Raw genomic sequence first — 121,896 nt, 5'->3', positions numbered from 1 at the left:
GTTCATCCCTTCAAAAGATTATATGTTAAAATGAAGGCTACAAATAAACATTTATTATTTTTAGCATTTTTGGAAGAGCTATAAAGCAAATTTTTCATTAATCACTCCCAAGGTTCGTAAAAGAAAGGGCAAGAATATTTATTGTTAAAAGATTTGTACAATATAATACTGCAGGTGTTAGATTCAGCTTTAAAACTTTTCCAGTAAATAGCTTACAAATTAGTGTAGAGTACGTAAGAAAGAATGAAATAATATAAAACCGCATAAAATTATATTATTTATGCAAATATTAACCTCTTTGTAAGTTTGTAGTTTTTGATTCATAAATAATGTTGAGTGAAAACAATATTTAATTCCTTTAATCTTAACACCAAAATTTAGTACGGCCGTTCTTTAGTTTGACGTCCAGATACATGCCATAGAACCCGGTTTGAAATTTTTGGGTAGAGTTAGTAATGTTAAAAGTCAACAAAAGTTTTACATAAAAGTTATATTACGTCATTATGATAAATATGCCTATTACAATATACTTAAATAACCAACGTGCATATATGAGTATGGTAAAAACCAAAACCTTTCCACCGCGTGAAACCAAATTGCTTAAAGTTATAGGTCAAAATAATTTCGGTTAACTTATTATACTAACTACCAAACATTCAGCTTTTAAGTTGCACGTACTAAAATAACATTTAACTCTAATTTTGAGTAACTAATTATACATATTGTCTCTAAATATAAAATAAAACGTCCTTACGACCCATACTTGATGGAGCTATACAATTTTGAAAATTAATGGTTTGCGATTAATTGAAAATCTTAGGTAGACTCCTACATTCTTTTTTTGAGTAGATGGGATATATAGTCCACTATCCCGGAATCCTACGTTCTCAGCAACCTAAATATGTTATATGGGGATGTACATCGCTACACATTCTAAATTTACTCTGCTAATCTGCTTTAATATTGCCAAGGACTACTTAAACAAGTTGGCAAGCCACAATTTACCTCTCCTCGGAAGAATTGTCCCTAGTGGTATTAATTTCTTGAGATGACCCTTAAAGATATATCTCCGCAATTCAGAGTTATTTACTAAAAACGTAATCCTGGTTCTATCCCTCCCGGTATAAAATTTTAATTATAATTAAAATAATTGACACGAAACAGCCGATTTTAATTTATTCAAAATATTATAAATAAAGTAGTTACAACAGCGAGTTAGACGTACTAAAGCAATGCACAATTGAATTTAACCCTATTTACAGTACAAGTTTATCAGTTGAATATAATACGAAGCAAATTTTAATAAATGAAATTTCTACAGAGGGTATTTGTATTTTTCTCGCTTAGGAAATAGTTTCCGCATCTTAAATGCTCATTTTTTTTCAACATTCGCCCTTGATGAAGATACCGTTGAATAGCTATATTCGGCATCTGGTAGTGGACGACTCGTAGACTTCCTGTTGACGTTGTGACATACCGTCCAATTTCCAATATCATATAATGACTCGCACACCCAGGAAATCAATGACTGCATTAGGAATAGTAGATATCCAAATATCCACACCAATAATAAATATATTAACAATAAGCGAAAAACTTACCATTCACAAAGCACAGAAAGCCACTTGACTAAACGTCAGCTCGTAAATCAATAAATGACCGTAGACGGAATAGTTAGGGCTCTTTATAAATAAAAACTAACGAACAAAATTGATGAACTGCATTAAACATCTTAATCAGTCGAGAAAACGTTTAAAATAAATTACGAAGTAATGACGACCCAGTTAAAAACCAGACCAAAGTAAGAGCACGATGTATCCAATTCGATATTTTCTTCATAAATGAACAATTACCCTTGAAAATTAATACGCTAAACACACAATAGATAAAAAAAAGACTGAAAAAACGAAATAAATTACAAAAAACTGCGCTAAAAAAAGATTTGACCTTTAAATTTTCATACGTAAACAATTTAGACTTTAACAAGTTCACGAAAATTAAAAAACAAAGTTCAATAGAAAATATCCACAGATATTGTATTCATTCGTTTCGTAAAAAAAACCGCCTTATCATAATGGTTCCTTTACTTTAATATTTTCACTATGGAAGTCAATGGTTCGGCGGTGAACTATCCGCATGGTAACAATTCGACCCGAGTTCAATCCTGATCACGATAAAATTTTACATTAAAATACTTAAATATTTAATTAAATATAAGATTAATATATTTAATAAATATTTAAATAAATATAAGATTAATATATTTAATAAATATTTAAATAAATATAAGATTAATATAATTTATAAATATTTAAATAAATATAAGATTAATATAATTTATAAATATTTAAATAAATATAAGATTAATATAATTTATAAATATTTAAATAAATATAAGATTAATATAATTTATAAATATTTAAATAATTATAAGATTAATATAATTTATAAATATTTAAATAAATATAAGATTAATATAATTTATAAATATTTAAATAAATATAAGATTAATATAATTTATAAATATTTAAATAAATATAAGATTAATATAATTTATAAATATTTAAATAAATATAAGATTAATATAATTTATAAATATTTAAATAAATATAAGATTAATATAATTTATAAATATTTAAATAAATATTAGATTAATATAATTTATAAATATTTAAATAAATATAAGATTAATATAATTTATAAATATTTAAATAAATATAAGATTAATATAATTTATAAATATTTAAATAAATATAAGATTAATATAATTTATAAATATTTAAATAAATATAAGATTAATATAATTTATAAATATTTAAATAAATATAAGATTAATATAATTTATAAATATTTAAATAAATATAAGATTAATATAATTTATAAATATTTAAATAAATATAAGATTAATATAATTTATAAATATTTAAATAAATATAAGATTAATATAATTTATAAATATTTAATTGAATATAAGATTAATATAATTTATAAATATTTAATTGAATATAAGATTAAAATAATTTATAAATATTTAATTGAATATAAGATTAATATAATTTATAAATATTTAATTGAATATAAGATTAATATAATTTATAAATATTTAATTGAATATAAGATTAATATAATTTATAAATATTTAATTGAATATAAGATTAATATAATTTATAAATATTTAATTGAATATAAGATTAATATTATTTATAAATATTTAAATAAATATAAGATTAATATAATTTATAAATATTTAAATAAATATAAGATTAATATAATTTATAAATATTTAAATAAATATAAGATTAATATAATTTATAAATATTTAATTGAATATAAGATTAATATAATTTATAAATATTTAATTGAATATAAGATTAAAATAATTTATAAATATTTAATTGAATATAAGATTAATATAATTTATAAATATTTAATTGAATATAAGATTAAAATAATTTATAAATATTTAATTGAATATAAGATTAATATAATTTATAAATATTTAATTGAATATAAGATTAATATAATTTATAAATATTTAATTGAATATAAGATTAATATAATTTATAAATATTTAATTGAATATAAGATTAATATAATTTATAAATATTTAATTGAATATAAGATTAATATAATTTATAAATATTTAAATAAATATAAGATTAATATAATTTATAAATATTTAAATAAATATAAGATTAATATAATTTATAAATATTTAAATAAATATAAGATTAATATAATTTATAAATATTTAATTGAATATAAGATTAATATAATTTATAAATATTTAATTGAATATAAGATTAAAATAATTTATAAATATTTAATTGAATATAAGATTAATATAATTTATAAATATTTAATTGAATATAAGATTAATATAATTTATAAATATTTAATTGAATATAAGATTAATATAATTTATAAATATTTAATTGAATATAAGATTAATATAATTTATAAATATTTAATTGAATATAAGATTAATATAATTTATAAATATTTAATTGAATATAAGATTAATATAATTTATAAATATTTAATTGAATATAAGATTAATATAATTTATAAATATTTAATTGAATATAAGATTAATATAATTTATAAATATTTATAGAATATAAGATTAATATAATTTATAAATATTTAATTGAATATAAGATTAATATAATTTATAAATATTTAATTGAATATAAGATTAATATAATTTATAAATATTTAATTGAATATAAGATTAATATAATTTATAAATATTTAATTGAATATAAGATTAATATAATTTATAAATATTTAATTGAATATAAGATTAATATAATTTATAAATATTTAATTGAATATAAGATTAATATAATTTATAAATATTTAATTGAATATAAGATTAATATAATTTATAAATATTTAAAATGATGTAGAATAAATTATAGTACCTAACGTTATAACTTCGTAAAGGACATTCGCCAAAGCGGTTTTCGAAATACACCGTAGCTTAGCAAGCGTCGGTGGCTCAGTGGTTAGAGTAAATCTCTTGCAGTGGCGGTTTAAGAAAGCTGGGTGCCCGGGGCGGCAATGTTTTGTGACACCCCCCAGGACCGTGCAGAAGTTTTCACGGTCCTTCGTTGTGCAACCCCCCCCCCCCCCCCATTCGAGCCCAAAAACATTCTTCAAGTTTAATCGTTCTGATTTTCACACCCCCTCGAGATTCTCGGATGGCACCCTGGCTACCCTGGTACCCGGGTCGGACCGCCGCCCTCGCCCCCCCCCCCTTACGCCGCCACTGATCTCTTGCACGCAGCAGACCCGGGTTCGATTCCCGGCCGGCGCCAATAAATCTCAAATTGTTACTAAGACGAATACCGTGAACAATTGGTGGAAACCCTGCCATTGGACGTTGAGAAGTTGCCATAACACTCAGCACTCGGTCCGTTCCAAAAGTCAATAAGAAGAAGTTGAAGAGAAAACGCCCGTACAAGCATAACACAGCAGACACAAACACAACAAACTCAACACCCACAACCGTCATAACGCAAACTCAACATGCACACCCTTCATATAAACATTACAATAACGAAATATCCCATCAAGCTGAGTTAAAACTGTTGCGACGGTGAGCGTTAACGAAAAAAAAAACCATCCAAACCAAACCCAACCATAAATTAATCCGTTAACGATCACAGTCGCACGTTGGTTTTGCCAACCCTTCGATTTCGTTCCCTAATTCCTAGCAACTGCGAACGCAGAGATTTCGAGAAACTGCGTACGCAATGATTAACCTTTGCACGGAAAATGCGAACGCGTTCGCAGGACAGACACACACACAGAGACAGACAAACACGGTGATTGTATAACCCCTCCTAGGGGACTTTGTCCCCTCGGAGAGGTAATAAAAACGTTTGATCAGCAGTGTTGGGTAAAATACTACATTCTTGGTATTTAAAATAAAATGCGAAATTCTTGCTACAATAAGTATTTAAAATAAAATACTTAATACTGAAAATGTATTTAAATATTACCCAAAACTGTTGAACAGGTATTTTTAAAGCGAGGTACAGCTGCCCGCAAATATATGTTGCAGGGGCTTTGCTAATAGAGTAGTAGCACTCCGTAGCTTTGGCCATGGACGCCATTTTGGTCGCCAATTTTTTATCTATAGGAAAGAGCATGGGTGACGTACTAGGACGTCACAGTGCCATTACTCTATATAGGTTCGAATTAATAATAAATTAGTATCTAGTTACTATAGGTTCGAATTAATAATAAATTAGTATCTAGTTACTATAGGTTCGAATTAATAATAAATTAGTATCTAGTTACTATAGGTTCGAATTAATAATAAATTAGTATCTAGTTATTATAGGTTCGAATTAATAATAAATTAGTATATAGATATTATAGGTTCGAATTAATAATAAATTAGTATCTAGTTATTATATATTCAAATTAGTAATAAATTAGTATCTAGATTCCCTCGCTATTAGGTTCAAATAAAACCTAGAATAAGTTTTGATTCCCTCGATGTAAGCCTCGAATAAATACGAATAAAGATCACAACAAACGGCGAAATCGCCTAGAAACATTTTATTTTCCTTTATTTGAATTACTTTTATTTAATAATTACGAAAGTATATCTTGGATTAATTCTTAATTTCGTAACTATAAAGTTAAGTATTAAAGTTAAAATCGTTAACTGAATTGCCCTTTGGGCTTTAGAATAAATAAAATAAATATCGTCGTATCTGGCACACTCAGCGTCTCCAGCATAACAGAAGAATAGCACTTTTTCCGGATTTATTATATTTATTCTACTCTATTCTTTTTAGCCAGACCCCCAAGGAGGAATGACAACTTTTACTTTTTTTTTCATGTATACTAGTACTTTTTGTAATTATCCACTAGCCTGATAATTAAAAGGTTAACATTTATTTTTTTTCATCTATACTAGTAATTTTTCATAACTGTCCACTAGCCTGATATTTAAAAAGTTAAGTTAATTTCAACTGTAAACTAAAACTATGCAACACATTTTCACATTCCACAGCTCATTTGTTTTGGAACGAATTTCCTTCAAGTGTGACACTTTATCGCGCCAACTAGTCAACAGTAAATTTGTACATATTTGAACAACCACTTAGTTGGTAAAACTTTAAGTTGTATTTCAAATATTTTATACCCCAAAATTTCTACTAAAAAGGTAGTGTTTGAGAAATGAGATGTTGGTTTTATGAGCTGCTCATTTCTCCAACTGCTCGTTACACCAACTCCTTAAGACACGAGGAGTTGGTTTTTATGAACAAGGAAAAACCAAGAGCGCTGTTGTCCAAGTTCGGGCAGCAACGTTAACAAGTGAGGTAAGACAGAAATTAGAGAGAGGAACGGAACGTTAAACTTCGACAAAGCATTAAAATAATCTTCACTTCTCAAAGCATGAAAGTTCATGCTCAAAGCTACGCGGTAGGCGCATTTACTTCCGGTTGCGTTCTGGCTTTCTATTGGCTGATCTAGAAAGAAAAATTATTTAATTTTCTACACTCTTATTGGCTGATTAAAATTCTTATTTCTTAATCATTGACCCGGGAATCAGGATTTCGCGGGATGTTGATGGGAGTATTTACATTAATTTCAACTAATTTTATGATATATTTATTATTATTTATAAGTAATGATTTTCGTGAACTTTTGAATATGTGTTGTAGGACTCTAAATTGAAAAAACATTTATCAAATCTTAGGCCTTAGCGTTTGACGCAAAACAATATTTACATTTTCTAGTCTCCAATGCATCCTATTTACACATTTAATTTGTTCCAATCAACGATAAATTATTTATCGTCGATTGGAACAAATTAAAAGTATGATATTAATCGATAATTTTCAATAAAAATTAAATTGTTAGGCTTTTTTTTTTAGATACACACGTATCGGTGTCGACCCGAGGCCTTAGACACCAGCACACACACAATAGCTGATTAATCCGGATGAGATATGTGTAGCGGCCACGCCAACGGGGGGATACGTGGTGACAGGGGTGGGGGCCACCGTTGCGGAAGTATCCCGACTACCCGTTGGGGGATTGGTGGTCGTCCTCACACGGCCTTCCACAAACTCTGCCTCTCAGACGCTTGGGATTACAAGAGTTAGCCACTACTCCCGGCTTTAGAGTTTTATTAACCAAGCAGCTAGATCTATGCGAAGTTGTAGCAGAAAACTGAAGAAATTACCGTATTACGTCACAAACTTTAACCGGAAGATAGTAGACCTACGTAACTAATCTACTTGAAGTCGTAAATGCGACCGACTTATCGTTGCGCTCTCTAATATCTATGGGTAAGAAGTCACAGTCGGGGAGGGTTTTATAGAGAGAAGTATTAAAGCAAATATCAGCCTTTTAACTTAATTTATTGCTCAAAGAACGCGTTTAGAAAAATTGTGTTAATTTTATCATTTCAAAGCTACCGGAATCATGTTTTCAAAGGTTTTTCTATGTACTCTGGCAGCCCTGTGATTTAACCCATTGGATTTTTTTATCTGAAGCAGCGTTGCCAGACGTACTATAATTATCGTACATGTCGATAATTATAAGCTAATTTTCGAGGCGTACTATAATTTTAAATGTGAACTATATAGTACACTATTTTCAATATTTCCACCAAGATGTATTATAATTTTCAAATAGATGACACTGACGTCTTCGGAATGACATTTTATATTTAATTTATTGAGATTTTTATGTAAGCTAGTTTAAAAAAAGTTATATTTTTAAAAGTGTTATTTAAACCAAGTGAGATTTTTGGTTCACAATTCCTAATTCAAAAATAACAATTAAATAAATGTTTCTTTATTAATTTCTTGTTTCATACAAGCTTATTTATTTCAATATTCCGAACTTTTCTTTTAAGCTTTTACGGTATTAAAAATCAAGGTATCTCGTATAAAAAAGTACCCAACCCAACTATACTCGAAATCACTGTTACCTGGGTACACTACCAAAGGCAGGGATTTTTCTTCGTCCTCCGGAAATATAATCCCCCAAAGAAAGCGATTGCTCTTTAGAAATTTTTGCTGAGAGTAAAGTTTAATATATTGATTGACACCAAAATAAACTACAAACGTAAAAGAGCTTGTAAAATATTTACTATTTAAATAAATACATTTTTTTACCTAAAATTTAAATTTAAAGTAACACGGTGACCTCACTATCTCGACCATTGTCATTGGTCGTAACAACGGTTTATTCGCTAAAAAGGACATGGCAACACTGTTTTAAAATAATTTATAACCAAAGACTAGCGATTGGACAGAAAACTTTTGATTTTTCTATGTAAATTAACACGTTGATTATCCTGTACGAGCTTGAGTGCAAAGTCCGTAAGTTCGTTGTTGCGTGGGTGCGATTATTTATAAGTAGCACCGCTAAAACCACTGTGGATGATTAACGCCATCTACTGATCAGTTAATGAAGTTCCGCGTATGAGTATTATTGTTAAATGCCGACCAGTTTTCTGCCCCAGGTAGCAGTGATTTCGAGTATACGTGCTAATAATCAGTAAAAAATTCAAATTTAGCGCCAATTCTCGTTGCATTGCAAATCGATAATTTCATCGTCCTATTACGATAATTTGATTTTCGGGACCTGGCAACGCTGTCTGAAAGTTTAACGCGAAAAGTCATTGCAAATGGCGGACGGGCGGTTTCGCGAATAAGAGTTATAAATTAATCTTTCAAGGCATATATTAAAGTTTTTATTAAATATCTGAATACAAATCTTCAATAAAACTCCAAGGAACTGTCATTGCTGAATATTGAGGCGGTAAGTGATTTAAATGGAATTTTATATTAAGAAATGGCCACTTAAATTCAACGGGCCTTGTCCAAAGAGGTGAATTTTTCGAAGCCTTGGTTACATTAATGGCTAATTAGACGCTAAATGGTTATATTAACTTATTTTTCACATTTGGTTTTCACTATATTGCTTTACTGGAAGATTTCAAGTATTAAATATCAGTCCACAAGATAAATAGTCAAGCTGTTATTTGAAAGCTAGACCAATGCTGAGATAATTTAAAGTTTATGCCAGTAGTAAATATAAATAGCCTTAATTTTTTTTATTGACAGGAGTAAATAACTCTAATTTGTCATTTTTTTATATTATAATTTATATTTAAAGCAATTGTAACTGTCATATCTTTCAATACTGAATTTTCATTATTATGGTAAGGGCTAGTAATTTATAATGTCTGAAGAGGCCAGACTGTATGTACTATACCTAGTTTGGTAAGTTGTAGTGTAAATGGCAATTGTAATGGAACAGTGAAATATATGAAATGCAGGTACTTGTTTTGGGCACCATAATATTAACACGAGTTGGTATGTGAATGTGTTGCGCCTTCAAGAAATAGCCCTAATAGTTTTGTAGAAATTATAAATGTACGCAGGACTATCATTTTATCTTTGATGAAATATTGTTCATTATAGTATTATTGGTTCTTTTTGAACATAAATGTCATGACTCAGCATTAGGTATAAGATAACGTCTTTATATGATGGTTTCTGATAGTATTTGTCATTGCCACATCAGAATTTATTTTTAGGGTTTGATTGCTGTATTTAGGCAATCACTATTCTTGGGAGGGGTGTACTGGTATTGTAAAGTTCTATACAAAAGCTTTAATTAGATAAAAATTCTGCTATATTAATATGGGCTTTGCTCATTTCATGGTAAAAAGTATAAATTTATCTCAAGTTCTCTTCGTATATAACAAGGCGACTAAACATGTGAAATTTTTGTTTAATAATTATTTTAATCAAAACATATTAAAATTTCCTTCTACTTCCCATTTTTAATTGTTGTTTTGGTTAGCAACCAAACTGTCTGCCCCCACTAGATTGAAATCTCGAACCTTTCAAGCACTTATTACTTGACACGAAATTCCTAATCTTTGCCCCTTTCATAAAAAATTAAAAATAATTAGCTAGCAATAAACAAGTGCTCTAACATCAAGGGGTTATTCCCACAAACTCTCAAATGGATTATGAAAAGTTTCAATCAATTTCAATTGAGCACCACAGTGCAACTAAAGAATATTTTTGCTACTGTTTAATATCCGTGATGGTCACGGTTTTAATTGAGTGATTTAGTATTAGGGATGCACTGATATAACGGTCTATTTTTCTAATTTCGGTATCGGCCAATATCGGCTTAAACGAAGCTGATATTGGCCGATACCAGTATTAGAAAAATAATTTCAGGAGAAACTTAAAAATTAGAAAATTCTTGGTGAACTAACTATTCAATTTGTAATAGAAAATATGTATCACGTAAAATGAAAAGAAACTTATTCGGATATTCTCTTGCAAACTTTTTTTAATGAAAAATTATAATAAAATGGTATGACAGTGCACTGAGCCGTCTTTTATAATGATCTTATCATACACACGACTGTTATGATAGATAACTTTGATAAATCGGCTGTAACCATATCGGTGCATCCCTATTTAGTATTCTAGATGTTAACTCTGTGTCGTCTGGAAATCTACCCACAGCCAAATTGACTTAAATAAAACATGCTCCAAGGATCACTTTCGGAAACGTCACGCAATTATCCATCTAAATAAAATATTTTAGTGTTGTTAATTTTCCGAATTGTGGAAAATTTTCCCCAAATCGGAAAAATAAAAAATTGAAACATAAATTACTTTTTAAGGGTTTTTATAAAATGTCGAATAACAGTAAACATACTACAAAACATTAATACTGTTACATTGTTAATCAGTTTAAACTAGTCTAGACGTTTAGTTTGACTTTCAGATTCGGAAAAATGACGCGAAAATGCCGCTTTATTTAAATTTGCCAACAAAATATTAGACTTATCATGGAATGAAAACTTTTTTTTTAATTTTTCGGAAAAATATGGAATATTTTCCGGAAAAAAGGACTCGGTTATTTTACGACTGACAACACTAAAATATTTTAAAACAATGAAAATATCAGATATTTTATTTACTTCTGTTTATAGTTATTTTATTTTGATAACGTTTTTGGCGCCTCCTCCAATCGATTTTGAACTAAAACAATGCGTGACATTTTTGCGGAAAGGCGAGACCGTTAATTCCGCGCTTCATATTTACAATTGATTATTAGAAATACGCAATTTTTACGTATATTTATAACGCATTATTACGAGATAAGTAACGAACGAGCAATGTTAACGTTCAAGTACCAAATTTCGGTACTAAACCACGATAATGACCGTTAAATAATGTTTGTTATAATGCCAAAAGAGTAGGCTGAGTTCGCCAGGTTTAATCCCCTCATTTTACGCGGAATCCCGCCTCTGTGGTTTTCCTTCAGTAAATCTATTTTTTTTTCTCGCTGGCTACCAAGAATCTGGGAAGGGGACAAACGTCGGCTGAGAAAGGGGGGGATGGAGACCGATGCTCAACTTCAGCCTCTCCCATCCCCATCTTCATCCCCGTCCTCCCGCTCTCCTCATCCCAACATGCAATGAGCATGTCCCAAACCTCTCTCCTCTCCGTTCTCGCCACCGCGTCGTGGTAGTCGATTTTACTTCCCTTTTGGATAGTCACTGCTTTTACTACGTCGTACCTTGGAATCTTTTTTGTATTTTTAACGGTTTCTTTTAGCAAGATATTTTAAGAATATAACTCTCTCTTATTGTATAAACGTTAAATAGAGCGCGCTCTATTTTAATGAGTTATGGTTTAGGTGTTTTAACATTTTAAAGCGTTCTGGTTACGCGAAAACCACCTTTTTCTCAAACCTTTCTCGTAATATTATACTAGACGGTAATTATAATTAGTGTAAATAAAGTATGGATAGCGGTATGTGGAACGCCAATATTCCGTATATCGTTTACGGGCGGTATTCGGATAATGGATTACGAAGAACCTCAACTTCTTGTAAGTTGAATTTCTACTTTTGCGTGGTCTATTTACGCGTAGTTGTAGAACCCGTAGTTGTATTTTTGGAGATGGTAATCCATTGTCGCGTGAATTATTAACACCGTGAATTAGACATGTGGTTGGTAGACTATTTTCCGAATTAATATCGTAAATCGATTTGGTGAGTCACGGGTAAGGGCCGAAAAAGGCCCCCCACTTCCCCTCGCTCATCTTTGCTCGCGCGTTGCGGAGCTGACAGTGGCTAGGAGTGATTGGGGGCATATAGCGCGATGGTCTTGGGAGCTACGTACGTGGGCGAAGGCGGGGGTGCGAGTCTCGGATGCTGCCCCGATCAATACCGACTGCGTGTGGGGATAGTCAGGGTGAGGATTAACTGGTAGCTTAGTCGAGGACGTGGATGGGTAAAGTCCGCGCACTCTCCCACCATTCGCGGCCTTCCGTAGCGTAATCGGTTTACCTTCTCGCTGGCTATACGAACTACGTAGGAAGCATCCCCGCTGGATCCCTCGGCTCGAGCGCCTTCTTGTTTTCGCTACCCTTCCCCGCCCTTTCACGTCTATTTCAATTAACTTTTGGGACGAATTAATCGTTGTATCTTAATGAGGTCGAACCGCTTCCCGCCCCCCTCCCGATGGTTTAATGTGGCCAATTACGAAACTGCTTATTGAGGAATGTTGCAATGTAATTTAAAATTAATATCCCTTGTGAAATTATACGCGCTTAGTGCCATTTTTAACGACTGCTAAAGGTGTAAAACATTGATACGTTTATGAGCAATTTCACTATATCCAGAAATAGGTTAATCAAGTTCCGAATGACGTAACTTCGAGCCGCGAAAATTAATAGGTGGTTATTTTTGATACTTGGAATTTTATTTATTTTGTAGTGGCAAGGCTTAGTAGAGATAAGGCAATATTGTCGCCTCAACATTTATTGTTAAGTTTGTTGTTTTTATAAATTTTTAAAGTACTTTTCTCGGTGTGTCGTTGTTATTATTTGCTTAGGCTGTTTCCATGGGGTTTTGGGGATGGAAAGTGGAGCAGTCTGTACGCTTTGCCCCCAAAACCGTCAGCACCCGGACTGCAACTCCAATAAGTGCGCTAACAAAGGTGCCAAGACGCTGCAAGGAGCTGCCCTGAAAAATGCCTCTTCGGATTCGGGTGGCGACGATGACACAAGCCACCTCTCGGAGAGTCAGCTGGACTCCGTACAGACCACCACGACCACCGGATCCAGCCTTCATTCCTCCTGCAGCGGATCAATTATGCACGACAGTGCAGACTATCAGTGGTGTTTGGATTACGGATACAATAGGTAATATTCCACGCGTTATTGCCGTGGCCGCGTTTGCTTTTCTAAAAACAATTTTGCTGCAATTCCGGGCATGGATTTGCTCATTTTTGCGTTGATATTAAAGTAACGATGCATTTTTCGTCGCTGGAATAGATAATTTTTCTTCGTTTTCAATATGTTTTAGCGCTCTTGTCTGGTTTGATTTTTAGCGATTTAATTCAGTACTTTTCGGGTTCGATTTTTCACTGTTTCTTTTAGAGCTTTTTCAGGTTTGATTTTCGCTATATTTAAAGTATTTTCAGGTTTGTTTTGGCACTTTTTTGGGTTCCATTTTTCACTGTTTCTTTTAGTGCTTTTTCAGGTTTGTTTTAGCACTTTTTTGGGTTCCATTTTTCGATGTTTTTTAGTGCTTTTTCAGGTTTGATTTTCGCTATATTTAATGCATTTTCAGGTTTGTTTTAGCGCTTTTTCGGGTTCTATTTTTCGCTGTTTCTTTTATTGCTTTTTCAGGTTTGATTTTCGCTATTTTTAATGCATTATCAGATTTGTTTTAGCGCTTTTTCGGGCTCTATTTTTCGCTGTTTCTTTTAGAGCTTTTTCGGGTTCGATATTCGCTATTTTTAATGCATTTTCAGGTTTCTTTTAGCGCTTTTTCGGGTTAGACTTTTAGCTATTTGTTTTCGAATTGGTTGGCGTCGGCTACCGCGAATGTCAGCTTTAGCGCGAAACTCTGAAAAATTCGGGAAGTCTGTATGAACCTTCTGGTGATAACGTTCTTTTCAGGGAATACCACAACATAAAGAAGTTCCCTCAGAGCATTCTGCGTACGGAGATATCCAGCTACGACGATGTTGCAAAAAATATTGATGCGAATCTGGCTGAAATTGATATGGAAACATTCCGTTCCGAAGATATTCACTCGATTCTAGCTCTTCCCGCTATCTACTCGGGCGAACTGCAAACCAGTAGACACCGGGGAGAAAAGGGAGCTTCCGTTTCAGAATCATTGTTGGGTGCTTTTGAAATAGACTCCTCCGTGAGGTCAGAAGGCTATCTTTTATTATTTACGTGCCATCAGAAGTAAATGAACCGAAGCTATCCAAATAGCGTTCAGAACAGGGCTGTTTTAACAAAATTTGGGCCACAAGGCAGACTTGTGGTGTGGGCCCTCCCTACCAGAGTTGCAACCACTCAAATATCCAATTGTATAGTACAAGCAAGGATCCTACATGTAAGAAGGATATGAGGCGAGGGACGAAAAATGGCAGTGCCGTCGGTGGGTCATGCGCTGTAGAGATTCCGTCAAGGACAAAACATGGAGGAAGCACCGCCAAAATTTGTCCTTGAGGGAATAGAAACAAGACAGGGCCCCCAGAGGTCCTATAATTCCTATAAAATCCTATATTTTCAAAAATGTCCTATAACATCCTATATTTTTAGCAAAATCCCTCAAAAGTCCTATAAAATCCTATATTTTTAGCAAAATCCCTCAAAAGTCCTATAAAATCCTATAATTTTGATATTTTGCCAATTTCAAATCCAGCCACTCACAATTGTCAGTTAAATTGCTAGATTTAGCTATAGGATAAATTCCTATACCAAGTCATTCTAGTCTATACTTTTGCTATTGTTAACATGGTTAGCTGCTAGTATAATTTTGTGATAAAATGGTTAAATAGTTTCAATTTTTTAAGTGAAAATCAAAGACTTATTTCTCTAAATATAGATTTTGTTTTTAAATGCATAAAGTTAGTAAATTAAATAGCATATATAGTCCTATAAAATCCTATAATTTTGTGAAAATAGTCCTATAAAGTCCTATATTTTTAGAAAAATAATCCTATTTTTCCTATAAAAAAATTGAAGATTTGAGTGGGGGCCCTAACAAGACGTCCCACGCTTAGAGGCTCTCTTAATATCGACGGCGCTGCCGGCGTTTTGAAAACACGGGGTGTCCGGAAGGCTACCTATCCTTCTAACATATAGGATCCTTGGTACAAGTGACAAAAAACCTAGTAAGGTTACTGACACTGTGTCCGTTGTTTGGGTATTTACACGACGGTTTTTAAACCAAACGTGGCAATCTAAACATATCCTTAAATTGTAATAGAATAAAAATTATAACAAAAACATTGCCGGAATTTACTGAACTTTCTTCTCGGAAATTTGTCAATTTGTTAAAAACTAACTTTTTAATTTAAGATCATGATATCCATTTATAAACTTAGTTAATAAACGAGATACAAGCGTTTACACGACGGGAGTCGAGACGTCGTTTTTTTTGCAGACTTTACTTGTAGAAATGGTAAAATGCACACTCAATCCTGGATCTAGTAGCTTTTAAAACCATTTTTTCTTAAGTTTGTGGTGCGGGCCCCAAGGCAGTTGCCTCGCTCGCCTGTGCCTTAACACGGCCCTGATTCAGAATCGGAGGGCGTTTTCCTTATGAAAATGGTGAGAAAATCGAATCAAATAAAAGCTAATTTCCATCCCCGTCGTTTGACGCGATAGATGGCACAAAAATTTGATGGGAACTTCGGTTCATTTACTTTTGGAGCCATACTTTACGAACTTATTCGCGTTCACACTAGACACAACGTTTTAAACGGTTTCGAAAGATCAAATTGTAAAATTTTCGTGTCAAATGTATTTATCGTATGCCTATTAATACAGTTGACACCGAAAAAGTTCAATTTGATCTTTAGAAACCGTTTTAAAACGTTCCAAAGTGCCTTGTGTTACTCCGCATGTCAGAGAGCAGCGTTGCCAGATATACGTCGATAATTTTAGTCATAATTTCAATGGCGTTACTATCATAATAATAATAACTAAGACACTTCATATTGTTTGATGCTAATTTAAATAAACCTAGATTTCGCAAATAGCTCTGAAAATCAGTTAGGTTATAATTTCTCCTAATTGACATACTTATTGTTATTATGTTACTGATGGTACTATATAGTGCAATATTTTCCGTTATTCGGTCTGCGCGTAAGATAATGTATATTAATTTTCGAATTTGATTGAAAACCTATGAAAATTAACTTATTATTTTATGGTATAGTATAAGTGGATAATAAACATAATTATGACAGTTCCTATTCACCGAATGCAATTTTTTTAATGATAGTCTGTTTCGCCAATGACAATGTAAACCATTACGTATCGACGGACTGAAAACTCCGCGAACTGTTACTAGTATTTGGAGGATCGCCGACGAACCAGCCAAGGCCTATCGAAAATTGAAATGCTTTAAAAAGTGTAAATAACGCTTCCTTTTTGAAAATAATGATGAATTGTTGAATCGGAAGATAAAAATAACTATTTTAAACGCCGGCTCCATTTCAGAAGTTAGTGTTTTTCGAATTTCAAACCTAAACGCGTGTACTCTCTTATTTCTCGCCATCAAACTAACCAACTATTTTGCCAACGGAAAGAGTAGGAAGGGACGAGTTTCCTGTTTGGGAACTTCCTATTTCACAATCACTCCACGACAGACTATCATTAACCGAATTCGTTCTGTGCCATACTTATGTTTATTATCCACTTATGGCTATAGTAAATACAGGACTCCCAGCGATCCTATAATTACTTAATTTTCGTATAATTCTGAAAAGGTCCTATAAAACCATATGATTCCATTTTTATCCTATATTTTATCAAGAATGTATTTATTTATACCTAGGGAGAATGTCTATGTCGAGACGGTTTTTAGCCTTTCTGTCAATCCAGCCGTACGCTCCTCCGCTTAAAATAAAACGAATAGTCTCAGTATTTCATTGGCTGCTTAAAATTTACGTCACCTAACGCGATGGAAATCAAACGCGCCGGTGACATTTTGTCTTTCCCCCCGCGCGAGACGTGGGAAAGGCGTTCAACGTGCCCCATTATAGTGAATTCTCTAGTCACCTTGAACGTGCCCGGCGATTGTCGCAACATAATCATTCTTCCTAAATATAAATAAATACATTCTTGATTTTATCATATTCGGTTAAAACCCAATTTTAACAATAATTAAATTTAATTTGTGACTTCCTACATTTCCTATATTTTCCTATATTTTTAATGCCTTCCTATAAATTCCTTTATTTTCCTATAAATTAACGCTCTTTTGAAAATGAAAACTTTTTTGTACGTGTCATAGAACATCTACTTCTAACACTGCCACTTTCAAACAAAATCTCGAAATGTACGGGTTTTGTAAATCCGCTAAGTGATCCAATAATGCAAGAAAGCATTGTACCAAAAATTACCAATATTCTAGGTGACTCGAGTCCAAGTATACAGATATGCAATAATTACCGTATTATTTTTTCTTATATTTTCCTATTTAGTCTTAAATTTGTATATAATTCCCCGGTTTAGTTTCCTATATTTTCCTATAATTCGCCTCTAAAATTCCTATTTTTCGCCTCTAAAATTCCTATTTTTCCTATAAAACTTTCAGCGCCTTTCCCTGGTCACCCTGCTCCTTTTAAATACACGCTATAAAACTAACGTATTTCTACTTTTTGACCCTGTAAAAAACTAACACTTAAATTGGTAATTTAGTCCTATAATTCTTATATATTTTTTATCAAAAATGGCTGGTAGCCCTGTATTTTTTAAATAGGCTTAACTTTGATTTCTCATAATTATAACCTTTGTCAAAGTTTAACACCTATGATCAGGCAAAATTCAATGTTGACGCCAATTTTTAAGCATTTTTTTGTTACGATAATAGGTGTTTCCATAAAATTCGGAAGGTCACCCGTGTAAATGTTTTTTTTTCTACGTCACTAGCTTTAGTTATTGAAGATATAGAGCCTACGATCGAGTCGATAAAGAATTTGGAATTCAAATTAGTCCACGCGCGTACCAATAAAGCTTAAGCAGATAAAAACATTTGAAACTTTTAATTTTGTATTTTATGGAAAAACCAATTCGTTTTTCAGCACCTGGCAACGCTGTCATCTCCCTGTTCTGCTAACAGGGTTCATACAAACCTGGAAATATCAGTGAAACAGATTCTTTCCAAAAAAATCGGGGAGATATCAGGGAAATTTTAAATATTTAACCAAAACCTGAATGTATCAGGGAAATTCGTTTGAGTCTGGAAGCGCCTTAATAATTATATATAATTTTTTCGATTAAACGAAAACATACGGTGCTTGAGCACCTGGAAATATCAGGGAAATTTCCAGGAGAAAACCTGGAAATGTCAGGGAAATTAATTTTCCAAATGTTGTATGAACCCTGTGCTAAGGTTGTTTGTGTTAATTACGTACCTTCGCAGACTTCAAAACACATTTCTTAAAGAAAACTTGTACTGGGCTAAAATACATACACAAACTTGTGTATTTCTGACTATGTAAAATGATTAAGTAGGGAAAATATGGTGTCATTTTAATTTTTTTCATCGTTAAAGGGCCACAGAATCATTAGAAAAATTCTACCCGAATTTCAGTTAACTCCTCCCCTTCCGTTCCAACGAATGATAATTTGGCATTTTCAAGCCCTATTTACGAAAATCAAACAATTCTGTGGTCCTTTAAGCGGCGTGATACATTAGGTGAAGTTTTTATTTGTCGGGAGCCGTAGAACAGACCTACGAAGGTATATATGTTTCGTTTTAATGGCCGAGATAGATATACTTATCTCGGTTTAACATATAATCTAAACTTCCGGTATAAGGTGTACGTTTCCATCGAGTTTGAAATGTCCTATTTGTCCCTCCCTCTCAGTCCCCGTAGCGCATCTGAAGACGGATCTACATCAATGTCTATTTGCAAAGACGAGCCCTTATTTTCTCCATTGAGAGAGCAACAGATTCCACCCTTAGGAACGATATCCACCGATAGTCTGGATTGCGGGAGCTCCTTCACGGAGCCCGACTTAGTCCTGACGTGCAGAGCGAATAAAAACAATTACACCATCGCCTTCGAGGGCAGCGGCCCTCAGTTCTCGGACGACTCGGACTACAACTATTTGGAGGTGGAGGGAAGCAGCGGCGGCGACAGTGGCATGTGGCAGGACCAGGGCGCCAGCGGGAACGGCGGCAGCGCCTCCAACGTTCACAAGAATGGCGAGGCCGTCAAAGGGCGCGGGGACATGATTCAGTCGGATTGCGTCTTCACGACGTGGAGCAAATTGAGAAAGTTGAAAGAGACTTGTCGATCTCACGGGAAGAAAGGCAAAACTAATAACGCCAATAAGAGTCAAAGTTTGCCCAATTTGCTGAGGCAGTCGGTTTTGATCTCGGAGAAGACGATGGAGTCTTCTTGGGATAGCGACAAAATGGTCGACTCGAAGCTGTCCGGTTCGAAGAACGCGTGTCTACCCGTCTTCGACATTCACAATAGTCAATTGACGAGGTCCAAAGATTCGGAAGGTAGCAGCGGCGGTCCCGTCTCGCTGTTGAAGCTGTTCATCAAGCAGAGAACCCCCGGAAGCGGCAGCATCGACGAAGGTTCCATGTGCGATAGTCAGTCCGAAGCCTCGGTCTCCAGTCACCATCAGGCGTCCGAATGCTTAATTACCGTTATTACCAAAGAAGATAAAGAAAGCAACGCTAATACGCGGAAGGACACTGCCACCAATAAGCTATTCACTCGAAACCAGGAGAACGACGAGGAAACGAACAACAATAACGTTCTGCCCAGCGAAACGGTGGACAATGCCAACAACGTTCAGGGAGTTAGGACTGTTGACTTTAATGGAGAAAGCGAGGAGGATAGTTCTCAGTGCTTCGAGGACAGTTTGATGGAAGCCCAAACTCCCCGGAGTAAGGCCCTCCAAGCCAGTGTTATTAAGGAAGAAGACGAACCCGCGGAGAATTCTAGCAGCGACGAGACGATGCAGGATATGAAGGATCCCTTCCTCAGTGACAGTGGCACGTCCGAAGAAACGGCCGCGACCAAAAACAACGTCAAATCGCTCTTGAAACAGTCGAAAAGGAACAACGAGAAAATGGAGAGGATTAAGAACGTTTTCTCGACGGGCAAGTCCAATCAACTGTTGAATACCGCTTCCTGCGCGACGATGGATGATAAACTCTTGCCTTCCAAGAATCTGGATTTGGTGCCGGCGATACAAACTCAGGGGACGCAGACGAAATTCGTCAATCAGAAGGGAGGAATGAGTCGAAGTAAAAGCCCCAATTCGGACGGCGGTTTGGATAGCGTGGAATCGTTACCGACGTCGGCCACTTACGGGATGGAGGACGTGTTGGGAAAGAATTCTTTGAGAAGCAGCGGCGGCAGCGTCTCGCCCACGAGTCGCAAGAAATCGAACGTTTTAATCGCCACAACGAGAACGTGCGGAACTCAAATACCAGTTCATATAAAAGACCAAGAGGTACAGACATCCATTATCGAAGAGCCGAAGAAAGATATCTGGGGATTTACTCTGAAAGAAACGCTCTCTAAGGGCGATTTGATCGACAACTTCGAAGACGACGCCTATAACTCGCCGATGGAACGACCGGGAAGTCCGGTACCGCCGGAAGATTGCAAAGAAAACCACGAGAACGAAGTGGACGAAATTGAGAAGCACGAATCGGAAACTACGGAGGAAAACTTCGAGAAGCATCAAGCGGAGAAAAAAATTTACGTGTGCTACCCAAACTATTCGCTTCCCGACTTGAGCTTCTTGAGAAACTTAACGGCTAGTCCGGAGCACAGAGAGGGGCCCATCGTCTTTACGCCTACTGGAAGAAGAACTCCGATGAGGCAACCCGCTCAAAGACGATCCTACAGCAGCGAAGGAAGGGGAAACAGAGGGCGACCGCGCTCTTGCAACGATTTCGACCATCTGGCTCATCACAATTTCGGTCACATCAGAGATTGGGATTCGTTGAAGATATTGCTCCCGGAAGATATTCGTAATATTATCTCCTCGATGAGGAAAAGTAGCGATAGTAGCTCGGGAAACGCGTCCTGTCAGTCTAGTCATAGGAAAAACGCCGGCTCGCGATGTGGCCATCATTCCGGAAGTCGTAGTCAGTCTCGTCACCAGACCAAGAGGTTGCTGGACGGAGGCAGTCCTTGTTCGTCCCTTTCATCTAGTTCAGGAAGCAATTGCAGCAATCTGAGCGCCAACGTTCAAAAAGTCGTTGGCCCTCATTTTGGCGTTCTTAAAGAGATCCCTCCTCCCATCCCGAAAAGGTCCATGTCTTTGCCGACAACGGAGAACGGACAGCAATATCCGAGGAGCATTTTGCGAAAGTCAACTTCGTCGGGACATTGCAATAACCAGGCGTCGTTCCCCGCGAAATGCCGCAGCGCTCCGTTGATGCCTTGGGTCGAGGACGCCAAGTCCAAGCGAAGATCTCTTCAGGAACCTTTCCATTGCCTTTTGGACAACATCCCCGAGGCTCTCGGCGCCAATAACCAACATAAGCAGCTTCTGTATAACATGGAGTCTTCGCGGGTTCAAGAAGGCGGCGAAGAGCAACCGGCCATGGAACAATTCTTTCAAGGACAACCGAATCAACAGGGTAGCGTGGTTCAAGGTTGTTTCACCCAGCAAGCTCACTACAAGCTTTGTCGAGCTCGGTCGGACGAATGTTGTCAAAATTACAACTGTAATCAAAACAGCAAAACGTCGCCCATCAGGGAGCTGCCGATCAACCAAAGCAGCAGTATCGAGAGTGACGACGACTCGAGTACCGACTTGCAAAAACTATTGGTTTCGAGCGCGGCTTTGAACTACGCGGAGGCGTTACTGGCGGGACAACCTACTAGTCCTTTGCAGTCTCCGTCATCCAATTCGGGTCAACAGTACAGCAACGACAACAGCGAAGGAGATTTTCAAGATTGCGGCTGCCCTCGCGGCAAAAAGGTTAGCTTTTGCGAGGATGTCGACGTTCAAGGGCATCATCACCACCATCGGGAACACAGTCCCACGTCGCCGTGTTACGCTAGCGCCGCAGCTTTACATAACTGCTCCTCGTCTCCGTGCAAATGCTCCTCCACTGATTTAGTCGGAGAGATGATCAAGAACAGTTGCATTAGGAACATGAAAGCTGGTAATTTGTATTTTCTTTCTATCCCTTTAGATATTTTCCCAAGTGGGCTCTTTCAACGATTCCATTACCTTAAACTAACACGTTCGTTGCTGTTTTAGGGCTTCTTAAGAGGCTTGAAAAAGCTGTCAATGCCGTATTGGACTTTTGCGACGAATCCTCAAATTACGTAAATGTCATTTCTTGTCTACATGTATGTTTTTCTGTTCCGTGTTTCCGAAATTAGGACGGCTGTCGTAATGTCGTTTATGGGATAAAATTAACGTTTCTCGTTTTGTTAGGATGACAAAGAGGCGAATTCGTTTGAAAACGTCGTGCTTAATAATATATGTCCGGCGTTGTATACCATACTCGCTGATGGTCTCTTGCCCAGCGTTACTGGTCTATTCGGCCCTCTTCAAAATTCACCGTGGAGACTGGCCGAAAACTCTTGTCAGCAAGGTACCATATGCCCTTTTTCTTGTCTCTTTGCGCCTCGAATGTAAACGTTTTCTTTTTCATACAGATCCCAAAATCCAGGAACTAGTCGAACTGGTTACTTATATCAACGGTGACGTTTCGTTTAGCGATAATAGCACCAAATTTTGCGGTTTCGTTTTTGGTCTATTAAAGTTGGTGGATTTTAATTTTCTTAAACACCCCAAACACTGTAAACTAATGATTTCCACTTTCTTCCAGCTTAAAAATGGCTGATCAGTGGGTGACGAAATTTCTGTGCTGTTCACGTCTGATTCAGCAGAATTATCAGCCAACGGCCCTAGTCTTCCTCATGTCCTCTTTGCCATCCTTTCTAGGATGGCAACACGAGGTCATGGCAATGCTGAAACCTTTGGCCATGCTAAACTTCCAACTGGATTTGCTCTCCGCTTCTAACGTCGTAAGCTCAACACCACCAGTGGTATCTAGGGCTTCCCCGATGAGAAATCAGAGGCCCGCGTCCTACGCCGAGGCGCCGTCGCGAATCGAGAGGCAGCTTTCGGCCACTCTCAGTTGGGAAGGGTTGGACTCCGTCGCCACCCCGGTCGACGAGAATCAAAACGTAGAGCGCGTCTTAGCTAAAGAAATCAATAACGAAAAGATTATTAACAGAGACGAGAGGGGCAGAAATATCAAAACGGAAGATATCGAAATCGAAGATCTCGAGTGTCCCGAGAAGGAAATGGCCATGAACGAGCTTCTGGACGAAACCGCGGTCGGTGGCGACAGTCCCGGCTTTCAACAGTTGAGGCAGAAATGGGAAAAAATGGCCGGCAAGACCTCTAAATCGCCGGTACCGGCCACCTCGCCTCCCAAATCGTCAGGCCCCACCATGTCCCCGGCTTCCGCCAAACCCCCGCTGCCCACAACCCCCAAATCGAGGGAAGTCGCTAGAAAACCCGCGGTCACGAAACCCAGCACGCAGACGCAAAATACCAAAGCTTCGCCGGTGCACCTTCGCAGTAAATTACCCAGCCCCGTTAGAGCTACGACGTCCCCCAATCGTAGCAGGCCCCAGACGCCGGAATCACCCCGACATACCCCGGCTGTAAAAACCTCCCCTACCAATCAAGTTGTTAGCAAAGTACCCGGCACAACCCGGGCCTCGAGCCCCGCGCAACCCACTCCGGGGAAAGCCATTCGGAAATCTATGATCCCCGTACATAGACCGCCGACGTCTAGGATAGCCACGGCCACCGGCGGCGCTGCCAAGAGACAACCCGTCGTGGCCAGGCATCCGCCTCCGGGTATAACGAGGTTTAATTAAAAGTTCATTTGGATCCCGAACACTTATTTAAATTGGGGGGCGGGGGGAATGCATTGGTATTTTTAAGAAAGGTTAAAAACCATTTTTGCTTTCTGGTATTTGGCAACATTGGTACTTAACTTTTTTTTTAATTCAGTTTCTAAGTACGGGGGAAAGGGGGTGGGGGCGTCTTGTTTTAAGTACCGGTGTTAAAAATAAGAAAATAAATGAATTCCTATTAAAGGGGTATCGAACATTCCACTATTTCCATAACGCATTTCCCTTTATTTTTTATCAGAATTAAATGTTAAATCTCCAAAAGTATTCGATATGATATTAACTCTTTCACTGTGTATAAAAACAATTGATGTTAAATCTAGCGTTAACTACACTTAAAACCCTCAAATTATACACTACCAACCCTAAGCCACCTTTACTCTCAAAAGTAAGCCCGTTTTTCTCTTACTTGACAGGTCGCGTTTTACTCGATAGCGACAGGGAAGGTCAGGGACAATGTTAACTCTATAATGTAGGTTTAACCCGCTTCTCGCCTTTTCCGGTACTCCCGAGTAAACCGTGACCCGACTATAGACTATGGTCTCCTAAGCTGTCTGCATTATTGTAGCTAGTCAAACTTGTTATATTTAACCTTATAGAAATGATTTCGATTGATTTTTCATTTAATGAAACAAAAAAAATAAGGAAGTTTAGATCTTTCTTGAATTTAGTATTTTCGTTGTGTACATAATATACATATATTATTGTTAATAATACTAATGTAAACAAAATATATTTATTCAATTTTGCGTTTTAATCTATATGAAGATGAAATATTGTTCCGTTGTAAATTTTGACATTTAGCATGAGGCCAGGCTTCTTTTTTTCTATTTTATATTGCTTTTTTTAAAAAGAAGAAAAAAACCAAAGTTTGATCCGCACGTGTTATCGTAGTGGTTTGTTTATATATAATCTCATATATAATAGTCCACGGCTATTACCCGAGTAATATTGTAAAATGTAGTTTGGCAGAAATGAGACCTATCACTATACACAAGGCATTTCTATGAGTATAAAAAAAGCTCCGTGTGGTGGTGGTAACTTTTTGTTTTTGCTTCTCGATCCTGTACTTTAGTTTTAAGAAGCACGCATGAAATAAACTACGGTACTGTCCAAAGCACCTCTTATTTCACTTATTTCCGTTTTCCTCACGCTTTTTTGGGTAATCTTTCACTTTCACGAGTTCATGATTGAGTGTAAACTGTTTTCAGATGAATTTTAGAAAAAAAAAATCCTGGTTCAAAAATATAAGTTCCTTTAATAGGGCTATTATTTCTTTTCCACAATGACAATAGACAGGTTAAGCTCTCACTAGAAAACATATAGATGTAACTTTATTGTTCACAGACCATCTAATGGCTATGGTGACAAAATAAAAGCCCTGTAAAAGTACTATTCACAAAGTGGGAAATGTCATAGGGAATCGTGTAATTAATGTAAATTGGTCAAAATGCAAGAAATTAGTAAAAAAAATTACTTTCAAAGATTAGGAAATTTGGCTTTTGCAAAAAATTGGGTTAACATTGTCACTCTTAAATTTGTGGTTGCAAGTGCAAAGTCAGCTGGGATGGGGATAGACCTATGCGCCTGTATATAAATTTGATATTAAATTAGACATAAACCCTACTAACCTGTTTACCCTTGATTATGAACTCCAGGTGGTAGTACACATTCCACTTGTAGCAGAAAACACATGCACTGTATTACATTTAAATTCATACAAACCCTGGCTACAGTCTACGTAAAGCTTAGACTGCATTAGTCAAAGGGAAAAAATTAAAGTTGATAAACTACATGTTCAAGCGTGCAATTTGACATGTATAGTTTATTTAGCAAAATGAATCTACATATGAAAAAATATATGTATTGATATTAGCCTAGAATTGTATAAAGGTGTGATCTCTCTATTAAAATTAATTCGTAATCACGAACTAAATTTGCTTAAAATTGTGTATGAAGGGTCCAAGAAATATAATTTATTATAAACAACAATGTCTTTATTTTTTAGACACATTGGTAAAAAGTTACTTCCTCTCCCCACAATTTCCAAGGCATTATTTTTTTTCCTTTTACTTATATTTATTAACTGCTCATCAAAAAATATTGTTACTCGAAACCAGACATGGCACAATCAAAGCGTTTGCGAAAAGCATTACAATTGGTGAAAAAATTATTTAACTGGAATGTCATCTTACTGAATTAACTTAGCTATATGTAGTTAACTTTAAATATACGAAAACAGATTTAAAACCAGTTTTTATAAATTAAAGACTAGAAACAGGCAAAAATTATCACTTAAATCTAGATGGTGTCTCTCTGTTGTAACTGAAGTTTGCAAAACAACTATTAGCGGTTTTAGTCCTGCCATATGTATTTTTGAAAGACATACAGCCTGTTCTTAAGTGTCATGGCTGATAAGACTGAAACTGCCAACTTTATACAGCGGTTACTAAAGAATGGATAGCATTATAATGTAAGAAATTTGTATTAAATTATGGCTGAAATTTAATACGAGTCTCTTATTACAATTTGCATATTTTACAATTCCCAAAATACCATTCATTCTCCTTAAAATAAACCTTTTATCATAGTAACCTTTCCTTGAGCCAGTTTCAAATAAACATTACCAAAACGCCCCATAATAATGCAATCGGTGCTAAATTCGGGCACAATTACGAGGTGCTTTCAAAGTTTATTATCTAGGCACTCAAAATTTTAAATAATTTTGTGAAACCCGAGCACCTATTTTTCAATATATTTATTAAACCTATTTAAAAAATTCTTTCCCATGATGGGAAAATTTAATCTTTCTCTTTTATATAAAAAAACATTTTGAGGATATTTTTTTACATTGTTTAATAACTTTTGGATGGGGCTTCGCAGTTTTCATTTCTTTTGAGATGGAGACCGGGATTGAAACTTTTTACCTTTAATTACCTGTGGGCGATGTTTGATTGAACCTTTTCTCCGTTTGTTGGTCTAAAGAGTCAGACAATTAGTAAAGTCCAAGGAACCTTTAACGAACCCTATACTTTTTTTGATAAGACGTGTTGAGGCTTAATTTTTCTCTCTACATAGGGAATGACTGGTCTGTTGGCTGGTTTTTTAACTCTATAAATGCGTACCAACCAATGTTCAGTTGTGTACGCTTCCTCTAAATGTTCTAGTTTTATATTTTTGTTGCCTATTTCCATATTTCTCGTTCGATCAAACCCAGATGGACTTCTGAAATCCAACTACAAAAATATTTAACTTTAGACACTTAAAAACCCTTAACTATTATTATTACTACATACTTGTAATTCACCAAATCTATAGTAACTTAATTTGTACATCAAACAATTTAGTAAAACTGGCGATCCATGTTCATCTACTCTAAACTCTCCTCTATCGGTGAAGTAATCACTTTCCTGTAAAATATCCATAATTCACTTTATCCTACTCTTTAAATAATTAATCTGTCCCACACCTACCTTAATATCTTTTGGGTGCTCTCCCTCAGCTATCCGAACCATCCAAAGGAATTTGTTTATGTCATCACCAGAATAGCCAATAACTCCCCCAAATATGACTAAAACGTAGTCCACATCTAGTTCTTTCATAATTTGATAGGCTGCGGATTCGTTTGAAGACATGGCTTTACCAACTAGGGCTATATGACTATTGTTCCAAGTATTGTTATCAACTAGAGTCGTTCTATTTGCCATTCCCGCAATCTGATAACCGTAATCCCACCAAGACATAACGCGCGAGTGATCTTCCGTATTTTGAGATAGCCAATAATAGGCTTCTCTAAAGTCATCTAGAATTACTCTAGATCTGTAAAAGAATATTAATTTAGTGAAATTCATTGGGAGACTTAAATGAGGCATAATTTTACCCATCAGCTCCATAGCTGGCTAATACTATAGACGGACTAGAATAAGCGTTGCTTGTAACCCAAGTGCAATGAACAGCGAACATCATCAAAACCATCATCATTAATACAACAACTATACTCCTGATATTCGTTCCCAACCCAGAACTCTCTTTCGAAGTGTCGGGTTTAACTTTATTCCTTATACTTCCAGCCTAAATAACATAAAACATCATCATAGAAAATTTCTGAAAAATTAAGCTGAAGGGTAATATAAAATAGTTTACTTTGTCGTAAAGTTTGTTGCTTTTTTTCTCAGAACTGTCGCTTTCATCACTGTCATCAGCACTAGCGAGACTCTTTGGGGTCTCATCTTCTTGGAGATACAAGTGAAAGGAGTGAGAGAATGCTACGGCGCTCAAGACACACACAACGGGGGTGAGAGTTAACATCAAACGGACCATCACACCAGCGAAATAAACGGATGTTATGGCGTAGAGGATTATAAAAACCCTTTCATCATTGACACTTTTGATGCAATACCAGAGGCCAACTGGAAATGTCAAGACCAAGACGTGCAAATCAAAAAAGAATGAAAACCATGTTGTGGGTTGATGTTCCGAAACGGACGCAATGATTGGGATGTGTATTTTTGCGTATCCCGTATCCCATAGGGAATAAAATCTGCCACTCCAAGGAGCGATATAACCTGAATTTGAAGAAATAAACATTAAATTGATAATGGGAGTTAAAATTTTGTTGAACTTGTCACCTGCGTAAGTTAGACCAACAACAGTCAAGAAAACAACACCGGCTACTGACGAGACTGATGCAAAAAATAATGTTTTGAACTCTGCAGATGTTAAATATGTTTGAAGATACTTTAACAAACCGTACGCATTTAACAGAACAAAAACCCCTAAAAGATCAATTCTTGTTTAAAAATTGGAAAAATTTAATTTGGATCTTTCATCATCGTACCAGCTGATGCCATATGTTCACTTGTTCTTACAGGCTGAAAACCCACAAATGGAATTTGCATCGAACAGAGAAGGCCAATGATATAAAATGTACAATAACCTAGGTAGACATTCTAATCAGTTAATAGGGTCATTTAAAAAATTACTCTTAACGTACCAACGTATAATTTATGAGAATAACGACCCATAAGAAGTAAAACAAATACGTGTAAAGGAATGAGATTTATGATGAAGACATATCCTCCCCAAGCGGACACCATATAAAAATATGATAGGGCAGTAAGGCTTGCCCAAAAAATTGATCCAGTTTTAACAGTTTTTACCTGCGAGAAGATACGTAAGTAATCTCAAATTATTTTCTGTAGTTGGCTAAGAGAAATGTCATACCCAGAGATAATAGGTAAGCATCAGAGCAAAAATGGCAATTCCTTCATTGTCATAACTTCCAGCTACTGATCGACTGATATATCCTGGGACTATAAAGAACATTTTCTTCTAATTATTTTTGTTTTTTACTATCAGTTGAAAAGTGTATAACAAACCTATAGCTATAAAACAGGCAGCAAAGAGCCCAGCTCCTTCTGACCATAGTTCTTTGGTCAATAAATAAGTGGCCAAAGCAGTTAGACCACTGAATATTGGTGCCAAAAACACGCATATATCTCTTATGTGGATGGGTATATTTATTAAATGTAAGAGATAATGAATGGCTCCCGATGTTATCATCAAACCAGGGTACACCTGACAAATTAACATGTTTTTTAATACTTAAAAGTAAATGATAAATTTTAGGGCAATGCTTACAGTCCCTCCTACAATCCTTCCTAAAGGATACCAGGCTCTCTCGTCAAACCAATTTAGGAAGTTGTAGAAGCCATGATTTACCATATAATGTGTGGCTCGGTAATTAAACCTAGTAAATGGGGTTAAATTATGTTATAATATTTTTTTTTACACGCGTATCTTGTTTTTAATTGTCGGCTTAGGCGGGTGGGTAAGCCTGTGTCGTACTCCTGTAAATCGCCACTACATACCAAGGGTCGAATTCATGAATGATACTTTCGAATCTTATGACAGCGAAAAGCCTGGAACTGAATCCGGCAAGCCACGCGAGACTTAGAACGGTAACTCGTAAAAGTATTTGCCATCCTATCGTTTGCATTAAAGGGTTATTATTTGAACTTTTCTTTTTCGACTTGCTAACGTGTTGTGTGCCGGGTGCCGCCATGACTACCCGAATGGGCCGAATCTCGAATTAAATTTGCATTCGTGGTCGAGTTAAATTCGACCTGAGAAGCCAATGAAAGTGCGCCTAATCTTCGATAGCATCGTAAGAGGTCCAATGAAAACAGAGTTAATTTTCGCGAACGACTAAACGTGGAAAACGGCGAAACGTAGTAAAATGAGAAAAACTTCCTAACAGTAGTATGCCAGTTCAAGGACAGTAGTAGTATCTACTGTCCTTGGCCAGTTATTCCGTGGTGCGCAAGATAGGATATGCTCAGTTTTGAGACTTAACTTAGGAAAAAACCAAACCCGTAAAAAGAGGAGTTTTCAGTAAACTACGGAAAAAGTAAAAAGTCGAGATTTCTTCAGAAGTAATTTATACGCAGATACTTTAAAGCGTATTTAATTAAGCATGGAAAATATTAAACGGATGTTTAATTCGCGACCGAAAACTATTGCTACTAGAGATAATTTTAATTCTAAATTATCTCTGTTGCTACGCCCCTATAATCACGGTTTATATATTAGCACAGTTTAGACGGCGTAAATTAATTTCTAGGAACCTTGGGTTAGATTACTTGTACCTTCATACGTGCAAAGATAATATGACTACGTACCCTAGATTGGAAATCAAGCTCCTTGCACCAAGTAATCCTTGCTTGCACGTAATGCAGGCTCTTACCATGGACTGTAAATTTTAGAGGACGAGTAAAGCGTAGCCTTCCCCTGTAGAATTTTGGTTTCCCCGAGCATCAATCACTTCGAACTAGAGAGAGAGAGTCCGTCAAGGTATTTGTACCACGCATAGAGATAGAAAAAACTGCCTCCATAGAGCCGCTGCTGGCAGGGCTACCCATAGAAATCTCATAGGTAACTAGAATGCTGCCGTGTAACTGGCAAATGGGCCAAACGCCGTAGCAGACGATAGCCAGATCTCAGTCAATCAGAGCTCAAAGAGTGGTTCTGCCAAGAATTTAATGTCACCAGAGAGAATGACGTCAACTATCTCCCGCTATAGTAGCGGATCCAAGGAGGATTATTATCCTCCTTGGCGGAACCACTCTACGGCCTCTCATTGGCTGAAGGTTCAAGGCGAACTGGCGTCAAGCTCGGCCGTAGGCGGCAGCATTCTAGTTACCTATGAGATTTCTATGGGGCTACCGACATCTAGTTAAAAAGTTTTAGTTAAAATTGCGCCGTGGTTTTTGACTTGCGGTTTTCAAGATACCAGATATTTTTGCGTTATATTGTTTTAAAACAATAATGGATCATGCCTGTAGCTCTAAAAAAATTCTAAACGAAAGAAAACTAAAGGTGAGTAATATAATTTTGGGTTATCTTTTGAAATTCCTTATTTCTCACCTTGCTATGGAGCTCGATTTTTCTGACTTCCGGCGCGAACTCAGTAAAAGCCTAACGAGAAAACGGGCTATCGAGAAACGTCGAGATTTCGAATCTAGGGTTCGTATCTTTGATACGTGCTAGCGTTTTGAGCCTCTTTTTTTTTGACATCTACACATCGGCGTCGACCCAAGCACACCATAACTGATTAATCACGGTGAGATATGTGTAACGGCCACGCCAACGGGGGTATACGTGGGGACAAGGGTGGGGACACCCGCGGCGGAAGTATCCCGACCACCCGTTGGGGGATTGGTGGTCGTCCTCACATGGCCATCCACAAACTCTGCCTCCCAGACGCTTGGGATTACAGGAGTACGCCACTACTCCCGGCCATTTCGAGCCTCTTAAGTTCTTCTGACAGGCAACCCTGTTTTCTACTATGCTACTGGTACGCCCTCTAATGTATATAATTTATTATAAATTAAATTTTTATAAATGTTAATTATAAATACACTAATGAGCTAACGTATTTATAATTTTATAATATGTATTTTAAAATTTATTAATTATCTACGATACATTTAAATTTAAAATATAGGTGGCGCTACATTTTTAAATATAAATATTATTTTAACAATAGTTGATTATAGTTCAGAAACTTTACACAAGCCAGCGCTGTAGGCGCGAAGTAGAATTTTTCAATTCTCTAAACGCGGGAGTAGCTCATAAGTATAGAAATCGGATAACAAACTAGAACAATTTTTGCAATTTTGTCGCGGGTTCCCATTAGAACTTTAAAAAAAAAACCCTGCCTTTGGCCCATGCTTTTCGTTTGGCTGGCAGCGAAAGTTACGCCATCGGTGCCAAACTGGTGAACTAACACTCTATTTCGCCTAAAATTAAATGGCCGACTTTAGCTCGACGCTAACGCGGTTTTTTTTACATCTTTAAAGTAACTTATGTTTAATTAAAGTAATCAACTCGTGTAAGAGTACATACTCAAAAGAAAATATATCTTTTCACAGGTTAGTGTTAGAAATAGTTTTCTTTTTACCATAATTTCCAATCGCTAAGAACGCACTAGAAAATGGTTCAAAATTCCGTAATTAAATATTTAAGGAGTAATTACAGAAACAAAAACATATCTTTTCACAGGTTACTGTTAGAAATAGTTGTTTAACGAGCAATGGTTATGGGGAAAACCGGTGCACAGTAATGGTTTATCACGAATATCTACGTTAGTATTGTATGTACGGCTATAAACCCAAGTATGAACCTTAGGGTCCGGCTATTTCCTACAAAAAATGTTCTATGAACATTTTACATACGAGCAATCGTTGTGTCGTAATCGCGGTTTTAACGTTGTACCCGAAACGCGTCTTACAATTTTGCGCCTTCGTTGACTTAAAACGCATCCGCCGCTCTTCATGTAACCATGGACACTGTATCCATGATGTAACCGTGTTTAAAATTTACCACCCAGCTAACTCTTGTTATTTCTGCAATAAATCGCTTGAAAATGAAGCTATTGTGAAGGTTGTGTGAGAGAAAATGATGGGAAAGTCGGAATAATGGGTCACTTCAATTTAAGTTCAAATTGACTGCCGTAAGGATTAAATCCACAAGACCAGTATCATTGCTTTGAAAAGAAAACACGACACCGATGAGACTGTTCGACAGGAAGAACGGGAGCGAATCAAACGTATAATAAATTATATCAGAAGTAAATGAACCGAAGTTATCAAAATAGCGCTCAGAATCGGAGGGCGTTTCCCTTATGAAAATGATGAGTCAAATAAAAGCTAATTTCCATCCCCGCCGTTTGACACGATAAATTTCCCTTGGGAATTGTGGGTATAACTAACTATATGTATAAAAAATGGTTTAATAAAAACAAAAACGTTTTTTTCGGCCCAGGAGAGCTCAAAATATCAAATTCGAGGTAAAAATGTCACTTCATAAGGAAAACGCCTCCAACATGGGGAGTATAGCAGTCTGATAACTTCGGTTCATTTACTTCTGATTATATTTAATACTTTAAATTAGTATATACATTTTGTATTATTTCAATGCTAAATGTAGACCTCAGAGCCCTCAAGGATACTTGGTTAATACCTTATATAATCCTTTAGCAAAAACAGTTTCTCTAAACAAAAGTACATATAATTTTAACAGAAGCAAACTGAAAACCTACAATAAACTAACATTGTAAGTATTATAAATAGTTAGGCCTATGCGACCCATGTAAAATTCCCAAACAAACAGAGAAGAAAAATTTAACTTTTGGATAAAGATAAATTAAAACAATTATTCAAAAGATAATCTATCATCTCGTAAAATAACAAAGAAATGCAGCAGCTGTATTTACCTTTCGAAAAATATTATTTCGAAAACCACATTCTGGATAGTTGCAGGCTTGCAGCCTTCTCTCGCTTTGTACTTACAACTAAAACCGTTAAAGAAAGGGGAAAAGACCACTAATGAATCATCAACACCTGTAAATGGCTATTTGCATAAGTGCCTACGTTATTCACAAAGTAGACCTGATCATTAGTTTGTTATCCGATTTCTATGGTTCCATTTCGCGCTCTCGGGTGCTCCGAGATCGCCCAAAACCATGAATCTATTTAACCCATGAATATTCAACTGGAATACCCTAGGTCACCTCTAGCGACGCGTGGGGCGGAGCCAATTTATAGTGACGGAGTCGAAGTAGAACTCAGCTGTTATTTATAAGCAGTCGAAGCGTTAGTTCATAAAATGACGCGTTATGGTTATGTTTCCTTTTTGCAGTACTTATCATTAATCTATTTAAATAAATAGATCTATTTCATATTATTATTAGAATAGATTTTATTAGAATAAAATGATAACAGAGCATTTATTATTTAATAATAATATGGCAAAAATTGACTCAGGTTTTCTTCCAAAGTCTCACCGAGGCTTAGCTTTTCAGATATAGTTTGTAGGTTTAAATTGTTATAAATCTCACAGACACTCGATAGCATAAGATTGCTTTCAAAATATCGGAGTAACATTCCTTTTTAATTTATATTTTTATACTAGAAAGAATTATAACTGTAAAGCTTATTTTGAACAAAATAACGTGAACCGTACCTGAGAAGTCATTTCGCGGCTATTCTGCTCTCCGAGCTCTCGTAAACTATCTGGCGCTAAAATGACATCATTTCCGAATTCGTTCTTATTGGCTTAAAGAGTAAATCACTCGTATGGCGCGAAAATAGGCTCCGCCCCACGTTCCCTCAGAGTATACCGTGGCTAATGATAGAGTTGGATATTCATGGGTTAAATAGATTCATGCCAAAACCGATCTGCCGATTTCGACAGATCAACGGATCGAGATGGAGATCGGAGCAAATTTTTGCTTGTTCATTTTAGATTTTTTTAGCAAAATGGCAAACCAGACGCAAAAATTCAAAACCACTAAGCGCGGGAATATGCTAATGGTATGTTCCATTTGCGGTTTTACTCTAGTCGATTGGAGCGAGATCTGTGACGTCAGAGACAGATTCGGAGCGAATCTCGAGCAATCAAATGGAAAATGCTACAGCGATTTTTAAAATATTTTACGAAAATTGTAGTTCTTGCTTTTTATCAGCCAAAATCTCTTAAGGCAAATCTTATTGTACATTAAAGAAAGTGTCGGCTCTATCGTAGCCCTCTGTATTTTTGATTGGGTGTATGTAACCATGGGCAAACTACTATGATTGCTTAGATCGCCGGAAGTGCTTCCACCTATTATCGACTTTCAAAAACGTTTTGTCATTTATTTGAAAGTTGACGATTACGTGATTGAAACACGAGATTGCAGAAAAGCCAATCCAAGCTAAGTTGACTGCGCACGTGATGCCGTAAAGCCAATCAAAGGAAGGGGTTACGTCGAGGCACCTACTTTTGAGGACATAATTTGCTTGCTCAACTGGTTTCAATTTCGACTAAACTCGACGTTATCGACATCTCTCGCTCGCCAATGATACTAACATTAAAATAGGAGCCGTCACTCGCTTTAAATTGAAGCTTCAATAACCTCTTCAGTAATGCCTTAAAATCATTGTTTGTCGTGACATTCTGCTCCCCAAAACATTCCCAGATAATGGTTTTCACAATTTAGAAAATTGTAATTTTGATTTTGGAAATATTCACCATCTGTGAAGAAAATCGTTTCTTGGCCCCTAAAAAATGAGAGCTTGAAAAACCTCAAGTGCGAAAACCGCTTACTCCATCATATTGTTCATAGGTTATTTGGTAAAATGTTCATAAAAGAGCATTAAGAGCAGTCGCCGATACTTTGGCACCGCGTCTTTCGGCTGGAATCGCGAGTTGGCTAGGCACGCCTCATTTTTCTAGAATCGTCACGTAGAATCCTAGCCGAAGGAGCTTTTGGCACAGGCTATTAATCAGCCACCCGTAATTAACACAAATCAGACCTTTGACGAATCTTTTAAATGAGGTGCTAAGGAAGCTTCGCGGCCTCTCTTTCAACAAAGCACGAGGACCAGATAATCTTCACCCTACTCTCCTCGCTAAGCCTTACTTACTCTCCTGTAACAAAAAAACGCCCACATTACTTATATTTATTATAAGTAATTATACATACAAATATATCTTTTATTTCTTAAGTCACTGCAGAAACACAGCGACCAAGTGTTGGCCTATTAACAAATGATCTTACTTTAGTCATGGACCTATAATCTAAGGGGACTCGCTGTTCAGGCGTATGGCTGAGTCATTTTTTCAAATTCGTCTCAGGAAAATGATTGATCCGACATAAGAGAGTTTACGCGACAATGTCCAAAAACACGATCACGAACGCGGCGACAAGCACACCAACCAGAACAAGGTCCATCCGCCTGCAGGCATCAACGGGTGTCCCGTCATGGGGAAGGCGACATGCACTCTCCTAAGGCGTCCAACCATGACTCGAGGACTTCAACGCGGCGGAGGCTCCACTGCTGTTTTAGCGTGACGCTCTGAACATTTTCGTGTTCTAGAGAAGAAAGGTTATTAAGACGTTGTTGACACGCGTGAAAGTCGTACTGCCCCTTTACAGGACAGCAGCTGGCTGGGGAAACCGCCTTTTGCTTAACCCCCACTGGACATCGGCTCCCAATTGAGCTTAATGATTCATCCAGTGGGAGAGGCCTGCACCACTTAGCCAGCATCTTAAGGAGACTGTTACCGACTCTCATGCACCTGTCTCGCGACGGAGGCGGGATTACACACCATTTGACTGCCCTACTACTAAGTTTCCATGTAAACCCCCTACGACTAGTTTACAGGCGCTCGTTAGACGCCCAGGGAAAGGTCTACTAGTTAGTCCATCGGTGCAGACCATGGGTTAAGTGAGTTACCATAGCAGTCCAAGCAACACCCCTTTTTAGTCGAACGTGAGTGACCGATCAAGGGCTCTTTCGAACACAGGAGTTACCCTAGTTTCCCGGGTAAAGCCACTTGGTACTCCAGGCCGGTCTCACTTAATAATTTTCTCGCACGTACTGTCGCCTAAGGCCCGACTAAGATTATCGTAATGATAGTTGAACAGAATCCTTGAGACGCTTCAAAGCGGCTGATGTACCTCAGTAAGCCATCCGATGTAGGCCACTCCTACCGTGTCCAAATATCGGGAACAGTCCACGCTTTAGTGTCGAATGGTATTTCCAAAATATGATTGTCCCTAAGCCTATCGTCGAGACAGATTTAGTATATTTTATTCTCACGCGCTATTTGTACGCGCACTATGACGTTGCTCGTGACATATTAGCTCGCGCTCGTAGTCAATTCGGTGACGTCAAAAATGGCCGACGAATCGCATTGAAGCTATACAAAATATTGCTAAAGACTAAACGTTCTGACTTTCAATACATCGCGGCCTCCGTGGCCGTGAGCGTAAATCGATTAACGCGTGAGGAGCGGAGGTCGCGAGTTCGAACCCAGTAATCTAAATTATAAATATTGCAAAGTTAAACGCGTTACAAGATGGAAATGGAAACATCGGTAAGGTAAGTACATTTTTTTGTAAGTTTATTTTACGATACCTAAATTTTCTCTCGCTTTCATTGCCAAATAGTATACCGAAAAGGCGAGGAAATCTGAAGCACCCACTAAAGTATCTTTTAAAGTGCAAATAAGACTGTAAGCGCTATGCTTCTCAAATGCTTAGTTGGTTGAGGCCATGAAAGACTGTTAACTTATGTGTATATTTTTCAAACCCTTAATTTTGAGTAGTAAATTGATAAAATATTAAATTGAAAATAATTACGTATTAAATAGAGGCATTGAACTTTTTAGTGTCGCCTGTAATGTTTGTTGTGACTGAAAACTAAAACTAATCTATAAATAACTTGAAAAAACCTTATACCCTTCAGAATTGAAGTTTTGTAATCCACCATTTTGGTTAGCTTGGAAAATACATTAAGAAACACATGGTACAATCTTAGATTAAAAACGTGTTACTGGATATTGCACTCTACCTTCGGCAATGCAATTTCGGGCGCCTTACGAATGGCCCAAGAGAAATCGGGGTGGGGTGGGGTTGTCATTTAAACGGTGAAACAAGTAAATCTCGGCGCATGCGCGTAACGTACAGCGATTTGAAAAAGTTACTGGTTTCTTCGCCATTTAGATCCTTGTTGTTATGATTATTTTGTGGTAAATATAGAAATCACCAGAGATTTCTAATATTTGCGCTAACTTCTAATTAAGCAAATACTATTTAAATTGAATATTATGGGAAGAACTAAGCACTGTACTTATCCCAAATGTAACAGCGTCTCCAAGTGTAAGAAACCACATATGTTAGCGGTATGCTTTTTCGCTTTCCCAAAACCAAAAAGGACACCTGAAAACTGATGTTATACCTTCAGACGAGGCTTGTTAATCCGGGTTTAGACTCCGTTTATTAAACCAAGGTTTATTTTTCTGTACTGAAATGGGTTATAAAAATTAAACTTCGGTTTACCAAACTCAGTTTCATAAGCCTCGTCTGTAAAGGGTATTACGTTTTCATCCAAGCTGTGTAATTCCTTAAACCTAAAACGCACAAGTAAAAAACACGCCGTCTTGTTTGTATCACCAAAACGCGAAAATCCGATAGATGGTGGATTACAAAACTTCAATACTGAACTGAAGGGTATAAGTTTTTTCAAGTTATTTATAGATTAGTTTTAGTTTTCAGTCACAACAAACATTACAGGCGACACTAAAAAGTTCTATTTAATACGTAATTATTTTCAATTTAATATTTTATCAATTTATAGTACTCAAAATTAAGGGTTTGAAAAATATATACATAAGTTAACAGTCTGTCATGGCCTAAACCAACTAAGCATTTGAGAAGCATAGCGCTTACAGTCTTATTTGCACTTTAAAAGATACTTTAGTGGGTGCATCAGATTTCCTCGCCTTTTCGGTATACTATTTGGCAATGAAAGCGAGAGAAAATTTAGGTATCGTAAAATAAACTTACAAAAAAATGTACTTACCTTTCCGATGTTTCCATTTTCATCTTGTAACGCGTTTAACTTTGCAATATTTATAATTTAGTTTACTGGGTTCGAACTCGCGACCTCCGCTCCTCACGCGTTAATCGATTTACGCTCACGGCCACGGAGGCCGCGATGTATTGAAAGTCAGAACTTTTAGTGTTTAGCAATATTTTGTATAGCTTCAATGCGATTCGTCGGCCATTTTTGACGTCACCCAATTTACTACGAGTGCGAGCTAATATGTCACGAGCAACGTCATAGTGCGCGTACAAATAGCGCGTGAGAATAAAATATACTAAATCTGTCTTGACGATAGGCTTAGGGGCAATCATATTTTGGAAATACAATTCGAAACTAAAGCGTCGACTCTTCCCGATATTTGGACACGGTAGGAGTGGCCTACATCGGATGGCTTACTGATCGAGGTACATCAGCCGCTTAACTTAACCCATGGGCTGTACCGATGGACTAACTAGTAGACCTTTCCCTGGACGTCTAACGAGCGCCTGTAAACTAGTCGTAGGGGGTTTACATGGAAACTTAGTAGTAGGGCAGTCAAATGGTGTGTAATCCCGCCTCCGTCGCGAGACAGGTGCATGAGAGTCGGTAACAGTCTCTTTAAGATGCTGGCTAAGTGGTGCAGGCCTCTCCCACTGGATGAATCATTAAGCTCAATTGGGAGCCGATGTCCAGTGGGGGTTAAGCAAAAGGCGGTTTTCCCAGCCAGCTGCTGTCCTGTAAATTGGCAGTACGACTTTCACGCGTGTCGACAACGTGATAATAACCTTTCTTCTCTAGGACACGGAAATGTTCAGAGCGTCACGCTAAAACAGCAGTGGAGCCTCCGCCGCGTTGAAGTCCTCGAGTCATGGTTGGACGCCTTAGGAGAGTGCATTTCGCCTTCCTCATGCCGGGACACCCGTTGATGCCTGCAGGCGGAAGGATCTTGTTCTGGTTGTTGTGCTTGTCGCCGCGTTCGTGATCGTGTTTTTGGACATTGTCGCGTAAACTCTCTTATGTCGGATCAATCATTTTCCTGAGACTTTGAAATGTGGTAAATCAATATTTTAAATAGTCTTACTTAACTATTTTAAGTTTAGAAATGAAATGGATTCCAGTGAATTTGAAAAAATAACTCAGCCATACGCCTGAACAGCGAGTCCCCTTAGATTATAGGTCCATGACTAAAGTAAGATCATTTGTTAATAGGCCAACACTTGGTCGCTGAGTTCCTGCAGTGACTAAAGAAATAAAAGATATATTTGTATGTATAATTACTTATAATAAATAAGTAATGTGGGCGTTTTTTTGTTACAGGAGAGTAAGTAAGGCTTAGCGAGGAGAGTAGGGTGAAGATTATCTGGTCCTCGTGCTTTGTTGAAAGAGAGGCCGCGAAGCTTCCTTAGCACCTCATTTAAAAGATTCGTCAAAGGTCTGATTTGTGTTAATTACGGGTGGCTGATTAATAGCCTGTGCCAAAAGCTCCTTCGGCTAGGATTCTACGTGACGATTCTAGAAAAATGAGGCGTGCCTAGCCAACTCGCGATTCCAGCCGAAAAACGCGGTGCCAAAGTATCGGCGACTGCTCTTAATGCTCTTTAAAGAGCATTTAACCAAATAACCTATGAACAATATGATGGAGTAAGCGGTTTTCGCACTTGAGGTTTTTCAAGCTCTCATTTTTTTAGGGGCCAAGAAACGATTTTCTTCACAGATGGTGAATTTTTTCCAAATCAAAATTACAATTTTCTAAATTCAGAAAACAATTATCTTGGAATGTTTTGGGGAGCAGAATGTCACGGCAAACAATGTATCATTGGCGAGCGAGAGATGTCGATAACGTCGAGTTTAGTCGAAATTGAAACCAGTTGAGCAAGCAAATTATGTCCTCAAAAGTAGGTGCCTCGACGTACCCCTTCCTTTGATTGGCTTTGCGGCATCACGTGCGCAGTCAACTTAGCTTGGATTGGCTTTTCTGCAATCTCGTGTTTCAATCACGTAATCGTCAACTTTCAAATAAATGACAATACGTTTTTGGAAGTCGATAATAGGTGGAAGCACCTTCCCGGCGATCTAAGCAATCATAGCCATCTTCGTTACGTACAGGGCCGTGCTTAGGGGGTGGCGAGCTGGGCGGTCGCCCAGGGCCGCAAAAATTTTACTATAGGGATGTATATACCGGAGGGCCGCTACACTCACAACTTTTCAGTTTCACCCATGCATTTCGCCCGGGGTCGCGAGACCTCTAAGCACGGCCCTGGTTACGTAGAGTGCTACCTAGGAGCAACAAACACAACACGCCACACAATGAGAACGCAACCCGTCAAAAGTCGTGGATTTTCTTGTGTACGTTTTTCATTGGCTAGACGCTTTAGCGCCTGCTGCCGTCGGAAGGGGAAAATTCGGAAATTGTCTCCCCCCCCCCCCCGCCCGTAAAACGTTCAGCGTAAAGGCTCGTGACGCTCGTCCAATGAAATTCATACACAACCCTTCGTTAGCGTGTTTAAAGGCTAGCTGCGTTCTCCTTGTGTTTGTTACTCCTAGGTAAGAGATTTTAGGGAATAAAAAGCAAAAACTACAATTTTCATAAAATATTTTTAAATCGCTGTAGCATTTTCCATTTGATTGCTCGAGATTCGCTCCGAATCTCTCTCTGACGTCACAGATCTCGCTCCAATCGACTAGAGTAAAACCGCAAATGGAACATACCATTAGCATATTCCCGCGCTTAGTGGTTTTGAATTTTTGCGTCTGGTCTGCCATTTTGCCAAAAAATCTAAAAGGAACACGCAAAAATTTGCTCCGATCTCGATCTCGATCCGTTGATCTGCCGAAATCGGCAGATCGGTTTTGGGCGATCTCCGACCACCCAAGAGCGGAAAATGAAACAGGGGAAACTTTATCGGAGCAGATCCGAGTACACAAATGGAACATAAAATGGATTTTGGTACATTTGTTCGAATTTCATTCGTCCGAACGGTGGTTCAAATGTCCGAATGATCATTTGTCCGAATGCCGGAAAACAGGATCGTATGTCCGAAAACGTATTTCATTTGCCCGAAAAATTTATCACAATTTTTGTTGGTGATTTAGTCGTTCAATTTATGTTAACTTTACTGGCGAATTTCATTTGTTCGAATAATCGTTTGTCCGTTTTTTCGAACATTGGGATTTGGGAATTGTTTTTTTTTAAATATTGTTAATATAAGAAAATAGTAACTTTAACGTGAACCTAACCTAACCAAAAATATCCACAACATGCAACGCAATTCCCACTTACTATATCGGCCAAAGGAAAAATGGACATAATAGGATAAATTGATTAGACATTGTAATAAAAATGCGGACAAAAAATAACAGCAATAAGAAATACTAATTTAGCGACAGAATTCAGACAATTGATGCTACCGATTCGAACGAATGAAACAAACAAGTTGTCCAATTCGAACAATTGAAACATTTGTTATTTCGGCGGTTCGGACGAATGAAATTCGAACAAATGTACCTACCCCATAAAATGTTGGTCAGAGCGACCTAGAGAGCTGTAGAGCAGTGAAATGGAAAACGCTATAAAATTAGGTTGATAACCTTCTCTCGGTTATATTCACACGGTGACAGCCAAAAACAATAGAACTTAAAAGCTGGAGGATTGTCGTCTGCTAATCTATTTTTTCGTTTTTGCCACGAAAATCGCGGGTTTTCATTTGTTAAATAGTGGGCGGAGCTTAAATGTCAAAAATTGTATGACCAAATCTGTTGTCTGCTAACCATTCTAATTCAGTTAATTACATTTTTGCCCCAAGGTAAGTTAGAACTAGAACTAACGATTGTTTTACTAATTTTCATATATAGTAGGGTACACGACGTAGTATTACTAGTTGTAATGTATACTGGGGAAAAAACCGTATATATTAACCAAACATAACCTAGTATCTTGTTTTAAAGTGCAAATAATATGGTTTGCACGTGTTTGAATTTTCGGGAATGGAGAATAACTATTATGGTTTTAAAATTATATTTTCCCATCATAGCCTACGAAGAAACTTGGAATTAAAACGGATTATATATAACGGTTACGCGATACACGGTACATTAGTTTTACCTAAACAAATCATTATTTCGTCTTGCGTGGTCGTGCACCCTACTACATCATACAAAATGTGGAACGTTTGAGGGAAACGCAAGGTTTGTAGAGACAGTAGTGGGCAACAATAAAACCTAAAACACAGCCAACTTCGATCACGCGTACCGCGCTTTAGCGGCCCCGTAAATTGCCTGAATTTACCGAGTATATATTTTCCCACCAGGGTTTCGCTACGACCAAAATTTAACGTTAGTCAGATAGGAAAAATCCACAAAAAACAATTATATTTAAATAAATTTTAAAAAACATTGAATTAAACCAAATGTAGGTTAATATTTAACTAATAATATAATCTTTTTTTAATGATTCTAATTTTTTAACGGTGTTTATAAATTATAAAAGAGTTAAGCAGAAACCAAGAACATCCTCTAGATGCTGCCAGTATTATTGTTTAATACTTGAAACACGTGAAAATAAATAAATAAAACAAAAAGTGAAAAGAAGATTCACTGTAACTTCAGGGTAAATATATTATTTTAACATTTTTTATTAAATAATATTAAGTTAAAATATATTATAAGAGCAATAAATTATAATTTTAGGTTTCAACAAGTTTTAAGTTTTCGTCTTTTTAAACCTAGAATAATATTGTATATTTAGTAAGGGCCGGTTTGTAATTTTATCTGACTGAAATTTTTTCCATAATAAAGGTATAAACCTGAACAGAAATCATCCTCCTTCAAATGCAGGCTGAAGACCATCTATCTTTTACCTATTTAGTTCCAAAGATGTACCTAAGCATCTTTTATCTTACTCTTAAAACTAATTAGATTTACAGAAAATACTACCTAAGAACGGTTATAAACTCGTGAAATTGCTATATATATATATATATATATATATATATATATACAGGATCCATAACGCTACTTGGAATGAATAACGGCTTCGATTAACCGCCGTTGTTGCGGAACATAGTAGGCGGAGCTTATAAGCCTTTGTTTGTCACTGAATTTGACGTCATTTAAGGCGGTATAAGCGTTCTAGCCCCTCCCACAATGTTCCGCCACAAAATACCACAGGGGATATGGGGAGATACTCATTCCAAGTAGCGTTATGGATTCCTGATATATACTATTAATAAAGATTTGTTATTATTAATGATTTATAAATTTTAAGAGAGACATTATTTACGCGTCAAAACGCTCTAAGCACCTCTACAGCCTTCAAAACTATGTATTCTAATATGGCGCCTTCGCGTAAAAAACGCGTCTTTTTTCTTCATTTAATATTTATAAGGTAATATTTTTTTTAATTATGAATTATACTTAAATATATTGCGAAAAGATAGTTTAACTTACTATACCTTGTTTTTTCTAAATAGGAAAGTGGAAAACCGCCATTTCACTTGTATTCCCCGCCTTTGGTGATAGTAGATTTTTGGTCGTATGTAGCGCCCCTATCGGGATTATTCTTAATTAACATTAGATGCGAGGCGATTTACTGGGCCGCTAAAGCCCGGTACGCGCGATCGAAGTTGGCCGTGCCTAAAACCAAATTTCCACGCTTAATTTTGGCCTGTTTTCAAATTTCGCGCTGGACATTTCATTGGCATCACAGGACGTCATTTTTACCATAGAGTATAAACTCTATCTATGTTTTTACATAATTACATTCCAGGGTTCCGCCATTGGGATTTTAGTAGTTGGTACTTGGTTAACTAACTTAGTTTGACAGAATTTTATCGTTTCTTTGGGAATATCCCTTTAATATTTCGGTAAATAAGTACTATTATGGTTGCGAAAGTTAAAGTTCACGTAGAATATTGGTAAAGTTAATTTCAAACTTTTTTAAGCAAATGTTATTTTGAGCTTTTACTGTTTTGGGAGGAGGGGCGACTTAAATTATGAAGCTGCATATGCTTTTTCTATTGATCAACATGTAAAAACTTTACGACATCACAATGAAAAGCTTGAAATATTGTCTTAAATATTTTTACAGTGGCAGATGAGGGTATGCCCCTCGCTTCAACGAGCTTCGTCAAAATATATTGGCTGAGGTTCCCGAAGCTGATATTGTAGGGGAAGTTGGTCGATCCAGTAATTATATTTAAATAATTACATTGCTGGCTTATTTCCTTGTCAATCAAAAAACCTTAGGTCATAAGTTAAACACGGTAGTTACTTATATATCTGTACTTCCTTGTTTAGCTTCATTTGAAGTTAAAATCAATGATACATCAGTGTTCTCCAAATTGGAAAGAGGAGCTTTTCCAAGTTTCCAAGAAGTAAGTTTTAGTTAGTAACTTTTTAGTTTTACGCTACCCTTTACTTCAAAAATTAAATTTTTTCTTAAAGATTGTGGAGGAGGTTGTAAAATGCAGCAAGGATGAAACTGTTAGCACAGTGGAAGGAACTCAACCTTCTTTTTGCATTATTTTGTAAAAGTCTACTTAATATTTGAAACATCCTTTAAATCTCTTGTATATGTATGATAATTTACTTGTTAAATGGTGTAAATCCTCAAGAAATTTGAAGTTTGATATATTAAGATTTTTAAAGGACAAAGTAAGATATAAGAATGATAAGAAAATGATATCTATTTAATATGCTACGAATATTATGTTGAACAAAATTGTGTATTATACTTGGTAATTTCTACCTTTTGTTAAGTTTTTATTTGAGCACAAATAAATGGGACTGGCTAAGGTGAATTATATTTTCCCATTGCACAAAGTCAAGACCGTATTTATGTCATTCAAGACAGAAATAACTAAAAAGTGCAAAAACTAGGATATTATTGGTTCAAATTCTCAAATATGCCAAGTAAAGATTTTTTGAATTGGAATTTTTATTATTATATCTTATATAATTAAATTTCTGAGGATAAAAGTTTTCAATTGGTAAAACAACACCAACTTTTTCAACAATTGAAATCTTTCATTTCATGTTTTAAAAAATATAAGTATTGAAGTGAAGTAATAAACATTTTATAATAAATATAAGTATTAAAGCCATTCAAAAACTATTTACCTGGTGAATCTGGTATTTAAAAATGGTTCATTCAATAACTAAAACAACTGAGTTTTTCAACTTTCGGATGGCGCTACTTTCGAATTTTAGGTCTTGACCATTCTTATAAGTATATGAGGATGCCCTAGTGTTGCTTTGGCTTAAAGTTCTTACGGACCTAAATATGTTCTTGATAATATTGCATGTTTTTTGCTTAGCATAGCCTTAAACTTACTGCCAGGTTATTTTTAAAGGTTGCAAGCCCATAGTTTTTAACAGTTAATGGTATAACAGCTTTCCAGTCCATTTAAAATAATTCAAGATATTCTTTTCAAACTAAAACAAACAGCATTTTATTCAAAAACAATAACATTATTCGGCTTACAAGGAATATAAATTGTTAATTTTAATTTGTACAGAGACTTTCACAGTACTCTTTTTTTAAAGTAATGCAAAACTTTGACCATATATATGGCACAAGTCTGTAAATAGTGGCTTTTATTCTAAAGATTAAACATAACACTATGAGTCCTCTATAGCTAATTTTAAAAATCATATTTCATTTAACTCTTTTACATTTTTTTATTATTTTGGACTTTTTCCCCCAAGTTAAAATCCAACAATTACTGGGCTAATGTTATTTTTTTTTGTAACAGTGAAGATGTTATATACAGCGTGAGCTTATGTAGCCAATCTTTGTGTAAAGCCTAAAATATTACAATTGAAAAAGTAACATTTTAAACAAATATTATATATCACAGGGGGAAATTCAACTTTGTCATTTCAGCTACAAGAATTGACTAGGGAAATTATTACGGTTTTTAATGTAGATAATTAGGAAATTTAGGGTTCCGACTTTAAAAGAAACTGGCCATTGTTTTGATTAAGCATTTTGAAAGTTTTTGCGTCAGAAAAGAAATTGTAGATTGAGATTTTTTCAACTAGGTTTAAGCAATTGGCCCACTAATAATGGCCCATGATGGTTTTAAACTGTCAATATTATATTATTTTTAGGTAACATCACCCAATACAATGTCATGTTATATATTGATTGATGTATAACAACTGTATATTTTACATTTTTTATGAAGTCTATGGGGTGTTATGCGGTCAAGATTAAACTGAAAGATCAATCAATGGCGAGTAGTTGGTACATACTGTACCATCTTTCTACCTTTGAATGAACTAACAACTGAACCTTGGCTCAACTCTAATAACAATGTGAATTTATCGCAATGATTTGGTTGTCCAAATTTATTGGAGATTTTTATACCAAAACCATGTGGTATATATTTTTTCGCATAAATACTAGTTCTAAAATAATACTAATCAGAAAAAGATAATATTTTAAAAAATTTATTCGTGTCTACTGTTCAATAGGTACTCGAACCAACATGGTTTAAGTCTATAAATTAAACAAGTTAAGATTTTAACGTTTTTTTTCTCCACAATTTGTACATTATATACCAGGACTTTATACAGCTACATGTATATAAATTTTTTTTCCGCTTAGCTCTAAAACATATAACAAAAAATATATAATTTTCATTTAACATTTAAGAAAGAATTGCTAAAAGTCCCCCCGCAAAAAAGCTATTTCGATATTTCTATGAAATTCCACATTTTTCTATACACAAGTATCGTGGTTGTTGTTTTAAAAAGTTGAAAATCTAAAAACAGCTACCATAGATATTTATACAAATTACTTAAGACAGGTTTATATAATTTATTACACTGGATATTTAGTGTCTACTCTAATTAAGACTGTGCATTTTTATAATAAAATTGATAATAGTTATAGCACTTGCTTAAAAATTAGGTTTATATTAAAAGCATATTCTTTTATATATCGTAGTGTGGTGTTGAAGATTAAAAACAAGACTAGTTCTGGGTTATGTTACTCTGCCGAAGAGAAAGGGACAGTAAGGATTCTAACAGAGGACTATATAATAATTTTTGATGAGGAGTACAATTCATAAGACCAATTGTAGAAAATATTAGTCAGGTGGAAGAAAACTCGCTAGATGATATTTGTTGCAAATATGTGGCCTTACGTCTTCATTCTAAAATTTTCAGTTTGTAATGTACCATCGGCCTAAAAGTGCCACAAGATCTCAGTTTTTAAAATACTTACCATAGATACCAGGCTTTCTAGGAAGGGCAGAACTTTTAAGAGTTCTCTGTCATTTCTATCCATGAACCAGCTCTCAATTGGAATTCCGTTTTCTAACTAGATTATAAATGTAAATTTTTAGGCATTTTGGGTTTTGAGCACAGCTTCGAGTATGAAAAATTTCACATTTTGAGTAGCGAGCTTTCAGGCTTAGTTTAAAGTGGGGGTTTCGAGTACTAGAATAATTAGGCTCAGCTTAAAAAGGGGGTTTCTAATACTCAAATAATTAGAGTTACAGCTCTATCGCTAGGTTCTACTATTTCTTCATTAAACGAATATTTACTGATAGATCTTTTACATTTATTTGAAACCATATTTGTGAAGTCTAAATTAATAACTGGCCATACAAGGGATTACAAAAAGAAAATAGTGGACTAATGAACCACCAAACAACTGATAATAAACAGCTAGGGCACACTACGTTATGTAACTTATGGTTTTGGGTTTCGTTTTATACATTTACAATCAGTGACCAATCAGAAACAACTAGCACTTGTACCTCACTCAATAAGAGATCTTAAGGCAGGATCAAAGGGAATTTTTTTGTAGCTTTTCCCGCCATTAAGCTCGCGAGTAGTGCCTTGGTAAGAATAAGTTTCAAGTACTCGAAAGTTAAGCCTAACCCTCGATTTGAGGCTCGAACCATTTTTGAGCTTTTAAACTAAGGCTTTTAGAGCTTCGAGCCGGGTACTCGAACAAAATCGAGTACTCTCACATAACTAGAAATAGGGTAATTTTTCAAATATCATTATAATTTTTTAGGGGGAAGTTCCATTCTAAAGATACTTGATGCTCATTACCTGATAACCAAATGCTTGTGGAGAGTTATCAATAATTATTGTCCGTGTTAAATCTCTCCCTAATATTGTCAGGTCTTTGATGTAATTTCCTGCGACACAAACGCAATGTTCTCGAAATAACCGGTACCTAGATGAAATTTACGGTAATTTAAGTAAAGGAAAAGCAAAGGAATTGAAAAGCAATTTGAAAAAATAAAATAATATACTTTATAAGTTTTCGATCTGGGTCTAACAAGTTAAGAAGCTTGTCTGCATAAACTTTTTTAGACGCTGTAAATAGGATCACTTCGAAGATTTTTGATACACGCTCCAAAAATTCTCTGAAATACGGTCGGGTCCGTACAAAAACTTTGTATTCTACATCTTGAAAATTAACCGGGAAAGTGAAAGTAGCATCGTCTAATTCGGTCAAACTACAATGAACCAATGTTTCATCCTAAGAAAAATTATAAATACTTTTAGTTTATTAAAATTGGTAAGAAAGGTAAGCATGTGCGAGTACCCGATTTTAATCGAGTACTCGATCGAGTATCGAGTCGGGTACTCGACTCGATACCCGAAAATCGTTATTAAAAAAACCCGAAAAAGTTTCGGGTCTAAACTCAAAGCATAGGCTTAGATTTTCGGGTACCCGATAGTCCAATTTTTGCAAAGGCCCTACCCGCGAGTTTTCGGCGGGATATTCGAAAAAAAAACCCGTTAGTTTTACGGATTTTTCCCCAAAAAAAAACATCTTTTTGGCTTGGCCTTAAACCCTCTAATTGGTCGAAGAGTCAGAATAAATTCTTAGGTTCTTCCTGATTGGATATTGTTTTAAAAGCAAGTAAAGGTACAAAATGAAACTGAAATTAAAAGCCTAACCATAACTTAAAGTTCCCTCACCTCCCATTACTTTTTGGTAGCTTGTTAATCACTAGTCACGAACCTTTTGTAGGTGGTTTAATTTTAGTTTGGAAAGTTAGGCTCAGTAGTGTAGTATATTTAAAAGCTTTAAATATGACTCAGTGTTAATTCACCAGTTTTGAAAGTTAACTTTGTTTTTTCCTAATAAAATTTAGAACTGAATACTCGAACCATAATTTTTAGCTAAGCATAATTATTCGAGTACTCGAAGTTACTCAAGTACCCGAGGTTACTCGAAACCCCTTTTTTAATCTAAGCCTAAATACTCGAAAACCCGATAAAATTTAGATACTCGACTCCATACTCGAAAAGCAAAATTTTTAATACGCGATACTCGACCCGAAAACCCAAAATAAATATTCGCACATGCTTAAAAAAAGGTCATCTTAAAAGTCCCTTACTAAATCGAGGACCAAAGAAAACTCTGGACTGCTTCTTGTACGTAAAGGAAGTGCGGGACATCGGGCCCTCATTTCGGGAGTTAGAGGTGGGAGATGCTTGATAAAATAATAGCTGGAATGGAAGTTATAACTATAAATTTATTTGATACTTCAGAGAAAACTAGATTTTAACAATTAATATTTACGGGTCGAAAGTATCCCATTCTTCCGAAGCCACCTCAGCCTCTTCCGGAGATGGGTAATCTGCGTGATAAGTGTTCAATTGATTGTTACAATTTGGTGGAAGTGAAGGTGATGGTGGCCTTGTGTCTTTAATCTCGGTTTCTTCATCAATGGATTCAGTCCCATCATTTAATAGTCCTGTAAATAATTTGAACAATAAGTGCCCAAAATGTGGTTAAACTTTGTTGACCTGATTAATGGCAAAACAAGGATTTAATTTAAAAAATGAAATTAGTTAATCAATCACAGTAATACAGTGTTACAGAAGGGGCCCTGATTGAATCTTTAAGCAAGTAAAAGAAACTTTGTAAACGAAAAATTTGAGTGACAAATTTTGAACTCTATTTGGTTTTCCAAAGCATAATTTCAAATAAAGTTATTCCGCCCTATTAAGGCATAACAATATCTATTTCGTTCAATTACCATTAGTGCAAGCTAAATCGAGGGTCATATCCGTGAAAAAATATCTATCTATATCACCAGTTCCATCTGAAATAAAAGTTTGAAATCATTAATATGCTTAAAGATGTATTTCAATAACAGTGTTTATTTACCATCAAGTATTTGATAAACAGGAGAAAATATTGCTCCCGCTAAGTCTTGGGATTTTAAGCTGGGTTTGTCAGATAAAACAATTGATTGAGACATTGGGAGCGAATCGGAAGAGACATTGCACTTGTCTAAAGTTTTTTTACAAACGGGTGTTTCGTAAGAAATATTTGAAATGAAGGACTTTTCTGCCATGTTAGGATTTACAGCGACAGATCCACCATTTTCACTTATTACATTTGATGCGCAGTGTTTTCTTCGTCTCTTGCGGGGTAGCTTTTTCTTCACCTTACCCTATGGATATATTTATTCATTCAGAGATTAGTAATTTGAATTCTTTTTTTTTGTAAAATTATTACTTTTTTAATAAATTTTTCTCTGAGTGGTGTAACAGTGGTTCTTCTCAAAACTTTTTTTAATGTCACCTAGAGTAACAAATTGGTAGGCAATGAGTGAAAGTGTAGGAAGGGTTTTTATAACATTAATTAACCTGCAGAACTTTTCCATTTGAATTATTTTTGGTAGAAAGAAAGCTGTTATCGGGATCACCAGGATATTTTTTTTTTTCTCAACCAAGCGGAGTTTGCGCCCATTTGCAATGCCACGATTAACATCAACCGTGACATTTTTTGAACAAATCTTTGACCAATTTGAGCTACGGACACTGCGCCGAATGGGCATGACACCCGTTGCAGCTCCCCTTATTTTTTAAAATGCCACTCTTCTTGTCCTACTCCTCTTCTGCGCTGTACAAACTTTTAAAAATTTAGTTCAATCAGTTTTTAATAATGTTAAAATTAAAAAAAAACATTTTTTGATTTAAATCGAAAATAATATAATTTATTAATTAAAAAATATTAGTTGGCATTAAAAAAGTAAAATAGGCCTGTAGGTTGGTTGGCCACCGTAAAATAAGGACAAACGACTAGAAAATGTATTTCGCGGCTAGGAAAGCGAAGGGATCGATCCCTTAACCAATGAGAATGATTCTCCAAAAAGGAAAGACTTGATTCTTTTTACGTAAGTTTTAAGCCTAAGCTCCAATAATAAAGTTATTTTGCCGGCAGCCAGCTTTATTTTTCATCCGAAGAAGTGTTTCTTAAAGAAGGTAAGACGCTGCTTTTATTAAAGATGCTGCATTTTTCTCGTAAATAGAATTAGACCAAAAATAGATAAGGTTAAAATGGTCTTTCGCGAATTTTGGTCGGGGACAGCGCTAACCCTAACTCCAGAGACATTCTAAATGATGGCCGATTTCTCAGTGCGCGCCTGGCTTCGGGAACGGGCGAAGGGGGAGTGAACATTTTTTAGTCCGGACATTTTTCCCGCCAACTACAGGGATTCGCACCTGTCACTTTTTAGAGGCGAAACAAAAAACTTTGACCTACCTTCTTGTGGAAATAATCTTGCTAAATCAAGTCACAACATCGCTATTAGTTACGATAAACGATGTTAATAATATTAAAGGACGGCATTTTCAATGAAACAACCAAAGCCCTTTCCCGCCTTGGAAGCGCTAATCGCGAAGCCCCGGATGACAACACACGCTCCTGGTAGGGGAATTGAATGGGGAGTGGGGAGGGAGAGAACATTCGCCGCCACCGCGAATTCGCTCCTGAGTCTGTAGTCTCCTACATAAACGCGCATGACTTCGACTTGTACAGGTAGCCATTATAAACACTATAAAATCTAGACCATTTTCCGATTAATCGTAATTATATTCCCAGGCAATATAGACCAAATGAAATATAAATGAAAACTGATTAAAATTTCCAATAATCCATTCCATTTGTATTATTTTATTAGTCCACTTTCGCTGTTTTTTATCATTCATTCGTTGAGTAAACGCGTATCTTATGCAATGCAGTGAAGAGTTGCCTCATTTTTATCGTACGACTAATATTCATATAGATCTTTTGAATACTGTAGCGTATTAACGACAATTCCTATTAAAATTCAAGTTCAAAAGACCAAAACAAATCATTTAACGTGATCCATTTTTTATCCTAATTAAAAGTGGACTTGACTTTATAATCGACTTGATTATGATAGTCTTAGAAATTAATATCTAAAGTAATTACCGCGAAAAAGAAAGAATTATTTTTCTCAACAGTTGATATTATTAGAAGTGTATAATATATACTATGATAGAAGGAGTCATTAAAGTGAAACATATAACTTCTCAAGCTCGTGGCAAGTTCCAATTTTCGCGTATTTCCCGCTAATCGCGGCTAAACATTTTACAAGTGTATTACTCACGACGTCAGTTATAAAAATGAAACTTCGTATGTATATTTGCTTAAACACAATATTTTACCGATGCAATAGTTTCAGTAAACCACTTTATGATATATTTCACCTTGCACTATTTTTTCTTTCGAAACTTATTTTGAAAAATCAGCTCGAGCATGATTCAAGCTAATAATAATAGCAGTGTGAAGAGATGAACACTTCTCTTAAATAGTTATCTACTTCTGATAATATTGAAATATCAGGCGTTGCTAAGGGTCCCCAAGTCTCGCCCAAAGTATTGACATCGACGGGCAGGCAACGATTTTTCATTCTGAGGGTGGAAAGGGGATAACCTTGTATATATGCAGCTAGCCATTGTCTCTGTAGGACTCGGCACTATTATCAAAGCGTAGAAGGATTTAGTGTTGCCACAGTTTTGGGGACAATTTTAGCCCGCATTCAAGTATAGATTCCTGTCTTTCGCTTCTATCAAACGGCTAAAGATGGCGGAAAGTATTTGCGAACATCTGTTAACAATATAAATAAAGCCAATGAGTTACAATGGGAATTAATTTCCATGTAATCTAGGCACAACAAATACTATTGTAATACCAGGAGTTCATGAAGGTAGAAACCAGGGAGTAGTAGGGGAGTGGTTTAGAACGAATTTTTTTGTTCCCCAGCGTGGGCAGAGAGACCCCGAAAGTAGAGTGGAATTTCTACCCCCTCTTGGAATAATATGGGACAGAATACCGTTTTCAGCGCCATCTATCGCAAATCAGGAGTATTTTGTTAAATTGACCCCGGGTCAACTCAAGTGCGCGTTGAAATAACAAAGTCCTCCGGCCAAAATTATTTTTTTTTTCATTATAAAAATTGTAATGAAGTTAAAGCGTTGTAGGTAGAAGCAAATAGTGGTAAATACTAATAATTCCTTATATTACTGTAGGTAAAATGTTAGGTTAGTTATTATATTATGTTTCATCTTGGCATTAGGCCTTTGCACGTGAACAGACCACGTGGTAAACGGTGGTATATTGAGCGTTGTATAGAACCGCTCTGTTTCAAAACATTTTTTTCCCCAATAGATGGCGATAAAATAGTCATACTGGCCCGTATTTTTCCAAGCCTAGAGCGCACCTTTCTCTGACCATGGGCCAGAACGTCGAGTTCCCCCACATTTCTACTCCCCTACTACTCCCTGTAGAAACCATGCCTACGCGTTACTTCCTGTAAATTGCGGAGTCCGAGGCGCCATCTGTTGCACCTAACGTTAAGCTAAATTCAAATTTAAAATCGATCTTTGCGAGCACTGGCGAAACTAATTAGGCGCGCGAAAAAGAATAAAAATTAAGGTAAATATAAAAATAAACAAATCATAACATCTATTATGTTTTAAACATTTTGTCACTAATCTTTAAATTTTATCCATAAATTAAAGGGCAACGCAAGTGGCCATGCAGGGGGGAAATTACCTTTTAGATAAAAAGAACGACTGCGCATGCGCTATCTGACATAGCCTTTCCCTCTGTAAAAAAAGCAGAACCATATTTGCTGAATTTATTTTGTATAAATAAAATGCGCCTCTCGCAGTTCTTATGCGATAGCAAAATCCATGCATTTAGGCAGCGTTGCCAGACGTACGATAATTTCGAGGTAGTTTTTAGGACGTACGATATTTTCAATGGCCTACTATATAGTACACATTTTTCGATAATTCAGCTTGCGCGTACGATAATGTACGATAATTTTTTAATTTGTCCGATCACCAGTTAAAAGTTACATTAAACTTAAGTTTTCAATCAGTCAAACGTTTTAAGTGTTATTAAATATTTTGATTTGACAAAATAAATGTCAATATTTCACACAAAATTCTATTTTACCGCTAGTTTTCAGGCGTACGATAATGTTTTTCTGAAATCGATAATTTTTTTAGCTCTGGTAGGATAATTAGAGTTTCGGGAACTAGCAACGAAGATGCATTCTTTAGTCACGAAAATGGTTGGGGAAAGTGAAGTATTCGAGATTACCGACAAATCGGATCCTTTATCCAAAAATTTTTAAAACAAAGATAAATATTCGGTCGGGGTATAATGATTGGGAAAATATTAAGGGAGACTGGACCAAGTGTGTGAGCTTGGATTAATAATATGCATATTATCATGAATATATCTAGCTATGAATATACAATAGCAATAGCCTCTCTAACCTCCCGCTAAAATTTGGGTTGGGCTTATCTAGTCACGTGATCAATCACATCTGCTCCGACCGAGTGAGGAGCATGCCGTCATTTCCTTCAGTCTCCTGATTGGCTGAAAACGCGTCACTGGTCTCGAAAGTTGCCACCCAAATCAAATCGACATGATAGAAGGGCTATATCGTAGGGTTGGATATTCATAGCTAGATATATTCATGATATTATTAATCCAAGGTGTGAGGCTAGCGGCAGAGCTATACTGCGTCCAAGGCCTAATGTTTCAACCTCCATAATTAAAAATATTCAATTGGCAAATAATTTTTTCCAAAACATTGTTAAATCGAAAATATCAACGTCAAACTCTCGGAAACTAACTCAGTGCTTTTCTCCATAATAAATAACTTAAGTTAAGCTTAAGATCCTGGGTTCGTTGGTAGTGAACTAAGAAAATCGAAAAATTCGCGAATGAGAGTGAAATTGCACCACGTGGCTACACCAAGGAGAATAAGGTTTCCGCGCGGTATAAAATCCTCCTTGGAAAACCAACTTACGACTTGAAGAAAACATAGTTCTAATCAAGCGTTGATGCCTTTTAACGGCGCAGAAACGAAACCAGGCGCTCGCAATCGCAAGTTTGACGCCATTTTAGTTCCTTCCCCCTTATTTACATATTTTAAAATGTTATCGATGACGTAATGCGTCGGCATAAGTGTATCCCTTAGATAAGGTTCACAGTCACAGTTGAATACTAGTACCTTGATAAACTCCCTTAGCGGCGGGGCGTCGTCTTACTAGCAGCAGGCGAAAAGGGATTTAGCCAATGGAAAATGTATTAAAATTTACGCGTATAGAGGTAATTTACACATAAGTAAAGTGATAATAATCAGCTAGGCTAATACCCTTGGCACCACCTTAGGCCTAAGTCTTCAAGCGACTTTTTAAAGCCATTAATAAGTATGCCACTTCCTTAGTCTTCCTACTGTTTTATTGGTAATTTTGTTACTAAACCTTTTTTCGCCTCGGACATCCTCGTCCAGATCGGACTAGGATTTGCAACTAAACTGCGTATATTATCGTCCTTGGTAATAGCAAAAGTGACATAATTACCAAAAGTGTGTCAATAGTCTTAGTCGATAATTCAATATAACGGTCAAAAACGCCGCCGATCAGTTTAGTAAAATATTTTCGGCGGCGTAATCGTATTATACGCAGTATTTTACCAACCTTGGCCGCCTACGGCCGAGCTTGACGCCAGTTCGCCTTGAACCTTCAGACAATGAGAGGCCGTAGAGTGGTTCCGCCAAGGAGGATAATAATCCTCCTTGGATCCGCTACTATAGCGGGAGATAGGTGACGTCATTCTCTCTGGTGACATTAAATGTTTGGCAGAACCACTCTTTGAGCTCTGATTGGCTAAGATCTGGCTATCGTCTGTCACGGCGTTTGGCCCATTTGCCAGTTACACGGCAGCATTCTAGTTACCTATGAGATTTCTATGATACAGGCCGGAAGACAGGCAAGGCTGCCAGATTTCGATAGACTGAAAACGGCCAACTCTCTCAAATGTTTTCGTTTTCAAAACGAAAAATTTGCGGCGTAGCTATCGACTATGACTATCGGACCTATTTCATAATGAATGTTACGAGCGAAATACAAGTTGGGAGGGGAGAAGGGAAAGTATGCCTTGGGGAGGGAAGGAAGTTAAAACCAACAAATAACGCCTCGTAGTGAGGAACGGCGGAACTAAGTAGCACTGATCAAAGTTAGTGTATTTTTTTATTTTTCGTCGTTCTGTGGAGATGCTATCGCCATCTACCTACGATATAATACTATAGACTGAAAAAAGATACAGAAAGGCGACAATTAATAGTCTTTTATGTGGTCGATCTCGAGTCGAGCATTCATTAAACCTTTAGCGGGCTTAGGTAATGGTACCTTTAGCATACGAAAGTACAGGGATTGTCACACTTTTGTAATTATGTCACTTTTGGTAATAGTATATATTGCTTTGGGCATATTTAGGTACGGAGGGGGGGGGGGGGGGAGAGCTCCATGTTGAAGTAAATTTTTGCCGATTGTCATACTTATTTTATTGTGTTGCTTTTGCTTTTATCGAACTACGAAGAGGTTACAGTCTATGTAATCCTTGCTGCTTTCATGTATACTTTTAATTTTTATTTTAAATCAGTTAATAACTTTGGTGCTACAGGTTTTCTGTAGCAAGTGCACAAACGCTTATTTCCTTCCCCAATAGGATCGCTCTATTTTCCCAAATGCACATTGAGTTACGCATTGTTTCTCCGATAGAGGGATGGGAGTAAGCGTTTGTGGGGGGGCGAAACGTTCGTGTAACTATGTAATGTAAAGGTTGTAAGATACTTTATTTTTTCAAGGATTGTCCTGCTACACTGATAACAATCATGTCAGATACAAGTTTTCCGAATAAAGAACGAAGGCAAAAGTGTTGGGCTGCCAGAGATAAATTTTGGGCGTGTTTGGATAAACATCCGGATTATAAAGTAACGGACAAAAATACCAAAACACCTGGACTTTGCGTTGAATTTAAAAAGTTGTACGAAAGCGAATGCCCATCTACTTGGGTTAATCATTTCAATCGCAAATACGAGTTCGAGAAATTTAAATCCAAACTACTAAATGAAGGCGTGGATCCGTTAGAAACTAAATCAACCTAATGTAACTCGTTATTTAATAAAATGCTGTAATAAATTATAGAATAACTCAGATGGAATGTAATGGAACAATAAATTTTCCTTTCAAATAACATCTTGTATTTATTTTCCCGCCATAATCAAGCTAAAAAGCGCCATCTTTAGTTAGGTTTTAGAAACTTGAATAAAGTACTATTTAAAATATACCCAAAAATAATTTATTTCTTGGTTTTATTTGTGGAATATGTACTTAAACTAAATAGATGAAAGCTTATAGTTGAACAATTACCGTAAACGTTTTATTGATGAAACAAGTAAACCTATGGTCTAATATATATGATTATTTCCTTTACAAGGGCTATCTTTTTTCGTGAAGTTCATCTTCCCTCCCAGTAAATGATGCGGAGAAAATAGTTTATTTTGATAATTTATTTTTCAATAAAACATTCCTTGAAGACGTAACTTGTTTTGAGGTCATTACCCTAAACTACACTAAAATGGAGATTTTTGTTTTAGTATTCTTTGCTTTAACCATACATTATAATGGGAACATTTTAAGGAAATTTTGCTAGTGCTTGAAAATTTCGATATTTAGGTCAATATAAAAGTTAATTGACTCAAACATTTTCAAACACTAGATAAGCCTAGTTTTTATTAAATTTTTAATATGCGCAAATATAATGAAGTTTTGTTTTTTAATAATTTTAATAAACAAAAAACGAAATATCATTTTCATTCATTAGATCACTCGAAGGTCTGCTTCAAATATACCGTTATTTTTGTTTCGCTGTAAAATAGTTTAGTCAGGACCGGATTAAGACCTTGTGGGGCCCTACGCCCAAGCAAATTTTGGTGCCCCCTTTCAGTGGCGAGCGAGGGGCTCCCGCAATTTATAATTGACAAATGGATGGAAAATATAATTTCAATGTAGACTTCGCGGATATTTTAGTGACGTTAATAAATGATTGCTTTACATGGTACCGAAAAATGTGGAAGCATTTACTAAAATTTATCCAGGAAAAAAATATTGTGAAAAGTAAATTTTTGTACTTTTAATTTTTTCGAAACCTCCTGCTGCCCCTTGTAGGCCTGGTGCCCTACCCCCCGGCCTATTGGGTAATCCGGCCCTGAGTTTAGGTTCTGTTGTTTTCTATTTACAGCCATTGTATTTATAAACGTGTTTTATATTTTGTTATAGGGAAGAGTTGACAATGGAGAATTTCCAAAATTACTGGTACTTAGAGTGATTTATCACCTTGCGTGAGGAAAGTTCTTTGATCGTCTTGAAAAGTTATTATATATTTATAAAATAAGCTGGGTGCAAAACCATTTACGAAGGCGGGGTTACTTTCGGGTAAAAACGCAATTTTTTATCGATTTTTCCTGTGGTCCCGATTGTCCATTGAACCAATTTTAAATATTTTTTCGTTCGAATTATCGCGCTAAATGATTTTTTTTTACTCAATAGGGGGACGTCATACGATTGATGGCTAATCGTCGGAAATCGTAAGTCAGAAGTCACGTGCGTGTGCGGCAGATTTTTTTTTTATAATTGTTCCGATACGGAAGAAGCTTCCCCCTTACTTCGTTCGTTCGCTCGCTTAGTAGGTTCACGTCATTCATTTGAGTTTGGTATTCGGCTTTTCAGAATTAACGCGACTTTCATTGGTGTTAGTTGCGCGTTTGGGAGGACAAGTTTGAATGCCGAGCACGTCGAAAATTTCACGAAGTTGTGTATCTAGTTAAAGTTAAATAGGCCACCTCAACAAATTTGTTTACATTCTTAAATTTAATTCAAAATGGCTTCCGTTGACAGTAGGCTAAGGCCTTCTATGGATTCTTGGGAAGACGTTCCTTCGTATGGCCAACTTTACCACGAACTCTCAAATTTCATGAGCTTTTTCGTGAATAACTCTCGCGTGTTATCGTTTTCGACTCAATATGATCATTTTACGAAACATCATAGACTGGACTCTATAGACGTTTTTCTGGTAGTGTTTTTGGCTGTCATGTGGACGTGCCTTAGACACTTATCCACAAAACACATATTTGAGGTAAATTTCAATTTTATTACAAATTTCCAATATAGTTTTAGCTATCAAACTCATCCATTTTTCCACAAAATTAAAACTTAAGGGATGGATAATTAGTCCATTGTTAGATGTGGCTTCTATGTATATGTAATAATGAAATAGGTTTCGCAAGTGCAATTAAGATGTGGCAATTATCCATGAATTAATTACTTCATATTTACCATTGTAAGTGTAAAGTTCTTTATTTATGCACCATTAAAAGATCTGAACACCTGGCTCTCAGTGCTCAGTGCTAATTGGCAGGTGCGCTAATTATCCCTTGAGCTTTAGACTTTGTACCTGTTGTGAAGATGAAGAATATGTATAAACTTTGTATGTTGTGCCATGTTGTTGACTATGACAAGCAAGCTAATAACATTAATTTGCCTCATAAAAATTTTTAATGGGTTAATGAAAACATCAAATTTTTTTGGTATATAATATATTTTAGCAAAATATATTGAACCAATATATAACTGGGAGCGATAACATTTGGCCTATATTTATCCATTACCATAAAATTTTAAATGAGTTTGAAATAAAATCCTTATGTTTTTCTTTTTGTATTAGTTTGATATAACATTTGATAAAAATATTTTATTGATCTTTAGCCAGCTGGAAAACATTTCAAACTTACTCCTAATAATCAAGAAAAAATGCCCGAAAGTGCCTGGAAATGTTTCTTTTACTCTGCGGCGTGGTTTTTGACTTTTTACTCTGCGGTTCTAAAACACGGATTTTTCCAAAGACCAAGTAGTGTTTGGGATGGTATGTGCTAATAGGAATTTCAATGTTGAAACTAGTTCTGGTATCCTAAGGGTTGACCTAATTTGTCTACTCTCACCTTCCTCTCGTTATCCCAGGTTGGACTCTAGATTCGACAGTAACCTTTGAAATATATTTAATATATATTATACAGACCAGTTTTTACCTTCATTCGATGTACGCAACAATGTTTGTTGATATCTGGAGGAAAGATTCCTTACTTTTAGTTTTTCATCATGTTGTTACTTTTTGCCTATTGGCTTTCTCTCACGCATTCAGGTGCTTATAAATTACAATTATGTATGTAGAGGGCTATCTGACAGTATATAATATATCTCGCAGTGAGAAATATCAATTGAGGTGATAAAAATGAAGCTGTTTCTAATAGACTTGTTTGTTTTTTTCTTGACGAAACTACATAGTCGTACACTGCGTCACAGCTTAACATTTACCGCCTCTATTACTTAGACTAACGTTTTAAATGTTGAAATTAAACTGTAGGGAGATTTACTTATTTTCGGGATGCATTAGGTTTAGAAAATCACTATATGGTGTATTTTACCCCATGTGTTTTCAAAAATCAGTTGGAGCTTACAACGTGTTTAGAGCGAATAACAGTATCAGTATAGGGGATGCATACTTCCCTCGTAAGAGTGTATTATATACTTCTGACCGTAGTATTCAGATATAGCTCTCTCAGCTTTTAATGCAATGACAGCAAATGAACAGCTATTAATGTCTGGATTTTTCAATTTCTATTTATAGATACAACAATATTGGAATTTTAGTTCTTCTTTTCCACGATTTCTGCGACATAATTTTGGAATTTACTAAACTAAATGTTTATTTCAAAGTACGCAGTGGCAAAACCTTCCCAGTTCACGAAATTATTGCCAATATTGGTTTTGTGCTTTTCACAGTTACTTGGTATGATTATGACGTACTTAGTGTGGGGTGAATCGTTGGGGATAATTTTTTAAAATTATTTAGGTACTTGACGAGGTTGTATTGGTTTCCTCTGAAAGCCATTTTTACCGCTGCATCTGTTCCGCTTGCAATGAACATGGGACTCGTCATGCCGTTGCTTTTCACAATGAATTTCTTACTTTGGGTGGTTTTATCGATGGATGCTTATTGGTTTATGGTGAATCTTTTTTATTGATAGTTTAATTTTAGTTTTTACATTTTACTAACTACTTTGTTCTTGAATTAGATGGTTTTATCCTTTTTATACCGAGTTGCCATTGGCCAGATCAAAGAAATAGATGATACTCGCGAATACGATGTTGAAGAAAAAATAAAGCGTAAACTCAAACCAAATGTTAAAATGGAAACAAATGGCAATTCAGAGCATGCTGTTAACGGACACTCTAAAACAACCGAGACAAACTCTAACGTTCATAATGGGTAATTATCAATTAATATCATAATAATTCCATTTTTAATTAACTTTTTTTAAATTGAAATGTGGTATTTATCAATTTAGTTTTTGCACAAATGATAGCTCCGACGTGAGGGTTCGTAAACCAACACTCAAGACTTAAAAACAAGCATATCAACCTTTGGAAAGCTTTATATAGAGTTAGTGGACTATTTTTGAATGAAACAGTTTTTTTATTTTTTAACTAAATTGGCGTTAAATTAGCTTGGCTTTCTCTCGTCACTTTTTAATGAAATTATTTGTACGTAAATAGATCAAAGTTTTTTTTCGAATAATTATTACCTCTAAAGATATATAAATATTATATATTATATTTTATAAAAACAACAAAAGTGATTAGGTAATTTTAAAGAATGGTGTAAATATTTTGCTATTCTATTTCGAAACATTTCGTTTTAGTCATAGTCTAGTTTTAATGGAGAAAATGTTACTTTTCATTTAGAGAATTTATACGATACCGACGGTAACAATGATACACATTTTTTACAGAACGGTTGATAGAACTATTACTCCAATAACAAATGATTCACTTAAATACAGTATTAAATTTAAGAATGATCACAATAATTGAAAGAACTTATCATTCAAACATAATACTAGCCAATATAATGATGTTTCAAAAATCAGGGCTAAAGTAACAACTAACTGACAATTTAATACAAAAATGTGTAGTTCCTCTTTAATAGATTTTTAATATGGTTAAATTAGTAAAGTCTAAGAGTTCTTCGGTCGCGTCAAATTTAGACTTGACTCTAATGTGAAGTAATTTACGAATTACAATATATATTTTAAGTGTTTGCCTCGTTAATCGTCGCCCAGGGTAAATTAGATCTGTTAATAGTTAACAATGAAAAACGTTAAATGATGTTTTTCCTTAACTTTTCCAAGCACTCTCAGATGGCATTTAATTTTCCATTTCTAATTCTGAGCAATCTGAGAGTTCAGAGAGTGGTAAAGGAAATTCAACGTAAAACTACCAACCCGAATCCCTTCCATAGTGTAAAGTGACCTTAAAACCTATTTACAGTGCCTGTCCTGTTATATCAGTCGTAGTTTTTGCGCATGTTTTACGGTAAATCATGGTATTTTTAAATAAAAAGTCCAAGCCGGTTCCTGAAATATGTTTTGTAGTTTAACATCTTAAAGCACACGTCCATATAAAGAATACATGTATTTTTATTTTACTTTTATATTTGCATCGATTTTGTGAAAATTTACATTTATTTTTTGATGAAAGAAGAAAAAAATTTAAATGGAAAATATCTATTAATTTGCTTAGTAACGCTATGTGCCAAAGAATTATTTGCGAGTTTTTAGTATTTTTCTTAAATTTTCAAAATTTTTATTTCATTCCAATGGATAGCTTATTTACATCCGCTCTGTGATAAAAATTGCTAGATAGCTTCTTTTATTCCATTTAAAATGTTTATTATCGTATCGCACGAAATTTCAAACAAAGTAACTTTGGAACTAACAAAATCCTAAATCTGTATCCTGAAATTGCTATCAGCCTATCACAGTGGTAGATGTTCGTAATTAGATCATTATTAAAACCAATGGATAAAATTTTAGTCTTCCATCCATTTATGAGAAAAATAAATTGTATTCTAGTAAAAATGTAACTTTTTATATATCTTTTGTGGTATATTTCCCTCAATTATAGGGGTTTTTAATGCTAATTGTAAAAAAAAAAAATATTAATCGATGTTTTATGGTTGGCGTAAGACAACTTTTGAATAAAAGGTGTATTTAAAATATTTTCGCTATTATTATTTAGATTTTGTTTGTTGCACATTTATAAATTTCGAATTTCCCTCCAGCTATAAAGATAAAACTTAGTTTTGAAAATCTTACATAGATGTCGCCAGGTGTTCTACAAATGATTTGAAATTATATCCGGGAATACTAGGGTTTAATCAGAAGAATACGAGAGAAGTATTAATCTTTCATTAATAAGTTAATTAACAGGCTATATCTGATTTTTAAAAAAATTCTAAATTTATCATATGCGAGTCAAGAATTTATATAGAATGACGATGTTCAGACGATCTGCGAGCATCATAGTAGAATTCTCCAACTCTGCGCCATCACTGGCAATGTGTTGCCAGACCTACGATAATTATCGTACATTGCAATAATTCCGATCTAATTTTTAAGACGTACGATAATTTTAACATCATACGATATAGTACGCTACGTTCGATAATTCAGTCTGAGTTACGATAACGTACGATAATTATTCATTTGTCAGTAAACATGTTAAACCTGCAACTTTTTAATATTAGTTTTATGTTTTAGTCAATATATTTTCAATAGGTGAGAACCTAATTTAAAAAAATATTTCTCATAAATATAACTTCGACTAAATTTACCGTCAATATTTCCACAAAATTAAAATTGACCACAAATTTTCATGATGATTTTTTTTTTAAATTGATAATTTTTTATCCATGGAACGATAATTTTATTTTAAGGACCTGGAAACGCTGCCGGCGTGCGCATATATCGTGGGTGGTAGGGAACCAGTGAGTGTGAGATACCGGGCTGATTTGATTTTGATTAGAGGTAATGAAGTAATTAGAGATCGGCGGAACAAATAAATTAACCGTCAAAATTTTGATTAATCATAAAAATTTTGGTTAACTGTTTATTTATGAACATTTTAAACGAATAAACAACGATTTAACATGCGAAAATAATGGGTTTTTTCCGATATTTTTGGGATAATTGTCGGTTATGAATAAAAATAAATAATTGGATAATTTCTTATCCAAACGCTGATCTCTAGAAGTAATATTAACTCACTTTTCAAGTATTAGGAGACAATGGAACAACGCTGAAAATTCTCTCAACGTAGCATTTCTCCGTAAGTCCTACGCCATTTGATTTATTTTATGAGTGTCTGTTACAAAATTTAGGGCGGATGGCATCGTTGCAATAGGCGCTTAAATAAAAGATCCTTCTAGGAAATCGCCAATAAGTAATATTTCCGAGAGCCAGGACTTGCAAGTTACTGTTTTATAGTGCTTGTTGCAATAATGGAAACTTTTCACCTGCAAACAGAACGTCGTGTTTTTCTAAGCCATAATATGTCAAAAAAGCTACGTGGTTAAAAGGGAACACTTGTTGCATACCGTACAGGTGAAAAGTTTCCATTATTTTAACAAGCACCAAATAAACAGTGCCTTGCAGGTCCTGGCTCTCGGAAATATTACTTCTTGGCAATTACCTTGAAGATGTTTTATTGAAGCGTCTCTTTGTTACGAGGGAAAAGTGCTGTCGAAAAATTAGTTTTTTTTGGCGTTACGTAATTAATTGTGTACAGCCCCTAAAAAACCTCTAATGAAACTCACAAGCTACAATTATATGAAACATAATGACTCATAAGTATAACATAATATAAATATTTCAATGAGACCGTGTTTCAAGCGGAACATACAATAATCGAGATTCAATAATATCTGAAACATACGCAGCTAGACGAAATAGCAGATTAGCCTGACCTATGACGTCAGCTAAGGTGTTCCTTCCTTTAGTAAATTTTAAAGCCGATAGATGGCGGTACTGTTATTGAAACTGGCTTATTAGTGGACCGTAAATCGAAAATTCTTATATTGCTGGTGCTACCGAAAAGGTTACCATGGAAACAAAATCTAACGATCGCCGGGGTAGAGCTATTTTCAAAACTAGAAACCATCTAGGAATTAGCCAATTTCAATAAAGTAAAAGTATTTTCAAATACCACAATTACAGTCAAATTCAATAGTTTTGACAACCCGCTTTTATTTTATCGCAATTGGCCAAAATGGTACTTTAGCGCGATACTAATTTTAAGAACGCGCTGCCTTATTCAGTGCTAAATTCTTGAAACCGATAGATGGCGGTAATGTTATTGAAACTGGCAAATTCTTCGCGTTTTAAAAAAAAGCTTCACTAACTACCGTTTTCCATCTATAAATTTGATGACGCGTTTTTCATCATGTAAAAGATGCTCTCAGAAGTGGAAACTCAGTGAACACGTCCTCGAAATCAATGTTACCTGGGATAACTAAAGCGGTCGGCTTTAACCATTTAAGTTTTTCTGACAGGCAACCCTGTTTTCTACTATGCTACTGGCCCTCTAATGTATATAAACAGTACTAATTAATTTATTATAAATTAAATTTTTATAAATTTTAATTATAAATATACTAATGAGCTACCGTATTTATAATTTGATAATATGTATTTTAAAATTTATTAATTATCTACGATACATTTAAATTGAAAATAAAGGTGGCGCTCCATTTTTAAATATAAATATTATTTTAACAATAGTTGATTATAGTTCAGAAACTTTACACAAGCCGGCGCTGTAGGCGCGAAGTAGAATTTTTCAAATTCTCTAAACGCGGGAGTAACTCATAAGCGTCCATCTCTGAGCCGAAGTAGTCTAACCTGTGTAAATATATAAACCGTGACCATTATAAAACATCCGAGTAACTTCATTATCTGATCAATAAATGACCTTAGCCCTCTTTTCTTTTTAAAGGCTCAATTTTCAAATAAAAGCATCCGCAGATAAAAAAAAAAACATATATCTCGCAGCTGACGGACGTTGCACTCAAGCTCGCGCGGAAAACCCATCGTATTAATTTACATAAAAAAAATCCGATTAAAAAGATTAGATCATGATTAGAATGATTAAATCTCGTTTAAATCGTGATTAGATTTTCTAATCTTGATAAAAAAATTAATCTTTATTACCCTGATTTAATCACGATTACCCTGATTTAATCATTTTACTATGATTAAGACGCACCCAAAATGGAAGTGACCTGCCCCTCGGTGTTACTTTAAATTCAATTTTTCAACTAATTATTGTACAAGCCCTTTGATGGTCTTACTTCATATTAGTGTCATACAATAAATTTCACCTAAGTCTTATTTTTTAAGATTCAAATTTAAATAAATTTTATAAAATTATTTTCATAATTAATCGACCCTTCATTGTTTTCATATTTTTCTTCGAGCTTCTATTTATCTGCAATAGAGGGCGCTGCTAAAATATCAACAGGTGGAATAAAGTCAGACTTATTGCGAGACACTCGACGCAATTCAACCTCGTAAAGGTTGAATAACCCTGGTACCCGTAAAATATAACTGTAGACGTCTGGCTAAAGTTGATTGGTTTGTTATTTCATGGACGACAAAACATTCCACTTTGATTATTGAAATAATTTAAAATAATCTCTTCATTATTAAACACGTAGTTATTTTATTATGAAGATAATTTTTCCAATATATTATTTTTACCTCTCCGACGGTACTATGTACCCTAGGAGGGGTTTTACAATCACCGTGTCTGTGGTTACCTCTCCGAGGGTACTATGTACTCTAGGAGGGGCTTTACAATCACCGTGTCTGTGGGTGGGGTGTGTGTCTGTGGGTCTGTCTGGGCTGCGGACGCGTACGCATTTTCGGGGCAAAGTGTAATCGCTGCGTACGCAGTTTCTTAGAATTAGGGAAAAGGTTTTTCCAAAAACGCCCACATTTTGTTGTCATTGGGTGTAGCATAATTTTCTTTTGCGATTTGTGATTGTACGTTATGCATTTTAGACAATTGTGACGGATTGCATCGGGCGGGTTTCGAACCAGAGCTATCTTGCATGACACGCGGACGTTCTACCATAGAACCACCGATGCTTGTTAAGCTGCGACGTATTCGGTGAAAGATCTTAAAAATCTTATTTTAGTTTTAAGTGGTCAAAAACCTTTTCGGTTGCCATGGCAAATCGAATGGGTAGTGCAACGTCTCCATTTGGGAAATTTCATATCTCATATAGGTCTATATTACCCTAACTTTGAATAAAATCGGCAATAAACACCTCGGGTACTCACTACCATGGACTAATTAATTAGTTAATTAGTCCATGTCACTACTCTCCTTGTAAGTAGAGTAGTGGTCTAATTGTAATATACTCTGCAAAGTTTCTCGGCCGACGTTATTCTTTCGTTATTTTGAATTTAAGCTTCTTTGGCAAATAATAGATGGCACCACACTCTCTAGTAAAGTCGTTTTTTCGAAAAATCTAATAGATTCATTGCCATCTCTTATAACAAGGGCCTTATCATTATACAGGTGGCAATGATAGAGCCAACAATCCTAAATTTAATTCACAAATATATATTGAAACGTTATAATTTTATTATCCTGCTTCTGTATCCCAATCGTTCCATTTATATTTGAACGTGAGCCGAAGAGAAGCGGTTGCATTTCAATAATAGTCGAGCTAATTTGCAGCAATTCTATTGGTTCTTTTAGTCACATGGTGTATTAAGCAGTCAGTACAAAACTTTCTCCATCCTATTGGGTGCTTGCTCGTAGCGTCGTAGGCATACGTCATACTTTAGCTCCGCCTTAAAATAGGCGCTATTTCACGTCAGAGATCACGAGGCAAAACACCACACTGATTGGCAATGCTGCCGTGCAAAGCACAAAAGCATTAACGACCAAAACCAAAATATGGAGAAAACCCGCGAAATTCGAACTTTCTTTGCCTTAAGATACCCCAACTTACTTCTTTCAAGTTTATATAGTTGACTTGGATTTTTCAACTCTAATTATATTCTGGTACTAAACAATTTACAGGCCAAACGATATTTCAGAAATATCATGAAAAAATGCTTTTTACCACGTATTTGTTGGACTATTTATGTCTTAAAACGCGAAAAAAAATGCGTCTTAATTTGACTTTTAAAGAAAATAAACACATTAATGTGTTTTTGGTTTGAAAATAATGCAAAAACCTAAATTAATGCGTTTTGCAACAAGTCATTTCTCTAAGAACAAAAATTTTAAATTCGAAAATTAGTTCAAAATTGAATTTAACTTTAAAATAAGGTGAAATAAAACAAAAATCTGTAAATCGAAAATTTGGTCGTTAATGCTTTTGTGCTTTGCACGGCAGAATAATTATGTGACCACCATAGTTGACATAAACTCGTTACCATGGCAACGAAAATAAGCCGCATCCACGAGCAACGTACGAATTTACCTTCTTTTTATGTAAATATTTCATAAGTAACATAAAACAATAAGTATCACCATAAGTTTATAATATACTAGCTCCCTATAAGTTAGAATCGTACATAGGCTATGCGTTAACAGCAATTTCTCCCAAAACGTCGAAGTCGCCATCTTATGGCGAAACATCGAAATATGAGCTTGCCTGTGAAATCCGTTTTCGTTTCAACGACGGGATCGAAACTCGTTAAGCCTAAAATGTTGACTCATTATAGTTGTTTCGTTTAAATTTCCCCCAAATCAAGGATTTCGCCAGCCAACAAACCCATCGTCACCCATGTAAAATTTAAAACAAGCGTCGTTAGGGCTAGCTCCGCTCTACGTGCTACCACATGTAACATAATTACTTATAAGTATGCCTCTGTATAATAATTCCATTGAAAAAAACTCAATGAGACCTGGTTTCACACGGAACATACATTGAGCGGACCCAAAAATGCTTATAATACTTGTGCTATTGAAAAGGTTACCATGGAAATTAAATCATGTGATCGCGAGGCACGAGCTAAACTTGACAAGGGCAAAGCCAGAAACGAATTCTCACTAACTTCCGTTTCCCATCAGTAAAGTTGATGACGCGTATTTCGTCACGGATTTGTAAGTGACGTAATTTACGTCATATCCCTTGAACAAGGTTTCATTAACGAAAATGCTTTTATGGCATACTTATGAGTGATTATATTACATATGGTGCTACCGATGGAAGTTGAAGAAGCTTAAAAAAGCAGGGAGTCACGTATACCGGTTCTGATTTTTTATGGAATAAATAATAATAATCAGCTAGGCTAATACCACCTTAAGCCCAAGTCATCTAGCGACTTTTAATGCCTTAACGTTAGATCTATCACGGATTCTAACTTATAGGGAGCTAGTATATTGCAAACTTCTGGAATCGCAATTAGCAAAATTGATGTGGAACTGATTTTCACAAGTTTCTGCGCAATCAAGGTTTAGTTCAACATAGTGCCCCCTAGTGTCTATATATATATAAATATTATGTATATTGAAGGACTCAGTTCGATTGTATGTCCAAATCAGAACTGTTCGAGAATATCAGAATTGAAATAAAGGTTCGTTAAGAAAAGTAGAATTAAAGCAATAGGAAGTGTCACCGTTGTTAAGTTACTTATGATATTTGAAATGGAGCTATACGATCGGCTGTATAGTTATACTTTTCTTTTTATAGAGGCTATCATCAAGATCTAGTCACAATTAACATGCTCCTTCGTAAGCAACATGTTTATTTCCAAGAAAATAGGTGCACTTCACTCGGTTTTTTATTGCTTACGTTATTACGGTTTTTAGTATTCTGGCGAAATGGACCAAAACGACCTATAACAGTCATTTGTGTTTGTTTTTTGTCTGTGTGGAGAGTGGAGTATCTCTTGAAAATAACATTTTTTTCTAACGGTTTTCTTTCGAAACAAAGTCTTACCAGAAACAGTAAAAGCCCTAAGAAATATTCGCTAACATTTTCTAGCTTGAAATTTAATACGCTTTCAAACATTAAGCGCTCGTATATAAAAAGGCTATTTAAACCGAGTGCTTAGAACGTACCCTTTCTCCCAGCTTTCTGGCGTACTGCTAACTGACCTATTTCTATTTTTCACCCGAATGCTTACGCAAAACTATAGCTGAGATATACGAAGTCGCTCTGAATCAATTTCAAATCTCTACCCTAATGCCAAAAGGCTATAACTAAGGCTGGGTGAATAACCGAATAAGGCGAATAATTCGTTCGAATATCAAGACGAATAACCGTCTCGATATTCGAACATCGAATAACATTTCTATTATTCGGTAAATATTCGACAAATATTCGGAAATAGATTCTTATTCCCGCCTCCCCAATGGATATTCGGCATATTATTCGACGAATATTCGGAATATTATTCGACGAATATTCGGAATATTATTCGATGAATATTCGGCATATTATTCGACGAATATTTGATAAGGTAATGTTAGCATTAAGCTGAACTTATCGGTATTTAGTTCGAAATCTACTATTCGTCTCGGTAATCAATTAGAAAATTTTTGGGTATTTGATATTCGTCTCTAGGCTAATAGTGCTATTTGCCTAGCCTTAGCTATATCTTATCACGGTAATTGAGAGCGGAAACGGAATCAGTTACTAAGAAATTGAAAGAACGCAATAAAAACGGCACGGATTTTCCAAAAGTTGGAAAAACGGAACGGAATCGGAAGCAAACTTCTAGAAATTAAAATAAGCGGAACGGAATCGGAACAAAAAACTCGAAAAATCGTAGTAACGGAACGGAATAGGCGGAATAGGCTTCGACGAGTCGGGTGAAGAGGGGGAAATACACTTCTATAGAAGTCAAATTCAATAAGTCATGAAAATTAAAGCAGGTTTTTCTCATTTTTTCTTAAATATTATACATATTATAAGGTTTCCAAGTTTCCCTAAGACATAATGGATTCGATGGTTCACACGAAAAAAACCCAAGCGGAAACCGAGTAACGGACGGAAAAAGTTGGGGTAAATTAAACGGTACGGAAACGGACGGAATTGATAGACGAAAATAAAACGGAACGGAAATGGACGGAATTGATAGACGAAAAATAAAACGGTATGGAAATGGACGGAATTGATAGACGAAAATAAAAACGGAACGGAAAAGGACGGAATTAATAGACGAAAAATCAAAAGGAATGGAAACGGACGGAATTAATAGACGAAAATAAAACGGACGGAATTAATAGACGAAAATAAAACTGAACGGAAACGGACCGATTTAATAGACAAAAATAAAACGGAACGGAAACGGACGGAATTTATAGACGAAAAATAAAATGGAATGGAAACGTATGAAATTAATAGACGAAAAAAAAGGAACGGAAACGGACGGAATTAATAGACGAAAAATAAAACGGAACGGAAACGGACGGAATTGATAGACGAAAATAAAACGGACGGAATTAATAGACGAAAAATGAAATGGAACGGAAACGGACGGAATTGATAAACGAAAATAAAACGGACGGAATTAATAGACGAAAAATCAAACGGAACGGAAATGGACCGAATGAATAGACGAAAAATAAAACGGAACGGAAACGGACGGAATTGATAGACGAAAATAAAACGGACGGAATTAATAGACGAAAAATCAAACGGAACGGAAATGGACCGAATGAATAGACGAAAAATAAAACGGAACGGAAACGGACGGAATTGATAGACGAAAATAAAACGGACGGAATTAATAGACGAAAAATCAAACGGAACGGAAATGGACCGAATTAATAGACGAAAAATAAAACGGAATGGAAACGGACGGAATTAATAGACAAAAGTTAAACGGAACGGAAACGGAACGGAAACGGACGGAATTAATAGACAAAAAAACGGAAGGAAACGGATTTAAATCCTACGTGGGTTAACGAAACGGAACAGAATCGGACGGAAAGTTTAACTACGAAATGAAACGGAACGGAATACCACATCGGGAGACATAACGGAGCTATCCCCGTAAGTCCAAAATATATATTTTTTTAAGTTCCCTTAAAGTGGATTAGATATCTATTTGGAATGACGTTAAGGTTTGAACAAAAATCCGTTGGCGAAGAGAGGGAAAAGGAGGAGTCTCAGCGTATATTATTTGGTGCGATCACGCGATGTGGCAGCCCTGTTAAATGACCAGTTTTTCTGGTTCTCCGTGGCCAATTACCGAGTGCCGATTCCTCGGTCCTTTTTCGCTTCTTTATATCAAGCTCCGGTGAATAGAGGAATAATAATACAGTACCTGGGACTGAGAAGCCGAAGTAGGTAGTTGTCATTCTCGAATGAAGAGGGCGCTCGCTCCCTTTCTACGACGACTTTACAAATGGCCGACGGTCACGAGAAACGAGGCTAATCTGCAATAGACTCTCGGCGAACGCGCGGAGATATACGTTCTTCCAACGACAGAGTACCCTTCCCCTTTTCTCTGATTAGCCTTAAGAAGGTTTAGATCAGACCATGGTTGGCTATTCACGGTAGACCCCTGGTGGGCGATGATTGTACTTGCAAATAGCAAGATTGTATTCTTTCGCGGTTCAGCGAAAATAATTCAAAATCAATTTATATTTGTGTAATTTAGGTTAATGAACATAAAGGATTTCTGATTGCCAAATATTCTTCAAATTATTTCCGAAGAACGGTGGGGGAAAACCCCTTTGTGAGAATTCGCTAATCCAAGGCGGAAGGAACTGTTCCGAGTTTTGCACCCAGTGTCACAAGATGGTCTCAAACCCAGCTACTTTAGTGGCGAGACGAAAGTGCTAACTTCTCCGACACCTCAATTTTCTCATATTTCTTTCGATATTTTCTTTCTTTCTCGAATATTTTTAGATATTTATCCAACTTTAATTTTAATATTTTTCGAGATTTTCATTATTTATCGAGATTTTCAATATTTATTGAGATTTTCATTATTTATCGAGATTTTCAATATTTATTGAGATTTTCATTATTTATCGAGATTTTCAATATTTATTGAGATTTTCATTATTTATCGAGATTTTCAATATTTATTGGGATTTTCATTATTTATCGAGATTTTCAATATTTATTGAGATTTTCAATATTTATTGGGATTTTCCATAGTTTTCGAGATATTCCATATTTTTCGAGATTTTCCATACTTTCGAGATATTCATACTTTTCGAGATATTCCATATTTTTCGAGATTTTCCATACTTTTCGAGATATTCATACTTTTCGAGATATTCCATATTTTTCGAGATTTTCCATACTTTTCGAGATATTCATACTTTTCCAGATATTCTATATTTTTCGAGATTTTCCATACTTTTCGAGATATTCATACTTTTCGAGATATTCCATATTTTTCGAGATTTTCCATACTTTTCGAGATATTCCATATTTTCCATACTTTCGAGATATTCCATATTTTCCATACTTTTCGAGATATTCCATATTTTCCATACTTTTCGAGATATTCCATATTTTTCGAGATTTTCCATACTTTTCGAGATATTCCCTATTTTCCATAATATTCGAGATATTCCATATTTTCCATACTTTTCGAGATATTCCATATTTTCCATACTTTTCAATATTTTCCATATTTTCATACTTTTCGAGATTTTCCATACTATTCGAGATATTCCATACTTTTCGAGATATTCCATATTTTTCGAGATATTCCATACTTTTCGAGATATTCCACACTTTTCGAGATATTCCATTTTTTTCGAGATTTTCCATATTTGTCGGGATTTTCAATATTTCTTCGAATTTCCCGAAATTTCTAATATTTCTCCGGATTTTTCAAATCTCCTATACTTCTTGTGGATTTCTAGATTTACAGAAATAAATATATTGATTTCTCACTTCTTGCCACCACCCTTCACCCGGCCACCTGTTTAAGGCATTATAAGTCGCTAGATGACTTGGGCCTAACGTGGTGCCAAGGGTATTAGCCTAGCTGATTATTATTTATTATTCATATATCTAGTTAGCTCCTTTCAGTGGCTACTAAACTTAAAATATCAGATGTTCACAATATTTGTAAGCTATAAGAATAACTTAAAAACGACAACATCCATTTCTTGTACAGTAAAAGTTTTAAATAAACAGGTAGTTTTTTCGAAATCAAGTTTGTGGTCAGTGTTAGATGCATGTTCGGCTAGGGCTGATTCATTAATTTTTAAATTACGGACGGTCAACTTGTGCTCATTAATTCTGAATTTAAAATTTCGTTTAGTTTGTCCTATATAGACAGAGTCACAATTACAGGGGATTTGGTAAATTCCGTAATTTTCGGAAAGTTTAATTTTATCTTTGGTGGAAGTAAAAAATGTTTGTAATTTATTAATGGGTTTATAAACAGGTTTTATATTAATTTTACTAAATTAATTGCCAATAGTACTCGAGACATTAGTATACGGTAGAGCTACTGTAGAAACTCTCTTGTAATTTGTATATTATCTAGTATATCAACGATATCTATTGTAAAGAAGATTAAAACTCTTTGATTATTTCTACTTTATAAGCCGAACGCGTTAAAAAGTACTTAAAAAATTCCCCATTATTTTTTTTTTGGGGTCCCTAAATAATTTCGTAGAGTTGAGTCCTTTTACTGATGACTCTTTAGATTTAATACCAGAGATAATACAGAGACGTTTTTACGCTCTCATTTTGAGTTCGTAAATTTTGATTTTGGTCGACGATTTTTAATCCCTGACGAGAGTTCAAGTTTCTTATAATTATTCGCGAAAAGGAAGCAGCCGCTCCTCGCCACTTCTATACGGGTAGTTTACGGGTTTCTAGTCTCGAGGATATATAAGATACGATGGTGCGGGTCTCCTCGGGTATAAATCCACTTCGGGGGTTTATTAATAAAAGGGTCCGGAGTCTCGCTTCGGGTTTTCAGCGCTGGCGTAATTCCTTCCGAATTTTCGATTGAAATTATTATTTATTCGAAGGAAAGCTATACCAGAAGGTGAAGGGGACCCGACCGAGTTTCGCCAAAAGGGAAATTCAGACTTTATATAAATTCCTTTTATCCTCGAGGAAAATGAAACTTTGGGGAGACTCTCTCGCTCTTTATCGTATCCTGGGATGTAATGATTGTTTATGAATCTTTCCCGCGAATCTTACGGGCATTTCACGGAATTTCGAAACCCTGTAAATCGTACATTTTTGAACGTATCCTCTTCTACCTGTCGGCGGTATTTCACTAAGATATGTTAAAAAGAGGGCTGATTTACATCCTTTTAGGCTTATGGCCGTGATCACGTATTGGACGTAGAAGAGTTTAGTTCCGGTATAGACCTTGTTTCTCGCGTACTTAATATATATATTGTTGAAAGTACGAAATCTTAAATTTCAAAACTACACGGAAATTTGGATAGTTTGAATTTCATTGGAAATTTAAATTTTATTTATTTTCCAGAGCGATATTTATTCGAATTGATCAAACGAAAAACCACTTGTGTAAGAACAAATTAATAACAAACGGTTAAAATTTTCAATAAAATATATTTTTAAAACTATTCCTTCTTTTAAAGTTAATCTTTGACTAGTGACGGCAAGAAAAATATTTTAATTTTTAATTTTATGTAAACACTTATTCATTTTAAATCTAATTACTAACGAATTTAATTAAATTCTTAAATTTCAGTAAATTTAATAATTAATCTAAATTTTATTAAGTACCTTTATTTCTATAGTAGTATGGGTTATTTTGTTCGAGTTAATTAGTAAACAAAAATTCCAAAAATAGGTTAGTCTTCCGTAAAAGTATTCTACACGCGATACATTGACGCTCAGGGTGAAGTACCCAACCAGGATGAAACGATGGAGCGTTTGTAGGAGTGAATATTAAGGGGGAAGACTACAGTGGCCATTGTCTACTTTCGCGCTATTTCAAGCTGAACTCTTTTAATTTTGTATTGTAACTTATAAAATTAATATTTAAGTGTAGAACAGCCTCTTGTTTAGTGCTTAAAATAATTTTGTCAATTTTAAATTTAAAAGTAATTAAGTTATTACGTTTTAATTCGGACCCCCGGAGCTAAACAAGTTGGGCAAGCGCCCAAACTACCCTTTAGTTAGGACCTTATATCCCGGTAACTATTAATATTAGAATTATCAAAATTATTTTAAGCACTAGAGGAAGGTTCAGCCTTATAAGAAAAATATAATTCAATTATGTAAATGTTAAAACAGAAACGTTCAGCTTGAACGAAAAAGATTCTTTTACTGTATTCTACCCCCTTAAAACTAATATTACGCAAAACGTAGCTGAAAAAAAAGATGATTTGTATCAGCTTTGTGGATAGACCCCGTCTTTTGGTCGATCGAGGACAAATCTGAACGATGTGGGAGAAGTCGGATCCGCCGCTAGAGAGAGGGTCCAAACCACCTGCTGCAGTAGAGAGAATACCCTGTTGCTATGGTGGAATCCCTCCCCTCTCTATTTTGCGGGTTGGTTTTCTCCGAGCATCCATGCAAGCCGGATAGCGAGAGAGGAAAAGACGGAAGAAATGGAGCGTTCTCTTCCGACGATGAGCTGAGGGGAAAAACTTCTCCCAATTTAATTTTTTCTGCTAGTCGTCTTTTTCTCCGTTACTCCTCTGTAAATGACATTTTGCGGTGATCGACGAAAAGTTTCCAATCTAGAAAAATAAATTAAGACTCCTCCCTTTCTACCTCTCTTCCTTCCCGCGTTTTTAAGTTATTTCGTCGACTATTTCTGAGGATGGATAGAATTACAGAAAAGATTACACTAAAGAGTTTAGATTAGCTACTGAACGGTGTTCTTTCTGTCGAGGCTTAAGCGGCTTAGCCGAGTCGGTGAACTGATTAGTCTGGTTTTAACTAGAGTAAAAACGTCGTGGCGGCGTGCGTCGACGAAAAAAAATAATTAGGCCTAACGGGTGGTTTTCTATATAGTAAATACGACTCCACGATTAACGTCCACCCAAAAAGTATTATAATACGCGAAAGGTAGAAACGTCCATAATAAAAAGGGGGCCAAAAAGTTAAACCCGAACAAAATTTAAAGTAATGATAAAACTTACGAAATACTCGGAGGATAAAACTCGGACCAAATAAGTTTTCGAGACAAAAACAAATTAAAATGTAATTAAAATTAAAATTTTCCGCTGGAAATTCTGGCACTCAATAGTTCTTTTTATAAACTAACGTGGCCTTCTTGTTGAAATGTTGCTCTTACGTCACAGTCTCTTACTTTGACAAGCCTACGAGCGCGCGCTACAGTCGCGAGGAATATAGGTTTTTCTAGAGCGCGTGCAAATCGCTCGTGCGAAGAATACACTAATAAAGCTGGGTCTTGTGACGTAAGAGCAACATTTTAACAAGTTGGGCAAGACCACTTTTTATTTTATAAAATCAACTATAGGCGCTTAAATAAAACATCTTCCCAGAAATTGCCAAGAAGTAATATTTCCGACCGCCAGGACTCGTAAGTCATTATTTATATAGTGCTTGTTGAAATATTAGAAAGCTGGTAACTTTTTCGAACGTAACATCGGTTTTTTGCTAAGCCTTAACATGCCAAAAAAGTTACCGGGTTAAAAGGAAACACTTGTTGCATACCGTACTCCAAAAGTAATATGTTTAGTTCTAAAGGAATGAGTTTTCTCCTTTTTTCAAAAGATAAATAAATTAACTCTGCCTCCATGAGAAGCTTTAAAATTGCCCGGTATTATAAAAATATTACATATAATTTTAATTATTTATACCATAAGAGGATGATAATAATAATAATAATAATATTATCTTCTTATACTTAGTTTTAGTAACATTATATATTTTACCTTAAAGTATATTATCGAAAATTAACATTAGTGTTCCTTATACACGTGAGCCGACGCGTTTCTTATCTGACGCAAAATTCTCATGAGGGCAAAAACGCGTCTCCAATTTGCTTAAATATGACTTTTTGGCTAGCCATTCTAACCGTTTAACCGACCGACCGGAAATAGCTCCTTCCCAGATGAATTTGGAGAGGGGAGTAGAAACCGGGTATCTTTTATTGAAGCGTCCATTGTGAAACGTACAAATGTTTTGACACGTGCAAGTGGCAACTAAGCTTTAGACCTAAAGGCTGGTTTAACTAGCGAAAACGAGCCATAAAGACTAATACAATTTTGGCCTGAGGCTGTTTTTACTAAACAAAACGCCGTGGTGGCGAGAGTCGAGGCCTTACCAAGTTTTTATCCAAAGACATTTTCTGTGTGTGAACGTGCCCCGTCGCGGCTTTTTTGTCCTAGTCTTTAAGCTGGTTTAACCATGGATTAAATAACCTTACATGTAAGGTTTAACGCTCAACGAATAATTAGTTTCGTAAAAGCTGGTGAGCGTACAAACTTGTGTACGTGCCCAAGTTGCGAAACCTATCGTTGCGCGTGCTAGAGGAAACTAAGCATTTAGGCCTAATACACTTTTCGGTCGTTTGACTCGTTTGTCGAGTAACAAACCAATTTTAAATTCGACGTTTTCCGACCTGATTTCGTAATATTTTCGTCGAGTGTGAATACAGTCGTTTTATCAGAGGTGCTTTATTCAAAATAACCGTAATTCGTGACCGAAAACTATCGCTACGCCCCCTTTGGTTCGCCATTGAAAGCTAGATAGGTAGCGGCTAAAGCAGACGCTATTAGATTTTCCTCATCGTTATTCGTAAATTTGACTTTATAAATAACAATACTCGCATATTAATATAATTTTTGCATCGTTTGCTTATATTTCGATAAGTTTATTTAACAAAAAACGTTCTTATGACTTTTTAATTTGTCTGTAGCAGACGCTAAATCATAGGGCAGGCGCTACCTCGGAGAAGTTAGCGCCGTTACGCCACCTAGGCTCGTTTCGGTCTATTTTATTTTTTACCTCTCCGAGGTGACTATGTCCCCTAGGAGAAGTTATACAATAACCGTGTCTGTCGGTGTGTGTGTGTGTCTGTCGGTGTGTGTGTGTGTCTGTCGGTGTGTGTGTGTGTCTGTCGGTCTGCGTTCGCATTTTCGGAGCAAAGTGTAATCACTGCGTTCGCAGTTTCTTGGAAAAGCTTTTTCCAAAAGATATTTCTTTTTGTCATAGGATGTTTTAAATTTTATTTTTAATTTGCGTTATTATCGGGCGGGATTCGAACCCGAGCCCTCCTGCACGACAGGTGAGCGTTCTATCACAGAACCACGGATACATATAACGCCATGCTGAAAATTAAAAACTCTTCCAAGGAGAGGTATATTTTGGCTTGCCAACTTGTTTCCCCTGTCCTAATATTAAAGTTCTTTGCAGGGTAATCTGTAAGTCAGTATCGGTGAAGCTCCGATGGTCTTACGTGAAGGATAAACCAAAGCTTGCGCAACGGAAATGTATACGGTAAAAAACGGGCCATCTTATTTGGCAGTAATGAGTTTTCGCTCACAATAGCGCTCGTAATGGGGGAAAAAGTCTTTTGTCAATTTTGGCATCATTCTTTTTTACCCCGACAGAGGGAGACACAAGCGTTTGTAATTAGGATTAAGAGAGGAACACGACGCGGGGATTTATTATAGTTGCGGATTAATTAGTCGAAGAATCCTCTTATCCAAACATTAATGACGTCACCGGATACGCTCCCCGTTCTTTGCTCCAATAACGTTCCTACTCCCCCCTCGTGCTTTCCCCCTCCTTTCTTCTTCGTTCCTCGATGTTGACAAGGCTTCCTTCTTTAGTTCATTAAGTTGTCACTAGGGTGGATTGAGGCGCTCTAGACGTAGCTACTTTCTTTATCCTAGCGTATTAGTGATCTAACCCTGATTTCCAAGTGATCTCGATTCTCGCGATGGGCTCCGGCCCCGGGGAATCGAGGGACAGTGAATTAGCAGCGTGGCCTTAGAGACGCGTACCTTGTCTCGGCTATTGAGCGAAATGCCAGGTTAGCGCTTTACATTTTTTTTAAAGGCAAACGCGTATTGCCCTATTTTTGGGGAGAAAAAAGGTTTTTGTTTCCGATTTCGACGGATGGTTTGCTTGAGATCTCCTACCAAAATCCGATTAAATACTTTTGTTGGAACTCAACTGGGATTTCAATGTTTTCTGTTTGAAAATTGGGTTAGCTTTCTTTTTACTTGCCTTTTTTTTTGTAATTCTTTATTTTTTTTTACTGAATTAACTATAGTTGGATTATATCATTTTCAAACGGTGCTTATAAAGCAGAGTTTACATTTATTTTTATTTAACCAAAGCTAACTTTTTATACTTTCTTTTAGTCTTAAAACTGGTGTTAATTGGTTTAATAGCTATTTTAATAAACGTACTACTACGGTTGCGATAAATAATGCAATGCGTGTATTTTTAGCATTTGGAATTCTACAAGAAACTTAGCTAAGTAGAATGTTATCGTCCTTACTAGTAACATATGTAACATAATTACTCATAAGTATGCCACTAGCTCTATTTCTTCACTAACGGTTTGTTTCACAGGTACGTCATATTTGACGTCATCGAATCTCAAATGCCGATTATGCCGTTGCGCAATTAGCTCTACGTCTGATAAACCGACGGCCATTATTTTGGTAAACAAACAGGTTTGAACAACCAAGGCTTAGGAGCTAAAATGAACTACAATATACTGTCAAGTTCTGTTATTGCAATTAATATGCAAATAAATGAAGTTTTCGGAGACTCAGGTTCTAAAATAAATTTGTATTTTCAAATAAAAGAAGCAGGTTTATTGGACAAATAGTTGAAATTCAGGTTGAGATTTTCTGAGGTATCTACAAGTTTGGAGTCTTTGCAGATTCTTTTGAGGCTAGGCCTAAATCTTCTAGGCTTGGTATGGGTTTTAACATGGATTAAATAAGGTTATTTAATCCATGGTTTTAATAACGCTGGTGGAATATCCCACTTCGACGACTTGTTCCATTTTCGGAAAGTGATCACTGAACCGTATTTGTCATTTTCCCTAACCTTTTTTTTCTCTAAACTAAATTCATCCGCACAAGCCGAGCGAGTTTATGAATTTCAATACAGCTACATTGGGGAGGAATAAAAAGGTTAATATCTAACGCAGTGGTGTAGTCTGCGGCCTTTTTAGCAGATAAATCCTGGCTAGCAGACGACCAAATCCGATCTACTCCTTCTGAGAGAAGGAGTAAAAAGAGTAGTCCTAATACACCGGAACAAGCGAATAGTTTCTGGGCGCTCCACGATATATGATATTATAAAAGTGGACAAATATTTGGAAATTTTACTTCAATTTGACCCCAAATTGAAAGCAGTCCAAGAATTATAATGAAGACCGTTTATTATTGCATATTTACAGTATTTGAAATATGGACTCTCATGACATAATGGTTTATAAAAACACCAAACTAGTGTGGGTATTGTTTTATGATGTTGACAAGACAGAATCATTGCATAGTAGGCCCAAATGAATTTACTCTAAAATGACCATAATACAAATTTTAGGTTTAGTTGACCTTCTCAGATACGCGCTTGTATTTCATTAGATCCATTAATTTATTCCACGTGTCAAATGTAATAAATCTGAGACATGATAAACTTACGTCTTAGGACTTTATTTCAACGAGCCCTCTCAATCCCCTTTCGCCTGGCGCCATCTATCTCGGGCTATTAGCGAACCGATGTCAGTGTTTTGTAACGGGGTGGCAAAAACCTTATTATCCTCCCTCCCGCAGATTCAAAACCTCTAAAACCCGTCGAACAAAGTTCCCCTCTTAGAAAACAGCGGTTCCTAAAGCGTATATTTCCCGGACCTGGTTCTCTCTCTCCTTTAACCTGTTGGGCCAAGTACAACAAATTCTCAATCAATTTAAGCCCGCAGCATCGCCGTGGAAAGAGGCCTCGCCAAGCCTTGGCTTTCCACGGCGCGAGGTTTCTTTTTTCTCCGCTTGAAGGCGCCTGTCTCGTCGTTCATTTTCCGACCTACAGCGCCGCAATTAGGGGGACCGCTCGTAAAAGCCACTGGCCGTTCTTTCCTCGCTACTCGAAAGAAACGCCGCCGTTGGATCTGGCTGAGGATATCACTTTGTTTTTTCTTATTTTCTTTCGAGTTCCAGTCATTGTTAGCTTGAATCTTAAGGGAAGGGCGCGTCTAGGGAAGGCCTTAACTGATCTAAGCCATCAGATCCCTTGATAATAGATGAAGGCATCACTCGATGAATGATCACATTCCTGTCTCTTCTCCTTGTCGGTTTCTGCGGATGGAATTTCCATCGTGGCCTCACTGATGCCCCGGAATGAGGCTTTATCAAAGGCTAATCTCTTCTCAGACGGACCCTTTTTCTCCCGTTATTATTCTTACAAATTAAGAGCTCTTTCCAGCCTGAACGGAAACTGACGCATTTTGGCGATCTCGGTATACTTTATTTTGATAAAAGCGTAAGAACAATGAGTATATGACAATTCACAAAAATTATCACCGAATTGATTTTCAGAGCTATTGGTTATGCAAAAATGTTAAGGAGTTGTAGGGGGTGAGTTGAAAAGTATGCCTGTTTTTTTCCCAGTTTCCTACGATGAGTTAAAAGAGCGCCAGAGAGCTTCAAAGTGTGGCCTACTAGCCCCTGGAAGTAGGCTGCGACAAGCGCCAAACCAAGCAGCAGGGAAATGCGAACATTAAGGGTTGCTGGGTTCGTGTGATAGGTAAAAAAGGACTTTGTAAACAAATCGAGGTAACCAGCGTAAAAAAAGTAAACAGTTTTTAAAGTCGTGATGGATTGCGATTTCTCGTCACTTTGAAACTGCAACATGGAGCTCACTTCGGAAGAACTGGCGGGTATTTATTTCGTGTGTGGACTGGCCGATGGTAATGCTTTAGCTGCTCAACGTCTCTACCAGGAAAGGTGCCCGAACTGGCGCATCCCCGTCTCACGGACTTTTACCAATGCCTACATCCATGGGCTAGTAGGCCACACTTTGAAGCTCTCTGGAGCTCTTTTAACTCTTCGTAAAAAGGCTCGGTCAGAAAATGAAACACTATTCAAGTACATAATTATAACGGTTCCATCCTCACCAATTTTCACCATCGACAAATCATAAAATAAAAATTAGGAAAGCTTAGAAATCTGTGTTTTACAGTTTTATATTTATCTGTGAAAATGGTAAAATTAAGAAAGAACACTAATCCTAAATTGCGTTTATTACATTCAATCAATATATTTTTCTTAAGAAATCGTTACTGTTTTTCTATTTTGGGGGGTGTTACCTGAAAATATTAAATAAAACCACAAGCTCAATTCGTCAGTGAGATGGCGCCACTAACAAGGAGAGTACCCGAGGTGTTTATTGCCTATTTTGTTCAAAGTCGGCCGTAATTTAGACCTACATGAGATATGAAATTTCCAAAAATGAGACGTTGCACTACAAATTCGATTTGCCATGGCAACCGAAAATATTTTTGACCACTTCAAACAAAACCATCTCCATTTAAAAAAGCAAGGGTTTTTCTCGGTTTCGATTTTTTTTTAATTTAAAATTACGAAATGGGTAATTTCGACCACATTTAGGTAAGTTTCATCAAGTTTGAGTGAATTGGAAAATTTTTGAGGCAAAATTGGGTTAAATAAGGAAACAATCTTATTTTTGTTTTATGTGGTCAAAAACATTTTCGGTTGCCATGGTAGTGCAACGTCTCCTTTTGGGAAATTTCATATCTCATATAGGTCTAGATTACGCCCGACTTTGAACAAAATCGGCCATAAACACCTCGGGTACTCTCCTTGTAAGTTCTAGGGAATTTGAGCTATTTCCACCAATGGGAAAGCGGTTTAAATGTCGACTTCTTTTCTACGGTTCAATGAACAAATTTAAAAATTTTGAAAATTCCAAAAATAGAAAAAATAGATAAAAATTGACGAAAAAACATCAAAATTGATAAACTTTTGATCAATTTGAGGTCAAAATCCCATGTTATTTTTAATGGGAAAATTTAATATTTTGTGTTGTCAAAAACATTTTTCGTTGCCATGGCAAAACGGTTGCCCATTGAATAAATTCCCTTTAGGATTTTTCATGATACATGAAGGTCTACCAATCGCCCGAGTTTGAACCAAATCGGTGGGTTACACTTCGGGATGTCTCCTTGTTAGTGGCGCCATCTAATCGGTGGCTACTCTTAAAAATTTACTTCATTCAATTCAGTTCAGTTTTATTATTATGTTTCATTTGAGTATGTATAGACGTTTGTATGGAAAAGAAAATTAAGATTTTTACGCCTATAATTACAGTTAATTACGTTATTTATTATTTAATATTTCGTGTTTAACTTTTGACGATATTTTTTGAGCTGGATTTGAAGGTGGATTTAAAATGTCAATACTTGAAATGATGTCGTCAATTATTTCCTGTTAGTTCCTGAGATCATATGAAATATATTAAAAAAAAACCAGAAAATTGACCGATTTAGCGTCTCGGGGTACTTTAAGCATAATAACTTCGGGTAATATTATGACTTAAGCCTCGTTTATTTAAATATATTAACCGGAAGTAAGACGCGCGAGCCTCAAACTTTAGAACCACCAATACGTTTTATAGATTTGTCGAGGCTGTAATTGCTGTTCTTCTTCTGTATTTTCTAGGTGGATATATTTGTTTGGATAAAGGCTGGCTTTCACTATGGCCAAAACACCAGGACGCAAAAAATCCCCTAAGCCTTGGTTTTCAATAGCATTTTTATAGACGAAACCATAGACATATAAAATATTATAAATAAATATTAATTATAAATATAATATAATATAATATAATATAATATAATATAATATAATATAATATAATATAATATAATATAATATAATATAATATAATATAATATAATATAATATAATATAATATAATATAATATAATATAATATAATATAATATAATATAATATAATATAATATAATATAATATAATATAATATAATATAATATAATATAATATAATATAATATAATATAATATAATATAATATAATATAATATAATATAATATAATATAATATAATATAATATAATATAATATAATATAATATAATATAATATAATATAATATAATATAATATAATATAATATAATATAATATAATATAATATAATATAATATAATATAATATAATATAATATAATATAATATAATATAATATAATATAATATAATATAATATAATATAATATAATATAATATAATATAATATAATATAATATAATATAATATAATATAATATAATATAATATAATATAATATAATATAATATAATATAATATAATATAATATAATATAATATAATATAATATAATATAATATAATATAATATAATATAATATAATATAATATAATATAATATAATATAATATAATATAATATAATATAATATAATATAATATAATATAATATAATATAATATAATATAATATAATATAATATAATATAATATAATATAATATAATATAATATAATATAATATAATATAATATAATATAATATAATATAATATAATATAATATAATATAATATAATATAATATAATATAATATAATATAATATAATATAATATAATATAATATAATATAATATAATATAATATAATATAATATAATATAATATAATATAATATAATATAATATAATATAATATAATATAATATAATATAATATAATATAATATAATATAATATAATATAATATAATATAATATAATATAATATAATATAATATAATATAATATAATATAATATAATATAATATAATATAATATAATATAATATAATATAATATAATATAATATAATATAATATAATATAATATAATATAATATAATATAATATAATATAATATAATATAATATAATATAATATAATATAATATAATATAATATAATATAATATAATATAATATAATATAATATAATATAATATAATATAATATAATATAATATAATATAATATAATATAATATAATATAATATAATATAATATAATATAATATAATATAATATAATATAATATAATATAATATAATATAATATAATATAATATAATATAATATAATATAATATAATATAATATAATATAATATAATATAATATAATATAATATAATATAATATAATATAATATAATATAATATAATATAATATAATATAATATAATATAATATAATATAATATAATATAATATAATATAATATAATATAATATAATATAATATAATATAATATAATATAATATAATATAATATAATATAATATAATATAATATAATATAATATAATATAATATAATATAATATAATATAATATAATATAATATAATATAATATAATATAATATAATATAATATAATATAATATAATATAATATAATATAATATAATATAATATAATATAATATAATATAATATAATATAATATAATATAATATAATATAATATAATATAATATAATATAATATAATATAATATAATATAATATAATATAATATAATATAATATAATATAATATAATATAATATAATATAATATAATATAATATAATATAATATAATATAATATAATATAATATAATATAATATAATATAATATAATATAATATAATATAATATAATATAATATAATATAATATAATATAATATAATATAATATAATATAATATAATATAATATAATATAATATAATATAATATAATATAATATAATATAATATAATATAATATAATATAATATAATATAATATAATATAATATAATATAATATAATATAATATAATATAATATAATATAATATAATATAATATAATATAATATAATATAATATAATATAATATAATATAATATAATATAATATAATATAATATAATATAATATAATATAATATAATATAATATAATATAATATAATATAATATAATATAATATAATATAATATAATATAATATAATATAATATAATATAATATAATATAATATAATATAATATAATATAATATAATATAATATAATATAATATAATATAATATAATATAATATAATATAATATAATATAATATAATATAATATAATATAATATAATATAATATAATATAATATAATATAATATAATATAATATAATATAATATAATATAATATAATATAATATAATATAATATAATATAATATAATATAATATAATATAATATAATATAATATAATATAATATAATATAATATAATATAATATAATATAATATAATATAATATAATATAATATAATATAATATAATATAATATAATATAATATAATATAATATAATATAATATAATATAATATAATATAATATAATATAATATAATATAATATAATATAATATAATATAATATAATATAATATAATATAATATAATATAATATAATATAATATAATATAATATAATATAATATAATATAATATAATATAATATAATATAATATAATATAATATAATATAATATAATATAATATAATATAATATAATATAATATAATATAATATAATATAATATAATATAATATAATATAATATAATATAATATAATATAATATAATATAATATAATATAATATAATATAATATAATATAATATAATATAATATAATATAATATAATATAATATAATATAATATAATATAATATAATATAATATAATATAATATAATATAATATAATATAATATAATATAATATAATATAATATAATATAATATAATATAATATAATATAATATAATATAATATAATATAATATAATATAATATAATATAATATAATATAATATAATATAATATAATATAATATAATATAATATAATATAATATAATATAATATAATATAATATAATATAATATAATATAATATAATATAATATAATATAATATAATATAATATAATATAATATAATATAATATAATATAATATAATATAATATAATATAATATAATATAATATAATATAATATAATATAATATAATATAATATAATATAATATAATATAATATAATATAATATAATATAATATAATATAATATAATATAATATAATATAATATAATATAATATAATATAATATAATATAATATAATATAATATAATATAATATAATATAATATAATATAATATAATATAATATAATATAATATAATATAATATAATATAATATAATATAATATAATATAATATAATATAATATAATATAATATAATATAATATAATATAATATAATATAATATAATATAATATAATATAATATAATATAATATAATATAATATAATATAATATAATATAATATAATATAATATAATATAATATAATATAATATAATATAATATAATATAATATAATATAATATAATATAATATAATATAATATAATATAATATAATATAATATAATATAATATAATATAATATAATATAATATAATATAATATAATATAATATAATATAATATAATATAATATAATATAATATAATATAATATAATATAATATAATATAATATAATATAATATAATATAATATAATATAATATAATATAATATAATATAATATAATATAATATAATATAATATAATATAATATAATATAATATAATATAATATAATATAATATAATATAATATAATATAATATAATATAATATAATATAATATAATATAATATAATATAATATAATATAATATAATATAATATAATATAATATAATATAATATAATATAATATAATATAATATAATATAATATAATATAATATAATATAATATAATATAATATAATATAATATAATATAATATAATATAATATAATATAATATAATATAATATAATATAATATAATATAATATAATATAATATAATATAATATAATATAATATAATATAATATAATATAATATAATATAATATAATATAATATAATATAATATAATATAATATAATATAATATAATATAATATAATATAATATAATATAATATAATATAATATAATATAATATAATATAATATAATATAATATAATATAATATAATATAATATAATATAATATAATATAATATAATATAATATAATATAATATAATATAATATAATATAATATAATATAATATAATATAATATAATATAATATAATATAATATAATATAATATAATATAATATAATATAATATAATATAATATAATATAATATAATATAATATAATATAATATAATATAATATAATATAATATAATATAATATAATATAATATAATATAATATAATATAATATAATATAATATAATATAATATAATATAATATAATATAATATAATATAATATAATATAATATAATATAATATAATATAATATAATATAATATAATATAATATAATATAATATAATATAATATAATATAATATAATATAATATAATATAATATAATATAATATAATATAATATAATATAATATAATATAATATAATATAATATAATATAATATAATATAATATAATATAATATAATATAATATAATATAATATAATATAATATAATATAATATAATATAATATAATATAATATAATATAATATAATATAATATAATATAATATAATATAATATAATATAATATAATATAATATAATATAATATAATATAATATAATATAATATAATATAATATAATATAATATAATATAATATAATATAATATAATATAATATAATATAATATAATATAATATAATATAATATAATATAATATAATATAATATAATATAATATAATATAATATAATATAATATAATATAATATAATATAATATAATATAATATAATATAATATAATATAATATAATATAATATAATATAATATAATATAATATAATATAATATAATATAATATAATATAATATAATATAATATAATATAATATAATATAATATAATATAATATAATATAATATAATATAATATAATATAATATAATATAATATAATATAATATAATATAATATAATATAATATAATATAATATAATATAATATAATATAATATAATATAATATAATATAATATAATATAATATAATATAATATAATATAATATAATATAATATAATATAATATAATATAATATAATATAATATAATATAATATAATATAATATAATATAATATAATATAATATAATATAATATAATATAATATAATATAATATAATATAATATAATATAATATAATATAATATAATATAATATAATATAATATAATATAATATAATATAATATAATATAATATAATATAATATAATATAATATAATATAATATAATATAATATAATATAATATAATATAATATAATATAATATAATATAATATAATATAATATAATATAATATAATATAATATAATATAATATAATATAATATAATATAATATAATATAATATAATATAATATAATATAATATAATATAATATAATATAATATAATATAATATAATATAATATAATATAATATAATATAATATAATATAATATAATATAATATAATATAATATAATATAATATAATATAATATAATATAATATAATATAATATAATATAATATAATATAATATAATATAATATAATATAATATAATATAATATAATATAATATAATATAATATAATATAATATAATATAATATAATATAATATAATATAATATAATATAATATAATATAATATAATATAATATAATATAATATAATATAATATAATATAATATAATATAATATAATATAATATAATATAATATAATATAATATAATATAATATAATATAATATAATATAATATAATATAATATAATATAATATAATATAATATAATATAATATAATATAATATAATATAATATAATATAATATAATATAATATAATATAATATAATATAATATAATATAATATAATATAATATAATATAATATAATATAATATAATATAATATAATATAATATAATATAATATAATATAATATAATATAATATAATATAATATAATATAATATAATATAATATAATATAATATAATATAATATAATATAATATAATATAATATAATATAATATAATATAATATAATATAATATAATATAATATAATATAATATAATATAATATAATATAATATAATATAATATAATATAATATAATATAATATAATATAATATAATATAATATAATATAATATAATATAATATAATATAATATAATATAATATAATATAATATAATATAATATAATATAATATAATATAATATAATATAATATAATATAATATAATATAATATAATATAATATAATATAATATAATATAATATAATATAATATAATATAATATAATATAATATAATATAATATAATATAATATAATATAATATAATATAATATAATATAATATAATATAATATAATATAATATAATATAATATAATATAATATAATATAATATAATATAATATAATATAATATAATATAATATAATATAATATAATATAATATAATATAATATAATATAATATAATATAATATAATATAATATAATATAATATAATATAATATAATATAATATAATATAATATAATATAATATAATATAATATAATATAATATAATATAATATAATATAATATAATATAATATAATATAATATAATATAATATAATATAATATAATATAATATAATATAATATAATATAATATAATATAATATAATATAATATAATATAATATAATATAATATAATATAATATAATATAATATAATATAATATAATATAATATAATATAATATAATATAATATAATATAATATAATATAATATAATATAATATAATATAATATAATATAATATAATATAATATAATATAATATAATATAATATAATATAATATAATATAATATAATATAATATAATATAATATAATATAATATAATATAATATAATATAATATAATATAATATAATATAATATAATATAATATAATATAATATAATATAATATAATATAATATAATATAATATAATATAATATAATATAATATAATATAATATAATATAATATAATATAATATAATATAATATAATATAATATAATATAATATAATATAATATAATATAATATAATATAATATAATATAATATAATATAATATAATATAATATAATATAATATAATATAATATAATATAATATAATATAATATAATATAATATAATATAATATAATATAATATAATATAATATAATATAATATAATATAATATAATATAATATAATATAATATAATATAATATAATATAATATAATATAATATAATATAATATAATATAATATAATATAATATAATATAATATAATATAATATAATATAATATAATATAATATAATATAATATAATATAATATAATATAATATAATATAATATAATATAATATAATATAATATAATATAATATAATATAATATAATATAATATAATATAATATAATATAATATAATATAATATAATATAATATAATATAATATAATATAATATAATATAATATAATATAATATAATATAATATAATATAATATAATATAATATAATATAATATAATATAATATAATATAATATAATATAATATAATATAATATAATATAATATAATATAATATAATATAATATAATATAATATAATATAATATAATATAATATAATATAATATAATATAATATAATATAATATAATATAATATAATATAATATAATATAATATAATATAATATAATATAATATAATATAATATAATATAATATAATATAATATAATATAATATAATATAATATAATATAATATAATATAATATAATATAATATAATATAATATAATATAATATAATATAATATAATATAATATAATATAATATAATATAATATAATATAATATAATATAATATAATATAATATAATATAATATAATATAATATAATATAATATAATATAATATAATATAATATAATATAATATAATATAATATAATATAATATAATATAATATAATATAATATAATATAATATAATATAATATAATATAATATAATATAATATAATATAATATAATATAATATAATATAATATAATATAATATAATATAATATAATATAATATAATATAATATAATATAATATAATATAATATAATATAATATAATATAATATAATATAATATAATATAATATAATATAATATAATATAATATAATATAATATAATATAATATAATATAATATAATATAATATAATATAATATAATATAATATAATATAATATAATATAATATAATATAATATAATATAATATAATATAATATAATATAATATAATATAATATAATATAATATAATATAATATAATATAATATAATATAATTTACGTTGAACCTCCGTCGAGGTAAGACGTGTGTTTTTTCGCTCCGTTTTTACGCGCGTTTGTTTACGCCGTATAAGGCTTAGTAGAGTTGCTTTTTCGATTTTTCCTCAGCGACTATGTCGTTGAGGCCAAATGATCCCTCGAAGGTTTTCCCTTCAAGTAATGACCCCCCGGACAAATCAAGACCAGTAAGACCAATACCACCAGTTGTGACACGGGAGCATGCCGTGGTTTTCAATTCGGTTCCAGAGATTTCAGCAATACAATACGCAATAGCTATCAACAATCAAATTGGTAAGTCAAATACCATATATTGTGGCCGTATTTCCAAAGGTAGAGTGTTAGCCTACCTCAGAACCATCCCCATGGCTGAAGACCTTGCAATGTCAGGGTTCGAAATTAACAACCAGCAAGTAAACGTTGAAAGACTTACTAGATCGTCTGAAAAAATTATTATTTCAAATGTGATGCCTGAAATCCCTGACGAATATATAAATCAGTTTATTTCAAAATTTGGTAAAATTACGTCAGAAGTTTCAAGAATATATGTAAATCCTACCACCGAAGAACAAACATCATTAGAAAGCCCGCTATTTATTTTTAAGAGACAATTCTATATTTTGCTTGAAAAAGAACTCCCAGAGCGTATAAATCTAAAATACGAAAACCAAACCTACGTTATTTTTTTCGAAAAAGCCAACTCAAAAAATTGTGATTTCTGCGAAAGGAGAGGTCACACCGCCGAAAATTGCTATAAAAAACGCGCCCAAGATAAGTTAAATGAAAATCAACAAATAAAAAATAGGTCTGATGTCGATAAAGCTGTAGAAGAAAACGAAAATTCTTCGGAAGCTTTTAATAACTCCATAAGCAAACGAGTAAACTTAAATATGGCGGCAGGCGCCTCCACATCCACACCGGAAAAAATCCCCAGCTGGGCAGATATTGCCAAATCACCGGAAAAACCTACATCAAACACAAGCATCATGAATTTAAACATTTCTAATATTGGCTCCAATGAGCTTTTTAGCACACCATACGGTAAAATACCGAATGAAAAAAATGCTTCGTCACCCGAAAATACAGTAAATTTGAAACGAACCGCCTCAAAAACTACACCAGTCAAGCCAAATTCCGAATCCAGTAAAAGACCAAGAACCTTATCAGATAGTAGCACCATAACAAATACTAACACTTATAAGCCAGCTTTATCACCAAAATCGTTTAAACTTTTTCTAGAAGATGTCCGGGGAAACAGAAAACAAAAACAGTGCGCCGCCAAATATACAACCAATTTCAGAGACCTAGCTAACCAAATAATTAAAGAACGCCTTAACACTGAAAAAGATAAAAACGAAATTATCAGATTAAAAACCGTAATCGAAAACCTGAGGAAACCCTAATTTTCTAAATTTGAACAAAATACCAAAAAAAAATGATGAAAGGCCTTAAAATTATAACGCACAATACAAAAGGACTAAATGACAAAACCAAATTTATCCAAGAATGTAGTATGCTACAGTCCGCCGATTGTACATTGGCTTTTTGGCAAGAAACTTTTTTATTCAAGAATCCGGTTACCGGAAATTTTTTTACAAACAATTACAATTATACTTTTAACGGATTAACTAATCATCAAGCGGGTACCGCAACGTTATACGAAAAACAATTTATACGGAACAACGATATAAAAATTGAAACCCAAATACTGATGCAAGGTTTCCTGCAATGCTGCATTTTAAACTCTCCAAATTCAGATTTTATTTATTTTATCTATAACTGCTATGTACCGCAATCAAACACCGCCGCGATAAATCTTTTTAACGAAATTTCAGAACACATCGACAACAACAACGCGACAAATATAATTTTATTGGGTGATTTTAACTGCACTGACGATTTTAATTTAGACAGAAGTAATACGGTAGAAACTAGGATATCGGTACAAAGAAAACTAAAACAAGTAATAAAGAAATATAGATTGATGGATGTATATCGCATGCTCCACCCAAATGGTAAACAAATGACCTGGAAAAGTTACTCGTATCCGAACCAAAGAGCCCGACTAGATCGATACTATGTCTCGCCAACTATTTGGCCATTGGTCCAAGACATTCAAGTAGTTTTCGGTGGATGTAAGTCCGACCATCAACCGATCATGTTAAATCTAAACTTCGAAGACGTAAGCGTCCGAAGAAATATCAGCGACACCTGGTGTTTAAACAACTCACTTCTAAATGACGTACACTATGAAAATATTTTCAAAAATTTCTGGAAAAAGCGTCTGAATGAATTTCCGATAGAAGAAGAACAATTTTTACCTTGGTGGGAAAAAACAAAGCACTTAATAAAATGTATCACTAAGGAATACACTTACAAATCCAGAGTAAACAAAAACGATGAAGCGAAACTGATAACGCAGAAACTTCTTCGTGAACCACATATATCTGAAGATGAAAAAATTAAATTATTAAAAAGATTACTAGAAATTGAAAAAATAAAAACGGAGGGGATACTTACCAGAACCAAAATTGAATCCACAGTCGCGATGAAATATCCTTCGAAAGAATTGCTAAAACAAGAAAAATATAAAACGGTTAATAAAATCACCAATATAAGAACAGAAAATGGACAAGTAACTAAAACACAGGGTGAATTGTTCACCGAGGTTGTAAAATATTACAAAACATTTTTCGCCGATGAGTCCACTGAAGACTGCCACGAATACATAAAAATTTTACCGCAATTAGATCACGAAGACACTAGTGAATGCAATAGCACTCTAATTAAGGCGGAAATAGACAACGTTATTAAAAACTTACCTACAAACAAATCACCCGGAAAAGACGGGCTCACAAACGAATTCTTCTCGCATTTCTGGCCTCTAATAGGAAACACAATTTTTAAAATTTTTCAAACTATTTTAAACCTCGAGAATATACCAAGTTCTTTTAGCATCGCCATCATCACACTTCTATTTAAAAACGGTGACCCAAAGCTGTTATCCAACTGGAGACCAATTTCACTTTTAAACGCTGATTTTAAAATTTTATCGAAATGTATCGCAAACAGAATTCGGAAAAAAATTGGGAAAATAATAGACGTCGACCAAACATCGAGCATCCCAGGAAGAAACATCTCATCAAATCTTAACGTTTTGAGAGACGTCATACACCACTATAATTTTAGTTCAAGTGACAATCTCGCGATCATTTCCCTCGATCAGGCAAAAGCCTTTGATCGTGTCAAACATTCTTATTTATTTGAGATTTTAAAACATATTGGTTTCGGAGACATTATTGTAAATTTTATTCAAGCTGTATATACATCAGCCGAAGCTCGTATTAAAGTGAATAACACTTTATCGTCAAAAATTCAAGTTGCAAAGGGCATCCGACAAGGTGACCCACTTTCAAGTTTTTTATTTAACCTGTCCATCGAACCCTTACTCTGCCATCTCAGAAAGCAGCTAGCAAATCATTCAATAAACCTGCCTTTTCTACCAAGACCCTTAACCGTAATGTCTTTCGCTGACGATTTAAATTCATTCGTAACTACAAATATTGGTTTCCACATTTTAAACGAGGAATGTCAACTTTATAGCGCCGTCAGTAATTCCAAATTTAATCTAAACAAAAGCAACGGCCTCTGGTTAGGAAGTTGGAGGGGCAGGACAGACAGCCCAATTAATGTAACGTGGAGTAGCGAACAAATTAAAATTTTGGGTGCTACTTTCACTACCAAGGAAGATAGTTTAAAAGATCACGCCGAGACGCTCGGAAATGAAATTATCGAAGATCTGACGAACTTCTCTCGAACTTCGGAAAAATTGTCATTTAAAATACGCGCCCAATTATGCAACATTTTCCTAAGCAAATTTTATTATATTCTACCTATTCTTATCGCACCAACAACCCTATCAGAAAAGCTTTTTCGTACTTGCATCGATGTCATCTGGTCAAATGAAAAGCACTGGCTCAACCGCGAAGACATTAAACAAAGTACAATCTCAGGTGGTTTTGGCGTACAAACGTTAGCTCTCCAGTGGAAAAACTTTGCTATCACCAAATTAAAAAATTTAATAGCTGGGAAATGTCATCCGGTAGAAGGTGCTTTTGCTAATCATTATCTTCAAAATACGAACGTCTTTAAACTTGGTTACGAAGTTCTAGGAATGCCTAACATTGATTTAAATTATAACTACCTACCGAGGTACTATGCCGATATGTTTGATTTCTGGCGTACTTGTCCGGTGCGCTTGAAAAAGCCAACCAACATCATTGAAATCCTAAAGCTCCCAATACTTTACAACCCGTTTTTGGTATTGGATTTTTACCACCCGAAATGGAAGACCCCTGGATATTCGTTTTACAGTGACATCTTTAACAAAGAAGAAATGTGTTTCAAAAATCCCTTCATAAATGGGAATCTAAGACCACAAACCGAACGCGCTCTATCGAATCAGTGGAAAAAAATTGTTAAACTATGCGAAGAAACCTTTGATTTTATATACGAATCAAATAACCAAAATCAATACTCAAATTACCAATTGAACCTCCAAATAATTTTAGATAATGAATTAATCCCCCTTGAAAAAACATCAAAACATCAAATTAAAAGGTTAATTCTACCCGTATCCGAAAACCTTAAAGATAGAGTCCTTAAAATACTCGACGATAAACAAGGTGTGAATCCAAAACTAAACACTGTATGGCTTCCAACTTTCTTCCCCAAAGAAAATAATATTCTATGGCGAATTGCAATGGCAAATATTACTACTCCGATTTTAGCAGAAAGACTTTACGATGTCAGTTCGATCTGCCCACTATGCGAAAAACATAGAGGCGACATCAAACATATATTTTTCAAATGCGAAATAACAAAAATGTTTTTAACCGATATTGAAAATTTTATAAGAGATTTTAATACCAATTTTAAATTAGAGAATAAACTTTACTGGGTTTATGCTGGAGTAAAAATTTTGAACTTTAAACTAATAATAATTCTAATTAATATAGCCAAATTGTCAATTTATTTAACGTACCACGCTAAAATGAATTTCCGAGACGGCGACCCAATGTATATGTTAAAGTCCTTTTTTAATAAGAAATTATTGTTATGTATTCTTGTCGAATTCGAGTTCTTTAACAGAAAAGAAAAGTTCGTTTTCAAACAATTTTTAGACACCAAAATATGTTCACTAGAGTGCGGCAAAGTAGTTTTAAAAAAACTGTTGTAAAAAATTTATATATTTTTTGTTTGTTGTTGGTTTTTTTTTTTGTGTATTTTTAAAGCATTAAATAAACGTCAGCTCCTTGTTTGAGTTGGCTTAAACAAAAAAAAAAAATAAAAAAAAAATAAAAAAAAAATAATATAATATAATATAATATAATATAATATAATATAATATAATATAATATAATATAATATAATATAATATAATATAATATAATATAATATAATATAATATAATATAATATAATATAATATAATATAATATAATATAATATAATATAATATAATATAATATAATATAATATAATATAATATAATATAATATAATATAATATAATATAATATAATATAATATAATATAATATAATATAATATAATATAATATAATATAATATAATATAATATAATATAATATAATATAATATAATATAATATAATATAATATAATATAATATAATATAATATAATATAATATAATATAATATAATATAATATAATATAATATAATATAATATAATATAATATAATATAATATAATATAATATAATATAATATAATATAATATAATATAATATAATATAATATAATATAATATAATATAATATAATATAATATAATATAATATAATATAATATAATATAATATAATATAATATAATATAATATAATATAATATAATATAATATAATATAATATAATATAATATAATATAATATAATATAATATAATATAATATAATATAATATAATATAATATAATATAATATAATATAATATAATATAATATAATATAATATAATATAATATAATATAATATAATATAATATAATATAATATAATATAATATAATATAATATAATATAATATAATATAATATAATATAATATAATATAATATAATATAATATAATATAATATAATATAATATAATATAATATAATATAATATAATATAATATAATATAATATAATATAATATAATATAATATAATATAATATAATATAATATAATATAATATAATATAATATAATATAATATAATATAATATAATATAATATAATATAATATAATATAATATAATATAATATAATATAATATAATATAATATAATATAATATAATATAATATAATATAATATAATATAATATAATATAATATAATATAATATAATATAATATAATATAATATAATATAATATAATATAATATAATATAATATAATATAATATAATATAATATAATATAATATAATATAATATAATATAATATAATATAATATAATATAATATAATATAATATAATATAATATAATATAATATAATATAATATAATATAATATAATATAATATAATATAATATAATATAATATAATATAATATAATATAATATAATATAATATAATATAATATAATATAATATAATATAATATAATATAATATAATATAATATAATATAATATAATATAATATAATATAATATAATATAATATAATATAATATAATATAATATAATATAATATAATATAATATAATATAATATAATATAATATAATATAATATAATATAATATAATATAATATAATATAATATAATATAATATAATATAATATAATATAATATAATATAATATAATATAATATAATATAATATAATATAATATAATATAATATAATATAATATAATATAATATAATATAATATAATATAATATAATATAATATAATATAATATAATATAATATAATATAATATAATATAATATAATATAATATAATATAATATAATATAATATAATATAATATAATATAATATAATATAATATAATATAATATAATATAATATAATATAATATAATATAATATAATATAATATAATATAATATAATATAATATAATATAATATAATATAATATAATATAATATAATATAATATAATATAATATAATATAATATAATATAATATAATATAATATAATATAATATAATATAATATAATATAATATAATATAATATAATATAATATAATATAATATAATATAATATAATATAATATAATATAATATAATATAATATAATATAATATAATATAATATAATATAATATAATATAATATAATATAATATAATATAATATAATATAATATAATATAATATAATATAATATAATATAATATAATATAATATAATATAATATAATATAATATAATATAATATAATATAATATAATATAATATAATATAATATAATATAATATAATATAATATAATATAATATAATATAATATAATATAATATAATATAATATAATATAATATAATATAATATAATATAATATAATATAATATAATATAATATAATATAATATAATATAATATAATATAATATAATATAATATAATATAATATAATATAATATAATATAATATAATATAATATAATATAATATAATATAATATAATATAATATAATATAATATAATATAATATAATATAATATAATATAATATAATATAATATAATATAATATAATATAATATAATATAATATAATATAATATAATATAATATAATATAATATAATATAATATAATATAATATAATATAATATAATATAATATAATATAATATAATATAATATAATATAATATAATATAATATAATATAATATAATATAATATAATATAATATAATATAATATAATATAATATAATATAATATAATATAATATAATATAATATAATATAATATAATATAATATAATATAATATAATATAATATAATATAATATAATATAATATAATATAATATAATATAATATAATATAATATAATATAATATAATATAATATAATATAATATAATATAATATAATATAATATAATATAATATAATATAATATAATATAATATAATATAATATAATATAATATAATATAATATAATATAATATAATATAATATAATATAATATAATATAATATAATATAATATAATATAATATAATATAATATAATATAATATAATATAATATAATATAATATAATATAATATAATATAATATAATATAATATAATATAATATAATATAATATAATATAATATAATATAATATAATATAATATAATATAATATAATATAATATAATATAATATAATATAATATAATATAATATAATATAATATAATATAATATAATATAATATAATATAATATAATATAATATAATATAATATAATATAATATAATATAATATAATATAATATAATATAATATAATATAATATAATATAATATAATATAATATAATATAATATAATATAATATAATATAATATAATATAATATAATATAATATAATATAATATAATATAATATAATATAATATAATATAATATAATATAATATAATATAATATAATATAATATAATATAATATAATATAATATAATATAATATAATATAATATAATATAATATAATATAATATAATATAATATAATATAATATAATATAATATAATATAATATAATATAATATAATATAATATAATATAATATAATATAATATAATATAATATAATATAATATAATATAATATAATATAATATAATATAATATAATATAATATAATATAATATAATATAATATAATATAATATAATATAATATAATATAATATAATATAATATAATATAATATAATATAATATAATATAATATAATATAATATAATATAATATAATATAATATAATATAATATAATATAATATAATATAATATAATATAATATAATATAATATAATATAATATAATATAATATAATATAATATAATATAATATAATATAATATAATATAATATAATATAATATAATATAATATAATATAATATAATATAATATAATATAATATAATATAATATAATATAATATAATATAATATAATATAATATAATATAATATAATATAATATAATATAATATAATATAATATAATATAATATAATATAATATAATATAATATAATATAATATAATATAATATAATATAATATAATATAATATAATATAATATAATATAATATAATATAATATAATATAATATAATATAATATAATATAATATAATATAATATAATATAATATAATATAATATAATATAATATAATATAATATAATATAATATAATATAATATAATATAATATAATATAATATAATATAATATAATATAATATAATATAATATAATATAATATAATATAATATAATATAATATAATATAATATAATATAATATAATATAATATAATATAATATAATATAATATAATATAATATAATATAATATAATATAATATAATATAATATAATATAATATAATATAATATAATATAATATAATATAATATAATATAATATAATATAATATAATATAATATAATATAATATAATATAATATAATATAATATAATATAATATAATATAATATAATATAATATAATATAATATAATATAATATAATATAATATAATATAATATAATATAATATAATATAATATAATATAATATAATATAATATAATATAATATAATATAATATAATATAATATAATATAATATAATATAATATAATATAATATAATATAATATAATATAATATAATATAATATAATATAATATAATATAATATAATATAATATAATATAATATAATATAATATAATATAATATAATATAATATAATATAATATAATATAATATAATATAATATAATATAATATAATATAATATAATATAATATAATATAATATAATATAATATAATATAATATAATATAATATAATATAATATAATATAATATAATATAATATAATATAATATAATATAATATAATATAATATAATATAATATAATATAATATAATATAATATAATATAATATAATATAATATAATATAATATAATATAATATAATATAATATAATATAATATAATATAATATAATATAATATAATATAATATAATATAATATAATATAATATAATATAATATAATATAATATAATATAATATAATATAATATAATATAATATAATATAATATAATATAATATAATATAATATAATATAATATAATATAATATAATATAATATAATATAATATAATATAATATAATATAATATAATATAATATAATATAATATAATATAATATAATATAATATAATATAATATAATATAATATAATATAATATAATATAATATAATATAATATAATATAATATAATATAATATAATATAATATAATATAATATAATATAATATAATATAATATAATATAATATAATATAATATAATATAATATAATATAATATAATATAATATAATATAATATAATATAATATAATATAATATAATATAATATAATATAATATAATATAATATAATATAATATAATATAATATAATATAATATAATATAATATAATATAATATAATATAATATAATATAATATAATATAATATAATATAATATAATATAATATAATATAATATAATATAATATAATATAATATAATATAATATAATATAATATAATATAATATAATATAATATAATATAATATAATATAATATAATATAATATAATATAATATAATATAATATAATATAATATAATATAATATAATATAATATAATATAATATAATATAATATAATATAATATAATATAATATAATATAATATAATATAATATAATATAATATAATATAATATAATATAATATAATATAATATAATATAATATAATATAATATAATATAATATAATATAATATAATATAATATAATATAATATAATATAATATAATATAATATAATATAATATAATATAATATAATATAATATAATATAATATAATATAATATAATATAATATAATATAATATAATATAATATAATATAATATAATATAATATAATATAATATAATATAATATAATATAATATAATATAATATAATATAATATAATATAATATAATATAATATAATATAATATAATATAATATAATATAATATAATATAATATAATATAATATAATATAATATAATATAATATAATATAATATAATATAATATAATATAATATAATATAATATAATATAATATAATATAATATAATATAATATAATATAATATAATATAATATAATATAATATAATATAATATAATATAATATAATATAATATAATATAATATAATATAATATAATATAATATAATATAATATAATATAATATAATATAATATAATATAATATAATATAATATAATATAATATAATATAATATAATATAATATAATATAATATAATATAATATAATATAATATAATATAATATAATATAATATAATATAATATAATATAATATAATATAATATAATATAATATAATATAATATAATATAATATAATATAATATAATATAATATAATATAATATAATATAATATAATATAATATAATATAATATAATATAATATAATATAATATAATATAATATAATATAATATAATATAATATAATATAATATAATATAATATAATATAATATAATATAATATAATATAATATAATATAATATAATATAATATAATATAATATAATATAATATAATATAATATAATATAATATAATATAATATAATATAATATAATATAATATAATATAATATAATATAATATAATATAATATAATATAATATAATATAATATAATATAATATAATATAATATAATATAATATAATATAATATAATATAATATAATATAATATAATATAATATAATATAATATAATATAATATAATATAATATAATATAATATAATATAATATAATATAATATAATATAATATAATATAATATAATATAATATAATATAATATAATATAATATAATATAATATAATATAATATAATATAATATAATATAATATAATATAATATAATATAATATAATATAATATAATATAATATAATATAATATAATATAATATAATATAATATAATATAATATAATATAATATAATATAATATAATATAATATAATATAATATAATATAATATAATATAATATAATATAATATAATATAATATAATATAATATAATATAATATAATATAATATAATATAATATAATATAATATAATATAATATAATATAATATAATATAATATAATATAATATAATATAATATAATATAATATAATATAATATAATATAATATAATATAATATAATATAATATAATATAATATAATATAATATAATATAATATAATATAATATAATATAATATAATATAATATAATATAATATAATATAATATAATATAATATAATATAATATAATATAATATAATATAATATAATATAATATAATATAATATAATATAATATAATATAATATAATATAATATAATATAATATAATATAATATAATATAATATAATATAATATAATATAATATAATATAATATAATATAATATAATATAATATAATATAATATAATATAATATAATATAATATAATATAATATAATATAATATAATATAATATAATATAATATAATATAATATAATATAATATAATATAATATAATATAATATAATATAATATAATATAATATAATATAATATAATATAATATAATATAATATAATATAATATAATATAATATAATATAATATAATATAATATAATATAATATAATATAATATAATATAATATAATATAATATAATATAATATAATATAATATAATATAATATAATATAATATAATATAATATAATATAATATAATATAATATAATATAATATAATATAATATAATATAATATAATATAATATAATATAATATAATATAATATAATATAATATAATATAATATAATATAATATAATATAATATAATATAATATAATATAATATAATATAATATAATATAATATAATATAATATAATATAATATAATATAATATAATATAATATAATATAATATAATATAATATAATATAATATAATATAATATAATATAATATAATATAATATAATATAATATAATATAATATAATATAATATAATATAATATAATATAATATAATATAATATAATATAATATAATATAATATAATATAATATAATATAATATAATATAATATAATATAATATAATATAATATAATATAATATAATATAATATAATATAATATAATATAATATAATATAATATAATATAATATAATATAATATAATATAATATAATATAATATAATATAATATAATATAATATAATATAATATAATATAATATAATATAATATAATATAATATAATATAATATAATATAATATAATATAATATAATATAATATAATATAATATAATATAATATAATATAATATAATATAATATAATATAATATAATATAATATAATATAATATAATATAATATAATATAATATAATATAATATAATATAATATAATATAATATAATATAATATAATATAATATAATATAATATAATATAATATAATATAATATAATATAATATAATATAATATAATATAATATAATATAATATAATATAATATAATATAATATAATATAATATAATATAATATAATATAATATAATATAATATAATATAATATAATATAATATAATATAATATAATATAATATAATATAATATAATATAATATAATATAATATAATATAATATAATATAATATAATATAATATAATATAATATAATATAATATAATATAATATAATATAATATAATATAATATAATATAATATAATATAATATAATATAATATAATATAATATAATATAATATAATATAATATAATATAATATAATATAATATAATATAATATAATATAATATAATATAATATAATATAATATAATATAATATAATATAATATAATATAATATAATATAATATAATATAATATAATATAATATAATATAATATAATATAATATAATATAATATAATATAATATAATATAATATAATATAATATAATATAATATAATATAATATAATATAATATAATATAATATAATATAATATAATATAATATAATATAATATAATATAATATAATATAATATAATATAATATAATATAATATAATATAATATAATATAATATAATATAATATAATATAATATAATATAATATAATATAATATAATATAATATAATATAATATAATATAATATAATATAATATAATATAATATAATATAATATAATATAATATAATATAATATAATATAATATAATATAATATAATATAATATAATATAATATAATATAATATAATATAATATAATATAATATAATATAATATAATATAATATAATATAATATAATATAATATAATATAATATAATATAATATAATATAATATAATATAATATAATATAATATAATATAATATAATATAATATAATATAATATAATATAATATAATATAATATAATATAATATAATATAATATAATATAATATAATATAATATAATATAATATAATATAATATAATATAATATAATATAATATAATATAATATAATATAATATAATATAATATAATATAATATAATATAATATAATATAATATAATATAATATAATATAATATAATATAATATAATATAATATAATATAATATAATATAATATAATATAATATAATATAATATAATATAATATAATATAATATAATATAATATAATATAATATAATATAATATAATATAATATAATATAATATAATATAATATAATATAATATAATATAATATAATATAATATAATATAATATAATATAATATAATATAATATAATATAATATAATATAATATAATATAATATAATATAATATAATATAATATAATATAATATAATATAATATAATATAATATAATATAATATAATATAATATAATATAATATAATATAATATAATATAATATAATATAATATAATATAATATAATATAATATAATATAATATAATATAATATAATATAATATAATATAATATAATATAATATAATATAATATAATATAATATAATATAATATAATATAATATAATATAATATAATATAATATAATATAATATAATATAATATAATATAATATAATATAATATAATATAATATAATATAATATAATATAATATAATATAATATAATATAATATAATATAATATAATATAATATAATATAATATAATATAATATAATATAATATAATATAATATAATATAATATAATATAATATAATATAATATAATATAATATAATATAATATAATATAATATAATATAATATAATATAATATAATATAATATAATATAATATAATATAATATAATATAATATAATATAATATAATATAATATAATATAATATAATATAATATAATATAATATAATATAATATAATATAATATAATATAATATAATATAATATAATATAATATAATATAATATAATATAATATAATATAATATAATATAATATAATATAATATAATATAATATAATATAATATAATATAATATAATATAATATAATATAATATAATATAATATAATATAATATAATATAATATAATATAATATAATATAATATAATATAATATAATATAATATAATATAATATAATATAATATAATATAATATAATATAATATAATATAATATAATATAATATAATATAATATAATATAATATAATATAATATAATATAATATAATATAATATAATATAATATAATATAATATAATATAATATAATATAATATAATATAATATAATATAATATAATATAATATAATATAATATAATATAATATAATATAATATAATATAATATAATATAATATAATATAATATAATATAATGTAATATAATGTAATATAATGTAATATAATGTAATATAATGTAATATAATGTAATATAATGTAATATAATGTAATATAATGTAATGTAATGTAATGTAATGTAATGTAATGTAATGTAATGTAATGTAATGTAATGTAATGTAATGTAATGTAATGTAATGTAATGTAATGTAATGTAATGTAATGTAATGTAATGTAATGTAATGTAATGTAATGTAATGTAATGTAATGTAATGTAATGTAATGTAATGTAATGTAATGTAATGTAATGTAATGTAATGTAATGTAATGTAATGTAATGTAATGTAATGTAATGTAATGTAATGTAATGTAATGTAATGTAATGTAATGTAATGTAATGTAATGTAATGTAATGTAATGTAATGTAATGTAATGTAATGTAATGTAATGTAATGTAATGTAATGTAATGTAATGTAATGTAATGTAATGTAATGTAATGTAATGTAATGTAATGTAATGTAATGTAATGTAATATAATGTAATATAATGTAATATAATGTAATATAATGTAATATAATGTAATATAATGTAATATAATGTAATATAATGTAATATAATGTAATATAATGTAATATAATGTAATATAATGTAATGTAATGTAATGTAATGTAATGTAATGTAATGTAATATAATGTAATATAATGTAATATAATGTAATATAATGTAATATAATGTAATATAATGTAATATAATGTAATATAATGTAATATAATGTAATATAATGTAATATAATGTAATATAATGTAATATAATGTAATATAATGTAATATAATGTAATATAATGTAATATAATGTAATATAATGTAATATAATGTAATATAATGTAATATAATGTAATATAATGTAATATAATGTAATATAATGTAATATAATGTAATATAATGTAATATAATGTAATATAATGTAATATAATGTAATATAATGTAATATAATGTAATATAATGTAATATAATGTAATATAATGTAATATAATGTAATATAATGTAATATAATGTAATATAATGTAATATAATGTAATATAATGTAATATAATGTAATATAATGTAATATAATGTAATATAATGTAATATAATGTAATATAATGTAATATAATGTAATATAATGTAATATAATGTAATATAATGTAATATAATGTAATATAATGTAATATAATGTGATATAATGTGATATAATGTGATATAATGTGATATAATGTGATATAATGTGATATAATGTGATATAATGTGATATAATGTGATATAATGTGATATAATGTGATATAATGTGATATAATGTGATATAATGTGATATAATGTGATATAATGTGATATAATGTGATATAATGTGATATAATGTGATATAATGTGATATAATGTGATATAATGTGATATAATGTGATATAATGTGATATAATGTGATATAATGTGATATAATGTGATATAATGTGATATAATGTGATATAATGTGATGTAATGTGATGTAATGTGATGTAATGTGATGTAATGTGATGTAATGTGATGTAATGTGATGTAATGTGATGTAATGTGATGTAATGTGATGTAATGTGATGTAATGTGATGTAATGTGATGTAATGTGATGTAATGTGATGTAATGTGATGTAATGTGATGTAATGTGATGTAATGTAATGTAATGTGATGTAATGTAATGTAATGTAATGTAATGTAATGTAATGTAATGTAATGTAATGTAATGTAATGTAATGTAATGTAATGTAATGTAATGTAATGTAATGTAATGTAATGTAATGTAATGTAATGTAATGTAATGTAATGTAATGTAATGTAATGTAATGTAATGTAATGTAATGTAATGTAATGTAATGTAATGTAATGTAATGTAATGTAATGTAATGTAATGTAATGTAATGTAATGTAATGTAATGTAATGTAATGTAATGTAATGTAATGTAATGTAATGTAATGTAATGTAATGTAATGTAATGTAATGTAATGTAATGTAATGTAATGTAATGTAATGTAATGTAATGTAATGTAATGTAATGTAATGTAATGTAATGTAATGTAATGTAATGTAATGTAATGTAATGTAATGTAATGTAATGTAATGTAATGTAATGTAATGTAATGTAATGTAATGTAATGTAATGTAATGTAATGTAATGTAATGTAATGTAATGTAATGTAATGTAATGTAATGTAATGTAATGTAATGTAATGTAATGTAATGTAATGTAATGTAATGTAATGTAATGTAATGTAATGTAATGTAATGTAATGTAATGTAATGTAATGTAATGTAATGTAATGTAATGTAATGTAATGTAATGTAATGTAATGTAATGTAATGTAATGTAATGTAATGTAATGTAATGTAATGTAATGTAATGTAATGTAATGTAATGTAATGTAATGTAATGTAATGTAATGTAATGTAATGTAATGTAATGTAATGTAATGTAATGTAATGTAATGTAATGTAATGTAATGTAATGTAATGTAATGTAATGTAATGTAATGTAATGTAATGTAATGTAATGTAATGTAATGTAATGTAATGTAATGTAATGTAATGTAATGTAATGTAATGTAATGTAATGTAATGTAATGTAATGTAATGTAATGTAATGTAATGTAATGTAATGTAATGTAATGTAATGTAATGTAATGTAATGTAATGTAATGTAATGTAATGTAATGTAATGTAATGTAATGTAATGTAATGTAATGTAATGTAATGTAATGTAATGTAATGTAATGTAATGTAATGTAATGTAATGTAATGTAATGTAATGTAATGTAATGTAATGTAATGTAATGTAATGTAATGTAATGTAATGTAATGTAATGTAATGTAATGTAATGTAATGTAATGTAATGTAATGTAATGTAATGTAATGTAATGTAATGTAATGTAATGTAATGTAATGTAATGTAATGTAATGTAATGTAATGTAATGTAATGTAATGTAATGTAATGTAATGTAATGTAATGTAATGTAATGTAATGTAATGTAATGTAATGTAATGTAATGTAATGTAATGTAATGTAATGTAATGTAATGTAATGTAATATAATGTAATATAATGTAATATAATGTAATATAATGTAATATAATGTAATATAATGTAATATAATGTAATATAATGTAATATAATGTAATATAATGTAATATAATGTAATATAATGTAATATAATGTAATATAATGTAATATAATGTAATATAATGTAATATAATGTAATATAATGTAATATAATGTAATATAATGTAATATAATGTAATATAATGTAATATAATGTAATATAATGTAATATAATGTAATATAATGTAATATAATGTAATATAATGTAATATAATGTAATATAATGTAATATAATGTAATATAATGTAATATAATGTAATATAATGTAATATAATGTAATATAATGTAATATAATGTAATATAATGTAATATAATGTAATATAATGTAATATAATGTAATATAATGTAATATAATGTAATATAATGTAATATAATGTAATATAATGTAATATAATGTAATATAATGTAATATAATGTAATATAATGTAATATAATGTAATATAATGTAATATAATGTAATATAATGTAATATAATGTAATATAATGTAATATAATGTAATATAATGTAATATAATGTAATATAATGTAATATAATGTAATATAATGTAATATAATGTAATATAATGTAATATAATGTAATATAATGTAATATAATGTAATATAATGTAATATAATGTAATATAATGTAATATAATGTAATATAATGTAATATAATGTAATATAATGTAATATAATGTAATATAATGTAATATAATGTAATATAATGTAATATAATGTAATATAATGTAATATAATGTAATATAATGTAATATAATGTAATATAATGTAATATAATGTAATATAATGTAATATAATGTAATATAATGTAATATAATGTAATATAATGTAATATAATGTAATATAATGTAATATAATGTAATATAATGTAATATAATGTAATATAATGTAATATAATGTAATATAATGTAATATAATGTAATATAATGTAATATAATGTAATATAATGTAATGTAATGTAATGTAATGTAATGTAATGTAATGTAATGTAATGTAATGTAATATAATGTAATATAATGTAATGTAATGTAATGTAATGTAATGTAATGTAATGTAATGTAATGTAATGTAATGTAATGTAATGTAATGTAATGTAATGTAATGTAATGTAATGTAATGTAATGTAATGTAATGTAATGTAATGTAATGTAATGTAATGTAATGTAATGTAATGTAATGTAATGTAATGTAATGTAATGTAATGTAATGTAATGTAATGTAATGTAATGTAATGTAATGTAATGTAATGTAATGTAATGTAATGTAATGTAATGTAATGTAATGTAATGTAATGTAATGTAATGTAATGTAATGTAATGTAATGTAATGTAATGTAATGTAATGTAATGTAATGTAATGTAATGTAATGTAATGTAATGTAATGTAATGTAATGTAATGTAATGTAATGTAATGTAATGTAATGTAATGTAATGTAATGTAATGTAATGTAATGTAATGTAATGTAATGTAATGTAATGTAATGTAATGTAATGTAATGTAATGTAATGTAATGTAATGTAATGTAATGTAATGTAATGTAATGTAATGTAATGTAATGTAATGTAATGTAATGTAATGTAATGTAATGTAATGTAATGTAATGTAATGTAATGTAATGTAATGTAATGTAATGTAATGTAATGTAATGTAATGTAATGTAATGTAATGTAATGTAATGTAATGTAATGTAATGTAATGTAATGTAATGTAATGTAATGTAATGTAATGTAATGTAATGTAATGTAATGTAATGTAATGTAATGTAATGTAATGTAATGTAATGTAATGTAATGTAATGTAATGTAATGTAATGTAATGTAATGTAATGTAATGTAATGTAATGTAATGTAATGTAATGTAATGTAATGTAATGTAATGTAATGTAATGTAATGTAATGTAATGTAATGTAATGTAATGTAATGTAATGTAATGTAATGTAATGTAATGTAATGTAATGTAATGTAATGTAATGTAATGTAATGTAATGTAATGTAATGTAATGTAATGTAATGTAATGTAATGTAATGTAATGTAATGTAATGTAATGTAATGTAATGTAATGTAATGTAATGTAATGTAATGTAATGTAATGTAATGTAATGTAATGTAATGTAATGTAATGTAATGTAATGTAATGTAATGTAATGTAATGTAATGTAATGTAATGTAATGTAATGTAATGTAATGTAATGTAATGTAATGTAATGTAATGTAATGTAATGTAATGTAATGTAATGTAATGTAATGTAATGTAATGTAATGTAATGTAATGTAATGTAATGTAATGTAATGTAATGTAATGTAATGTAATGTAATGTAATGTAATGTAATGTAATGTAATGTAATGTAATGTAATGTAATGTAATGTAATGTAATGTAATGTAATGTAATGTAATGTAATGTAATGTAATGTAATGTAATGTAATGTAATGTAATGTAATGTAATGTAATGTAATGTAATGTAATGTAATGTAATGTAATGTAATGTAATGTAATGTAATGTAATGTAATGTAATGTAATGTAATGTAATGTAATGTAATGTAATGTAATGTAATGTAATGTAATGTAATGTAATGTAATGTAATGTAATGTAATGTAATGTAATGTAATGTAATGTAATGTAATGTAATGTAATGTAATGTAATGTAATGTAATGTAATGTAATGTAATGTAATGTAATGTAATGTAATGTAATGTAATGTAATGTAATGTAATGTAATGTAATGTAATGTAATGTAATGTAATGTAATGTAATGTAATGTAATGTAATGTAATGTAATGTAATGTAATGTAATGTAATGTAATGTAATGTAATGTAATGTAATGTAATGTAATGTAATGTAATGTAATGTAATGTAATGTAATGTAATGTAATGTAATGTAATGTAATGTAATGTAATGTAATGTAATGTAATGTAATGTAATGTAATGTAATGTAATGTAATGTAATGTAATGTAATGTAATGTAATGTAATGTAATGTAATGTAATGTAATGTAATGTAATGTAATGTAATGTAATGTAATGTAATGTAATGTAATGTAATGTAATGTAATGTAATGTAATGTAATGTAATGTAATGTAATGTAATGTAATGTAATGTAATGTAATGTAATGTAATGTAATGTAATGTAATGTAATGTAATGTAATGTAATGTAATGTAATGTAATGTAATGTAATGTAATGTAATGTAATGTAATGTAATGTAATGTAATGTAATGTAATGTAATGTAATGTAATGTAATGTAATGTAATGTAATGTAATGTAATGTAATGTAATGTAATGTAATGTAATGTAATGTAATGTAATGTAATGTAATGTAATGTAATGTAATGTAATGTAATGTAATGTAATGTAATGTAATGTAATGTAATGTAATGTAATGTAATGTAATGTAATGTAATGTAATGTAATGTAATGTAATGTAATGTAATGTAATGTAATGTAATGTAATGTAATGTAATGTAATGTAATGTAATGTAATGTAATGTAATGTAATGTAATGTAATGTAATGTAATGTAATGTAATGTAATGTAATGTAATGTAATGTAATGTAATGTAATGTAATATAATGTAATATAATGTAATATAATGTAATATAATGTAATATAATGTAATATAATGTAATATAATGTAATATAATGTAATATAATGTAATATAATGTAATATAATGTAATATAATGTAATATAATGTAATATAATGTAATATAATGTAATATAATGTAATATAATGTAATATAATGTAATATAATGTAATATAATGTAATATAATGTAATATAATGTAATATAATGTAATATAATGTAATATAATGTAATATAATGTAATATAATGTAATATAATGTAATATAATGTAATATAATATAATATAATATAATATAATATAATATAATATAATATAATATAATATAATATAATATAATATAATATAATATAATATAATATAATATAATATAATATAATATAATATAATATAATATAATATAATATAATATAATATAATATAATATAATATAATATAATATAATATAATATAATATAATATAATATAATATAATATAATATAATATAATATAATATAATATAATATAATATAATATAATATAATATAATATAATATAATATAATATAATATAATATAATATAATATAATATAATATAATATAATATAATATAATATAATATAATATAATATAATATAATATAATATAATATAATATAATATAATATAATATAATATAATATAATATAATATAATATAATATAATATAATATAATATAATATAATATAATATAATATAATATAATATAATATAATATAATATAATATAATATAATATAATATAATATAATATAATATAATATAATATAATATAATATAATATAATATAATATAATATAATATAATATAATATAATATAATATAATATAATATAATATAATATAATATAATATAATATAATATAATATAATATAATATAATATAATATAATATAATATAATATAATATAATATAATATAATATAATATAATATAATATAATATAATATAATATAATATAATATAATATAATATAATATAATATAATATAATATAATATAATATAATATAATATAATATAATATAATATAATATAATATAATATAATATAATATAATATAATATAATATAATATAATATAATATAATATAATATAATATAATATAATATAATATAATATAATATAATATAATATAATATAATATAATATAATATAATATAATATAATATAATATAATATAATATAATATAATATAATATAATATAATATAATATAATATAATATAATATAATATAATATAATATAATATAATATAATATAATATAATATAATATAATATAATATAATATAATATAATATAATATAATATAATATAATATAATATAATATAATATAATATAATATAATATAATATAATATAATATAATATAATATAATATAATATAATATAATATAATATAATATAATATAATATAATATAATATAATATAATATAATATAATATAATATAATATAATATAATATAATATAATATAATATAATATAATATAATATAATATAATATAATATAATATAATATAATATAATATAATATAATATAATATAATATAATATAATATAATATAATATAATATAATATAATATAATATAATATAATATAATATAATATAATATAATATAATATAATATAATATAATATAATATAATATAATATAATATAATATAATATAATATAATATAATATAATATAATATAATATAATATAATATAATATAATATAATATAATATAATATAATATAATATAATATAATATAATATAATATAATATAATATAATATAATATAATATAATATAATATAATATAATATAATATAATATAATATAATATAATATAATATAATATAATATAATATAATATAATATAATATAATATAATATAATATAATATAATATAATATAATATAATATAATATAATATAATATAATATAATATAATATAATATAATATAATATAATATAATATAATATAATATAATATAATATAATATAATATAATATAATATAATATAATATAATATAATATAATATAATATAATATAATATAATATAATATAATATAATATAATATAATATAATATAATATAATATAATATAATATAATATAATATAATATAATATAATATAATATAATATAATATAATATAATATAATATAATATAATATAATATAATATAATATAATATAATATAATATAATATAATATAATATAATATAATATAATATAATATAATATAATATAATATAATATAATATAATATAATATAATATAATATAATATAATATAATATAATATAATATAATATAATATAATATAATATAATATAATATAATATAATATAATATAATATAATATAATATAATATAATATAATATAATATAATATAATATAATATAATATAATATAATATAATATAATATAATATAATATAATATAATATAATATAATATAATATAATATAATATAATATAATATAATATAATATAATATAATATAATATAATATAATATAATATAATATAATATAATATAATATAATATAATATAATATAATATAATATAATATAATATAATATAATATAATATAATATAATATAATATAATATAATATAATATAATATAATATAATATAATATAATATAATATAATATAATATAATATAATATAATATAATATAATATAATATAATATAATATAATATAATATAATATAATATAATATAATATAATATAATATAATATAATATAATATAATATAATATAATATAATATAATATAATATAATATAATATAATATAATATAATATAATATAATATAATATAATATAATATAATATAATATAATATAATATAATATAATATAATATAATATAATATAATATAATATAATATAATATAATATAATATAATATAATATAATATAATATAATATAATATAATATAATATAATATAATATAATATAATATAATATAATATAATATAATATAATATAATATAATATAATATAATATAATATAATATAATATAATATAATATAATATAATATAATATAATATAATATAATATAATATAATATAATATAATATAATATAATATAATATAATATAATATAATATAATATAATATAATATAATATAATATAATATAATATAATATAATATAATATAATATAATATAATATAATATAATATAATATAATATAATATAATATAATATAATATAATATAATATAATATAATATAATATAATATAATATAATATAATATAATATAATATAATATAATATAATATAATATAATATAATATAATATAATATAATATAATATAATATAATATAATATAATATAATATAATATAATATAATATAATATAATATAATATAATATAATATAATATAATATAATATAATATAATATAATATAATATAATATAATATAATATAATATAATATAATATAATATAATATAATATAATATAATATAATATAATATAATATAATATAATATAATATAATATAATATAATATAATATAATATAATATAATATAATATAATATAATATAATATAATATAATATAATATAATATAATATAATATAATATAATATAATATAATATAATATAATATAATATAATATAATATAATATAATATAATATAATATAATATAATATAATATAATATAATATAATATAATATAATATAATATAATATAATATAATATAATATAATATAATATAATATAATATAATATAATATAATATAATATAATATAATATAATATAATATAATATAATATAATATAATATAATATAATATAATATAATATAATATAATATAATATAATATAATATAATATAATATAATATAATATAATATAATATAATATAATATAATATAATATAATATAATATAATATAATATAATATAATATAATATAATATAATATAATATAATATAATATAATATAATATAATATAATATAATATAATATAATATAATATAATATAATATAATATAATATAATATAATATAATATAATATAATATAATATAATATAATATAATATAATATAATATAATATAATATAATATAATATAATATAATATAATATAATATAATATAATATAATATAATATAATATAATATAATATA

At 27.9% G+C, this 121,896-nt stretch overlaps 5 protein-coding genes and 1 long non-coding RNA gene across 15 annotated transcripts; 4 read left to right on the top strand and 2 right to left on the bottom strand.

Moving 5' to 3' along the window:
• The first annotated feature begins 9,151 nt into the window (after positions 1 to 9,151).
• LOC149922258 (uncharacterized) lies at positions 9,152 to 26,405 on the top strand. Of its 3 annotated transcripts, none has more exons than XM_090162454.1 (8): positions 9,152 to 9,303; positions 13,421 to 13,730; positions 14,493 to 14,750; positions 19,433 to 22,716; positions 22,815 to 22,906; positions 22,995 to 23,154; positions 23,219 to 23,324; positions 23,392 to 26,404. In XM_090162454.1, the coding sequence occupies exons 2-8, from the start codon at positions 13,444 to 13,446 to the stop codon at positions 24,455 to 24,457; spliced, it is 5,253 nt and encodes a 1,750-aa protein (XP_090018580.1). In that variant the 5' UTR covers positions 9,152 to 9,303; positions 13,421 to 13,443; the 3' UTR covers positions 24,458 to 26,404. The 3 variants fall into 3 exon arrangements, with proteins under 3 accessions (XP_090018580.1, XP_090018579.1, XP_090018578.1); XM_090162453.1 differs by lacking the exon at positions 9,152 to 9,303 and adding an exon at positions 12,148 to 12,413 and having other exon boundaries at positions 22,815 to 22,882; positions 23,392 to 26,405; XM_090162452.1 differs by lacking the exon at positions 9,152 to 9,303 and adding an exon at positions 12,148 to 12,413 and having other exon boundaries at positions 23,392 to 26,405.
• Positions 26,406 to 27,236: 831 nt separating this feature from the next.
• Stt3B (catalytic subunit 3B of the oligosaccharyltransferase complex) lies at positions 27,237 to 31,383 on the bottom strand. Of its 2 annotated transcripts, none has more exons than XM_090162456.1 (13): positions 31,174 to 31,383; positions 30,134 to 30,242; positions 29,872 to 30,070; positions 29,717 to 29,805; positions 29,487 to 29,652; positions 29,331 to 29,429; positions 29,122 to 29,268; positions 28,637 to 29,058; positions 28,374 to 28,564; positions 27,967 to 28,312; positions 27,790 to 27,903; positions 27,526 to 27,729; positions 27,237 to 27,472 (listed from the first exon to the last, which is right to left on the bottom strand). In XM_090162456.1, the coding sequence occupies exons 1-13, from the start codon at positions 31,239 to 31,241 to the stop codon at positions 27,380 to 27,382; spliced, it is 2,247 nt and encodes a 748-aa protein (XP_090018582.1). In that variant the 5' UTR covers positions 31,242 to 31,383; the 3' UTR covers positions 27,237 to 27,379. The 2 variants fall into 2 exon arrangements, with proteins under 2 accessions (XP_090018582.1, XP_090018581.1); XM_090162455.1 differs by lacking the exon at positions 31,174 to 31,383 and adding an exon at positions 30,364 to 30,648.
• Positions 31,384 to 45,151: 13,768 nt separating this feature from the next.
• Positions 45,152 to 46,196, top strand: LOC149922256 (uncharacterized). Its single transcript, XR_016477145.1, has 4 exons — positions 45,152 to 45,317; positions 45,491 to 45,588; positions 45,700 to 45,776; positions 45,847 to 46,196. It is a non-coding gene; the product is annotated as an uncharacterized LOC149922256 (long non-coding RNA).
• Positions 46,197 to 47,840: 1,644 nt separating this feature from the next.
• Positions 47,841 to 53,184, bottom strand: LOC149922255 (CTD small phosphatase-like protein 2). 2 transcript variants are annotated; one of them, XM_090162488.1, is made up of 11 exons: positions 52,937 to 53,184; positions 52,039 to 52,303; positions 51,908 to 51,973; positions 51,554 to 51,842; positions 51,423 to 51,488; positions 50,963 to 51,137; positions 50,778 to 50,889; positions 49,680 to 49,909; positions 49,474 to 49,600; positions 48,635 to 48,730; positions 47,841 to 48,563 (listed from the first exon to the last, which is right to left on the bottom strand). In XM_090162488.1, exons 4-11 carry the CDS (start codon positions 51,741 to 51,743, stop codon positions 48,498 to 48,500), a joined length of 1,062 nt encoding a protein of 353 aa, XP_090018614.1. In that variant the 5' UTR covers positions 51,744 to 51,842; positions 51,908 to 51,973; positions 52,039 to 52,303; positions 52,937 to 53,184; the 3' UTR covers positions 47,841 to 48,497. The 2 variants fall into 2 exon arrangements, with proteins under 2 accessions (XP_090018614.1, XP_090018615.1); XM_090162489.1 differs by having other exon boundaries at positions 52,039 to 52,294.
• Positions 52,500 to 58,733, top strand: LOC149922254 (cytochrome c oxidase assembly factor 6 homolog). 6 transcript variants are annotated; one of them, XM_090162493.1, is made up of 2 exons: positions 52,500 to 52,568; positions 58,371 to 58,733. In XM_090162493.1, exon 2 carries the CDS (start codon positions 58,398 to 58,400, stop codon positions 58,668 to 58,670), a length of 273 nt encoding a protein of 90 aa, XP_090018619.1. In that variant the 5' UTR covers positions 52,500 to 52,568; positions 58,371 to 58,397; the 3' UTR covers positions 58,671 to 58,733. The 6 variants fall into 6 exon arrangements, with proteins under 6 accessions (XP_090018619.1, XP_090018617.1, XP_090018621.1 ...); XM_090162491.1 differs by having other exon boundaries at positions 52,531 to 52,656; XM_090162495.1 differs by lacking the exon at positions 52,500 to 52,568 and adding an exon at positions 53,204 to 53,212.
• Positions 58,734 to 60,151: 1,418 nt separating this feature from the next.
• On the top strand, positions 60,152 to 64,353 carry LOC149922253 (ceramide synthase 1-like). Its single transcript, XM_090163291.1, has 7 exons — positions 60,152 to 60,700; positions 61,330 to 61,486; positions 61,582 to 61,762; positions 62,249 to 62,410; positions 62,474 to 62,627; positions 62,697 to 62,890; positions 62,970 to 64,353. Exons 1-7 carry the CDS (start codon positions 60,446 to 60,448, stop codon positions 63,025 to 63,027), a joined length of 1,161 nt encoding a protein of 386 aa, XP_090019417.1. The 5' UTR covers positions 60,152 to 60,445; the 3' UTR covers positions 63,028 to 64,353.
• The last annotated feature ends 57,543 nt before the right edge of the window (positions 64,354 to 121,896 follow it).

Source organism: Leiobunum rupestre, chromosome 11 (genome assembly GCF_980474605.1).
Source record: "Leiobunum rupestre chromosome 11, qqLeiRupe1.1.hap1, whole genome shotgun sequence".
Classification (NCBI taxonomy): domain Eukaryota; kingdom Metazoa; phylum Arthropoda; class Arachnida; order Opiliones; family Sclerosomatidae; genus Leiobunum; species Leiobunum rupestre.
The sequence above is the reverse complement of the archived record's forward strand: the minus strand, read 5'-3'. Positions and strand labels throughout refer to the sequence as shown.

Excerpts from the sequence above, each read along its gene's own strand:
- LOC149922258 (XM_090162452.1), top strand. The coding sequence starts at position 12,326 with ATGGATAGCGGTATGTGGAACGCCAATATTCCGTATATCGTTTACGGG. Across the intron at positions 12,414-13,420 it reads ACGAAGAACCTCAACTTCTT|GCTGTTTCCATGGGGTTTTG; the intron begins GTAAGTTGAATT and ends TTATTTGCTTAG. Across the intron at positions 23,155-23,218 it reads CGAAAACTCTTGTCAGCAAG|ATCCCAAAATCCAGGAACTA; the intron begins GTACCATATGCC and ends TTTTTCATACAG.
- Stt3B (XM_090162455.1), bottom strand. The coding sequence starts at position 30,557 with ATGGCGGCACCCGGCACACAACACGTTAGCAAGTCGAAAAAGAAAAGT. Across the intron at positions 28,565-28,636 it reads GCAACAAACTTTACGACAAA|GCTGGAAGTATAAGGAATAA; the intron begins GTAAACTATTTT and ends TATGTTATTTAG. Across the intron at positions 28,313-28,373 it reads GCCAGCTATGGAGCTGATGG|ATCTAGAGTAATTCTAGATG; the intron begins GTAAAATTATGC and ends ATTCTTTTACAG.
- LOC149922253 (XM_090163291.1), top strand. The coding sequence starts at position 60,446 with ATGGCTTCCGTTGACAGTAGGCTAAGGCCTTCTATGGATTCTTGGGAA. Across the intron at positions 61,487-61,581 it reads ACCAAGTAGTGTTTGGGATG|GTTGGACTCTAGATTCGACA; the intron begins GTATGTGCTAAT and ends TCGTTATCCCAG. Across the intron at positions 62,411-62,473 it reads GTGCTTTTCACAGTTACTTG|GTACTTGACGAGGTTGTATT; the intron begins GTATGATTATGA and ends AAAATTATTTAG.
- LOC149922255 (XM_090162488.1), bottom strand. The coding sequence starts at position 51,743 with ATGGCAGAAAAGTCCTTCATTTCAAATATTTCTTACGAAACACCCGTT. Across the intron at positions 51,138-51,422 it reads CGATTTAGCTTGCACTAATG|GACTATTAAATGATGGGACT; the intron begins GTAATTGAACGA and ends AATTATTTACAG. Across the intron at positions 50,890-50,962 it reads GAATGGGATACTTTCGACCC|CTATTATTTTATCAAGCATC; the intron begins GTAAATATTAAT and ends CTTCCATTCCAG.
- LOC149922254 (XM_090162490.1), top strand. The coding sequence starts at position 56,798 with ATGGAAAATGTATTAAAATTTACGCGTATAGAG. Across the intron at positions 56,831-58,370 it reads TAAAATTTACGCGTATAGAG|GATTGTCCTGCTACACTGAT; the intron begins GTAATTTACACA and ends TATTTTTTCAAG.